The sequence below is a fragment of the Astyanax mexicanus genome, chromosome 21, assembly GCF_023375975.1.
Source record: "Astyanax mexicanus isolate ESR-SI-001 chromosome 21, AstMex3_surface, whole genome shotgun sequence".
NCBI classification, from domain to species: Eukaryota; Metazoa; Chordata; class Actinopteri; order Characiformes; family Acestrorhamphidae; genus Astyanax; species Astyanax mexicanus.
Window position 1 is genome coordinate 4,626,098 of NC_064428.1, and position 123,740 is coordinate 4,749,837.

General features: G+C 38.7%; 4 protein-coding genes across 4 annotated transcripts; 3 read left to right on the top strand and 1 right to left on the bottom strand.

The window, feature by feature from the left end:
* Positions 1 to 45,300: 45,300 nt before the first annotated feature.
* Positions 45,301 to 49,668, top strand: si:dkeyp-75b4.10 (ladderlectin). Its single transcript, XM_022664285.2, has 6 exons — positions 45,301 to 45,358; positions 46,034 to 46,103; positions 46,677 to 46,765; positions 46,932 to 47,066; positions 47,668 to 47,779; positions 48,894 to 49,668. Exons 1-6 carry the CDS (start codon positions 45,338 to 45,340, stop codon positions 48,977 to 48,979), a joined length of 513 nt encoding a protein of 170 aa, XP_022520006.2. The 5' UTR covers positions 45,301 to 45,337; the 3' UTR covers positions 48,980 to 49,668.
* Positions 49,669 to 56,030: 6,362 nt separating this feature from the next.
* trim2b (tripartite motif containing 2b) lies at positions 56,031 to 88,384 on the top strand. Its single transcript, XM_022664270.2, has 12 exons — positions 56,031 to 56,199; positions 67,103 to 67,241; positions 68,701 to 68,867; positions 71,364 to 71,515; positions 75,400 to 75,580; positions 76,890 to 77,652; positions 79,070 to 79,170; positions 79,623 to 79,790; positions 82,866 to 83,034; positions 83,168 to 83,238; positions 83,365 to 83,505; positions 84,800 to 88,384. Exons 3-12 carry the CDS (start codon positions 68,760 to 68,762, stop codon positions 84,950 to 84,952), a joined length of 2,007 nt encoding a protein of 668 aa, XP_022519991.1. The 5' UTR covers positions 56,031 to 56,199; positions 67,103 to 67,241; positions 68,701 to 68,759; the 3' UTR covers positions 84,953 to 88,384.
* A 1,290-nt stretch (positions 88,385 to 89,674) lies between these two features.
* Positions 89,675 to 104,693, bottom strand: rnf175 (ring finger protein 175). Its single transcript, XM_022664277.2, has 9 exons — positions 104,630 to 104,693; positions 101,345 to 101,382; positions 99,951 to 100,092; positions 98,657 to 98,811; positions 98,401 to 98,508; positions 96,960 to 97,080; positions 96,490 to 96,623; positions 94,909 to 95,010; positions 89,675 to 92,878 (listed from the first exon to the last, which is right to left on the bottom strand). Exons 1-9 carry the CDS (start codon positions 104,648 to 104,650, stop codon positions 92,758 to 92,760), a joined length of 942 nt encoding a protein of 313 aa, XP_022519998.1. The 5' UTR covers positions 104,651 to 104,693; the 3' UTR covers positions 89,675 to 92,757.
* Positions 104,694 to 109,798: 5,105 nt separating this feature from the next.
* si:dkeyp-75b4.8 (lipopolysaccharide-induced tumor necrosis factor-alpha factor homolog) lies at positions 109,799 to 121,541 on the top strand. The gene is made up of 5 exons (XM_022664286.2): positions 109,799 to 110,041; positions 113,363 to 113,504; positions 118,613 to 118,699; positions 118,779 to 118,971; positions 121,305 to 121,541. Exons 2-5 carry the CDS (start codon positions 113,366 to 113,368, stop codon positions 121,408 to 121,410), a joined length of 525 nt encoding a protein of 174 aa, XP_022520007.2. The 5' UTR covers positions 109,799 to 110,041; positions 113,363 to 113,365; the 3' UTR covers positions 121,411 to 121,541.
* Positions 121,542 to 123,740: the final 2,199 nt, after the last annotated feature.

A 123,740-nucleotide genomic window follows, 5' to 3' on the forward strand; every position in this document is an offset into this window, starting at 1 on the left:
ATACAAAGTTAAAATGCCTTTTTTCATCGCAGTGTGCAATGAAGTAAATAAGAAGCTTTTTGTGCACTCTTTGACCTTGAGGAGATCTTTTTTTAAAGTGTTTAGCAGATACAACAAAAAGGCCTGACTAGAGGTCCCAGCTAAGGGGAAACAAATAGTCATTATCAGATAATTACTTCTGACCTGCAGGTCATGTTTGATGAAGAACACCCAGAAAATCGCCAATAGTCCAAGTGGTTCACTTTGTAAAGACAAAATGACAGATAGGTTAAAAGGTTACATTTGACACAGGACAAATAACCAGACACTCATTGATGTAAAAAGATACTTTGGCCCCCATCTTACACCATGCACAAGACAAGTCATGATGTTAATTGCTTTCTTACACCCCGCGAACGTTTTTACACCTTTCACCTGCGCTGTTAAAATAGCGTTGGATAGCATGATGGTCTGAAAGTGAGATGTGTTCAGGTAAATTTCTGGTGTATTGCTATCTTGGCAGTGGATTTTTTTTTCTTGCGTCCTCTAAATGCAAAAGATACACTGAAGTCACCGCTAAATTAAACTGCTTGATACATGGTTGTCAGATTGTCTGTAGATCGGTAAAATAGCACAGAGAGATTTTACTATAACTTACACCAGCCAGAGAATCCACAGCAAAAAGCAGAGACATTACATTTTTCCAATTCAGATGATGAGAAGACCACTGTAAACAAGAGTGAATTTTATTTCTTATTTCTTATTTTCTGCTAATTTCTTGACTTTTTAAAGCTCACTTGTTTCAGTTGGTCATATGTGTGTATATGTAAGAGTCTTACTGAATTGTTGAATCTGTCTCTTAAAAAACTTTTGTTGGTAAAATGTTTAAAAAAATACACCAGAATGCAGGAAATGGCATCAAATTCATAAAAAAAAAAATCTGGGGGAGTACCTCAAGACCCAATGGCTGGACAGGGATCAGACATGTGCAGATTGGTAAATACGCTTTGTTTAAAAAAAGGCAATGCAAAATCACAAATAGGGACCGGCAGTGTAAGCAAAAGAAGGCTAAAACAGCAAGTAGCCTAAACAAAACTCTCCAACCAGACAAACAAAGAGTATTCATACAAGGTGGGACAGGTGGAAGCTATTAGAACTCCGGTGACCTTACCCAGAGGTAAATCATGTGTCCACATGAACTTGTGTTAGGTGCATTATGAAAGTTAGAGTCCAGTGACTGACATTTGCTGCCTCTGGAGGAACAGAGACTTGTGTGATACTGTGACATCACAAACAATCTTATAATTCATTATGAGATCACAAAAAAAAAAACAAGATAAAAAATCTAATCAAACATTAATATAGAAATAACACAATCCGTTTCTACTTTCTACTGTGAATCATTTACATATTCTACTCACTTACTCACCTAGTAGGCACCAACCTGAGAGGAACTGGGTTAAATAGACACACACACACACACAGAGTTGCCATAAGGAGGAGGTTAGGACAATTCTAAGGAGCCCAGAAACAAATAGAAGAATTAAAAAATATATATATATATATATAATATTTAATATATATATATATATATATATATATATATATATATATATATATATATATATATATATATATATATATATATATATATATATAATATTTAATATATATATATATATATATATTTTTTTTTTTTAATTCGGTTTAATTTTTCGGTTCCGTTGATCTGGACCAAGACCAACACATTTTTGTCCTTTGGTTCATTCTGTGTTCGCAACAGCTTTCACACCGGCTATTTTGAGCTGGACCAGACTGAAATGTCTGAAGGTCTGGACCAAACAAAGAAACTTTCACATTTACATCCAGACTCCAGTACAATCTGTTACAGATGCTTTATTATGTAGAAGTTTTCTAAACTGAAAGGATTTTCACACTTGCCCTTGACATTTGCAAAACAGAATGATTTGAGTAAACACTATATGTAGCTTTATGGTAGGATCATTATTCTTGTTGACTGTTTATATATTTCCTGCTCTTCGGCTGTGCCATTCTGCTGCATATATTGCAAGACATTCTTAAGAACTACTGCTTGACTGACAAGTAATTTAAAAGTCTGTCAAGCCAATGTACATTGAGGTCATAATTTTAATGCTGAAGTACCTGGAGAAAATGTATTGCATTTGTGTTTTATAAATTCAACCTTTTAAGAGACAATGTGTTATTTTCTCAACTTTCAATTTACTAACACCTCGTGATTATATTCTTACTGATTAGAAATGCTGATTGTACATTGTATTAGTTTGATTGGCAGCAAAATAGTCCTAGCTCATGCTTAACAGATGCTACAGTGTTTTGGGGGTTGAAGGCTTTACCTTTACTCCTCGAAACATTGGTCACTATACCCAGACAACTCAATCTCTGGGGTGGGGGGGTATGGGGGGTGGTTACAGAAGGGGTACCCACTATATTCACTGCACGCCACTGGTGTTAGTCCTGTTCCTGATAATTATTGACATCATTGCAGTTCCAGACCTAGTAAAAGTTTCATTTGTATGAAATGAATGCAGGTTAAATTGGTTAAATGCCAGAATGCAGAGAGAGTTTTAGGTGAGATGTAAAGGAGATGTAAGCTACAATGGCGTGAAAAAGATTAATCACATTTTTTGGAAAGCTGAGTTCAATTTCACTACCAGTCACAGCCAGGCCTGATTACTGCCAGACCTGTAGAATCAAGAAATCACTTAAAAACAACCTGTCTGACAACATGAAGCAGATAAAAGATCTCAAAAAGCAGCACATTATACCCTGATCTGAAGAAATTCAACAACAGATGATAAAAAGTCACTGATATCTATCAGTCTGGAAAAGGTTACAAAGTCATTTCTAAAGCTTTGGTGTTCCAGCGGACCACTATTATTCACTAATGGAGAAAACATGGAACAACTCATCCAGGAGATCACCAAAAAACCAAGAACAACATTTAAAGAACTGCACATCTCACTTGCCTCAGTTAAGGTCAGTGTTTATGATTTAATAATAATAAAGTGAGTCCATGGGAGAGTGAGTTCCAAGGCAAAAGACACTGCTGACCAAAAAGAACACAATGGCACATCTTACATTTACCAACAAACATCTTAATGATTTTTTTTATTCCAGCTATATGGTGCTGCAGGATTGGACATACACTAAAACAGCTCATACACAAACTGGACAGTCTGGGGCTGAGCACTTCACTGTGCAACTGGCTGTTAGACTTCCTGACTGGAAGACCACAGGCAGTGTGGGTTGGCAGCAGCACATCCAGCATCACCACACTGAACACAGGGGCTCCCCAAGGATGTGTGCTGAGCCCCCTTCTGTTCACTCTGCTGACCCACGATTGCACACCAGCACACACCTCCAACCTCTTCGTCAAGTTTGCGGATGACACGACGGTGGTGGGTCTCATCAGCAACAACGATGAGTCACACTACAGGAGCGAGGTGAGCCGCCTGGCCTCCTGGTGCAAACACAACAATCTCTCTCTGAACACAGAGAAGACCAAGGAGATTGTTGTGGACTTCAGGAGAACTCACACACTGCACACCCCTCTGTTCATCAACGGAACTGCTGTGGAGAGGGTGAGCAGCACCAAGTTCCTGGGTGTGCACGTCACAGAGGACCTCTCCTGGAGCACCAACTCAGCGTCACTGGCCAGGAAGGCAAATCAGCGTCTCTACTTTCTCCGCAAGCTGAGAAGAGCTGGAGCCCCCACCCCCATCATGACCACGTTCTACAGAGGGGCCATCGAGAGCATACTGACCAGCTGTTTCACCGTGTGGTATGGGGCCTGCACAGCATCCTGCCGCAGGACCCTCCAGCGCATCGTGAGAGCAGCTGAGAAGATTGTTGGCACCTCTCTCCCCTCCCTTCAGGACTTGTACAGCTCCCGCCTCACACGGAAAGCCCTCCGTCTGGCAGGAGATCCCTCCCACCCTCTACACAGCTTCTTCAGCCTGCTGCCATCAGGGAGGAGACTGCGGAGTCTCGGGTCTAGGACCAGCAGACTGCGAGACAGCCCCATCCATCAGGCTGTGAGGATGCTGAACTCTCTTCCTGCTCTACCCCCCATCCCAATCCTGCCCCAAGCACACACTCACTCAGCATCCTGACCCCCCACTAATAAAGTACTGAAACTCTGCACTACAATGCACAAAGTACTGGTCCCTTCCAAACGGACTTGCACTACACAACACCTGCACTACTGATATACTTGCACTGTCAATACGCACTTTAATTCCACTTAATTAAACTGTGAACTTTAAGGACTTACGCACCCATTCACTTTACCAGCCTTAAGCTATATACCATATACCATATTTGCACTACTGTTATTTACTATTTTTACTGTCATTCCATCTCAATCACCATCAATATTGCACTATTGTCTTACGTATGTTTATTGTGTCTTGCTGTATTGAACATATAGTGTCTCCCACTCTTTTATTTTATAATTATATATCTATTTTTACTTATTTACTTATATTTATATATCTATTTCTCCCCCACACCACTGCACCTTGTTTTTGTCTCATGTATGTCTATTTGTGTCCCTGCTGTATTGTACCCATAGTGTCTCCCATTCTCCTTTATTATATCTATTATCTGTACTTGCTGTAAAATTGGGAAGGAGAGTAACGTAATTTCAATTCTCTGTTTGTCCTGTACATATGCAGTATTGACAATAAAACTACTTGACTTGACTTGACTTGACTATTCTTCTTTGTTGCTAGGGGCTTTCCTTATGTTCAGAAAGGGCACAGGCAGCACAGCTGTTATCATAATGGCATACCTGTCAAGTTTTAGATTTAAAAATAAGGGATATTTTCCTCCGTCCGCTTAAAGCCGTCCCACCAGCCCAAAGAAGGTTCAGTATCCCTTAAAAACCCTTTTCTATATATATATATTTTTTTTAAAGTTAAGATTTCATGTCTTTTTTGACATAAATGCACTTTTTATATGATATATATTTTCTTATTTAATACATTTAAAATTGAACAAAGGGTGCACAAATTCTGCAAAATGACTGTTGGTGACCTAAAAAGAGTATCATGAGCTTTTACAAAAATATAGATATGTTCCATCAATAAAAATTAGTCCTAAGGGGCCTACACAATTAATCATTTTTATTTAATACTTCTTTCTTTTGATCACTCCACCCCTCAGTTCAGTTAATTTCGGTCCTCTCCACATTTCTAGTTAAACTGAGTCACAAGCTGTAATTTTTTAATTTTTAAAAGGTTTAATCTGTGTGTTTTGATTCGTAGACGAGTATTTTTAACCAGCTATCAGAAATATCTCATCACAGTTTACATGATTAGCCAACCATGATTGGCTGTTTCTCCTGAAAGGCGGGAATTTCTCCTTGAACCGGCACCACGATTGGTTAAGAGTCTCCTCAATGATAAAGTTTTTAAAATTTTAATATTATACGGGAAATGTACGAGAAAATACTTATAAATATATGGGAGGACGGTGGGAAAGAGGAGTAAAATACGGTAGTTTCCCGGCCAAAACGGGAGACTTGACAGGTATGTAATGGTTTTGGGACCGAGCCACACAAACCTGCAGGTACAGGAGCAATGAATTTCCCCCTCTCAGAAGCATTGAGGTTTAACTCTCCGATGGTAAAGATATATCATATATAATGTTTCCAACATGTTGTGAAATCCAAGCTACAAAGATCAAACTAGAGAATCCCGACCTAATATAAGTGTTTTTATCCTCTTTAATGTATATAAGGGACATTCCAGGATTTTGGTACATTTTCTGTCCCACCACTTAAATTTCAAATGTACGTATCCAAAATATCTAAATGACTATTTTTTGTGAAAAATGTACTTGTTATAAGACAAACTGTAAAATATGGTGGAAAAATAAGCTCCTTAGATATTATTCAAAAGACCGAATATCTCTGGACCTTTGGACCATCTCCTTTACTTATGAAAACAACTTCTTTAGTCTACATTGTTTTGCATGTTACAGTTTTTATGCTATTAAGTTGTGTCCCACAACATGCGCTCAACCCTGTTACCATAAGGAATTTTACCTGCAGAGAAAGAGTTAAAAATATTTGTCTACTGGCACAAAGGAAGTGACATCACAAGGACATTTTCTGCTCACATGGCAAGACCAAGAGTAAGTGCTCTAACAATTTTCATTTTTTTTTCCAAATATGTTTTTGTCCAAGTTGTGTGTGTCACTCAGTGAACTCAACCCTGTTACTCATATTGTAAGACTAATAATGAGTAGAGTCAAAATTTACTTTATATACTTATATAACCATGTTTGTCCTTGATCTTGTATACATAGCTACATTTTACAGTTAGCATCTGTTCCTGGGGTAAACCACAACTTAGCCTGGATTTGCAACCCTGTTACTCTCAACCCTGTTACTGTAAGTTACCAAATATATTACATAATCTAATTTAAAAAACTGCTTTGATACCTGAGCTTGAAGAATCAAACTTTTTGATAGTCTATTACCTGTATTTAATAAATATATGACTAAAAATGATCAAATTGAAGATCAAATTTTCAGAAGTGACCACCCCTGAAATGTACCAAAATCCTGGAATGTCCCATATATTTATCAAATTGAACTGTTACTTTGGTAAAATTTTGCTAATAATTAACTATTTCCTTTGTAAAATGTTTTAGCACCTTTATTAAAAAGTGTACTAATTTGCATGCTCAAAAGCTCACAACAGTTTTTGATAAACATAAAATGTTCTTTGTTTCTTACTTCACAGATATTTCTGGAATATGTATCCAGTCTGAACAGTACTTAAAGGCTTTTACAGCAGCAGAATAAAACTGCCTGCAGTGTAATTATGTACACTGACACCATGCTCAGTGTGTGCTTAGTAAGCAAGTGTGGGAATTATTGTCCCATAAACGACTGGACATAAATTGCTAATCCATTAATTCCGGATTAGCTATGATTCTTCTAAACATTTTCCAGAAAGGGAACTGCACATGATGTTTACACACTGCATTACAGCTGCCATAGGCTCTTCTGTTCACTCTGTTGATGTGTTAATCACCAGCAGTGATATATGACCTAAATTTAGCATTATCTGCTCCCCAATATTAACAAGACACAAAAAACAACTCCATTACACTTACATTACATTAATGCATCAGTAAAACTAGTAGCTTTTTATTGTAAAATTTACTCTTTTAATTTTGACCCTTAAATTTTACTTTATATTTTAAATGCATCTTAAAACATTTAAACCTCACTACAGGGAGCTAAATTACATTTCTTCACTGTTAAACACAAATCTTTTCTTTTCACATTAAATTAATTTTTACATTCACTTTTATAGACAGGAATAAGGCAATTATATATATATATATATATATATATAGTATTTGAAATTAATTATGGATGTAGTAACGTTTTTTCCTTTTTTTATGAATAGAAGAATTTACATACATTTATTTTATTACATATCAGAATTCCACAGCTAGTCACATTTGTATAGTTACATACAGCTCTGGAAAAAATAAGAGAGCACTTAAAAACTATGAGTTTCATTGATTTTACCAAATTGAAAACCTCTGGAATATAATCAAGAGGAAGATGGATGATCACAAACCATCAAACCAAACTGAACTGCTTGATTTTTTGCACCAGGAGTAAAGCAGCATAAAGTTATCCAAAAGCAGTGTGTAAGACTGGTGGAGGAGAACAGCCAAGACGCATGAAAACTGTAATTAAAAACCATGTTAACCAACAATGTTCATTTTACTCAAACATAAACCTATAAATAGCAAAATGAGAGAAACTGATTCAGAAACTAAAGTGGTCTCTTGTTTTTTAGAGCTGTATATGAATTACTCAATGTTATATTTGTGTAATTACATATCTGAATTGTAGAGCAATGACCAAAGCAACCCTAAAGTATCTAAATTGACCAATTAGAAGGGATTGTGTAACTAGAGTGTAGGTCACAATTGCTTTACCAATTGACCATAATTAAGATTTATGATCCTGCTACACAGACTTTAATACTATTAGTAAAGAGCAGAATGAAACTGACATTTGCATAGGCTTCTCCTGCAATAGGTTAATGTAACAGCATCTGTCTGCCCACCTGTTTGCTCTACAGTGCTATTTAGCTGTGTATTAATTCACTTCAAAGGCACTTTATCAACAGTGTATTATTCTGTAGGACCACAGAACAAAATACTCTCATTATCACAAAAATTGTTATTGATTGCAATAATATTTATAGTTAAAATAAAGGTTTCCATGAACGATTAATGATTTATCTAAAAACTTAAGCTATAATAAGAAACTCTTGGTCACACTTTATTGTGCTATTAAGCTAAAAAAAAGTTGTTTTCCAATTTGCTTTAAACATGTGACAAACATGATCTTTTTTGGGCTAGTTTAAGCTGCTGAAGGGTGGGTTTTAGACTGAGTTTGCGCTGGATATTTTTATTGGACCTGGCAACCCTGCAGCCCGGACTTCCCTGGGGCCGTAAACAAGATTTTGTTAAGGGGACCTCAGTTCAGTTAGCAGACATGTTAGCATTTTTGAAGCTGATATAGGCATAAAAAATTAAGTTGAAATTATATAGGATGAGTGTAATTATCCATCACATACATCTACTGTCTCTAAAATGTAATGTTTAGAGACAGTAGAGACAGTAATAATTTAAGGTGGAACAGGAAAACAACAAACACGCAGCTTGAGAACAATAATTATGTAATAGCTGTGGCACTAATGGTGTATTATAAGAAAAAGAATCCAGCATGTGTCCTGTGTTCACTTTAGCCACCTTAAATGCTACAGTGGGTTGGTCCAGGCTCCTGTACTGTATGTAATGTAATGGTAGCATTTAAGGTGGAACAGAAACTCTGGAAGTATCTATTTTATTTTTAAGGAACTTTCAAAGTGTAAAGGTGTATTTGGTGAGTTGAAACAACTTATAGACTTTCTGCAATGAAATATTCAGTATGTGTTCACAGAATTTTCTAATGTTCGTTTTTTACATAAGCCAGTACGTTTTATTACTTTGGTGCTGTGTTCTTATAAATACAATTGTGCTCAAACCTTTACATACCCAGGCAGTATTTTTTGCTTTTTTGGCCTGTTTTATAGATTATTACTGATAACACAAAAAAAAATTTCCACTCATGGTTAGTAATGGGGGAAGCCATTTATTGTCAACTAACTGTGTTTTCTCTTTTTAAATCATAATTACAGCCAAAAACATCCAAATGACAACCAAACATTTTATGTCCTGACTGAGTCATTTTTTTGATATTCTGGTAAGGCACAAAACTCTCACTAACTTGATGCAAGGGTTAGATGGGGGGCATTATTAATTTATGGTCTTTCTTTGGTGATGTGTGACAACAAACCATTGATCTTAGCACTGACCATAGTGACCAAACTGACCAAAAAAAAAAAGGCAATAGTGGAACTTATCACTATAATAATAGTCTGTCACGACTATCTCAGGAATTTCATTGCTCTTTTTTTATATAATTTTATTTCTATTTTTATCCCATTTGCTCCCCAATTTAGCCCAGCCAATTACGCAACCCACTCATTAGGACTCCTCCTATCACTAGTAATGCTCCAACACACCAGGAGTATAAAGACTAGCACACACCTCCTCCGATACATGTAAAGCCAGACACCACTTCTTTTCGAGCTGCTGCTGATGCAGCATTGCTGAGTAGCATCACAGTAGGGGCGTGGCCACTGTGACCCGGTAGTAGGAAGCACAGAGGGAATACAGACACGGGGAGTAAATTACCTTAAATCATACCTTTATTTTGTCTTTATTCACCCTCCACCACACCCAAAATAACTTAAAACTACATAAGCACGGCCCAACTGGGCTCTAGTCGCGTATAGATTACTTAGAGTCCTTTTTTAAGGTCCATGCAGCCTCATCCCTCAGCTCCCCAGTCAAGTCCTCCTTGAGTGTGGGCTGAGGCAGAGTTTTTATACCTGTCCCAGCTGGGACAGCTGGGATCGAGCTGTGCGTTCCGGCGTGGGGTGAACCCACGGCTTCCCCCACCACCTCAAGCCAAAACAGCGACTCGGTTCTGATACATCAGCTCACAGACGCCCTGTGCTGCGGACATCACCCTTTAATGATGTGGGGAGATAGTGCCATCTACACATCCGGAGGGAGCAGGGCCAATTTTGCTCCCTCTGAGCGCCGACAGCTTGATGGCAAAGCTGCAGGAATTTCCTTCCTCAGGGTTGATTTCTTTTGGGTGCAACAATTTCTTTTCCTTTTCTGCAATACCTAATTTGACTCAGGAACTCTTTAGTACGCAGCTCTTGATGTCTGCTGCAACAGAACGACAAAACCCCCTTGCTGTGGTCTTCCAGAACCAGACCTGAGTGACAGGAACTGAGAGTAAGATTGAAAGGTAGATATTATAATATCCCTAGTGTGCTCTCCGACACGTTCGCCTGCTCGACACTCGTCTCGTATACGGCCACTGCTTTACAGGCGAAATCTGTTAATGACATCCCTGGAGAGAGAACAGGGCAGTTGTTTTTCCCTGCATGTACTTCAAAGTCTTTTTGATACTATATACTGTGTACAGAGTGTGTGTTCTGTTTACAGAACACATGAATCTGACATTGCTGGGCTTTTAATTATACATACTAAGGGTAGGTTATAACAAAACCCCAGTCTTCTGAACATAAGTGTGTAGTTTCTAGGGTTCTTCTTGATGGCCCCTATTCAGTGGTCCATTGAATAAATGGGTATACTTTCCCTCCACCCCAGAAGAGGTTTGCTACTGTGGGCTTTAAGCTCCTTAATGACAGTGGGCCTTATTCACCATTATTTTCTTAAGAATTTTTGTCATTTGTAACAGGTATGCTGTGGCGTTGACACGATGCTATATATATTTCACACCATTTCAGCACCACCACCAGGCTGAACCGTTAATACAGGGCAGGTTGGATCCATGGTTTCATGTTGTTGACCCCAAATTCTGACCCTATCATCCGCATGTCGCAGCTGAAATCGAGACTCATCAGACCAGGTAACATTTTTCCAATCTTCTATTGTCTGATTTTGGTGATTCTGTGTGAATTGTAGCCTCAGTTTTCTGTTCTTATCTGCAGGAGCTGCACTGGTGTGATTCTTCTGCTGCTGTAGCCCATCCTCCTCAAGGTTGGACGTGTTGTGCTGATGTTCAGAGATGCTCTTCTGCAGACCTTGGTTGTAACGAGTGGTTATTTAAGTTACTGTTGTCGTTTTATAGCTGGAACCAGTCTGGTCATTCTCCTCTGACCTCTGGCATCAACAAGGCATTTGTGCCTCATTCTCTGTAAACCCTACAGATGGTTGATGGTGAAAATCCCAGTAGATCAGCAGTGTCTGGCACCAACAACCATTCCACGTCTTGACCATGTCTACATGCCTAAATGCATTAAGTTGCTGCAATGAGATTGGCTGATTCGACATTTGCAATAATGAGCAGTTGGAAAGGTGTACCTAATAAAGTGGTTGGTGAGTGTAGTTTGCACCGGTGTTCTTAGGAATGGTGAATCGCATGTGCCAATTAAAAAAAAAAAAATTGCATAGGAAACCCCTTTGCAATTTTCCATAAAAGACCAGCTGCTCTTGTGCCCTATAAGAGAACCCAATGTATTGTGTGGCCAGCTAAATAATTCCATTCACAGCTCATGGGAGAGTGCAGCGGATGGATGGCTGATATGCTGAAATGACCGTCAGGTATGGCTTTGCAGTGCTGGCTCTAAAATGTTGCTTAATTTCACCAATGTTCTTCAAACATGTGTTCTCTTCTTAAAGCATGATACAAAAGAAGTAACAGGTATGCTATTTTGATAAGAAGCCCAATGCACATTAAAGATAAGGGTCTTAAATAGAGCGATCAATCACTGAAAAAGGCTGGAATTTATCAAACATGATTGCTAATTTAAAAAAAGGCTTTAATACTTTAAATTCAAAATACTACAATTTTCTCAACTTATGAACAAAGTTGCTATAACTGATCTCTCCTAATTTCTGTTCTTATTTAATAAAAAAAATCCAGATAAGAAAGCATTAGTGTAGTGGGGTTTAAGAATGGATTTGGTTGGTTAATAAGGCCCAGTTAATTGCTCTCAGTGGGCACAGGAACAATAAGATCTCTGAAGAGGGAATGTAGCTTTGGGAGTTTCCACAATTTTTGCTCTTGCATCCTCAAACAATGCTTTGCTCTTCTTTCATTTCTTCATGCTCAGTTTAGAATTGCATTCTAAAAGTACACTTACCTTTAGAATTGCTCTACTATAGAAATAGTGAACTATATGATGTCAGTGACACTTAAATTCCTTTATAGTTCACTTTTATTCATCCATAACTAATTGCAAAATGCAGTATAGAGACGATGTGATAGAATTTTCGATGTCTTGCATAATGCAATGCAACAGTGTCTTACTGCCTGTAAAGAAGTTGTTGCATCAGTGCCAGAGATATCTCAGTATGGCTGGAAAACACAGATGTTTCTGTGTGTTGCATTACAAACTAAAATAAATGAACATGTTAACATCAAAGCATTTATTACTGCAACAAATTTACAGTGCTGATATTTGTTGAGATGGATGTCTATCTATTCACTTACCTGCCTACTTATCCATCTACCTACATCTGTTGTCTGAGTGAATTCTTTGGCTGTATCACTGGCCAAAGCTTGCATCAGTTCTATTCGAGAGTTTTCCTGGTCTTTTAGGTCATGACTTTACTTCCACAGTTCCCCTTAACTGCCACCTATTACTGACAGTCCAGCTCAGTAGAAGTAGATTGGTGACTTTTCTCATACCCTTCCAAAGCTCTTCACACATTATTTAGGTTTTCAGATCTTAAGGTTGGAGCTCACAGCTGTTGAGTGTTGGCAAAAGAGTTACAAAAAATAATTTAGAGAACTTATTAGACAATTACTAAAGACAGATAGGAAGAATTTTTTGGTCAGTTATTAGGTAAACTTTGTTAAGCTCTCCACCAATACAATGACAACATCCCAAAAGAGACAGTCAGTGGTCATTATGTGGCAGATGACACTGTTACCCCATAATAACAAAGTAAAAATTTGTGTGGATTTTTTTATTATTATTACAAATAAAAGATGAGCCAAAACAAATCACACCTCTTTGGAGAACCAATTAATATTTATTTATTATTGTTTGATCTTTATTCTGTGTTAATACAGAGTAATATTAAAGATATTAAAAACAAAAAAACAAACAAAAAAAACTGTGAGACACTCACAGGCACACGCAGAAGAAAGACAGGCACAGAAAAGGTGAATAAACACAGAAACATGAGCACAGACGGGAAACAGGGCTTGGACGTGACAGAAGTAAAAAAAAAAAGCAAGACAAATGTTAAGGAACAACAACAATGAGAGCAGAACGGCTACAAAAAACAACAGATAAATAGATTGTTAATGTTTTTTTTATGTGGAGAAAATAAAGAAAAGGATAGGAAAAGAGAGGGAATAAAAATAAGTTTGCAAGTTACAGCAAACACTTGAAAAGCGCTAGGTTTAGTTGGCAAACACTTTTTCACACAGTGTCATGTAGGTTTGGATCTTTTTATCCCTTAATAATAAAAAACCTTCATTTAAAAACTGCATTCTGTGTTTACTTGTGTTGTCTTTGAACTAATATTAAATTTGTCTAATAATCTAAAACATCGACAAACATGCAAAAAATAAGAAACCAATAAGGGGCTAAACACTTTTCACACCACTGTAGACACTGTAGGTATGAATCCTTCCAAATCCTGTCCAATCAACTGGATTTCCCACAGGTGGACTCATCAGTGGAAACAAGATGCACCTGATCTCAACTGAGTGTCATGGCAAAGGCATGGCAAATGTGATTTATTTTTCTATTTTTAATAAATTTGTAAAAAAAAAAAAAAAAGGTTTGTCAATTATTATTATTATTATTATTATGGGGTATTGTGTGTACAATTTCAAGGGAAAATTTTAAGTAATCCACTTTGGAATAAAGCTGTAACATAACAAAAGAAGACAAAAGTGCAGCACTGTGAAAACCAGATGCACTGTATATAATGCACACACATACACACACACACACACACACACACACACACAAACACACTCACTATTTGTTTTCTGTGGTTTATCACATCTTTTTATAGACACACTTTCAGTTTATTATAGCATTTTATTGCTTATTGCCTTGAGTATCCAAGTCTTCACACCTCACTGCAACACCATCAGCCAGCACCGTCCACCACTAGCTCAAGGTCATCCTATTACCTCTGAAAAGTGGGTGACCCATTTGACAGGACATTTTTCATGGGCATATGTGGTCTATGAGGATAGAATACCAGTGCATAGGCCTGAAAAGGCAGCAATTCAACAGTATAACAAGGTGTGTTAAAAACCTAAACCTAAACTAAACATCTTTTACATTTAACATTTTAATGGTACACCTCTTGGACAGAAAATTGCTTGAAACTTCACAATAAATACAGTTTTTCCTTTTGCCCATTATATTAATAAAATAAAAATATGGTATAGCTAACACTCAATGAAGATCAGGCACAGGGCCAGTTCACTTATACGTAGGTGTATAGGGATGAGGATACATGGATACATAAACGATATGAGAAGGAGGAGATACCACAATCGCCCCTAAAATTCATTTTCACCTGTCATGCAGGCTCATTGGCTGGTCTTATTTACCCAGTGATAAATGAAAACAGTCATTAAAAACTTTTTTTCGTGGACATTACCACCAATGGTTTTCCACTTTACAGAAGAGCAATGGAGTGTTCATAGGTCTTATCTGAATAGGTGTAGGGACATTGTTGAATAGATTTTTTTTTTATTAAAGGAAGGAATAGTTGGGCCAGGGAAAGGGAGAGGAGAAGTTGGGCCAGGAGAAATGAGAGGGGTAGTTGAGAAGTTGAGAAGATTGGAAGTTACACTGAGACAAGAGAGAGGAATAGTTTGGCCAGGGGAAGGAAAAAGAATATTTGGGAAGGAACAAGGGAAAGGGGCAGTTGGACTAGGGGAAGGAAAAGGGGTTGTTGGGAGAGAGGAAGAGAGAAAGGTAGTTGGGTCAGGGGAAGGAGAAGAAATAGTTGGTTTAAAATCGTCATCGTCCTGTCATTACTTTCCCACTGTGCTCCACCCCAAACCAGCAAGCTGATTGGCTGTTTTTGCAGAGAGGAAATTTATTTGGGGCTTTGATTTGGTGCCCCCTCTAGTGCAGTGCCCCTATGCGTCGCATAGGCTGCATACCCCCTTTTTGCACCACTGACCCAGGGGAAGGGAGAGAGGTAGTTGGGTCAGGGGACGGAAAATAAAAAGTTGGGTAAGGGGAAGGGAGAGGGGTAGTTGAGCTAGAGAAAGGGACACGGGTGGTTGGGCCAGGGTAAGGAACAGAAATACTTGAGAGAGAACAAAAGAGAGGAGTAGATGGGTCAGGCGAAGGGTGTGGGCGAAGGTCGGGACAGGGGAAAGAAAAGGGGTTGTTGGGTCAGAGTTAGCCAGGGGAAGGGTGAGAGGTAGTTGGACCAGTGGAAGGGAGATGGGTAGTTGGGTCAGGGGAAGGGAGAGGAGAGTAGTTGGAAAGGAGAAGGGAGAGGAGTAGTTGGGGAAAGGAGAGGGGGGGAATATTCGGAACACAGTGATGCTTGAGAAGTAAAAGTTTACAGAAAGTGTGCAATAAATCTTCAAACAAAATTAGACAGTTTGCCAATTTGGGCACCCCAACCAAAACCAAAAAATTAAATCAATATTTAGTAGATCCTCCTTTTGCCAGAAATAACATCCTCTAAATGCTTTCTATACCTTGAGTCATGAAAATAAAGAAAACACATTGAAAAAGAGAAGGTTTGTCCAAACTTTTGGCCTGTACTGTAGGTCACAGCATATTAGTTATTAGCTGTTTGTCCAGCAAATTACTGTGGAAGGTACATGTAAAAACCTCCAGTAATCTAAAGTACTATGAAACTTACCCAAACTTACCCAAACCACATTCTGCAGATATCACTACTGATGCTGTCTTTGAACATTAGTAAAATGTGAATCTGTTCAGTCCTGTTTCAGCTGTGAACAGTAGGAGGAAGGTTTTGATTATACATCAAATGTTGGATTTGTGGCTCAGAAGGGTTTCTTTGGGGAAGTCTAAGCTGATTAGAGTGCATTTAAATGCACAGACACAGCACAGTGTGTGAAACTCCTACATACAGCCTTCTCAGTAGCATTTCTGGCTCTTAAGGAAAGGGGTTCACTGTACGCTCTTCAGTGAAGAGAATTCTTCTATAGTACCATCACATCTAAAGGTAACATTTGAATGATTAATTTACTTTGTGCAACTAACATTTCTGTATTTAACTAACACACCTGATCCAACTAATCTGGTCATTAAAAACATTTACTGAGCTCTAAATTATTCAGGAAAGTGTGCCTTCAGAACTACTGTGCAAAACCCTAGGGCACTGTAAGAAACTGATGCAATTTTACAGGGTGATTCTAGCTCCAAAGCACTTAAAATCATTTAATTTTCCCCAAAAATCTTCAGTCCACCTTAAAAGTCAGGTTGTAAGGAGCAGTACAGAGTTATTCAGGAGTTTCAGTTTACTTTTCCAGCACAGACCCCTGAGTAGCATTAGCTGCTAACCGCGCTAAGCACTAGCTCTTACGCCATTCAGAGGTGAGTATTATCAGCCTGTAGTCTGCTGCTAACCCCGGCTAGCACTGCTGGAGCAGCAGTAACTAGGGTTACCACATGTCCCTGTTTTCCCAGGGCTGTCCTTCTGTTTAATATTTGGTCCCAGAAAAAAAATCTCATTAAATGTCCCAGTTTTCACTAGGTTAGCTTAACTGACTATTTAGCCTTTTTCTGCCTACATTAAATCTGCCTTTTTTTCTCACTGACGAGCACTATTGTGCTTCATTTGTGCTGGGGGATCATGTGACTTAATAAGTACAGGCAGCTCCTACGGATAATGAATCAAATATTAAGGAGGGAGGGCACACCAGATTCATCACATTTAAAACAACTCTATAGACATTTACTGTGTATAATTTTAAAAGATAGAAGTGAAGATAAGAAAACACACACAAGCCTGAAACACAAATTATAGGAAATCTCCTTCCCTACTTTTCCATCTGGTGTGCTCTCCCTCCTTAACCTTTTCACCAAGAGGGTCCAAAAGCACAAGCACAAGCACAGCTCACACCAGTACTCAGATAAGCAGGTAAGCAGCAGTTCCTTCTCACAATTAACAACCCTAGCAGTAGCATTAGCCGCTAACCGCAGCACTAGCTCTTTCGTCATTCAGAGGCGCGCATGTCGGACTGTAGCCTGCGTGTTTACTGTGTTAAAAGAAGCTACGTGGGATGAACTGTTATCTTATATCACCCTAGCTTACCAGAACTCAACAGCAACAGTAACAGTCCATCCTTCTTATTGGCTCCTGGCATTATTTCCCATACGGAAATGTAACATATGACATTTATGTGCCTATCAATAATGGTGTTTCCATATATGATTCATACAGGTGATATATTATTCTCACATACATCTATCCTCTGGATATATGTAGATATATGTTTTACAGAGGATATGATGTGACTTTGTGTTGAGCCAGACCAAGCCTTCTCCATACTTTCTTCTGCCCTTCATTCTGGATTGTGTTCTTTCACGGCAATGTTGGCTTTGTAAAAAGGTGGTTGCAATTCCTAAACACTTTGATTCAAATTCAAATCCAGTGTGGTGACAGACAACATATAATATATGTGTGTCAATTATGAAAACATTTATCTTAAATATATAATCATACATCATAGCTCTTAACATCACATTGCTCTTAACAAACAAAACATAACACGTTTTACAAATGCAAAAAGCAACAAATAACAAGTAAAACATGATTTTCAAACATTACCGTGCCATGATTCACGAACACGCACAGCCCATTTGTAAATCACTTTTGGCACACTTTTAGCAGTCGCAAACTTGTGTTGAGATTTTCTCACAAATACACCCAACCTCGTACAAATGCACCACCTTAATCAGTGTAAATTAATGCACTGGGGAGCGCTGGACAGGAGAGCATGCTTTGCAGCGCAGCCACAAGTGTCCCACAGCGCCAGCTGCTGTTCTGGGGCGATGCATTTGTACGAGGCGGGGTACGTATATATTGACAACCTTCAGGTTTTGTGTTTGTAAAACACACCGTGTGTGTTAGATAGTCGAGTTTTGTATTTGTAAAACGTGTTGTGTTTGTTTGCAAGTAGTATAATATTTACAGAATACGTTTTCTTTATTTGCGTAGTTTTGGCACTAAGTTAGCTCCATACAAACTATCTTCAATGTTACATATGTTTTAAGCCATATTTTTGGTTGCATATACATGACTTTTTTAATACATCTTTGATGTTTTAAAGGCCTCATTCCCCCAAAATCCATTTTCTTGATCTTTGTATAATACTATAGGTCTCTCTGAGTTGTTTATGCATGCTGTATATGAAACTGTTTCTCAGCCTCCCTTAACGGCAGTAGCCAGTCAAAAAAAGCCTTAAAAATATGAGCTGATCAGAAAGACGTTAGGGTGTCGACGTCAACCAGATGAAAGAATATTCCTGGCCATGCCCATTTTGGCTCTGGACCGCCCAAGCCAAACGGCTCATCAGATAGGAGCTAACAGAGCTATAGGAGCATGGCGAGATAAGTTTGTTCCCAGTGGTTTTGTTACTAAATAGTATGTACGTATTCTTCATGTTAGCATGTTAGCATACATGATACATATATATTTTTGCTTATTCTAAGCTAATGCTGTCACGTCTGTTGCTGTTAGCTCCTCTGTCCCTTCCACACCCAGCTCTAACGGAGGTTCTCAGGTTAACAACTACACTACCCAGAATGCACCACCCGTCTGACATCTCGCACACACCTGATCACGTGACACCTCACCTGCTTCCTCCAGGAAGTCCCGAATACTGATTACTGGCACTATATAAGAGCACACCACACAAACACCCACGCCGCGTATTGTAGGTTCTCCTCTTTACAAAGCGTTACTATATCTCTTGTCTCAGTTTATCTTGTATATGACCTTGCCTTTGTTTTCTCGACGCTGATTATTGCCTTTGCCTCTGATACTGGATTGTTTGTGTACGACTTGGACTGTGTTTTCACCACTGCCTCTTGGATTATCTCTGATACTGGACCTCTCGTGTATGAACTCTGGACTGTTTCTTGGTTATGGTATGGTTTTGTCTACGTTGCTCCTGTTTATGGTAATTACCTGTTTTTTCTGTATCGACCACGATTTACCTCTGTTTATTTTATAATAAACACTGTTTTATCAGTATCTGCACGTGTCTGCATTCTGTACAAACCATGACAGAATACACGGCCGTTCAAGATCAGATAACAGATACTGATACTATTAGATCTGGTTTAGCCAACCAGGGCAGGCTACTCGGTCAGCACCAGCAAACGCTCGCTGGTGTGACCCAAGCTGTTTCTGAGCTAGCCCGCCAACAAGCTACACAGCAGCAACAGCTTTCTGAGCTGCTAGCTCACCTCAGCGGCTTAACTGAGTCTAGCCCTAACCCTAGCCCGTTAGCTGCCCCCAGTATGCCCAACGCTAAATCCTCTGTGCCTGTTTTTTCTGTGTCTAAACCAGAGATTTTTGATGGGCATCCGGAAAAATGCAGTGGTTTCAAAGCCTTTAAAACAGCTGTAATTAAACCTCTGATCAAGAAACCAAATCTTGATCCTAGTGTACTGTCTAACTATAGACCTATTTCAAACTTACCCTTTATTTCTAAGATTTTAGAAAAAGCTGTAGCCCAACAACTTTGCTCTTACCTGCAAAGAAACCAGATCTATGAAAAATTTCAATCTGGATTTAGGCCTTATCATAGCACTGAGACAGCTTTAGTTAGAATAACAAACGATCTACTTATAGCCGCCGACCAAGGCTGTGTTTCCCTACTCGTACTTCTGGATCTGAGCGCAGCCTTTGATACAATAGATCATACTATCCTTTTAGAAAGACTAGAGAACATGGTCGGTGTAACTGGAACTGCATTATCATGGTTTAAATCGTACTTAACCGATCGCTATCAGTTTGTGAGGATAAATGATATGTCTTCCAGTTATACCAAGGTAAGATATGGAATTCCACAAGGCTCTATATTAGGACCGTTATTATTTACATTATATATGCTCCCACTGGGCAAAGTTATTAGAAAACATGATGTGAATTTTCATTGTTATGCGGATGACACGCAGCTCTTCATATCAGCCAAACCTGATGACAGAGTGAGATTAAAGAAAATCGAGGATTGTGTAGAAGATGTAAAATCATGGATGTCGCACAACTTCCTACTATTAAATAGTGATAAAACAGAAGTTCTCCTATTAGGCCCCAAAGCTGCTAGAAATAAATTATCAGACTTAATGCTAAATCTGGCCGACTTCTCAGTCACATCTGGTTCAACAGCTAAAAACCTTGGAGTTATCATAGATTCAGATCTAGCATTCGATAAACACATATCTAATGTTACTAGAACAGCTTTTCTACACCTCCGTAATATTGCCAAGCTAAGAAATGCCCTATCACTGCATGACGCAGAAAAATTAGTACATGCCTTTATTACCTCAAGGCTAGATTATTGTAATGCGCTACTGTCTGGATGTTCCGGCAGTAACTTAAATAAACTTCAGCTAGTTCAAAATGCTGCAGCCAGGGTCCTTACTAAAACGAGAAAATTTGACCATATTAGTCCAGTACTATCAGCACTGCACTGGCTTCCAGTCAAATTCTGCATAGACTATAAAATTCTCCTGTTAACGTATAAAGCCCTACACGGACTCGCTCCTGAGTATTTACAAGACCTCATCTCCTGTTATGAACCACCGCGATTACTTAGATCTCAGGGTGCTGGTTTATTAGTAGTTCCTAAAATTCAGAGGAGCTCTGCAGGAGGAAGAGCTTTCTCTTATAAAGCGCCTCAACTCTGGAATAATCTCCCCGAATATGTTCGGGACTCAGACACAGTCTCAATCTTTAAGTCTAGACTGAAAACTTACTTGTTTAGTTTAGCTTTTGGTAATTAATGTTTTTCTCTTTAGATAAGGCTGCAGATTCAGGGGTTCATGGACAGAGGAAATTGTGGTAAACTGAGATGCTGGTGCTGCTGTTCTCCCACTGCACACGGTCACTCAGGTTTGTGGACGGTGGAGTGGGTGGATGCTGGTGTTTCAGGGTGCCTCCATGTCTATGTTACCTTCTGGCTCTCTGCCTTTAGTTAGGCTGTTTTATTCAGTTCTGCCGGAGTCATTTGCCACACTCTGATAATGTTTTAATATTCTCAGTTTTGCATAAATCCAGTCAAAACTAATTCCATCTCTCTGCTTTCCTCCGAGTTACTGACTGCCCACCTGTCTGACCCGATACCGATGTTGGACCCTCAGGCTCTCGCGTCTCCTGTCCGGCCAGACTGATGGAAGTTTCTGAAGTCAGCTCTTCTCCACCACCACCACAGATCAGCTGCTCATCGACCATCTTACTCTCCACTACAGATTACATCCAAGCCATTAGTGGCGCTACTACACTCCTGAGTACATAAAACCTATATGGATGTATAAAAGACTTTTTAAATTTTAATTTAAAAGCCGTTTGACCAGTGGTAGGATGGTCCCCCCTTTAATGTGAGTCTTGGTCCTCCCAAGGTTTCTTCCTCCTCCTGCAGCTCTGAGGGAGTTTTTCCTTGCCTCCGCGCTCACTGGGGGTTCTGTATTCTGTATTTTCTATGTGTAATGTTTTGCCTGATTCTTTGTCCTGTAATCATGTTTCTGTAAAGCTGCTTTGTGCCAACACCTGTTGTAAAAAGCGCTATACAAATAAATTTGATTTGATTTGATTTGATTTCCTTTTGCAATGCTCTGTGTTTTTTAGTAATTCACCGCCCACAACCGATAATGCTTAGATCGGTTTTATTATCTCCTGACTTTCTGGTAAGGCACTAGAGTGGGCTACTGCTATTTGGGAGGAAGTTTCTGGGGCTAGTAAAGATAACGCTACTAAGTTGCCTCCTCATCGTCCCTGTGACTGTGCTATCGATCTAGTGGGGGGTGCCACTTTACCCAAGGCTAGAGTTTGCCCCCTCACTCTCGGTGAGGAGAAGGCTATGACTATTACGTCACTGAAGCTTTAGCTCAGGGTTTCATTCGCCCATCGAAGTCTCCTGTCGGTTCGGGCTTCTTCTTTGTGAAGAAAAAAGGACGGGGGACTGAGACCCTGTATAGATTACAGAGGTTTGAAGGCGATTTGCCCCTCATTCCATGCTCTCTTGAGCAGTTGCGTAACGCCACTTATTTCACTAAGCTCGATTTACGTAGTGCATATAATTTGATCCGCATTAGGGAGGGGGGTGAGTGGAAAACTGTGTTTACTACTACTAATGGCCACTATGAATACTTAGTGATGAGTTATGGTCTCGCTAATGCCCCCGCAGTGTTTCAGTCATTTATGAACGACATTTTTAGAGACATGATTGGCAAGTATGTCACCCTTTTTATAGACGATATATTGATCTATTCATCAGATCTAAATTCCCACGTGCAGCACGTTCGCTCGGTTCTCCAACAACTTTTGGAGAACAACCTCTATGCTAAAGCCGAGAAATGCGAGTTCCATCTTCAGAAAGTCGCATTTCTTGGCTATGTCATCAGCTCTCAGGGAGTTCTCATAGATGACTCTAAAGTAGATGCCGTAACTAGCTGGCCCGTTCCCCAATCCATCAAAGACCTTCAACGTTTCTTAGGAGTTGCGAATTTTTATAGACTCACTGCGCTCACTAAGAATGCCACCAAGGTTTTTAAGTGGTCTCCTGAAGCCGACCAAGCGTTTCACAAGTTAAAAGCTGCTTTCGTCTCGGCCCCCGTTCTCATGCACCCCAAACCTGAACTACCGTTCGTAGTCGAGGTCGACGCATCTGATACTGGCATAGGAGCAGTTCTCTCCCAACGCAGCGGTTCACCACCTAAACTACATGCCATAGCCTTTTTCTCACGCAAAATGTCACCTGCAGAGCGCAACTATGGGATAGGGGATAGAGAGCTGTTGGCTGTAAAACTGGCTTTAGAGGAATGGCATCACTGGCTGGAAGGTGCTGCACACCCATTCACCGTACTCACTGATCACAAAAACTTGGAATATCTCCGTACTGCTAAACGCTTAAATCCCCGGCAAGCTCGTTAGTCCTTGTTTTTCTCACGTTTCGATTTATCAATCTCATTTCGTCCAGGCAATCGTAATCCAAAGGCGGACGCGTTTTCCCGGGTTTTCAGTTCCCCAGATGTAACATGCCGCACTTCTGAGCCTGAATACATTCTGCCACCCACAGTTCGAGTAGCTGCCATTAGATGGGAACTTGGCGATCTCATTCAACAGAGTTTAGTTAACACACCACCTCCGGAGGGCTGTCCTCCTCACAAGACTTATGTACCCGAACAATTTCGCGACCGACTCGTTGGCTGGGCACATTCTGCCCTTACTTCTGGTCACCCCGGTGTTACACGTACGCTACACCTGATCTCAGCTTGCTATTGGTGGGAAACCATGCGAGCTGACATACAATCTTTCGTAGTTTCATGTTCCGTCTGTGCACAATGCAAAACACCCAAAACCCTTCCAGCTGGTAAACTATGTCCTCTGCCTGTTCCTGAAAGACCATGGTCACACATTGTAATAGATTTTGTTACTGATCTACCTGAATCAGAGGGGTACACTACTATTCTCACAGTCGTGGACAGATTTTCTAGGGGAGTTAAATTTATCCCTTTTCCTGCACTACCTAATGCTCTTCAGACAGCTCAGGCCATTTATACACACATTTTCAGACATTTTGGGGTCCCTGAGGACATTCTTTCTGATAGAGGCCTCCAGAGTTTGGAAATCCTTCTTTGAACACTTAGGTGTCCACGTCAGTCTCACCTCTGGGTTTCATCCCACCAGTAATGGGCAATGTGAAAGGGTAAATCAGGAACTAGGCAAATTTCTGAGATTATATTGTTTTAAACATCCTACTGATTGGTCTCAGTACCTCATTTGGGCTGAGATAGCTCAGAACTCTCTCATCAACTCCACATCTGGTCTCACACCTTTTCAGTGCATTCTGGGGTACCAGCCTCCGTTGGCTCCGTGGACAGCGTCGTCCACTGAGATATCTGCTGTGGACGACTGGATGAAGCGGAGTGAGCAGGTGTGGGAGGAGACGCATCAACAGGTTTCGGAGGTTTTACGCAAGTATAAGGAGCAGTCTGACAGACACAGAGATACCACCCCCCAATACCAGCCCGGAGACAGGGTGTGGTTGTCGACCCGGGACTTGAGGTTTGAGGGGTCCTGTAAGAAACTACTGCCCAGATATATTGGTCCATTTAAAGTTTTGTCTCAAGTTAACGAGGTAACTTATAAAATTGAGTTGCCTGCTCAGTACAGAGTGCATAATTCGTTCCATGTTTCTTTGCTCAAGCCTCTTGTCCCAGGTCCGCTTGCTGAGGGTGTTCCAGATGACGTGCCACCCGCGGCAGTGGAGGGGGAGGATTTGTCTACCTATGCGGCAGGGCCGGATTAAAAGAATGGGCTGAAAGGGCAGTCCCGGGCCTCGCCACTAGGGGGGCCTCCGGTTGCTGAATGTCAAATGACAAAAATTAATTAAAAAAACGAAAATTACAAGCAATAAAAAAGGGAAAGAGCGACAGAATTTTTACAGAAAACACCCAAATTAACCAACGTGGAGTAGTCAGCCTGCTGTAGCAGCTACCACCAGCAAAGATGCCAAAAAATAACCAAAACAAATGAGAGAACATAAACTAAACTAACTAGAGATAATAAATAAACAGGGAATATATATTTACAAAGGAAGAAACTAGAAATAAACAAGGAAATAAACTATAAACAAGAAAACAAGAAATAAATGAGAAACAAATGACTAAGGCTATAGAAGACAAGGAAACACTGAGAGAAGCTATGGAACATTGAGAGAGACAAAACAACAGAGGAAGGTGCAAAGACCGACGGAGACAAAGTGGCAGAGGAGGGCTAATATACTAACATAAAACACACTAGAATTGGAAACACCTGGGGAAGGGGCGGAGCTACAAATGAGAAACACGTGGTGGAAATCTACTGACAAGAGACACAAGAGCACAGGTCACGTGGGAATAACACAGAGACAAGACCAGGATGTGACAGCGCACTATTAGGAAGCCTTTGATTGTGTTTTTATTTCATATTAATTATTGTTTTATTCATTTGAAATATTTTAAATTCATTTGAAATTATTTTATGAATTTTTTTTTTTCTTCCTAAGATATACATTCTTTATTTTTATGTATCCATTTTAATGATCTTTTTAAAGTGTCCTATTTTTCCTTTTTTGTGTATGTATTTTATTCGTCTACAGTAAATGTCAGTTTTTAGTTATTTCTAATTAACCCTCACCCCACACGATATCATCGTCCATGGCGATGTTTCCCTGTAAACATCGTCATCTGCCAATTAAAGAGACATCGCCCAACCCTAAATTGACTTGAAATCATGTTACCAGTTCACTTTAAACGGTAGTCTGTTATAGATTGGTACTGTGTACGCTGTCGCTGATGTGTCCATGTGTTTGTGTGAGGTCATGTGTCAGAACATGATATGAAGGGCCTCATCCTGGTAATTAGCCCAGGGCCTCAGAAAGTGTTAATCTGGCACTGCTATGCGGTTCGAGAGGTGCTGGATTCACGCAGGCATGGCAGTGTGCTCCAGTACCTTATAGACTGGGAGGGCTACGGCCCTGAGGAGCGTTGCTGGGTTGCCGCCGGTGATGTGCTGGATCCTGCTCTGCTGGCCAAATTTCATGCCCGTCACCCTGGTAAAACTGCTCCTAGGCCCCGTGGGCGCCCAAGCGCTCACTCTCTTCTTCAGTTCCGGTGCGTCAGGGTTCTCAGTCTCGCAACCCCCGCCTGCCCGGCACCTCTGTGACTACTCCGTTCCGACTCCCTCGGGGGGAGGTACTGTCACGTCTGGTGCTGTTAGCTCCTCTGTCCCTTCCACACCCAGCTCTAACGGAGGTTCTCAGGTTAACAACTACACTACCCAGAATGCACCACCCGTCTGACATCACGCACACACCTGATCACGTGACACCTCACCTGCTTCCTCCAGGAAGTCCCGAATACTGATTACTGGCACTATTTAAAAGCACACCACACAAACACCCACGCCGCGTATTGTAGGTTCTCCTCATTACAAAGCGTTTCTATATCTCTTGTCTCAGTTTATCTTGTGTATGACCTTGCTTTTGTTTTCTCGACGCTGATTATTGCCTTTGCCTCTGATATTGGATTTCCTGTGTATTACCTGGACTGTGTATCACTACTGCCTTTTGGATTATCTCTGATACTGGACCTCTCGTGTATGAACTCTGGACTGTTTCTTGGTTATGGTATGGTTTTGTCTACGTTGCTCCTGCTACCTGTTTTTCTGTATCGACCACGATTTACCACTGTTTATTTCATAATAAACACTGTTTTATCAGTATCTGTACGTGTCTGCATTCTGTACAAACCATGACAAATGCCATAAAATGTAATAGTAGTCGAGGCTAAGCTAATGCCATTGGATGGAAGGGGAGCCAAAGCTAAGCCCTGGCTCGGGTCATAACGTTTCTCGGTTGTGGGGTCGCTCAAGTGTGACGTTAAGTGAAGTTTAAGGGTTAACTTTACTCAGTGCTATATCTTTAACTAAGGCTGTATCTCTGAAAACATATTATCCTTTGAGTTTTAGAGCTGTAAAATTGACTATGGGGGAAGCTGGTATGCGTTCTCTGCTTAACTGGTGTTAGACAGTCAGAGGCGATATATTTGAATGTATGAATATTCATGAGCATCACCTGTCTGTCTGCAGACACCTGTAATCGAGTAATATAAAGCAGGGCTAAATAGAAACATTCAGCACCTTTTTTCACAATAAATGGCTCACATGGCATTCAATCATATTTAGAGATCGCAACTATACTGTTTAAAATTTTATTTAGAATTTAAAAACAATGAAATGAGACCTTTAAAGATAGTGACTGATATTGAATTGGAGGGGAGCAGAGTTCTCAGGGTGCCCTTATGTCTGTGGTTTGTTCTGGCGTTCTCTTTTTAGCTGGGCTGTCATCGTAAGGCCTGTCAGACTCACAGTCTGCACTCTATTTTACCTTACATATTGTGTCCAGTCACCTCAAACTCAACCAAAGCGAGTTTCTTCTTTCTGCCAAGCTGAATCGTTTTTTTTTTGTCTGGGTTGATGTTGGTGTCAGAGTAACACTGACTGGGTGTCTTTGCTGCAGCTGCCTGCTCTTCAGACCCTCAGTGTCTGCTGCTGTTAAAACATCTGTATCTGTCATTCACCCCCATGTCAAGCCACAAAAACCCACTAGCATGATCCCTGCATAGACTCCTAGTAAACTATTACAATTATCATAACAAATCATACTAATGTCTTTACAAAATTTATATCAGAAATCTAATATTTATTCCCAGACTGCAAAAAGCTAAATATTTGAGGTGAGGTCATTTTAAGACAGTATTTCTTTCGCTTTTTTTGTCATACTAAGCATTGTAAGATTTTAAGATGATTTTGCTTATTTTTGGGATAATGATGATCTTAATCAGTCTCACTTGGTATTTTAACCTATTTTCTAGGGTTTTGAAGTCAAAATAAGAAGAAAAGGTTGATTTAAGGTTTACTTTTAATGATTTTTTACTTAATATAAACATTTACAGTACAACTTACATATACAGTAGGTTGTCTAGTATGTGCAGTGCAGGACTGATCTTGTTTCAGTGTTCTTGTCTCCTCTATACTTTAAGTATCTTCCACTCTTTCCATTGGCTTGCTCGCTTGGGGGCTCAGATCTGGATCCCAAGAAAACAGTTTTGTGTCAATGTTAGGGATGCACCAAGTATTCATTAACTATTTTGTTGTTGTTGATACTGGATACTGTGGACATTCAGCACTTAAACTTTAGCCAAAGGTTTCTTTTGTTCAATTTTAGTTTTTAGTTTTAATTTCAGTTCAATGGGCAGACACAGATCTTTGGTAAAACACTTCATATAGGTTTTGTAATTTAAACTTCAACAACAACCAGTCATTAGTTGTTGGGATCAGCAATGTCAGTTTAATATATATTATATAGCAGATAAACACAGTGATATTTGAGAAGTGAAATGAAGTTTATAGGATTTACAGAAAGTGTGCGATAATTCTTTAAACTAAACTAGGCAGGTGCATAAATTTGGGCATCCTTGTCGTTTTATTATTTGTTTTATTTGAATACTTTTAGCAATAATTATTGCAACACAAAATGTGTCGTATAAGCTCAGTGACCCTACCTTAACCCTAGGGTTAAAGTGTTTGCAATTGCAAGTTTTTCTTCTCTTTGCATCTTCTCTAAACAGTGGCAACATAGGAGCCTCAAAACAAAACTCTCAAATGACCTGAAAACATCATGGTTTAGGGGTACTTCATTTCACTTGTCAAATATCACTGTGTTCATCTGCTTTTATATTTTATATAACTGAAATTGCTGATCAGAACAACCAATGATTTATAAAGGAAAATCATGAAAATGATCAGGGTTAATTACTAAACTTTCATACTACTGTATTATCTAGATTATTACTACAGCTAGAAATATACACTAGTCCAGAACACAGGATCTGCTTTTAGTATTTACTTACTCCTGCCCCCAAAAGGTCTGACTAATTAGAGGAGACACCATTCTCAAGTGGTACCACTTTAAAATAAGACTACATTTATAAAGGGTTTATAAATGGTTTACAATTAGTTTATTAACGGTTACTAATCAGGTTGTAAATGCCTTAAAAACATTAATAATCAGTTATAACACATACGTAGAAAGGGCAACATTATAGACGGCTGTGGGTTCACTATTTGGCAAACAACAGGTCATTGTTGCCCTTTTTATGTATGTATAATAACTGATTATTAATGATTTATAAGGCATTTACAACCTTATTAGTAACCGTTAATAAACTAATTGTAAACCATTTATAAACCCTTTATAAATGAAAGTCTTATCTGCTGTACAGTTTGTAATAGTGATTTTAGCATTGCCCTCAGGGGACTAAATCATTGCTAAAGGCATGTTGAGGTGAGTTAATATGACTATATACTGTATATACTGTATATATCCTTTGATATGCTTTGGTGTGTGCAATTTTTTTTTTGGAGGTCCAGCGGTACCTCCTTGAAATGTATTTTTCCACCTTCAGATGTCTGTACCAGTGTTGATTTTTCAAATCATGTAATGAAAGTTGATACCATAGCTGATATTTCGCTTTACTTCCTTGGATCATTTAGTAAACTTTAAGCTCGCCTGGCCAGAATTCACCTCGGCCTCCAAGACATAAACTGTGCAGACTTGCTGATGCTGTGCTGGCATTTTAGAAAAGTGAGAGGGTGATTCTTTTTCTTCCTCAGTCTGGGGCATAATTGCGTGCGGTCAGGTTCAACGGCATTTGCTGAACTCAAGCTATGTCAGACTGCTACTGACTGCAAGTCTCCAGCCATCTAAAGACCTCTGACAGACATCCTCCAGGCTGCTGGGATGCCATTCGGAATGCAAAATAAAGAACCACCCAAGACTCTGTCATTCCGAATGAGCTTTCAAGAGCCTCGGAAAATTCAATAAGACAAGCTTCAGGCAGGCTTTTACTTCTTAAATGATCTCTAATCTCAAACAGACTTTTTAGACTATTCTCCTCTGCTTTTCTCTGTTTGAATAAAAATACTGTTACTTGAGCATAGCCTGACCCCTTCTTCTCTTGTCTTGGATCTCTGAATATGCAACACTCTCCTCTCCTTAGGTAGCTCTGATATATTCTGAACAGCTCATTAACTCTTTGTATAATAGATTCCCAGTCATTACCTTGAGAATTGCTTTGGGCCACACAGTATTTTACATTCACTTTAAAGTAATCTGGAAGCATTTATTAATTATCAGATACAACCTGAGTAAAAGTGTTCTATATAGTACTAGGAGAATACATAGAACCTTGTTTAACTTATACGATTACCAATAAAATAAAATAGCATTTAGCATTTGTTCTTCTGTATGAAGCTGAAGTTAATAGGACTTCTAGTACTGTTGTTATGAGAGTTAGAAACTGACGTGGGCTTGCGTACAAAGTCGAATTGGTTAAATACTGATACCAATGGGTTAAAAACTAGATATCCCTCAAAATGAATTCATACATCCAAACATTAACTAATGTAATATTATTAAAACTACATAAAAACTACATCCAACTAAATATAATATAATTACTACTTTGTGGCACTTCTTGGGGGGCTATTTAATATCATAACAGAACGTCTTAGTGGCCCAGAGAAACAAGGCCTTTCTGTCTGCCCCTCCTCCCTCATTTTCTGGCTCAACACAAGCATCCATTCTTGACTTCAGTGAACCCATGTGTTGAACGCAGGCTCCATCTGTTGGAATCCATGGAGTATTACAGTAGTCAAGAGCTGGGCACAAACATCATGGGTAAAACATTATTCATTATTCATTACATTATATAGCTACACTGCCTTACGGTGGCCCTAAAAGGCAAAAACACATTTAAAAGAAATGGCAAGAAAATAAAAAAAGAAATGCACTTAATAAAAGGTGCGATTAAAAATAAAAAGAAGCACGCAAATAAAAAAATGAATAAAAAAAAAACTGACGTACTTTTATAAAAAGATGAGCAATGAAATAAAAAACTGACGTACTTTTATAAAAAGATGAGCAATGAAAAAAAAAACTGACACACTTTTATAAAAAGATGAGCAATGAAATAAAAAAGTGACACACTTATTAAAAGATGAGCAATAGTGGTCTAAAGCGCTGCCACTATGAGCGGGAGGTCGCAGGTTCGAACCCACGCTCATGCAGCTTTACCATCAAGCTGCCTGCGCACAGAGGGAGCACAATTGGCCCTGCTCCCTCCGGGTGGGTACAGTAGATGGCGCTCTCTCCCCACATCACTCCTAGGTTGATGTCTGAAGCACAGGGTATCTGTGAGCTGATGTATCACAACCGAGTCGCTGCGCTTTCCTCCGAGCGTTAGCGCTGTGATGCTGCTCGGCAATGCTACAGCATCAGCAGCAGTTCAAAAAGAAGCGGTGGCTGACTTCACAGAGGACGCATGTTCTAGTCTTCACCCTCCAGGTGTGTTGGGGCATCACTAGTGATAGGTGGAGTCCTAATGAGTGTGTTGGGTTATTGGCCGTGTAAATTGAGGAGACAATGGGTTAGGGTTACAATATTAGAAACAAAATTATTAAAAAAAAAAAGAAGAGCAATAAAATAAAAAACTGACACACTAAAAAAAGAACAGCAATAAAAGAAAGAAACTGACACACTTAAAAAAATAACAGCAATAAAATAAAAAAATATATAAAAAGCTGTAACTAGGGTTAGGGTTATGATAACTGAAGCAGCTAGGGTTAAGCCTACAGTTGCAATAAGGTAAGGGTTACAGCTGAAATTAGGGTTAGGGTTATGATAACCGAACCAGCTAGGGTTAGGCCTACAGTTGGGATAGGGTTGGAGTTACAGCTGAAGCAAGAGAGTCAAGTCAAGTCAAGAGTCAAGAGGCTTTTATTGTCATTAAATCTGAGTACAGGTACACAGTGTAATGAAATTACGTTCCTCCGGAACCATGGTGCAACATAGAACAACAAGCAATAGACAACATAAAGTGCAGGAGTGATGACAGCTGGAGCAAGGGTTAGGGTAAGGGTTAGGCATACAGGTTGGATAGGGTTGGAATTACAGCTGTAGCTAAGGTTAGGGTTAGGGTTACCTAAGCAGCCAGGGTTAGGCTTAGAGGTGGGATAGAGTTAGAGTTATAGCTGAAGCTAGGGTTAGGGTTAGGGTTACCACAGCGGCTAGGGTTAGGCCTACAGGTGTGATAGGGTTGGACTTACAACTGAAGCTAGGTTACGGTTAGGGTTTGGGTTATGATAACCAAACAAGCTAGGGTTAAGCCTACAGTTGGGATAGGGTTGGGGTTACAGCTGTAACAACGGTTAGGGTTACTGAAGGAGCTATGGTTATGCCTATAGTTGCGATAGGGTTGGGGTTACAGCTGTAACTAAGGTTAGGGCTATGATAACCGAAGCAGCTAGAGTTAAGCCTACAGTTGGGATAGAGTTGGGGTCAAGCTGAAGCAAAGGTTAGGGTTAGGGTTATCACAACCAAAGCAGCTAGGGTTAAGCCTACAGTTGGGATAGGGTGGGGGTTACAGCTGTAACTAGGGTTCGAGTTACTTAAACAGCTAGGGTTAGGCCTACAGTTGGGATAGGGTGGGGGTTACAGCTGTGACTAGTGTTAGAGTTACCGAAGCAGCTAGGGTTAGGCCTACAGTTGGGACAGGGTTGGGATTACAGCTGTAACTAGGGTTAGGGTTAGGGTTACAGAAGCAGCTAAGGTTAGGCCTACAGTTGGGATAGTGTTATTGTTAAAGCTGGACATGGGGTTAGTGTTAGTGTTACCGAAGCAGCTAGATGCCTACAGGTGGGATAGGGTTAGAGTTACAGCTGGGGCTAGGGTGAGGGTTAGGGTTACCGACACAGCGAGGGTTAGGCCTACAGGTGTGATAGTGTTAGAGTTACAGCTGAAGCTAGGGTTAGGGTTAGGGTTAAAGCTGGTCCTAGGGTTAGGGTCAGGGTTACCAAAGCAGCTAGGGTTAGGCCTACAGGAGGGACAGGGCTGGAAATACAGCTGGAGCTAGGATTAGGGTTAGGGTTACCGAAGCAGCTAGGGTTAGGCCTACAGGTGGGATAGGGCTGGAGTTACAGCTGGACCAAGAGTTAGGGTTAGGGTTACCGACGCAGTGAGGGTTAGGCCTGCAGGTGGAATAGGGTTAGGGTTAAAACTGGACCTAGGGATAGGGTTAGGGTTACCGAAGCAGCTAGGGTTAGGCCTACAGGTGTGATAGTGTTGGAGTTACAGCTGAAGCTAGGGTTAGGATTAGGGTTACAATAGCAGCTAGGGTTAGGCCTGCAGTTAGATAAGGGTTGGAGTTACAGCTGGAGCTAAGGTTAGGGATACCAAAGCAGCTAGGGTTAGACCTACAGGTTGGAAAGGGTTGGACTTACAGATGAAGCTAGGGTTAGGGTTACCGGAGCAGCTAGGGTTAGGCCTACAGGTGGGAAAGGGTTGGACTTACAGCTGGAGCTAGGGTTAGGGTAACCGAAGCAGCTAGGGTTAGGCCTACAGGTGGGATAGGGTTGGGGTTAAAGCTAGAGCAAGGGTTAGGGTTAGGTGTACCGAAGCAGCTAGGGTTAGGCCTACATGTGGGATAGGGTTAGGAGTTACAGCTAGAGCTAGGGTTAGGGTTAGGTTTACTGAAGCAGCTAGGGTTAGGCCTACAGGTGGGATAGGGCTGGAGTGACAGCTGCAGCTAGGGTTAGGGTTACGGACGCAGCGAGGGTTAGGCCTATAGGTGGGATAGGGTTTGGAGTTACAGCTGGAGCTAGGGTTAGGGTTAGGGTTACCGAAGCAGCTAGGGTTAGGCCTACAGGTGGGATAGGGTTAGGGTTAAAGCTGGAGTTAGGGTTAGAGTTAGGGTTACTGTAGCAGCTAGGGTTAGGCCTCGGGTGGGATAGGGTTAGGAGTTACAGCTGGATCTAGGGTTAGGGTTAGGGTTACCGAAGCAGCTAGGGTTAGGCCTACAAGTGGGATAGGGTTTGGAGTTACAGCTGGAGCTAGGGTTAGGGTTAGGGTTACCAAAGCAGCTAGGGTTAGGCCTACAGGTGGGATAGGGTTTGAAGTTATAGCTGGAGCTAGGGTTAGGGTTACCGAACGAGCTAGGGTTAGGCCTACAGGTGGGATAGGGTTAGGGTTAAAGCTGGAGTTAGGGTTAGGGTTACTGTAGCAGCTAGGGTTAGGCCTCGGGTGGGATAGGGTTTGGAGTTACAGCTGGATCTAGGGTTAGGGTTAGGTTTACCGAAGCAGCTAGGGTTAGGCCTACAGGTGGGAAAGGGTTATGGTTAAAGCTGGAGCTAGGGTTAGGGTTAGGATCACCGAAGCAGCTAGGGTTAGGCCTACAGGTGGGATAGGGTTGGACTTACAGCTGGAGCTAGGGTTAGGGTTAGGTTTACCGAAGTAGCTAGGGTTAGGCCTACAGGTGGGAAAGGGTTATGGTTACAGCTGCAGCTAGGGTTAGGGTTAGGGTTACCGACGCGGCGAGGGTTAGGCCTACAGGTGGGAAAGGGTTTTGGTTAAATCTGCAGCTAGGGTTAGGGTTAGGATCACCGAAGCAGCTAGGGTTAAGCCTACAGTTGTAATAGGGTTCAATTTAATGCTGAAGCTAGGGTTAGGGTTAGGGTTATGATAACCAAAGCAGCTAGAGTTAAGATTACAGTTGGAATAGGGTTAGGGTTACAGCTGAAGATTAGGGGTAGGGTTAGGGATAGGTTTATGATAACCGAAGCAGCTAGGATTAAGTTTACAGTTGGAATAGGGTTAGGGTTACAGCTGAAGATTAGGGGTAGGGTTAGGATTAGGGTTATGATAAATGAAGCAGCTAGGGTTAAGCCTAAAGTTGTAATAGGGTTCAATTTAAAGCTGTAGCTAGGGTTAGGGTTAGGGTTATGATAACCAAAGCAGCTAGGGTTAAGTTTACAGTTGCAATAGGGTTCAATTTAAAGCTGAAGCTAGGGTTAGCGTTAGAGTTATGATAACCAAAGCAGCTAGAGTTAAGATTACAGTTGGAATAGGGTTAGGGTTACAGCTGAAGATTAGGGGTAGGGTTAGGGTTATGATAACCAAAGCAGCTAGGGTTAAGTTTACAGTTGTAATAGGGTTCAATTTAAAGCTGAAGCTAGGGTTAGGGTTAGGGTTAGGGTTACGATAACCAAAGCAGCTAGGGTTAAGTTCACAGTTGGAATAGGGTTAGGGTTACAGCTGAAGCTAGGGTTAGGGTTAGGGTTATGATAACCAAACCAGCTAGGGTTAAGTTTACAGTTGGAATAGGGTTAGAGTTACAGCTGAAGATTAGGGGTAGGGTTAGGGTTAGGGTTATGATAACCAAAGCAGCTAGGGTTAAGCCTAGAGTTGTAATAGGGTTCAATTTAAAGCTGAAGCTAGGAATAGGGTTAGGGTTATGATAACCAAAGCAGCTAGGGTTAAGTTTACAGTTGGAATAGGGTTAGAGTTACAGCTGAAGATTAGGGGTAGGGTTAGGGATAGGGTTATGATAACCGAAATAGCTAGGGTTAAGCTTACAGTTGTAATAGGGTTCAATTTAAAGCTGAAGCTAGGGTTAGGGTTAGGGTTAGGGTTAGCGAAGCAGCTACGGTTAGGCCTACAGGTGGGATAGGGTTTGGATTTACGTCTGGAGCTAGGGTTAGGGATACTGATGCAGCTAGGGTTAGGCCTACAGGTGGGATAGTGTTTGGAGTTCCAGCTGGAGCTAAGGTTAGGGTTAGGCTTACTGAAGCAGCTAGGGTTAGGCCTACTGGTGGGATAGGGTTAGGGTTAAAACTGGAGCTAGGGTTAGGGTTAGGGTTAGTGAAGCAGCTTGGGTTAGGCCTATAGCTGGGATAGGGTTTGGAGTTACAGGTGGAGCTAGGGTTAGGGATACTGATGCAGCTAGGGTTAGGCCTACAGGTGGGATTGGGCTTGGAATTACAGCTGGAGCTGGGGTTAGGGTTAGCGAAGCAGCTAGGGTTAGGCCTACAGGCCTAAGGGTGGGATAGGGTTTGGAGCTACAGCTGGAGCTAGGATTAGGGTTAGCAAAGCAGCTAGGGTTTGGCCTAAAGGTGGGATAGGGTTTGGAGCTAAAGTTGTACCTAGGGTTAGGGATAGCGAAGCAGCTAGGGTTAGGCCTACAGGTGGGATAGGGTTTGGAGTTACAGTTGTAGCTAGGGTTAGGGTTAGGGTTAAACAAGCAGCTAGGGTTAGGCCTACAGGTGGGATAGGGTTTGGAGTTACAGCTGGAGCTATGGTTAGGGTTAGGGATACCGATGAAGCTAGGGTTAGGTCTACAGGTGGGATAGGGTTTGGAGTTAAAGCTGGAGTTAGGGTTAGGGTTAGGGTTACCATAGCATCTAGGGTTAGGCCTACAGGTGGAATAGGATTAGGAGTTACAGCTGGAGCTAGGGTTAGGGTTAAGGTTACCGTAGCATCTAGGGTTAGGCCTACAGGTGGGATAGGGTTTGGAGCTACAGCTGGAGCTAGGGTTAGGGTTAGCGAAGCAGCTAGGGTTAGGCCTACAGAGGGGATTGGGCTTGGAGTTACAGCTGGAGCTAGTGTTAGGGCTAGGCTAACCGAGGCAGCAAAGGTTAGGCCTACAGGAGGGATAGAGTCAGGGTTAAAACTGGAGCTATTGTTAGAGTTATGATAACCGAAGCAGCTAGGGTTAGGCCTACTGGTGGGATAGGGTTAGGGTTAAAACTGGAGCTAGGGTTAGGGTTAGGGTTACCAAGCAGCTAGGGTTAGGCCTACAGGTGCGATAGTGTTGGACTTACAGCTGGAGCTAGGGTTAGGGTTAGGGTTACAGAAGCAGCTAGGCTTAGGCCTACAAGTGGGTTAGAGTTGGACTTACAGCTGGAGCTAGGGTTAGGGTTAGCGAAGCAGCTAGGGTTAGGCCTACAGGTGGGATAGGGTTTGGAGCTAAAGCTGTAGCTAGGGTTAGCAAGCAGCTAGGGTTAGGCCTACAGGTGGGATAGGGTTTGGAGTTACAGCTGGAGCTAGGGTTAGGGATACCGAATCAGCTAGGGTTAGGCCTACAGGTGGGATAGGGTTAGGGTTACAGCTGGAGCTAGGGTTAGGGTTAGCGAAGCAGCTTGGGTTAGGCCTACAGGTGGGATAGGGTTTGAAGTTACAGCTGGAGCTAGGGTTAGGGATACCGATGCAGCTAGGGTTAGGTCTACAGGTGGGATACGGTTTGGAGTTACAGCTGGAGCTAGGGTTAGGGTTACCGAAGCAGCTAGGGTTAGGCCTACAGGTGGGACAGGGTTAGGGTTAAAGTTGGAGCCAGGGTTAGGGTTACCAAAGCAGCTAGGTTTAGGCCTACAGGTGGGATTAGGTTGGAGTTACAGCTGGAGCTAGGGATAGAGTTAGAGAAGCAGCTAGGGTTATGCCTACAGGTGGGATAGGGATTGGAGTTACAGCTGGAGCTATGGTTAGGGTTAGGGATACCGTACCAGCTAGGGTTATGCCTACAGGTGGGATAGGGTCTGGAGTTAAAGCTGTAGCTAGGGTTAGGGTTAGCGAAGCAGCTAGGGTTAGGCCTACAGGTGGGATAGGATTAGGAGTTACAGCTGGAGCTAGCGTTAGGCTTAGGGTTACCGAAGAAGCTAGGTTTAGGCCTACAGGTTGGAGTTACAGCTGAAGCTAGAGTTAGGGTTAGGGTTAACGAAGTAGCTAGGGTTAGAACTACAGGTGGGATTGGGCTTGGAGTTACAGCTGGAGCTAGGGTTAGGGTTAGCGAGGCAGCTAGGGTTGAGCCTACAGATGGGATAGGATTTGGAGCTACAGCTGAAGCTAGGGTTAGGTTAACAAAGCAGCTAGGGTTAGGCCTACAAGTGGGACAAGGTTGGATCTACAGCTGGAGCTAGGGTTAGGGTTAGGGTTACCGAAGCAGCAAAGATTAGGCCTACAGGAGGGATAGAGTTAGGGTTAAAACTGGAGCTATTCTTAGGGTAAGGGTTACTGAAGCAGCTAGGGATAGGCCTACAGGTGGGATAGGGTTGGAGTTACAGCTGGTGCTAGTGTTAGGCCTACAAGTAGGTTACCAAAGCAGCTAGGGTTAGGCCTAAAGGTGGGAAAGAGTTGGAATTACAGCTGAAGCTAGGGTTAGGGTTCGGGTTACCGAAGCAGCTAGGTTTAGGCCTACAGGTGGGATAGGGTTAGGGTTAAAGCTGGAGCTAGGGTTAGGGTTAGGGATACCAAAGCAGCTAGGGTTAGGCCTACAGGTGGGATAGGGTTGGACTTACAGCTGGAGCTAGGGTTAGAGTTAGGGTTACCGAAGCAGCTAGGGTTAGGCCTACAGGTGGGATAGGGCTGGAGTTAAAGCTGGAGCTAGGGTTAGGGTTAGGGATACCAAAGCAGTTAGGGTTAGGCTAACAGGTGGGATAGGGCTGGAGTTAAAGCTGGAGCTAGGGTTATGGTTAGGGTTACCGATGCAGCTAGGGTTAGGGCTACAGGTGGGATAGGGTTAGGGTTAAAGCTGGAGCTAGGGTTAGGGTTAGGGATACCAAAGCAGCTAGGGTTAGGCCTACAGGTGGGATAGGGTTGGACTTACAGCTGGAGCTAGGGTTAGAGTTAGGGTTACCGAAGCAGCTAGGGTTAGGCCTACAGGTTGGAAAAGGTTTGAGTTACAGCTGGAGCTAGGGTTATGGTTAGGGTTACCGAAGCAGCTAGGGTTAGGCCTACAGGTGAGACAGGGTTGGAGTTACAGCTGGAGCTAGTCTCTGTTTTTTAAATGTTTAAAATACAGGGCCATCTCAAAAAATTAGAATATCTTTGAAAATTTACTTTGATTCAGTAATTCAGTTAAAAATGTGAAACTCATATATTATATGGATGTATTGCACACAAATTGATCTATTTTAAGTGTTTATTTCTTTTATTGTTGTTGATTATGGATTACAGCCAATGAAAACCCAAAAATCAGTGTTTCAGAAAATTTGAATATTATATAAGACCAATTGGTACTTTTGGCAGTGTAGGCAGTGTGCCAAGTCCTGCTGGAAAATGAAATCCACATCTCTATAAAAGTTGTCAGTAGCAGAGGGAAGCATGAAGTTCTGTAAGATTTTGTGGGAAAACAAAACTGCACTGACTTTAGACTTGATAATAAAACACAGTGGATCCACACCAGCAGATGACATGTCTCTCCAAACCATCACTGATCATCAGTACATTTTACATTTCATTTGTAAATCAAGGATCAGAGTCTGGAGGAAGAGTGGAGAGACACACAGTCCAAACTGCTCGAGGTCTAGTGTGAAGTTTCCACCAATCAGTGATGGTTTGGAGAGACATGTCATCTGCTGGTGTTGATCCACTGTGTTTTATTATCAAGTCTAAAGTCAGTGCAGTTTTGTTTTCCCACAAAATCTTACAGCACTTCATGCTTCCCTCTGCTGAAAACTTTTATGGAGATGCGGATTTCATTTTCCAGCAGGGCTGCCCACACAAGTTGGTCTTATATAATAAAGATTGGTCTTTTCAAATTAAAATTTTCTGATACACTGATTTTTGGGTTTTCATTGGCTGTAAGCCAAAATAATCAACAATAAAAGAATTAAACACTTAAAATAGATCACTCGGTATGCAATACATCTATATAATATATAGGTTTCACATTTTTAACTAAATTACTGAATCAAAGTAACTTTTCAAAGATATTCTAATTTTTTGAGGTGGCCCTGTATGTTGCCCTCTCCCTACTCAGGAACTCTTTTAATTTCCAATAAAAATCTTAAGGACAGCTGCTTTGACTAAAGTAATGTATCACCATACTAACCCATACATCTTCTTTATTGGTTCCTGGCATTATTTATTTGCATTATGGGTGTGTCCACCCCCACTGACCAACCATTAGGGTGAAGTTTTGTCCACAAGGGTTACTTTCCCTCGGTTGTTCAGTTTTATACAACACTTAATTTCAACCTCACAATCTGATTGGTTGAGAAGTTCTAACTGTGCTGATATTTGTGATCTGTATCACTCTGCAGATGCGTTGCTGAGTACACACAAGACGTTTTTGTATCATCACCTCCAGCAGCAGCAGCATTAGCTTATCACAGGTCAGCTCCCTGCCAAGGCACGCTCGCTCGCAGGCCACTGTGCTGGCTCATATCTTGTGAAAAAAAGATAAAGAAAATCCATCAGTCACCATTCTGACAGCTGGGACGATAACCAGCCAGGATAGGCTAAGCTAAGCTAATGCTGAGCTAAGGCAAGCTATGCTAACCTAACCACAGTCCAGCCAGCTAGCTAACCAACACCACCCAGCAAAACAGGCAGAAATGCTCGCAAACTTTCACATGAAGACGACTCCACGGAGCAGAAGAGGAGAGTTTCAGCGTTATTTCAAAGTCCTAATGTTTACTAACCCCCTTAATCCCTAATTTTGATTTCAAGCTAACGTATAAACCATATGGCGTTTTATAGCTACAGTTCTGTTACAGTTCACTTGTTGTGGAACTACGTTTTGGCAATTTTTTTGAGAGGTTGACAGTTTTCTGAGGTTCTTTTATTTACTTTATTCATTTTGTAAAAAGAAATGTTGTATAAAAGCAATAGAACACTTCAGGTTGTGTGTTATCAGGAATAACACACTCCCTCTCATGTTCTATTGGTGAAATATTTTATGTATTGCTGAATGTTTAATGGTTGACTGCCTGGATACAGTTTTGTTACCATCTTCTCTTCTGTAAAGTTTGATTTTGTACTGGCTATTAACTGTAATTAAGGGGACTTTGAGCTGGAATATTCCCATAAAACAGTAGAAGGAATGCAAGTCTATCATCCTCTTCCTTTTTAGGTATTAAATAAATAGCTTAGTAGAAAGTAGCAGTGGAAGGACACACACACACACATTATGCTAGTAATGCCAGGAACCAACAGTTCTATTAACTTTAATATAAGTTAATAACTTTAATATAAGGTAATATAAGTTGAAAACCATTGTGCTTTAGGCTCATGGCAATAGGTTTCCCAAACTCTAATAAGTAAAATCAACTTATCAAATTCTACAGTGTTGATGCATCACAACCATACAATAAAATGCACACCTACAGAGGTTAATCTAGTTTTACCAGACTGATTGTTGCACAAGTTCTGTGTGTGCTTTTTGTTTTGATAGAAATACATTTCAAAACCCTGCCCTAATCTTGACCTCAGCCACAACTGACAAATAACCACTGATGTCAAAATTAAACTTCAGTTTTAGAGTTCATCTTTTTTCTGCTTTTTCTCTTAGCATTTATATTAAGCATAATTCTTGTTACTAATTGTCACGTGGTCCCTGTCTGTTCTCGTGTTTCTGTGTTTATTTACCTTTTCTGTGCCTGTCTCTGCTTGTGCCTGTTAGTGTCTACCATGTGATCCGTGTTCCTCAGTGTTTCTTGCCCTCACCTGTGTTTGTACTGCGCCCACTATGGACGCAGCGAGTGGGCTCCTGGGCTCCAGGTTGGAGATCCGCCGCACCTCACTTTCTCGCGGCGTGCTGGAGGAGCAGCCTCCTCTTAACTCCTCAACTAGCCGGCGCCGGAGGAGGAAAAGACGGCAGCGGCGTTCCCAGCGCTCCCGCTCACCTGAGGAGGTTCCTCTCAAGGCGGGAGCACTTTTTGGGGGGCCGCACCGTGTTGGCAGGGACGCAGGTTGTGAGGAGTCTTATTTCTGGGACTATATAGACTTCCTCACACCTGCGTCCAGCTCGGAGGAGGAGGAGGGAGATCCCTACACCAGCCCGTCGGCCATTGCCTCCAGGGGCAGTTCTGCCTCCCGCATGCCTTTGTCCGCCCTGGTTCCTGAACGGTCCCAAGCCGGTCTTCACCGGCGACCCAGCGCCCTCCGAGCCGGACTTCACCGGCGACCCAGCACCCTCTGAGCCGGTCTTCACCGGCGGACCAGCGCTCCCCGCGCCGGACTTCACCGGCGGACCAGCGGTCACTGCACCTACTCCTGTGCCCGTGGCTCCCACCGCCACGCCCACTCCCAGGCCCCGCCTTTCCAGGCCTGCTCCGAGGCCACCTGAACTATTTTCTAGAACTGTGCCCAGGCTGGCTCCACAGACATTTCCACAGTCTTTTGCCAGTCCTGGGCACCCATCTATTTTTTTTGTGCCCCTGTGTCTTCCTGTCATGGTTCCTGTCTCTGTCTATGTTCCAGTCCCTGTCCCTGGTGGTTTTTCTGTTCCAGTCCCTGTCTTTGTTTCTGTCCCTCTTACTGTTTTCATCCCGGTCCCTTTGCCCAGTAATGTCCAGTCCCCGTTTTCTGCTCAGTCTCCTCTCTTGTGTTCTCTGTCCTAGTCTTGTTCTGTTTTTTTGGTGTCCGCCCTCTCCTGACCTGCTTCTGGGGGTTTGTTTTTTTCGCGCCCCAGGAGTTGCGTGTTAAGGGGAGGGTTCTGTCACGTGGTGCCTGTCTGTTCTCGTGTTTCTGTGTTTATTTACCTTTTCTGTGCCTGTCTCTGCTTGTGCCTGTGAGTGTCTCCCACGTGATCCGTGTTCCTCAGTGTTTCTTGCCCTCACCTGTGTTCAGTTGTACTCCGCCCCTTAGCCCCAGGTGTTTTCTGTTTCCCGTGTGTGTGTTACACTATTTATAGTCCGTGCTCCCTTTCCCTCGTGTCGGTTCTTGTGCTTTATTAGCCTGTTATGGTTGCGTCTCTGTTTCCCGTCTTTCTTGTTTTCAGTTTCGTTCCAGTGTGTTTTTTTTTTGTTTATTGTTTAATAAATTTACTTGCGTTTGCGTCCGCTCTCCTCGTCCTTCCTCCCCGCCCCTGACACTAATGTACAAAGTTAAACATTTAATAAATTAGTTCTTTAATTTAAAGTACACTTTTATTATGCAAAGGGTTTTGTTTAAACTACACAGTAAATTTGCCAGTGTTTAATTAACACTTTTAGCGATAAATTAAGACTGAGGCAGTTAAATGTTAGCACTCAAAATGTTAATTTAACACTAATACCACATTTACTGTGTACATGTAGGAGTTAAAGAGAAGGTAATTGAGTTCCTAAACTCAGAGGTGTGTTTTAAGAGAACGTTAAATCATCATGAGACATTTAACCGCACACTGTCAGCAAATTGCCCAATAAAACTGGTTCCTCAATATGTATGAAATGGCATAAATGATGCTTCGCTACAGATTATGAAGGAAGTAACACACACATTTCCAATTCAGCAAATTTATGTACTAAATAGCACACTGAACGTTGCATGTTTGTGGTTGTCAATCTGCCAAAATTGATTTGTTGCCCACAAAATAACATAAAAAAATAAATGTCACAAGTTAAAGATGTTACAAATATGTGCTGTTTTTAATGATGCAATGTGATAAGTACATAATTAGCATTGTATAAACTACCTCTTGATTTGATTTGTGACTTGATTTGTGGTTTGGGGTTATAGATACATCCAATGTAAAAACATTACCTACATTTGTATGGTTTTCACATACTCTTTCTTATAAGAGATGCCAGAAGTGCAGTGTGTTTTTTCTGATTGTTTATAAGCAGTACCCTGAGAAACATAACTTATAAACTTTTTTTAGCATATGTTAATTCTTTGGACTAATTTATTTTCTTTTGTATACCTTTTCAACAATATCATTTAAAAATTACAGTGTATTGTATAGTGCAAAATGTTTATAAAAACAGTCACCGGCCACTTTATTAGTGTCCAACTGCTCATTAAGGCAAATCAGCCAATCACATGGCAGCAACTCAAAGCATTTAGGCTACAGACATGGCCAAGATGATCTGCTGCAGTTCAAACTGAGCATCAGAATGGAGAACAAAGGTTATTTAAGTGACTTTAAATAACGTGGCATGGTTGGTTGTTGGTGTCAGAAGGGCTGGACTGTGTGTTTCAGAAACTGCTGATCTACTGGGATTTTCACCCACGACCATCTCTAGGGTTTACAGAGAATGATCCAAAAAAGAGAAAATATCCAGTGAACTGCAGTTCTATGGGAGCAAATGTCTTGTTGAACGGCCAGACTGGTTCCAGCTGATAGAACGACAACAGTAAGTGCAGCTCCTGCAGCTGAGAACAGGAAACTGAGGCTACAATTCGCACAGGCACTCTAAAATTGTACAATAGAAAATTGGAAAATGCTACCTCATCTGATGAGTCTCGATTATTCTTGCAACATTCGGATGGTAGGGTTAGAATTTGTCGTCAACAACATGAAAGCATGGAACCATACTGCCTTGTATCAACAGTTCAGGCTGGTGGTGGTGGTGAAATAGTGTGGGGGATATTTTCCTGGCACACTTTGGGCCCATTAGTACCAATTGAGCATCGTGTCATGTCCATCCCTTTATGACCACAGTGTACCTGTATCTTCTGATGCTACTTCCAGCAGGATAATGCACCAAGTCATAAAAGCATTAATCATCTCGGACTGGTTTCTTGAACACGACAATGAGTCCATTGTACTGGAATGGCCTCCACAGTCACCAGGTCTCAATCCAATAGAGCAGCTTTGGGATGTGGTGGAACAGGAGATTCGCATCATGGATGTGCAGCTGATAAATCTGCAGTAACTGCGTGATGCTATCTTGTCAATATGAACCAGAATTTCTGAGGAATGTTTCCAGTACCTTGTTGAATCTATGCCACGAAGGATTAAAGCAGCTCTGAAGGCAAAAGGAGTCAAACCCCATACTAGAAAGGTGTGCCTATTAAAGTGGCCGGTGAGTGTATATTGCAAACAATACAAACAGATGTATTGTACTGCTTGACCTTAGTGCTGCCTTCAACACCATAGATCACTCTGTTCCTCTCAATAGGTTTGAAAATCTTAAAGGATTCAGATCCTGTTTGAGTGATCGCTACCAGTGCGTTTATTTAAATAACGAATGCTCTTATTAGTCTAGAGTAAAATATGGTGTCCCAGAAGGGTCAATACTGGGCCCGCCACTTTTTACCCCACACATATGCAGAATACTTAAAACTTTCCCATGTATTAGAAAAAAATCAGCAGGAGGAAGACCTTTCTTCTATAAAGCTCCCCAACTTTGGAACAACCATCCTATTAATATACAGGACCTTTTCTCTGTAATTCTAGCCTGCTACCATATTACTATATTACTGTCCTGTAACTTCAGTTTTTAGTTATTATTGTTGTCCCTCTGTCTGTCTGTCTTTCTGTCTATCTGTCTCTCTGTCTGTCTTTCTGTCTGTCTCTCTGTGTATCTATCTATCTCTGAAAAAATGGTTTGTGACATTTGTTGAAAAAAGTATTTTATAAATATTTTATTATTAAATTTGAGTTTGAATAGAACATATTTCACTTCTGCAATCTAGAATATTTTCCACACCCTACAAGACTACATTTAGTAGTGAAAAAGAGAGGGACAGTTTTACCTAATATAGAGTGCAAACCTCCCATTTTTCTCTATCTGATCTACTGCATTGCTACACACTGTAATGTAAACCACTAGGTATAAAAGCAGGTGGGAAGATTCTGCCAGACCAGTTCCTTCTCAGAAGAGCTGTAAACTGTCTTTTGAAATTATGGTTGCTTGTGATCACCTGGTAAGCCGTTTTAAGATTATTTTTCTGCGTTATGTATACTGTGTGTGTATGATGCACACTCATATATTGGATGCTTGAGTTTCAGTACTGCGTATTTCAGTATTGCTCAGTATTGTATTTTGCACTCATATTGATCACTATACAACATTCTGCACTTTTACTTTTTGAACCTTAGCTACAATGCACACAATTTAATATATTGCATATCGTCGCTGTCCAATGAAAAACACTTATCTCCAAAACAGCAACTTTACAGAACAGAGAAAAAAAACCTTCTTAACTTTCAATTGAAGTCCATGTAAAAAGAGTTTATTCAGGCAATTTTTAGGTATTTCTATTTGTCCAATCATCAAGAAATTTTGGCACAGTGTAATGGACAGTTTGTCTGTTCAAATTATGTAGTAAACTAAAAATCGACAAGCAATGGAGAAGTGGTTTTCATTGGACAGCGAAGATATATACTACATATTTTTGTCCTATTTTTAGTGCTCCTTACTTAGTACTTATATTTTGCTGTAATTGTTAGTACTTGCAACTATTTCTTTCTTTGTGCATATAACAATAAACTCTTGAATCTCTTGAATCTTGAAGTTACATTACAGTTTCTGATTTTTTTCTGTCCTGGTCAGCTGGTGGCATGTTGCTCCTTACTCCAATATTGTGTTTGTCTTAAAGGTTTTGACTATGAGGAACATTTTAGTGCTTCTTGTCATTGTTATGGTGCCTCTGGCTGGAACTGCATCTGGTGGGTAAAATCCTCTAAAATACGGTTTTATTTAAATACAGCAGATTCAAAATTAGTCTTTTCAATTATTACATTTTATATGTAGCAGATTTGTCTTTTAGGGATGATATTGATCAGTGCTTGAGGGGTATAATTGGGAGATGCCTCAAACTTGGGTTCCAAACCACTAAACCAAATCAAATCAAACCTTTGCATATAAGTGGTTTGACTAAGCTTAAAATAACGCATGTGAACATGCTTCCAGAATTTATTTTCATCCAAAACGGGTTTAACAGTCCTAGATTGAACACTGAAATCTTCAGCAGAGTAATCACATTGTGTAGAGCTTTCTTCACTTTATGTATGCAATATGCATTTGCAATATACATAAAGAAACTGGATTAACCACAATATATGTTCTTTCTCATTTTTCAATGTAGTAGGCTTAACCAATCAACTGAGACAATACTAAATGTTATATATTAACAAGCAGAAATGGATAATTCTCTTTTCCTCACTCACTTTTTATTGTTTTTTATTGTTGATGGAATGCAATGCATTTTGAGATAACATTGAATTAATTTCTATTTACAGTGGGTAGAAAATGTGAATATGGTTGGGAAAGATTTGGAAGAAACTGCTACAAATACATTTCAGTTGAAAAAACATGGACCGCATCTGAGGTATTTACAATTTATGTGTGTTAATGCTGCATGAGTAAAACAGGAAATATGTGCAAGCATTCCTCTTCAAGTTTAATAATCCAGTGTGAAATTGTCCACAGCTAATTTGGGATTTAAAAAATGTAATGTACCAACCTAACAGTTCTTCTCTATGATTTTGGTTTAGCAACATTGCATTTCTTTAGGAGGAAACCTTGCTTCTGTGCACAGTCTTCAGACACACAACTTTCTTAAGAGGTTTTCTAAAACCAAAGCTGGCAAGTATGTTCGAACCTGGATAGGAGGTCATGATGCCACTGAGGTAAGTAAAAAAAAAAAAAACTTGAAATTATTTTTTATTTATTTTTTAATCCACTTTTTATTAACTTTATTTTTAAAAGGCAAACTCAAAAAGACTCAAACTTAAAGAAAACTCGTGAAAAAGATATAAAATCTTCACAAATGTGTTTTTAATACATTACTAAATTACTAATTTTCTCAGCAGTTTAGAATTTTGGAAACATTGTAGTATGTTACACTTATGCTTAAGTTTATGTAGATCACGCATTTTCGGACTTAGGTCAAGACATGAATCGCTTAGAAAAGAAATATTCAGATTATTCACATTTATTTGTTTGTCTGTGAGCTGATGTATCAGAACTGAGTTGCTGTGCTTTCCTCTGAGTGCACTGTGATACTACTCAGCAATGCTGCATTAGCAGCAGTTCAAAAAGAGGCGGAGTCTGACTTCACATGTATCGGAGGAGGCATGTACTAGTCTTTATACTCCTGGTGTGTTGGGGCATCACTATTGATAGGGGGAGTCCTAATAAGTGGGTTGGGTAATAGGCCATGTAAATTGGCGAGAAATTTGGTAAAAAATAGAAATAAAATTATAAATCTTCTATCTTTTCATGTTTCAGAATTTTCAGTGGCTGTGGAGCGATGGCACAAAATTTGATTTTACTGCGTGGCTTACCGACGAGCCTAATAATGCAGGGAATGCTGAGCACTGTGTAGAAATGAACTATGGAGGTAAGCTCATGAGCCACACTTCAGCAAATAACTTCTAATACAGTGAGCTGGTAATTTACCAGGTAAACCTAATTTCCATAAGATGAAGCACACATATAAGTTGAATGGACAGATCAGTGTTGTTTTATTAACATCAACAGGTTTTTGGTGATAAAATAGCTGTAATCATACCAGCAACTCAAAACAGTTAGGAGACAAGTTTAAAGTGGACATTTACTCTTCATTTTAACAATACTAAGAAATGCATATATTATTATTAATTCATAGACAGTATTGTCTTGTGAAAAACATTTAGGACCACGCCCACATTTATTACTACTTCTTTAAAATACCTAAATCAGAAACAGGTGCCATATATATTTAAAGCTGATGTCGGTAAGTTTTGTGATTTAGGGCCCTCTCTGGTGAGAATGGGTAATTGCACTGAGTATGTGGAAGAATCATTTTAAACAGGGTGGGTGTGTTGCGGTCTCCTTTCAGAGCGGATGAATCCGATTCCAGGTTATGTTCAGTCAGAGAGAGAGAGAGAGAGAGAGAGAGAGAGAGAGAGAGAGAGAGAGAGAGTGAGCTCAGTCACAGAAACTGCTGAAGGAAATGTCTTAGAGGATGTAAGAGAGTTATTATATATGGTTTATCAGTCTGAGCTCTGAGTTTCCTCTTCTGAAGTCTCTGTTGCTCCACCAGCCACCCACATTCAGTAAAACTGAGTGGGATCCCCTTTTAGAGGCTGTACATGTGATGTAAGTATGTAATGATGCATGATGTGGCCAAAAGAATCTCTAAATAATCGCTGTATCTGAAAATATATCACATTATAAAACAGAAAAAAATATTTTTTACAAGAACTGTTATATTTGTTATTCGTTGGAGGAGCTCATATGTTTACCTGATTTGGGTTGATATTATCCGATCAGACTGGGGATATGATTATTTGATTTATGCCCAAGGTATATTCAGATACATTCCACATGTTAAAGTAAAGAGTAAACAGGAAATACTGGTATATAGAAAACTGGTTATAAAGCTTTTGTCCACTTGGGCTCACCACTTTCTTACATCAATAAAACCTAATATTACTAGCTATTCCTAATAATATCTCTCTGTAATTCTCTAGGTGGAGTCCTGTGGAACGATGCCCGCTGCAACACTGCGCTATACTCAGTGTGTCAGAAACCAGCAGCGGTTGATTATGTGATGTAACAGGAAACTTCACATTCTGTTGAGATTTTTACTGCATAATTTAAACCATTTAATTTTTACAGACATGCTTTTGCAAAAAATGTACCTGTTGAGTTCTTTTCATTTTCTGTCATTTTGTCTTTTTTTTGCATAATATGACAAAATGTGATTAAGGTACACCCTGTATTGTTTAAGAAAGTCATGATGAATTCACTTTTCATTTCCTTGTAAAATAGGAAGTATATGTAAGAGCATTAGAAGTATGTTCAAATTAGGTTAAGAATACAACATTTCCCTGCAGGCAGATAACAGTATTAGACATTATCCTGATGTAATTTTTTTGTCATCTGACATCATGATCAACATTCAACGTGAAATTAACATCTATTGACGTTGGTGGCTGCTAGGAAAGTACATTTTCAATTTAATATACTTTATGAAAATACACATTAAATGTATTTTTTCTGTATTTCCTTAAAATGTATTTTAAGCAAAATGCTTTAAATTATACATTGTGTTCAAATATTGTGTCTTGGCATTAAATACTACTTAAAGGGTGTTGTTTTTTTCCAGTAGAATTAAGGTGTACACAAATCAAATCAAATTTATTTGTATAGCGCTTTTTACAACTAGCCCTTTTTAAAAATTAAATATACAAAATACAAAAAACCCAGTAAGCGAAGGCAAAAAAACCTTGAAACCTTGGGAGGACTAAGACTCACATATAAAGGGGGACCATCCTACCACTGGTCAAACACATTTTAACCCTTTCAGACCTGAATTATGTTTCAGTAAAACATACAAATCATGTTTTCTGTCTGCAATTTACACAAAGGAAGACTCTAATAGTCTAAAGAGAAATAAAAATGAAATCCAAATAACTAAAATTATTTAATTGCTTTTTTAAATGTCCATTGCTTTGGATTCCTGTGTTTAACATTTTTATTTTAGGTATTTTCGGTATTGACCTTTTTCTTCACGAATAATCCATAAACAGTAACATTAACGTGATAAAGGTGTTCTTAATCATATAAAATTAGTATAACTTAGATCTTATTTGCTTTGTTGGTTCTAGTGCTGTCATGCCCTGAAATCTAAGTTGCTGTTTTTTTCTGATGCAGTGGGAGGGGCCTAAGCTACTGTACAATTTTTATTGGCTTGTTTAATGTTCTATTCTGATCAACAATAGGCTTTAATTAGAGTTATTTGCAATAAAAGAGAAAAGACATGCTGTACATTGTAATGGACGCATGGTCTGAAAGGGTTAAAGTGTCTTTATACATCCACATAGGTTTTATATATTTAGGTGTATATCAGTGCCAGTAATGGAAGCAGTTAGACAATATGTGTATCAAAACACAAAGTAGTTAATTTACAGTATACCTCAAGTGTATTTAAAATGATATTTAAAAAGCTTATACTTAAATCTACTCAAGTTTGCAGAAGATATCCAAATAAGCACTCAATTGTATTTAAATTTAGCTTTATTACGATTAATATAATATATAATTATGTTGCCGTAAGTTGTCCCAAAATAGTACATTTAGTATGTATTTAAGTACATATTTTAATTGTAATATTAAAAGTATGTACTTTTCCATGTTAAGTATAATTTGAAGATGTCCATTTACATATTTTCACTTCTCCCCAAATATACTCAGCTATATGTTTGTTTTCTAAAGTTCTCTATGACTATAACAGCATAATGCTTAAAAACTGCAAATAAACAAACTGCACACGGAAAAATCGCACACTTCCATCAAACCATAAAGAGTCTCAGGGCTTTGGACTTCTCAATTTTAGTATCTGTCGCCATCTTGTGGCATTAGTCGTGTCATGAAACTAGACCTGTACATTAATTATTTGGCAAATGTAAAACTTCTGTCTTTGACATTTTACATGAAATGTATTCATCACCAACCAGGTACAGTCACTCAGCCGCGACATGTTCTGGGCTTTTTTTTCATTACACTTTTCTAAAATTGATAACATTGGACATCATAATCATACAAATCATATTCATAAAAACATGCAATAAACCTTAATTTATTTGAGGATTGTCATTTGTGGCCCGTTTCCTTTTTGGAGTGAGCAGCAAGGTATTTTAAAAATAAAATGAAAGTTGGCCCGTTTTTATAATATGAGATTTATTAAGCAGGTTTTTATAATGTGAGATTCAAAGTTTTAATGCTAGGTTTCAGAAATCAGACAAAAGAGTCAAAAAGCGGCGAGAGTGATCAGTTGTAGCGCAGATGTAGTGTAGAAAACGGGCCAAAGATTCTCAAAGCGGTGAGAGTGATCAGTTGTAGTTCAGAAAACAGGTGAAAGAGTCTAAAAGCGGTGAGAGTATACAGTTATAGCACAGAAAACTGGCCAAAGAGTCTCAAAGCGGTGAGAGTGCTTAGAAACAACTTAGAAAAAAATAATACAGACTGACACTTTAATGTTCCTTAGCTTTTGGGAGAATATGACAACTTCAATGAAACGAAAAAAGAGTTCCAGAGGAAATAGTTTCTGTTTAATTTGTCAGGAATCAGTTGCCGTAATGAAGGAGTATAGTGTTAAGATTAACATTAATACTTAACATTATACATTATACTCCTTCATTACAACTGAATCCTGACAAATTAAACATAAACAATTCCCTCTGGAACTCTTTTTTCCAATGCATCCAAAACAATTTCTAAAAATGTGTCCATCTGAGCTATTAAGTTTGACTGGCAGTGAAGGGTGACCCCTGTTCAACAGCATGATTCTGCACTGACTGTTTTCACTGAGCTGGTATGTTTTCAGTGAGTGTCTCTTTTGTTCATTGCCCTGCAGTTGTATTCGACAGTGACGGTACCAGTCTGTGCCACACACCAGAGGCTTACTGGGTCAGCCATCAAAAGAGCCAAACAGTCTCTGTTCAGACTTTTCAGCATGATTTTATCATTTCTATTCATTTTATCAGACCTCAAATGAAGTCTCCTTTTTTGTGGCGTAACAACTAATGCTAATGCAACTAATCAATTACTCATTCACACATGGATATAAAAGGCAATATTCTCTCATATTCACCATCTAGATCTCAGTCAGAAACAACCTTCCCATGAACAGTCCAGATTGTTCCTTCGTATAAAAAGGTTCAAATTATTCACAAATTTAAAAAATTTATTGTGCTGTTAACATTTCACAGAGGTTTTTAATAGCTTTATTTTCCACTATAAGATGCACCAGATTATAAGATGCACTATCAATAAATGTCTATTTTCTGGTCTATTTTCACAATAAGGCACACTGTACTATAAAGACACATTATGCAACACTAGTAAGAAACAGTTGAGTAAACCTTCTTTCCCTTTTAATTCAGCAGATCTCACAGCTGGGTGGTGGTGGGGAGGTGACTAAGTAAAGTAAAGGTAAGATAAATAAAAAAAAGTCAAATGAACACTGGAAGTTAATCTACGCAAATTTCTCTCCTGAAAACTGTTGATTGTGGTTAGTAAAGAGCTTCCACCTTCAGCTCAAATAAAAAAAAACTTCAAAAATGGGAGGAGCAGTTTAGAAGGACCACTGGATGATGTATGGGTTTAGAGGCAGGGAAGGAGGGAGAGCTGATTGGCTGAGCTGCAGCAGCAGCAGTGTGTCTTTGATAGCAGTGAGATGCAGATGATTGGACGTCAGCAGGGGGGAGGTATTATTGTTTAAATATCTGCATATTGTGTTGTGTTTTTGCATACCAAAGTACACGGAAACATCATCCTCACCTATAGCACAGTTTAACCTGTGAGGGCGCTGCAGAGGCAGATACTACCACAATAAAAATGTTTGTTAAAGATTAGAAAATGTTTATAAACATTTTAAACAGGACTGGTATGCTTTATGATAGGGGTGTAATGGTACAGAAAATTCACAGTTCGGTTCACACCTCGGTAAAAACCCCATGGTTCAGTACGGATGGTGGAAAAAATAAAGAGGCTGGGCATTCTGTATAGCCTCACCTCTATTAACTTCATAATGACAACGAATCTTCATTATAAGCATGTTTTGTTTTTTGGGATGGAATGTTGTAATGGGACTCAAGCACTTTCATACAGGTTTCTTTCCTATTGTCAACATGAGAGGATCCATCTTTTGGATCTTGTTGGAACAAACAAACAATGTACTACTGGATACATTTCAGTGTTTGAGTTCTTTTTAAGAAATATAAGCATTAAATTGTCAAAAATGTAAATAATATTATTGGTGGCAATCACTTAACAATGAATTCAAATCATGATTACTTTTTTAATGCTGGAATTATTCAGTATTATTGTGAGAGGACAGTAATAAAAGTGTAGTGTGGTTTAGGTCTGGCAGATTACATCATTTTGTACTGTATTATAATATATAAGAGAGTTAGAGCGAGACAGACAGACAGAGAGAGAGAGAGAGAGAGAGACGGAGAGAGAGAGAGACGGAGAAAGAGAGAGCCATTTCCTATGGCAGGGCAAGATTTCATCTCTCTCTCAGCGATGGTGTGTGGACAATTTATATGATCTGCGTTTCTGCGCACACTCTCCACTTGTGTGCTCCAGCCTGCAGTGTGCTGTTTCCAGTCAGAGCTAAAGCTCTCAGTCAGTAACGAGTTGCTAATAGCAACAGTGCTACAGCTACACTTTCCCGGTGCAACACCCCTGTAAACATTTGTTCCTCATAACAGTCATTGGTTTCACAGTAGACTGCCTGTACCATAAATTCTGTCTGCTTTTGCACGAACCAAACAGTGACGTCCATACTGTGACAGTTCTTAAAGAATACACGTCCCTAATTCATTAGATACATTACACTCCTAATTCATTACTTCAAAGGAACACATTTTAGCTATAAATGGAAAAATATGGTTTAGGGCAGGGGTCACTAATAGGCGGACCGCGGTCCGGGTCCGGACCCAGACGTTGTTCGATGCAGACCCAACCCGATAAACTCCAGAGAAGGATTTAATTATGACAGTTTTCATTTAAAGCAGCGTAACTTTTCTTGTTCTCAGTGCAGCGACGCGGCATCGCCCACAATCGCTTCCTCCGCCTTTCTCTCTCCGCTTTGGGGCGTGTCTCCTGAAAGAGCAGCAGTTTATCTGTCACCAGCAAGAATGTGTAGAGTTGTAGTTCAGTGCTCTGTATGAACGCGACACTGTTCTTTTTTTTATCGGACAGTGATCCAGCTTCTAACTAACTGGTTAGCTAAATACATTTTTGTTAATTATAGACCGTTTCAGAGGAATATTCATGAGCGCAGGAAGTGACGTAGCTGTTCCTAGGACACTTCCGTTTAGCGGTAAACAGCGTTCAAAACAGTGGATGTAATTTAATTTAAACCTTTCCTTACACACTGTTCCACAGCCACAAGAACTGCTGCAACATGACTGCTAACTTCACCTAATCTGAGAGTCACAAACACTGAAAATCAGGTCATTACCAGCAGATTCTCAAATGACCAAAAATGACATAAGAATAAATAAATAAATGCACATATAAATGTAGAAATAAACAAATATATAAAAGAATATATTAATAAATGTTGAAATAAATAAACAAATAAATATATAAATAAATGCACATATAAAATGAATAAATAAATAAATAAATTAAAACATGCATAAAAATGTATAGGTTAATAAATACATTAACAAATACATTTCTTATTTATATATTTATTTATTTATTCATTTATATGTGCATTTATTAATATATTTATTTATATCAACATTTATATATTTATTCATTTATTTTTATATTTATTTATTTCTACATTTTTTGCATTTATTTATTTATACTTATGTTATTTTTGGTCCTCCATAGTAGACACGCGTGCTTTCGTTTTTCTCACAACGTCTCCCCCTTCTTAGCTACAAATCATGCAGAGTACGTGTTGGATAGCGTTTGACTTGCTACAACCTCAAAATACACTATAGTGATGCTTCTCTACTACAGGAACAAATATTCCCAACTTTTCCACTGAGAAAGTAATTATATGCGTCCAAACTGCGGTGCGCTTTCACTGCCTCTCTGGTGTAAACACGCTCTGTTTCAACAAGGTAGTGATGCACATCTGGGTAGGTCACCTCTGGCAAGCGTTTTAAATACGAGGAAAAAAACTTCCCTCTAAATCCTTATCAAAAAGATCAGGAAAAGAGGTTTAATCACTTTTTACTCATTTCTGACCATATGTTTGTTTTCGGGAGACTTGCGAAATATGCGCTCTCATTTTGACAGCTGTATACTTGAAAATAGCGGAACAGACATGTGCAATAGCTTTGTTATTGTTTTCCTCATTGAAACGGTCTATAGCTTACAGTAACCCTGCAATCCTAAATTAATAAGAACAATTTGAAAATGAAACAGTTATTGGCTGATCAGGTACATCAGAGCAAGTTAAACATATATAGTTTTATTTTCTTAAACCTTGATTTCTATGTTTTGATTCAGAGACGAGTTTTTTAAACCAGCTATCAGAAACATATCACAGTTTACATGGTTCATTCAGTTACCTTTCCAGCAAGCTGATTGGCTGTTTCTCCTGAGAGGCGGAACTTTATCCTTGAACTGGCTCCGTGATTCGCGTCAAGAGTTTTTGCATTCACACGCGGCCAGTGACCTGTCTCCTCATTAATAATACAGCTGAGCTGAGCGAAACGATTCGGGGCTACTGGAAATTTATTTGGGGCTAAAGCCCCGGAAGCCCAAGCCAGGCAAAGCCCCTGTGTAATATCATACATGAACAAACAGCTCTTACAGAAAATGCCCACTAAAAATCATTTTCAGGCATCGATTTGGTGCCCCCTCTAGTGCAGCACCTCTATTCATTGCATACCCCCCTTTTTGCGCCACTGTCTTGGACTGACGAAATTTTCTCCAACTGGACCATACTGATGTCTAATTAAATAGCCCTGGTTTAGGGTTTAGTGGCTCTTTAATATTCCATGGCCTAGATAGTGCACTACATAGGGAGTATGAAGCTTTTTGAGACACACCCTGAGAGTCTGGGCTGTGATTGGTCCGGTTGTCTGTAGGCCTGAGGAAGCTCCTCCTCCAGCGGCGCGCGGGTGTCGCTGTCGGGGCTGAGCGCTCCGGCTCTGTCGCTGTAGAGCATAAGGAGGAGGAGGAGGGGAACCGAGAGATCATAAAAGGAGAAAGTGCGAAAACAGGCCCCCACCCCTCCTCTCAGCGCGAGCCTCTGCATCACCCGCGCCTCTGATCTGCAGGAGCTATGGAGAAAAGGTAAGCGCTCTTTACCTCCTTCTTACACAGCTTTAGAGAGGGATGGAGGGATGGAGAGAGAGAGAGAGAGAGAGAGAGAGACAGCGGTACTGCGCAAGAGAAGAGGATCGGCAGCATCTGCGCTTCACTGAAGCACCATGTTGCTGTGGAAGGCAGGCAGGGGCTGGTGGGGATGGAGGGATGGATGGATGGATGGAGGGATGCTCATGTATCTGTTCATCAGAAGACAGGAATCTCATGTACAGCTCGTATCTGTGTAAAACACACGCTCATATTCCTGCTGTCTGTTACTGTCGACCAGCAGGCCAGCTGTAGCACCACGGCCAACTCACTCACAGTGACAGTATTATATCATCTCTACACACGTCACGCTCATCTTCATCCTGATCCGCTGCATTAAATCATTAAATCTACTGAAAATCCTCTATATGCGCTATTTTTCTAGTTTATGCCATTAGCTGACAGATGCCCGTCTGCGTGCTGACTAGCTTCACACGTTTCAGGCAATGATAAACGTGGCCTGATATCCTTGGCCTAAATACTGTTAGAAGGTAAATCCACTGATTAATAAAGATTCCTGCATTTAGCTATGCAGTTGCTTTAGAGTCATTATCAGAAATTGTCCCTTTTGGCCCTCAAAACATTAGGAAAAAATATAATTTTCAATTATTTTACTAATTTTAATAGCTATATATATATATATATATGTACAGCTATGGAAAGAATAAGAGACCACATCAGTTTCTGAATCAGTTTCTCTGATTTAGCTATTTATAGGTTTATGTTTGAGTAAAATGAACAGTGTTGTTTTATTCTATAAACTACAGACAACATTTCTCCCAGTAAAAAATATTCTTATTTAGAGCATTTATTTACAGAAAATGAGAAATGGCTGAAATAACAATAAAAGAGGCAGAGCTTTCAGACCTTAAATAATGTAAAGAAAACAAGTTCATATTCATAAAGTTTTAAGAGTTCAGAAATCAGTATTTGGAAAAATAAGTTTTTTATGCATCTTGGCATGTTCTCCTCCACCAGTCTTACACGCTGCTTTTGGATAACTTTATGCTGCTTTACTCCTGGTGCAAAAATTCAGGCAGTTCAGTTTGGTTTGATGGCTTGTGATTTCTTGATTATATTCCAGAGGTTTTCAATTTGGTAAAATCAAAGAAACTCATAATTTTAAGTGGTCTCATTTCCAGATTACATTTTTTATAATTAATATTTACCTATAATATACATAGGAATCATATTTTATTAGCTTATTTACTTTTGATTTTCACTTTTTAAGTTTCTGTCTTGCAACGAGTCCACATTTTCACCGTAGCCTTCAGAACAGGATGGAGAATTTCAGTGAAAATTGGCATTTTATAAAATGTGGTTGACCTAGAGTTGCAGACAGATTGGTTTGTTCATGGTGATCTTCTTTTGTTTCAAAGATTCATCTTATTTTTTAAAAGTACTTTTTAATTACCATAATATTTTACCACCACAGCGTGGACAAAAGCTTAAGCTTTAGCGCAGTAAAGCTGAGTAAGCTCAATATGATGAATATTATTTAAAATTTATGCTAATTAATTGGTGAATATGCAGCAAGTGTCTTCAGTCCCTTGGAAGGAAAGCAGTGTGAAGGTTGTGATGTCACTGATGTCAAATATTACTTTATTAAAGGTGCAGGATTATCCCATGATGATGGTGGATAGGGACATTTTGGGAACAGGGATTTTTTGTGAAAATAGCTAAATGAATATTTAAAATTATTAAAATTTAAAATGATGTGTTATTCAACCACACTACTACTGAGAAGGCAAAGAACCACCCCCACATCAAACAAAACTGTATAAACTGTACAAATAATGCTTTTAAAGTAAATAATCTGTATTTATAATAATAATAATAATAATAACAACAACAAAAATAATAATGTCTCAATTTATATTAAACCTTGAAAAAAATGGCATTACTCAGTGTTTGTATGAAAATTAATCAATCATGCAAGAGCATAGCATGTTGTAATATATGAATTATTGTTTTAATATTAGGATATACTATCACGTGCAACTCACAGATGTTTTTATACATGCGTTTTTATAGTTATACATAATTTAGATCTACATAACTTCTCAGCATGAATGGAACTACATTTAGGCCAAGACCTTTTCTTTTAAAACAATATTTTAAACATCAGGCTGTATATATGTTACAGTTTCATCCAATAATGTAGTTTTTGCAGGGATTACACTCTTCGACCCATTTTTAAAATGTTGATATTAAATGTTTTATTTGATATAAAAATCACTAGAATTACAGTTGACCTAAAATACAAAAAAATTAAAACCTTCAAATCAGAAAAGTATTACTGAACCCTGTGATGTTCTGATTGTTTCCTCACTTAGACAAAAGTGACCAATGACATCAGCTAATGAAGTGAAAAGCCTGGATTAGGCTGCCTCCATTTGCAGTTATTGCTTGGTTGTTGAGTTGCAGGCTCTGCCATTAGCTTGATTGTGAACCTTCAGGAGCTCCTTAAAGCACTTCTGCTTGATTAAATGAGCCTAAATGTGATAAATATCACAATATTCTCTAAGAGTCTGAGAGTGACCTATTGTGACATTGTCTGTGGCATTTACGATTTGAACCTCTGAACATTTCGACAAACTCTTCATTGAAAATGTTTTATTTTTAATTGTATACTGTTTAAACAGAGCCTTTAAATTAAGTAAATTGCAGAAGAAAGTGTGTATGCAACTGCATACTAGGGGTGGGCGATATGGCTCTAAAATAATATCACAATATTTTATGGTATTTTCGCGATAACGATATTCTTGGCGATATGACAAAACACTTACACAAAAAAAAAGTTCAAGAATACAGTACTGCAACAATATGAAAAATGAAATTTTATTAATGCATACTATATGATATTAAAAAAAGAATTTGATCAGATTTGTAATTGAAATCAATGATCCAGAACGTTGTGATACTAATACCGCACTTTAAATATCTCCATGTATCCAGTATTAAAGTAAAATAAATGATACTGGACAGATTGATTCTATATTCTATAGATATATAATGGGAAATGAGAACAGTGTGAATTACTCTTTTGCTAAAAATAGTATAAAAAAAAAACAGTAGTACCCTGATGTGATAATTAGGGGTGGGTGATATGGCACGATATTTCAGGGTATAATATCATTCATGATATTCAAAAATGTTGGCAATATTATCACGTACAATATGATATGGCACACCCCTAATGCATACAATGTATATAACACAGGATCAATGTAACCTATAGACATGCACGTATCAAATCAGACTTACCCTATACCCAAAGGCAAAAACCAGCAGCACCATAAAAATGAATTAGATTTAATTAAAATAACATCTGAAGTACATTTCAGACAAATATGTGGCTAAAAAACTTTAAAACAAAATATTTTTGTGAATGTATATGAGTGGGTATGGACTTTGAGGAGGCTACGTTGCTGCATTAAAACTTTCCTGCTGTCTGGAGGCTGTACTTTAGCCTGGCTAGCTCTTATTGTGAGTTATTTATACGTGCCAGGACTGTGCTGCATTACAGCCACCAAGAGGAAGAATAAAATAATGTCGGTGTGAATTATGTTGCTTTATACACACAGCTCAGAAATAAAAACTTAACTTTTATGACATAAGTCACTTTGGAGTAATATCTATATAAATACTGTCAAAATAGGAAAAATGAAATTGCTTTGAGGAAATGAGAAGCAAATTCTACTTGGGCCTCTTTGGCTACAATTGGAAATCTGTTACTCGCTCTCTTCTGTATTCTGTTGATCTCTGGCTATGTGAGCCGTTGGCCGGGCTCTCCTACATTATTGTGATATTTCTCTTCGTGCTGGCCCTCCTGTTGTTAGCTTGTAGGCCGAAGTGAAAGCTAACAGACTGCTCTCAAGTGTTCATGTGAAAGGATCATGTGCTTGGGTGGTTTCAGCCTCAGGGGGGATTCAGCTTCAGTAAGTCCAAATAGCCCACCTCAATGCTGTTCAGAATTAGGGCTGTCTGTACCAGTCTCCCATAGTCTTCGTTGGGCCTCCATTATCTGTGAAATGAGAATAGCCACAAACAGACCATTCTTTAAGGGAACATGACACTGATGAGAATAATGCATGGCATTTGTGACTGGTGGATTTAAAGGAAATTTAAAGTAATATTTTTTAAGGTAATAAATCACAAATTATTGATTAAATTGACTAGTGTAGAAACAGGCCTGCTTCAGGCTGTCACTAAAACTATGTTTGCTACAATTAAAAATTATAAATGAAAGGTTATACTTGCTCAGCTGTTTAAGTGAAGCTATTCCCAGGCATTTGGGTAAACCAATCCTCAGGAAATTGCTCTTGGGTTTGTAGATATTGATCTTCATGTATTTGACCTGGTTTCTCTCGTAACTGCAGTGTCATTCAGTGCTAGTGCTCAGTGTAGATTCATAGGGGAAACTCCACATTTTTTTTCTAAATCTCTGCATATGTAGATTTTTAAAACAAAAAAATCTGAATAATATGATGTGAGGTGCTTTATACTAGGGCAATGCTAGTAATTATATAAAAGTGAAAGCTAGCATGTGTGATCTATTGGAACGATCGCTGACACAGCCTCATTGTACAGCTAAATGTGGATTTTTAAGTTTTTTTTCGCAACTTTTTTCTCTCTCTTATTACTATTATTATAATAATAAAATTAATAATAATATTATTAATAATAACATATTAGACAACATTTTTAGCACTTTTACTGTCAGCACTGTTACTGTTCAGCCATCAAAAAATAATGTATTATAATAATATGTATTACTCTGAAGTGATTCAAATATTTAAGTTCGGAATGTGTGCAGTGTAAGTGAAGCAGAGGCAAGAGAATCTCTAATAGTTTATTAAGAACAAATCTCAAAATATGTGTAAAAAGCTGGCAAATTAAAAGAGCAATAATATTAATTTTACCTCTAGTCAATTAGAATAATAAGAGAGTCTCTGGAAAAACCTATGGGAAGGCAGTTCTTTCCAGTGTAAACAGTCCAATGTATTCCTCCAGAGGATTCCCACTGTGTCCTCTGTAAAGTACATCTCAATAATGTGTAAGGGCGTGGCTGTCATCTGAAATAATAAATAATACAATAAAACTGTGAGAAATTATCCTTTCATCATGTTTAACTTATTAAAAAGTACAGAACGTGTATGATCTATGCATTGCAACTGCCACCACTAACCAACCTAACTGAATACAGTATAGCTTACATGATTTAGCTAGTTCCAAATAATAAGACTAAATTGTTTAATTTAACAATACAATTTGATATCACTCCACGGCATCCTGATGTTTTATTTGCAACTGATTTATTTCGACAACCCACAATAATAAAACCTTAAAGGAATGCCAGTGCTGTCGAAATTTTGAGATGAGCACATGATCTAATAAAAAATTAGAAAATGTCTTTACTAGTGAGGAAACTGGGATTGCAGATGATCTGAGTAAAGCTAAGCTGAGGTAAAGTAGCTAATGCTAGCTAACCGAGCCAAGCTGTGTGAGAAGCTACTGGAAGCTTTGAAAATATTAGCTTCTCTGCTCATTACTAAAGACAGTCAGATGGATTTACTTTCTGGTAGTGTGAATGGAGTCCAGACTGAAATGTGAAGTTCATTTCTCTCGATTTAAGGAGCATCACTGTAGTGGACAAAAAAAACTTGTTGTTTATCATGAGAACAGGCTTTTGTGCAGTTCAGCTCCACTGGTGTCTGTGGATAAAATGGAGGAATGAACTGAAGGGGGCGCTCTAATGGCTCACACAGTTAGTCTCAGTCAGACACTCACCTCATTCACAGTGTGTGCGTGCCTCTTTGTAAAAAGCTAAACATCTAGCTAGCTAGCTCATCATTGATTAATTTGTCTATAATAGGTTTGAAAGTAAAAAAAAAAAAAAAAAAAACGTAGAACAACAGTTCCTGCTAACTGCAGCTCTTATAATAACATTTAAAAACACATTGTTCATTTGTTAGAGTTCATTTGTAACATTTTAAACATATTTAGGGTGTTTTTTACTCACTTTTTTCTCTCCCACAACGTTAATCCTTTACAGCTTCAAAAAAAACCTATTATGCAAATTAGAAGATGACGTCATTTAGCGACTTCTAGCGACTTTTAGGACAGCCAATAGCTACTTTCCTTACTGAAGAGTTGGCAACACTAGCCTGAAGACATTCATTACCTTGTGTGCACAGGTCGATCACTAAAATAAAACTACATTTTTTAAATCCACAAATAATGGAAAGAAGATGAAATAGCCTGAATGTATTTTTGACTTGCTTTTCAAAGTAAAATCAATTACAAAACTACTACAAAAATATTTACTGAATACTTTTTTTTTTTACTTTTTTCATAGCCCAGCTTTTCAAAGAAAACACAGTTGCAAAACTACCATTTAAAAATATTTTTTTATTTTTATAGCCCAGCTTTTAAAAAAATGCACAATTAGAAAACTACCATATAAAATATTTACTGAATACTACTGAATAACATTTTTTAAATCCAAGAAGACAAAACCAACAAAGCACAGTAAATGTATTATTATGATGTGTGGTCTGCTACTGCTGCTTAACAAAGGCTGAAACAGGACTTAAACAAGTCATTATTCAGTGTAAATTATTTAGTCTGTTAACTGGTTGTGCTCAACACTGAAAGTGCTTTTTTGCCAATATTTATGGTTGCCAGCTATTCCGTGCATCACTAGTAGAGTTTAGACAATCTGTTGAATTTTCTTTTAAAAGACGGAGAAGTTCTCATAGAAAGTTCTGTATTACAGTTCCAACATGTAAGAGCAGCAGTCTGTTTCAGTAAAGTGAAACATTCAGCCTCTGGTTAAACATTGGACCACATGAATCACTAATCAATGTCAAACTGACATTTATGGTCATTTTGGTTTATACAGTGAGTGCATTGCTAACCGAGATTGCTTTTTTGTCCAGGCTCCAATTTATAAAAAAAATACATTTTAGACAAGTAGACATTTTAGATGACATTAACAGATATAAAATATACATATAGAAAAATATATATATAGGTATACTTAGGAAAAAGAAAACATTATTACACATTATATAGAAAATTGCACATTGTTCTACACTGTGGTAGACTCATTGCACAATGCTACTTAAAAGTGTAAAAACAAGATAACAGTGAACATTAATAAAGTGCTCAAGTGATGATGTGAATGTAGCATGTAAACACTAATACACAAAAACTAGGGGTGAAAATCTCTATACACCTCATGATTCGGTTTAGTTATGATTCAGAGGTCTGTGATGTGATTACTGAACGATTATCGAGCATCTTAATGATCTTTTTGTTCTATACTATATTTCTTTGTCCTTATTACATAACTACTAAATAAATTGAAAATTAAAACCAGCTACAAGCAAAAAGCACGAAGGGAAAGGTGATTATAATGTTGTGCGTAAACAAAGCTGGTTTTAGTGTCATGGCTGATAGGTGTTTGATCTGCATATGAATAAAGTAGGGTGACCAAGCGTCCGTATGTCCCGGGACATGTCTGTATTTCACGTCCTGTCCCGGGTGTCCCGGGTTTTTTTTTCAAAAATGTCCTGGTTTTTAAATTACCTTCACGGACCATTAAATTTACAGGCACTATTGCACTGCGCACGGCGCTGCGTGTGACATAATCCCTGAGCCGCGTCAGTGAGAGCAGCCCTGTTCTTAATCAGAATGTAGACCATGTGACTGTCAGTCAGTGCTGCCAACTTAGTGACTTTGTCGCTATATTTAGCGAATTTTCAGCCCCTTTAGTGACTTTTTTTTGTAAAAAAAATAAAAGCGACTACCGACAAATCTAGGGAGTTTTTGTGGTGTTATTGGAGACTTTTGGCGACTCTGAGATAAACACACGCTCTCTTCAGCCGCGCTGCAGCGGCTGCTGCCGTGAGCCCCGCCCACAACACTCACAGTGCAGTCTCTCAGTCAGAGCTTACACACCCCTCCACCAACACCGTGCCCACAGCCGCCGCTGACTGACCCCGCCCCGTATTTACAGATCAGGATGTAAATATAACTGTCTTCAGTGTGACACGAAAAAAGTGTCTGCCTCTTTATAAAAAGCTAAATATCTATTGAACCATTGAACAATTTGTCTATGATAGCTTTAAAAATAAACAAAACGTAAAAAAATAATAAAAAAAACAAACAAAAACCCTAAAAATACGGCTAACTGCTGCTCTTATAATAACATTTAAGAACACGCCAAAAAACTCATATTTAGGATGTTTTTTACTCGTTTCACTCCCACAACCTTAATCCTTTACAGCTTCAAAAACATGTATTATGCAAATTAGGTGTTGACGCCCCTAGACAGATAAATTCAGTTTTATTGTCATTCCTCAGCAGACGTACAGGGCAGTGAAAAGCACTAGTGAGTGGATAGATCACACCGTTCTTCCCCTCTTCCTGTCTGCTCACTCTCTAAATCTCTTTTTGTATGTCTGTGTGTGTCTGTCTCTGTGTGTGTGTCTATGTCTCTCTGTGTGTGTGTCTATGTCTGTGTGTGTGTGTGTGTGTGTGTGTGTGTGTGTGTGTGTGTGTGTATGTCTGTGTGTGTGTCTGTCTCTGTGTGTGTGTCTGTTAGTACAATCAATCCCATTTGGGAACTGCATCTGGGTCAAATGTGTCATGACTGCATCTAAATTATTGATGAAACTCATGAGTCACTCTTTGGCTGCAAAGTAATATTTTTGTAAATGGTTTACACATATGAGGTACACACTATTAGAAAATAGATAAATATAATAATATATCAATATGTATGTATATATTTAAATTTTAGCTACAGTTGCAAGAACAAGTATATGTAGATTTTGTAACATAAATTATATTATTGTGTATTGTATGATTTTGTTATGAGCAAGTCCAATTGTGCTCTCTCAGGGCTCTGGCAGCTGATGGCAAGCTGCATTTTTAATTAATATAAAGGAAACAATAGTTTGTGCATGACTTTAAATTGTGCTGTCTGTCTACAAGTTTTTTGTAAGAATTAAACAAATCGAAATCTTAATCGAGAATCGCTCATATATATTTTAAGAATATCAAGCACTACTCACAGTGTGAATGAGGGAGAGGAAAGGAGAGATTAATTAACGTATCAGCAGAATGCTGCTCTGTGAGGAGAGAAACAGTACACTAGCTTTCTGCTGTGATAGCCTGTAACCTCACAGCCCATTTATCTAGTCCAGCTCTGTGTGTGTTTCACTCAGACTTCTAATCTTACACTTTTAGCTGTAAAACTTAATTTACTTGAGCAAATCTTTACACTATATATATGTACACAGTGGTGTGAAATTTGTTTGCCTCCTTCAAGATTTATTTATTTGCATGTTTGTCACTCTTAAAGGAGAACTCTGGTGTGAAATGGACTTTGGGTGTATTAAAACGTGATAAAAAAATACTTACCATTTTTGAAAAGCCCACCTCCGCTCTCCTACAGCTTTCTGAGATCCAGTATTATGTGCACTTTGCCCAAACAGGCTTTTAGAATGGTACAAAAGATACAGGGTATGCCTTGCTCCTGCAGATAAATCACTTTTTCCACTGTTATTCAGGCTGAAAGTAGCTCCACACTTCATTGGTAGAATCCGGAGAGCCCTGGCATTTATATGCATTAATAACTTTAAAGCTGCACAAGAAGTTTATACATAAAACTCTGGGCGCCGTCATCTTAAATTTATGATGCATTATCATGCATTAAAATATCAACAGTAACCAGATATTTTTTGCAACAACTGGAATTCATGCATTTCCAAGGAATTGTTGATTATTGTTGATTATTGTGACTTTTAATTTAAGATGGCGGTGCCCAGAGATTTATCTAAACTATGGGATGCAAACAGTAGCTTTTAATAAACGTCTTGTGCAGATTTAAAGTTCTTAATACCTTGTTTTAAACGTCAGGGCTCTCCGGATTCTACCAATTAAGTGTGGAGCTACTTTGAGCCTGGATAACAGTGGAAAAAGTGATTTATCTGCAGGAGCAAGGTCTGCCCCATCTCACTCATTCTAAAAGCCTGTTTGGGCAAAGTGCACAAAATACTGGATCTCAGAAAGCTGCTGGAGAGCGGAGGTGGGCTATTCAACAAAGATAAGTATTTTTATCACGTTTTAATACACCCAAAGTCAATTTCACACCATAATTCTCCCCTAAATGTTATAGATCAACAAATTTAAATATAAGTCAAAGACAACATAAGTAAACACACAAAAAAAGATTTCATATGTTTTTTTATTATTGGGGGGTCCTACATGTTTTGGCCCTGTTTGAAAAAAGTGTTTGCCTGCCAGTTTAAACTTAACTGTGGTTTATCACACAAGTTAAATTTCTCTAGACTTTGGAGAGGCCTAGTCAAATTCTGACCTGAATCCGATTGAGATGCTGTGGCGTGACCTTAAAAGGTCAGTTCATGCCTGAAAACCCTCCAATGTGGCAGAATTTATCTATACAATTTGGAAGTGGGCCAAAATTTCTCCACAACGCTGTAAAAGACTCATTGCAAGTTACCGCAAACTTTTAATTGCAGTTTTTGCTATTAAGGGTGGACCAGTTATTAGCTTTTACAGCATTTAAAAATAGCATTTTTTGTTGTGTTGTGTTGATGCTAATAATGGTAATAATGCTAGAGACATTTCTGTGATTGAGTTCTTTATACAAAACAGAAATACCTGATAGATTAAATGTTATTGAGGTTATTGCATTGTGATATTAGAGTGCTAATGTATATTTTGGTTCTGGGTGAAAGAAGCAATGACCTATTCCTTTTACCTTTGTTTGTGCATGAGCCTAATTCTTTTCCTGTCTTTTCTAAAGGGTCCAGTGTAAGATGAGGGGAGACACCACTTGGCCTCTACAACTTTGTTTCCAGTGGATTACACACAGAATTAAATCTTAATATTCCAGAACTGCTAAAGCTTGCACAGACATACATTCTGATCTTCGTATCTTAAAGGTGAGAGATTTGTTGCAAAATAAATAAATAAATATAGCAGAAATAACACCCGAACTGTTCATAAAATTTCACAGACTAAGACTTCAATGTACAACTGAATCTCATTCCTGATTAAAAAAGAAAACTTCTAACTTAAAACTTTGAGTTCAAAAAGTTCTTATATTCTATAATGCGAGCACAATGTTCCAGTCCTGCTGAAAAATGAAATCCGCATCTCCATAAAAGTTGTCAGTAGCAGAGGGAAGCATGAAGTGCTGTAAGATTTTGCAGGAAAATAAAACTGCACTGATTTTAGGCTTGATAATAAAACACAGTGGATCAACACCAGCAGATGACATGTCTCTCCAAACCATCACTGATTGGTGGAAACTTCACACTAGACCTCGAGCAGTTTGGACTGTGTGTCTCTCCACTCTTCCTCCAGACTCTGATCCCTTCATTTACTTTAAATGAAATGTAAAATTTACTGATGATCAGTGATGGTTTGGAAAATCTTACAGCACTTCATGCCTCCCTCTGCTGCAACTTTTATGGTGATGCAGATTTCATTTTCCAGCAGGACTTGGCACACTGCCCACACTGCCAAAAGTACTGATTGGTCTTATAATATTTTACAATTTACTGAGACACTGATTTTTGGGTTTTCATTGGCTGTACGTTATAATCATCACAATTAAAGAAATAAACACTTAAAATAGATCAATCTGTATAATATATGAGTTTTGCATTTTGAACTGATTTACTGAAATAAAGTAACTTTTCAATGATATTCACATTTTTTTTACTACTTTTGTTACTTATTAACCCATTTTATGAAACTCTGTAGTAGTTTTTACCATTTTATAAGCTTTTCTTTGACATTATATCATAAAATAAAAATAATAATAATATATATATAATAAAAATAATAATCATTTTATTCATTGTATCCATTTTAAAGCTTGCCAGCTGTAACTGACCTGCCTATTTTGCAAGCCTTCACACTGCAGGACTAACACAATCGGATACAGTAATTGTCAGAGATTTGTAATAAATATAATAAAATATTATAAATATAATTAGACTTTCAAACATTTACATCACATCCAAATATCTGAGGATTTTGTGGTTATTCTTGACAAAGAAACCTCCGTTATTGACAAAGTGTTATGCTGCAGGAAATCACTTTCATTATATGACATTATTTATTGTGGTAATTATTGTAAACATGTTTAAAAAAGAAAGTGTTACTGGTTTATTTTTTAAATGTTTATATTTTACAATTACAATATAAAAACCATAAAAATAAAGCATATCTTACGTCTAAAAGTAAATGATTTAGTTGTAATGTTTAATGTTTGTTTGTATGTCTGTTAAATTGACATGGCAGTGACATTCCTTGATACTAACATACTCAATTATTTTGTGTTGTAATTGCTTTGCACTAGGCCAATTACATCAGTGTATTTTATTGTTTCAGGTCTGTGTTTTCCGTCTGAACTTGGTGTAATTGTCCGAGTAGTTTCTTCCTCCAACCACATGGAGGCTCAGCAAGGTTCTCCTGACAGCAGCAGTGAGGAGTGTACTGTACTTGAGGCTCTGCCTGGCAAAGGAACTGGACTAATTTGTGCTCAACACAAAGGAAAAGTAGGACAATACACTGACACATTATTGTATTACACTCTTCCAATTTAGTCAGATCATTTTTTAATTACTTTTCTTCACACTGCGCCCTGCACTTTACTTACTGTAACTGTAAGAGCTCCGTCTCACTGCATCCACCAAGACATTTCACCAAGACAGAAGCTCTGAATCTGTTGCTGCATAGTTTGTGTTGGTCATCCTTCAGTCACTTGTCAGTGGTTACAGGATGCTGTTGGCTGGGTTAAACTCAGTCAACAGCAGCTTCCTGTCCCTGATGGGAGGAGTTAAAGAGTCTGATGGCTCTTGGAATGAAGGATTTTCTAAGGAGAATTTTATGGGGAGTTTGGAATGAGGTATTTAGTTTGCTAGGTTGCTGCTCTTGTTTTGCATATATATGTAGAATGATTGGTACAAAATCATACATTCTTCTTTACATTTTACTAATTAAAACTGTGGGTTTGTGAAAAAGCACAAAAAAATTCCTTTCTACTGCACTACTACACCCTGAGGCTTTGGTTTCACATAAACACAATCAGAACACGACACAGATGGGTCAGATTTCTTTCAGACTACCTCTCCCGTGTGTATAATCTCTCTGTCCTAGAAAAACAAATTATACACAGCATTTCCAGAACTCAGCTGAGCCTCTGCTGAGGTAGAGAATCATGTCCGTGCTCCACAGATCAGTGCTGGGGCTTCATACCCCTCTAGCCCACACCTGGCATTAGGCTCGGTGCCAACGGGTTTATGTCAATCTTACATTTGGACAGATATTGTACAGTCATATGAAAAAGTTTGGGCACCCCTATTAATCTTAATCATTTTTAGTTGTAAATATTTGGGTACAGCCATTTCAGTTTGATATATCTAATAACTGATGAACACTGATGAAGTAATATTTCAGGATTGAAATGAGGTTTATTGTACTAACAGAAAATGTGCAATATGCATTAAACCAAAATTTGACCGGTGCAAAAGTATGGGCACCCTTATCATTTTATTGTTTTGAATACTCCTAACTACTTTTTACTGACTTACTGAAGCACAAAATTGGTTTGGTAACCTCATTGAGCTTTGAACTTCATAGCCAGGTGTATCCAATCATGAGAAAAGGTATTTAAGATGGCCAATTGCAAGTTGTTCTCCTATTTGGATCTCCTCTGAAGAGTGGCATCATGGGCTCATCAAAACAACTCTCAAATGATCTAAAAACAAAGATTGTTCAACATAGTAGTTCAGGGGAAGGATACAAAAAGTTGTCTCAGAGATTTAACATGTCAGTTTCCACTGTGAGGAACATAGTAAGGAAATGGAAGACCACAGGGACAGTTCTTGTTAAGCCCAGAAGTGGCAGGCCAAGAAAAATATCAGAAAGGCAGAGAAGAAGAATGGTGAGAACAGTCAAGGACAATCCACAGACCACCTCCAAAGAGCTGCAGCATCATCTTGCTGCAGATGGTGTCACTGTGCATCGCTCAACAATACAGCGCACTTTGCACAAGGAGAAGCTGTATGGGAGAGTGATGCGAAAGAAGCCATTTCTGCAAGCACGCCACAAACAGAGTCGCCTGAGGTATGCTTTTGATATGGCTTCTTTCGCATCACTCTCCCATACAGCTTCTCCTTGTGCAAAGTGCGCTGTATTGTTTTACTGTGTTCATCAGTTATTAGATATATCAAACTGAAATGGCTGTTGCAAACACCTAAATATTTAGAACTGAAAATGATTAAGATTAATAGGGGTGCCCAAACATTTTCATATGACTGTATATAGTGTATTGTATATTTACATGACAGCTCACAACACCTGCATGCAACATACTGTACATTAAGCCAACTCCAACAAGCCCAGTTCTCATAAGTTCTCTGATTTTGTTAACTAGGTAACACCTTACATTAAGTTGACTAACTAACATGAATTAATGCATTAGTTACCATGAATAAGACATGAGGTAATACATTAACCATGTTTAGGGAGTGTTTGTTGGAGTTCAACTTACATGTAGAAATTGTAAATATATAAACCATGTTTAACCAATAATGCCTTTGTTAAGCATTATTAACATCTGTTAAACATTACTAAGCACTTTTACAGACAGCTCTGTTCAGTAAAATAAATATATCTGATGTAAAGTAAAATTAAAATAATTATAATTCATGTAGAGATGTATTTCCAATAGAAGTAAACATGTAAAATATATAATATTATATTAGTTACCTGACATCAGTAAATAAAAAAAGTAAATGGCTACCCCTGCATAAGTGTTAACACAGCCAAATATATTTATAACTAATATTTAATTAATAGATATTTAACAATTACTGTATGCATAGCTGCAGCGTATAAGCAAATGACAAGAAGAGCAGTTGTTATCGAATCGTGACCCTAAAATCGGAAACAAAATCGAATCGAGGATTTAGAGAATCGTGACACCCCTAATATTCATGCTGATTTATGTTTGATAAGGTTCAGTATTGTATTTACTGTGTTATTCACAGGTTGTGGCTCTGTACTGTTTGCCATGTGAAAGTGCTGTGTGTGAGGACTGTGTTGTCGGGCAGCATATGGACCACCCCACCGAATCCCTGGAGGAAATTGTGGATCAACAGCGAACTGCTTTACAGGAAAGACTGGATGCAGCTACAAACAGGTCTGACTTCTGTACTTCTGAAAATGTTCCTCCAGTACAACTCTTAGCTTAGTTAAAAGTTTGGAATCACCCCTCAACATGCAACGAGATGCAAGTGAGATATTTTTCCATTTGTTATTTCCCATTTATTATATAAACTTCATGGCAGCGTTATGGCCGGGTATTGTTTTAAAATTGTATATACTGATACTGTTACTGACACAATACTTCAAATTTGATGGCTTTTTTTTTTTGTAACGACAAAATACAAAAAGTCACAGAACATACAATGGTATGAAATATTTAGACACCCCAAATAATTTTCATGATTTGTTCCTTTATATACCATTGGTTGTTTGGATCAGCAGTTTCAGTTAAATATATCATATAGCAGACAAACAGAGTTATATTTGTAAAATTAGGTTTATAGGATTTACAGAAATAATATTGGAACACAAAATTTGTTTGGTCTGCACATTGACCCTTGACCTACATATACAGGTGAATCCAATTATGAGAAAGGGTAAAGAGTGGCAACATGGAAGCCTCAAAACAAAACTCTCAAATAACCTGAAAACAAAGATTGTACAACATCATGGTTTAGCTTAGGCCTCTTTTCCACCGGCATGTTGCCGGTGCCGGTGAAAGGTTCCCGAACGGTTCTTTGCATTTCCACTGCAAATTCACAGGTTCTGGACCAGTTTCGTTCTGGCCCCGCAATCTTTCTGGTCTGGAAGCAGCGAACCTGTGACGCGTGCGGCCAAAGGGCGGGGCGTTCGGGGCAAAGTTGTTTACAAATCCATTCACAGCTAAGAGCAGCAGAAGCAGCTAAATGAATGAAAATGAATCAACAGTGCTCCACTGAGGAGAACAGCACAAGTTTTAAAAGGAGCTCAGGTTCCACCATGTTGTTTTCAAAAAGCCCCCCAACTGTTGACGCCCACATTCACATACATAGTGAGTGACTCCTGAGCAGTGATGTCAGTTACTCTAATCTGACCCTTTTTTTCAGTAACGAGTAATCTAACGCGTTACTATTTCCAATCCAGTAATCAGATTAAAGTTACTTATCCAAGTCACTGTGCGTTACTCTCTCTCTCTCCACCTCACACACACACACACACACACACACACACACACACACACAGACACACACACACCGCTCCCTTTCCCGTCACCTTTACAATCCTCCCCTGTCTCTCTCTCTCGCGCTCGGCGTGTCTTTAGTTTCCGCCTGTTCTCGTTTTTCCGCCAGTTCTCGGGCTCCCTATCTCTTTATAAAGGCGTTTTTTCCTGGCCGCGTCCCAATTCACTAGCCAGGGCAGCGGTCTGCACAGCCGCAGAGCGCGTATACCGTAAAGACAAGAAAAGTTCTGACGCTTTAAATGAACGCTGTCAAAATTAAATACTTCTCAGTAGTTTACTGGTTTGGGTCCGCACTGGACAACGTCTGGGTCCGGACCCGGACCGCAGTCCGCATATATGTGATCCCTGGCCTCGACCATATACACGGTTCTGTTTTATAAAACCTGCAGAGAACAACAGGTTCAATGTTAAGATTTACAGTGTTAAATATTTCAGGTCAAGAAGGACTTTCTTTATTTTTCTTTTTTATAAAAACAAGTATTTATGTTTAGTGAAATCAAGAAAGACCATATTTAATTTTTTATAAAAAATAATAATTTATGTTAAGTTAATTCAAGAGAAATTGTCTTTTATTTTTATAAAAAAAACATATTTTTTCAGGAAATAGTTCAACTTTAAATGTCTAGAGATACATTGTTGCTGTTAAAAATGCATTTTCCAATAAAGGGAGTTTTGGCAAAACTGGTTATAATGTTTATGTTAAGGCGGCGGGAGGTGGTGTCTGCAGCTGCTGAAAGTAACTAATAAAGTAACTTGTAAAGTAACTTAGTTACTTTTAAAATCAAGTAATCCATAAAGTAACTAAGTTACTTTTTAAAGGAGTAATCAGTAATCGGATTACTTTTTCAAAGTAACTATACCATCACTGCTCCTGAGAGCAGTGGAAACACGGGCTGGTTCTTAAAAGGTTCGCAGGTTCGCAAGGAACCAACTCCGGCTCCAGCACCAGCACCAGCAATTTTGGGGGGAAAAGAGGTATTAGAGATTTCAGCTGTCACAGTTTTCACTGTGAGGAACATAGTGAGAAAATGGAAGACCACAGATACATTTGGACAAGCCAAGAAGAATGATCCAAAATACCTTCAACCAGAAGCCAGACTCGTATTGGAAGCTATAGAAAGAGATTAGAGGCTGTTATTTCTGCAAAAGGAGGATCTACTAAATTTTGATGTCATGTTTTTTGCTGGGGTGCGCAAATTTATGCACCTGCCTAATTTAGTTTAAAGAATTATTGCACATGTTCTGTTAATCCTATAAACTTCATTTACACTTCTCAAATATCACTGTGTTTACCTGCTATATGATATATTTAACTGAAATATCTGATCTGAACAACCAATGATTTATAAAGAAAAAAACTAAAAATTTATTTGAGAGAGAGACAGATCAGGTCTATTAGAGATTAACAAATAATTTGCTTTGTCTAAGTCAGCTGTGGTGTAGTGTACGTGAGCACAGAGCACAGATGTGTCTATAAGTGAGCGCACAGGCGTTACTTTAGGCAAAAGCTGAAAGAGAACAGGAGGAGCAGATTACAGTTTACTGAAAGTACACAGAATAAGGGACAAAGTCTTGTGTACAGATGAGATAAAGATTAACCTTAGAAATAAGCTCTAACTAACTCTAACTCTACAAATATGTAAGCTTGAAAGCTTGAAATCTCCTCAGTACTTAATAAGTGCTTTTTGTTCTTGTCCTCTGAGTGAAGAAGCACAAGCTAAATACTTTAATTAGCAATGTGATTGTTTTGTGCATGGCCACACAAGCAAATGTGTAAGAAATGATTGGAAAAATAATGCTGCTCATCTCTAGTGGCTGCTTATTTCCCAGTCACACACTAATAAAATGAATACAAAATGTAAGGGTAACTGGGGTTTGGAGGAGCTGAATTCTCAAATGCTTTATAGTATCAAACTCATCTTATATAGTAGAGAGAATTTTATATAATGCTTACTGTACCATGTAACAGTGATCTTCACTTTGTGATGGCAGGCTTTTGGAAATCACAATACCTATTTATTAAAGCGTCTAGAGCAGAAGTTCTTAAACTTTTTAGACCATGAATCACCAAGGACTAAATTAAAACTTACATTTATAACCTACAATCTAAAATGTACCACACACATGCTTAAACACAGCAAGCTGGTCTCCCAGAAGTAGTAGGAATCTACTGCATATCAATAATGGCTCCCTGATGCCTGCAAATCAGAAAGAAAGAGAGAGGGAGAGAAAGCTGTGTGTGCATATTCCTGAAGCACATGCAAAACAGAGAGGGTTCTGATTGGCCTGTTCTCTGCAGAGTCTGTGAGTCAGCCAATCAGGTTTTTGTATGTTTAGAGTGTTTTTTCCCCTCCTGGATGGGATTTTAGTTCTTAATATTTCAATGCAAGCAGATCAATAATTTACTGTACCACCATGGGATGCTTCAAGTACCACCAGTGGTACACATTCCACAGTTTGAGAACCTCTGGTCTAGAGTGTCCAAGAGCGCAGATATACAGGATATACAATCAATTATTAATAGTGCAGATGATACATATGATTTAATATATTAGATTCAGTGTCAGCTGTTCTCGGCTATTATCTCTCTTCCGGCCATACTGGGAAGAGTCTGGTGGCTCTAGGGACAAAGGATCTCCTGCATCTGTAGAGCAGCTGATTTAGGACTGCACTGTGTACATTAAATACACTGTGTACAGTATGGATATATGCATATATTTACTGACTTAATAAATGATCGGCTACATTTTTATTAACAGGCTACCCCAGATAAGAGAGGCAGCGCGTTCGCTGAGGGAGATCCTGCAGCAGCTGAGTGTTCAGAAGAACTCAATAGAGGAGGACATCCACTACTCCTTTAGTGAACTACACAAGACCCTAGATACGCGAAAGAGTGTCCTGCTCATGGAGCTGGAGGTCACCTACGGATTGAAGCAGAAGGTATGAAGATATATATTGTGTGTACAGTATATTTCCAGTACAGTATATAAAACAATTGATAGGGAGTTTATTGTATTCTGGATTTTATGTAGATTATTATTTTTTATATTTAATGTCTATTTTTTCCAGACATATTTTAGAGGGTTGGGTATTAGCTAGTTTATTCCTGATCCACATTTGTTAATTTCTTTTTACCACTCTGGTGCTGTGTTAAAAGCATGGTAAAAGCTCTGTTTGTATACTACAGCGGTGACGTGGAATTGCTGATTAAAGTCATTACTATTTTTTACACTATAAAGCACACCTGATTATAAGGTGCACTATCAATAAACGTCTATTTTCTGAACTATTTTCATACATAAGGTGCAACGGATTATTAGGCGGATTATGCGACACTAGTAAGGAACAGGGGTGTCGCCATGTTTTCCTTCTAATTCATATGCTGGGTGGCAAAACCTGTAAAGCTAAGCTAAGTAAACAAAACTGTAATTCTAAAGAAAAATCTTTTAAAGTCAAACGAGCACTGGATGTTAATCTACACTTCTCTTATTAAAACTGTTTATTTGGGTAAGTAAAGTGCTTCATTTACAGTTTTTTCCAGATATCCACTAAAGCTGGGTGCAGCAACGTTAGCATTAGCAGCTACCCACTAGTGCTAGCTGCGGTTAGTAAATGGCACCCGGCAGCGCTACACTGAGTGTTTCGGTAGGCCAGGGTGATATTGGCTAGCGGTTTGTCCCACGTAGCTTGTTTTAACACAGTTAATATGCAGGCTACACTCCGATAATACTTGTCTCTGAATGGCGAAAGGGCACAACGATTAGCCGCTAATGCTAATGCTGCTCCAGCAGTACTAGCCAGGGTTAGCAGCAGGCTTCTGTCTGACATACTCACCTCTGAACAATGAAAGAGCTAGCGCTTAGCACAGTTAGTGGCTAATGCTAATCCTCCTGGAGAACTGAAACTGAAACTCCTGTATGACGCTGTACTTCAGTGGAGTGGCTTTACTGCTCCTTACAACCTTAAAATATATGATACATAAGGCGCACCGGAATATAAAATGCACTGTCGATTTTGGAAAGGATTTTAAGTGCACCTTATAGTGCAAAAAATACGATAAACTTAATTAGTCTCACTAAAAATCAGCAGCACATTGTATCTAAAACCTGAGATGTATTATTTATACAACATTTTAAAAATATATAATATAAAATATAATATAATATATAATTTATTTATACATGCTTTAAACCCCTAGTTCTTATGTAAGTCTGAAGTGTTTGTTTGTCTGTCTGTATCTCGTTTTTAGGTCTTACAGGCTCAGTTAGACACTCTGCTAAAAGAGGAGGTTGCCATTAACAGTAACTGCAGAATAACAGGAGACGCTCTGGATGCAGAAAGTGAGGCTGCTGTTTTGCAGACTCATAAAACTGTTGGTGAGAAACTGAGTGCGCTGGCCAGCCAGGGCCTTCCCCTGCAGCCCGAGGAGAACGACCAGCTGGAGCTCATGATGGAGGTTGAAGGACTGCGTAAGTCCATTCATAACCTGGGGGCCATCATCACCACTAACGCCGTGGCCAGCCAGACGGAGGCTGCTGGAGAAGGTTTGGAGCAGTGTGTTGTGGGCCAGCCTGCCTCCGTCATCATAACCACCAAGGACAAGTCTGGGGGCGTGTGCAAGACGGGCAATGCTATCATCTCAGCAGAAGTCTTCACGCCCAATGGCAGCGTCACAGACGGGGAAATCCTGGACCACAAGAACGGAACCTACGAGTTCCAGTACACTTTGCACAAGGAGGGGGACTTTAGCCTGGCTCTGAGACTGTATGACCAGCACATCAAAGGAAGCCCGTTCAGATTAAAGGTGACCAGCTCTCCTGACGATTCTCCCCCCACCACCTCAGGAGCTAATGCTGCCTCAACAGGTTCCAGTGATGGAGGAGCAAGAAGACGCAGCGCAAAGTCCCCAGGGAGCAGGAGTCGACAGAAGGGGGTTCGGAGAGGAGGAAGCTTGTTCAGCACCCCGAAGAAGAAGGTCAACCCTATTGAAGATGACCTCATCTTTAGAATCGGTAAGGAAAATATTCGCAAGGCATTAAAAGCAGCTTTTCAAATAAATATGTTGTCGTTTAATGGAGGATGATATGGCGTGAACATAGAAATATATCCATCGTTATACTTTTTGTCTGATAATTTGTATGATGTCACAGTATTTTATTTCTGACATCTGATAAATTAGAAGAGACAAAAACACACAATCACATTTCAGTCAAATTCACATTAACTTTGATTCATTTTGATCACAGAAGATGATGAGTGTATGATGGTTATCCAATAATATTAGAGTAGGTGCGATATATAAATATATATATATAGATATAAATTGATATATGTATATATATATTAAAATATATTTCTTTTTTTTGGTGGATGCAATACAATTTCGATACCAAACTTTATACAACGTATTTACCATATTCTGACATTTCTGCTATTCAAATGTTCCAGTCATTTGATTTTAAGAATCTGCAATGTTTATTTCTTTAAAATAACATCCTCACATGTCCAGGAGAAGCTCCATGGTGTCCTCAGCCACAGACCTGACCTCTCTGAGTACATCATGTGCCTAATTTCAGGGCTCTTTTGCTATAATTGGCCTGTTACCAATACTAGTGGAGGGCAGTGCTGGAAACTTTTCAGGCAAAATTAATAATGGTGGCTATGTATGTTCTGTGTGTTGTCTCCTAAGATGAAATGTACTTTTACTTTTCTAAATCAGCCCCATTGTGATGTTGTGGAGCATGAGCCTGGGCTCAGAGATCCTGCAAGTTCCTAAAAATGTAATCACTGTCTTTGGTTCACTACACACTATGGACGTGATTCCTTCAGATTCTATTGCTGCACTGTTTGCTCTTTTGTGTGATTAGTGTTTAGTGGTGTTTGCTGGCTCAGCTGTGTTCTAAGACTCTTTGAGACTGATTGAGTGATTTTCTTTCTCTTGAGAGGGATATCCTGTTAGTGGTGTTAAACGTTTTTACACTGCTTTGTCAACAAGGCACTTTAGTTTTACATACTCTACAAATACTGTATGTAATTTTGAGTCAGAAATGGTAAAAAAAAAAAAAAAACAGACGCATGGATGGAGTGGATCCAGCAAAGAAAGCAGAGTACAGTACTGGCTTTAATGATCTGACTGGTTCTCAGAATTGGCTAATTAGAGACATATATAGCCAATCAGATTTTTTTTCTCTAATCTCTAAAGTTGGCAGGATGCTCTCAATAGAAAAAGAAGAAAAAACAATGTTATTTTGTTTGTTAATATGCATCATTCCAATTTTATATATAAGGTGTATTTAAATAATAATAATGATGTGATTTCATCAGGTGACGTCAACAAGTGCTTGTAATCATAATTTAGTACAAAAACTAGTTATCACAAGAAGCTTTGAGGAGTCTTTGAGAAGCATTTGTGATTTCTATGTTCCACAGGAACTAAAGGGCGGAATAAAGGGGAGTTCACTAATCTACAGGGTGTAGCAGCTTCTCCAGAAAGTATCCTGATTGCAGACAGTAATAATCAGTGTGTGCAGGTGAGAAGTGAACTTTTATTAGTGTTTTAAAAGCTTTATCTCAGAGAAAGAACTGCAGTATTTAATGCATTTCCAATTACTATCATGACTAAACATTTTATAGCAACATTAACATCTAATCTTAAAAAGGACATCTCACCCCAACCAATCAGATGGAGTCATTTCAAATCATTTCATCATCCATTTTACCTTTTTATTTTCAAAGGTATGAATTGTTGAACACTCCTTCCATAAGTTGCAGAGTAAGTCACTATTCATTGATGTACTGTGTGTATAGAAAGTCTACCCCACCCCTCCAAACACTCACCTCTGTTGCCTTCATACCTGGAGTTTGAAAGAATCGCACGTCTTACCCTTTTCTCGCTACTTTAATATTCACTCAGAGATTAGTAAGATTTTCATATTTCAAAAGCAAGATTGATGATTAAAGAACTATACGTCTGTATGTTCAGATCTTCTCCAACCAGGGAGAGTTTCAGAGCCGGTTTGGTGTTCGTGGACGTTCACCAGGACAACTGCAGCGGCCCACTGGTGTAGCTGTCCATCCTAATGGTGACATCATCATCGCTGACTATGATAACAAGTGGGTTAGCATCTTCACCAGTGATGGAAAATACAAGGTAAGTTGCATATATACAGTATTAAAGGAGAATTCAGGCGGGGCGCCGAGTGTCCAGCGGTCTAATGCGCTGCCACTATGAGCGGGAGGTCGCAGGTTTGAACCCCCACTCATGCAGCTTTACCATCAAGCTGGCGGCGCTCAGAGGGAGCACAATTGGCCCTGCTCCCTCCGGGTGGGTAGATGGCGCTCTCTCTCCCCACATCACTCCAAGTCTGTGAGCTGATGTATCAGAACCGAGTTGCTGCGCTTTCCTCCAAGTGCGCTGTGATGCTGCATCAGCTGCAGCTTGAAAAGAAGCGGTGGCTGACTTCACATGTATCAGAGGAAGCATGTGCTAGTCTTCACCCTCCTGGTGTGTTGGGGCATCACTGGTGATAGGGGGAGTCCTAATGAGTGGGTTGGGTAATTGGCTGTGTAAATTAGGGAGAAAATGGGAAAAATTTGAAATAAAATTATAAAAAAAGGAGAATTCTGTGTCAAATGGACTTTGGGTGTATTAAAACGTTATAAAAAGTACTTATCTTTGTTGAACAGCCCACCTCCGTTCTCCCGCAGCTTTCTGAGATTCAGTATTTTGTGCACTTTGCCCAAACAGGCTTTTAGAATGAGTGAGATGGGGCATAATAGTTTGCCCCAAAGATAAAATTTCTTTCCACTGATATTCAGCTCAAAGTAGTTCCACATTTCATTGGTAGAATCTGGAGAGCCGTGACATTTAAAATGAAGCTTTTAGAACTTTAAAATGGCATAAAAAGTTTATTAAAAGCCTACTGTTTACTTCCCATGGTGTAGGTAAATCTTCGGTCGCCACCATCTTAAATTTAAGTCACAATAAATCAACCGTCGAGCACTAGAACGAATAGGTAGGATAGTTGAGCAGATTGCAAAATGTATTTCTTGGAAATGCATGAATTCCAGCTTTTGCTGTCAATATCTGGTTTCTGTCGATATTAGAATGCAAAGAACCAACAACAAATGACATAAACATTGCTCAAAAAGTTATACTATTCATGCTCGACGGTTGACTTATTCTGACTTAAATTTTAGATGGCGGCGCCCAGAGATTTACCTATGCTATAGCATGTAAACAGTAGCTTTTAATAAACTTCTTGTGCAGTTTTAAAGTTCTAAATGCCTCATTTTAAATGTCAGAGCTCTCCGGATTCTGCAGTGTGGAGCTACTTTGAGCCTGGATAACTGTGATAAAAGAAAATTAGCAGCAGGGGTAAATTATGCCCCGTATCACTCATTCTAAAAGCCTGTTTGGGCAAAGTGCACAAAATACCGGATCTCAGAAAGCTGCGAGAGAGGGGTGGAGGGCTATTCAATAACATTTTTATAACATTTTGATACACCCAAAGTCAATTTCTTATGGAGTTCTCTTTTAATAGACTCATCAACAAAAAAAATTATCCCAGAAGAAGTGTCTGTCAGATTGCTGTGCTATGTGGAAGGAAAATAAAAGGATTTCAGGTCTTCTGGGCACGTGACATGTGACAACAAGCCATTGTTCGTTGACTTCTTGCACAGAGTTTTGTGTGTCGTTTTGTGTAGCGGCAATGACAAGTGATTTATTGCCACACTTCACACGTCCAGAAGGCCTGGTATGATCGTGTGAGGTGTATTGTCATTTAATGCCAGATTACTTTTGCTTTCATTACAGGCAGACTGACAGCCCAGCGTTATGTTGGGTTAAGTCCTGAAACCAGCAGTGATGGGAACTGCTAATGCTGTTACTTTTTTCAGTAACGAGTAATTGAACTAATTACTCTGTCATTAGCATTTCCGACACCCCGTTACTGCACATTACTTTAGCCGCTCAATGAACTTTTTTACTCTGTGCATACAGACAAAGGTGCAAGGTTGTGTGTGTGCATTGTGTGTGAGAGTCACAAGGGAGGGGAAGATGAGATAAAAGCAATGATTGTTGTCTTTTCTGTGTGCTTCTGGCTTATGAAACACGCTCTGAGAAGGTGGGGGCCGGGATGGTCGGGGGGTGGTTGTTACGGGGGCGAGTAACACAAAAGTAATGCAAAAGTTACTTTTACTAGTAACTACTTACTTTTATAGTGGAGTAACTCAGTTAGTAACTCAGTTGGTAACTTATTTGGGGAAGTAACTAGTAACTATAACTAATTACTTTTTCAAAGTAACATGCCCAACACTGGCAACCAGTGTCTCTACCTTTCTTAATGCAAACTTTGGTACGTTATTTTAACAGAACAATGCATGTCTCCATACTGCTGCTGTCTACAACTCTACATGTTGTGTTATTCAAGAGTTGTACACTGCATTCTCTATTTTACACCCTGCGCAAGGTGCGTTGCGATGCTCATTGCTATCTTACAGCCCACCAACAGTATATTTTCACTCTTTGATCCTGCGTCGTTCCTACTGGCAGCTATGCAAACTTTTACATCAACTATAAACAGAATGAATGAGCATCAGCAAGCAGCTCAGATCCCTCTGCTAAACAGTATTGGGCACGTTACTAGTTACCAGTAAATACTAAATTAATAAAGACAGTTTGAAAATGTAATAGTGATTAGCTGATCAGGTACAGGGCAAGTTAAACATTACACATATTTGTTTCTTAAACCTTGAATCCCTATCTAGGTAATGCTAATGCAGTTAAGCTAACTGACTAACACAGCTGCAGTTTATTAATCACACAGTGAGTTTAATCTGTGTGCTGATTCAGAGACGTGTATTTTTAACCACCTGTCAGAAACATATCATCACAGTTTACATGGTTAGCTCTGTTACTTTTTTTTAGTAAAATCTATGTATATCCATATCTGTTTTAATATCGTGCAGTAACGGGGTGTTGGAAATGCCGTTACTCCCAATGAGAGAATGGCAAGAAACCGTTACGGAGTGTGCAGAGGCACAATCACACCTTGCCTATACAGTTCTACCCCTGTGATAAATAGTTTTTCAGGTGCAGTTTAGAACCTGTGTGCATACAGGGCTAATGTTATAGTATGATAAGTAAACTGATTTTCCTCTGGTGTAATTCTGCATTTTTCTGCAAAAACATCCATCTTATCTAAAGTTTAATGCTCTTTCATAGGCGAAGTTGGGTTCTGGCAGACTGATGGGTCCGAAGGGCGTGTCTGTGGATCAGAATGGTCACGTTATTGTCGTGGACAACAAGGCCTGCATGGTGTTTATCTTCCAGCCCAGTGGAAAACTAGTAACAAAGTTTGGCAGCAGAGGCAACGGAGACAAGCAGTTTGCAGGTAAATTGATGTGTACATAAATAATTTAATCTGAAAAATGTTGAAAAAATCTAAAGTGCAAAAGTGTGCATGCTGTCACATAGCAGAAACAGATTTAATATATTTAACATTATTTTGTATTTATTCTTTGTAGGTCCTCACTTTGCAGCAGTCAACAATAATAATGAAATTATTGTCACAGACTTTCATAATCACTCAGTAAAGGTAAGCTGTACTGTTCACAGTTTCACCGATTTTTACAGAAAGATCTTAAACATTCTCCAAATCCAGAAAGTGCTTTTACCAAAGTTTAACAAGATTCTTCTTTGTTTGTTAAAAATCTTCCTGTAGGTGTTCAGTGCAGAAGGAGAGTTCTTACTAAAGTTTGGCTCGAATGGTGAGGGAAACGGGCAGTTCAACGCCCCTACCGGCGTAGCGGTGGACGTTAATGGGAATATCATTGTAGCGGACTGGGGAAATAGCCGCATACAGGTACTGATCCTAATACACATACTGACAAGTTTATTTACAGTATCAGTCATTTTTTATATTTGGGCACACCTTAAATTCAGTGTTTTTCAGTATTTTTTTAGATTAATACTACAATCATGTAAACTATGCATAAAACATACAGAATTATTTAGTCAACAAAAGAAGTGTTTAAAAAATTAAATAATATAGTTTAGATTTTAGATTCAGGTAGTCACCTGAAATAGCTTTCAGCTAACAGCTGTGCTGAACTTGCAAAAGTTAATTACTTGAATTTCTTGTACCTCTTAATGTGTTTAAGAGCATCAGTTGTGATGAGTTGGTGTACAGTAAACAGCCCTATTTGAGTAATGTTTTAATTCATATTATGGCAAGAACTTCTCAACTAAGTAAAGAAAAAAAGGTCAGTCAATCAAAAAAAATCTAGAACTTTGAAAGTAACCTTAAGTGCAGTCAACCGAGATTTTTTGACTTTTATATGTAGGTCATCGGTCGATGAGCTTACAAAACTGTTGTGTTCCAATTATTAGTGCTAAAGGTATTCAAATCAATAAAATGACAGTCGTGCCCAAATTTATGCACCTGCCTAAGAATTATTAAACACTTTCTGTAAATCCTATAAACTTTATTTCACTTCTCAGATATCACTGTCACAGATGTTCATCTGCTATGTGATATATTTAACATTTAATAGGTGGAACTCCTATTTCAACACCTAACTGATGAGTTTAATCAGAGACTGTAAAAAAGTCTGCGCAGTAGAGACCAGAGGAGGGAGAAAGACTGTGGAGAGACAGCCTACTCATTTAAATAACCCCGCCCCTGAGGGCTGCCTTCACAGAGATCACAGTCTATAGTCTTGCCCATACAGTCATTGGTCCCGCCCCGGCTAGGTGTAACCCCGCCCTTTTACAAAAACCACACCTTTTTAAATTCGTTTTAAAAAACGAATTCTGTGAGGATATAAAATTTAACAATATAAGCAGAGGTTACACTAGCTGCTGCATTTAAATAATGGAGGTAGAATTACAGTATATTGGTAAAAAAAAAAAAACGTGATTGAAAGTTGTTCTGTTTTGCCATTGAAACCTATGGGGATGGGTGGGGTTACAGAGCTTTCTGCAACCGAACAGCAGGGGGCGCCCGACCTGTGGTGGCTGCACTTTTGAGAGACGATGCTCTGTCCAGCTATACACAGTTTATGAGTTTAATCATATACTCTTATTCTTAAAGTAACCAGCACAGTGTAAAGGGTTTTAATGTTTTATATCCTTCTCTCCTCCTTCTCTCCCGTCAGGTATTTGATGGAAGCGGCTCGTTTCTATCCTATATTAACACGGCCGCTGATCCACTTTATGGGCCGCAAGGTCTCGCCCTGACGTCTGACGGCCATGTTGTGGTGGCTGACTCTGGGAATCATTGTTTCAAAGTGTACCGTTACCTTCAGTGATCCAGGAAGGAGTGTAAGAGGGCAGTGCTTCATGGACACCACAGACATGGCATGTGAGCGGTTGCACTTAATTTGCAGATCTATCATCCTTCCTCAATATGTTACCTGCTTCCTCCCTGCTGGAATGGGCTTCCGTGGCTTGGATTCAGTGCCATGATTGTGACTGCTGTCTGATTAATATCTGAATACGTATTTAGGTGGGATATGCCTTTGCGGAGTTCATTAGCAGCCTCGGGAGGCCTTCGCCAAATACTCTCTGCATTCTGGTAGTTTTCGTGCAGCCAGTACTGGAAGCCTACGAGAGCTGAAAAGCATATGGTACGTTTGTGACTTGCGCATGTCCTAAATTCACTGCTGAGTCTGGAATTTGCTCTATACTTACAATCAAAGCAACCACACCTTTACGCCAACATTGTTCTCAATAAGCAGTTTGGTCGAGACCACTTGGTTATATATCTTCAGTATGCTTCAGTTTCTATTACTTCACGCTGATAATTAAGAATTATTATGGTCAGATGCATCTTTTAGTGATCCGGAATAGGGTTGCAAGTTAGTTCTGAGAAATGTTTAATCCACATTCCACTTCTAGACTGTTCTTAACCCTGATAACAAATTACTACGTGATACAGTAAACGCAACCACTGAGGTAATCACATGTAAATCTTTGACATTTTGTAGTTCTTGGACGTGAAAGTTTAACAGACTATGGATGTGTACAGGCCTGAACATTGACCCATGCGACACATTCCCGTCTTGCCTCCACAGAACTACGTTAGCTCTTTAATCAACAAATATTAGGCCTCTATTTTTGTTTAAAGCATATTTAAAAGGGAACAAAAATCTCTATATTTATGTATTTATCTTGAATAATGTTTCAGAGTAAATGGAAAAAGTGGTCAGTTTTTTTCATTGGTTTGGTTTCCTGCTGTGTGTGAGTTTGTGGGCCCAGATTCCCAAAACATCAAAAGTGTTACGATCGTCCTAAATGGTTGACTGAGCATAACACTAAACACTGTCTGGACCAGTTAAGAGTCATCTGCAGAGTACAGCCTGAATATAATTTTGTTTCTACACACATTTTCAACTTCTCTGACTATATAGGAAAACTGTAACTACAGACTGTAGTTCTTTTTATTACCCTGTTCTTCAACAGTCAGGACCCCTATAGAACTGATATTATTTGGGTGGTGGGTCATTTTCAGCACTGCAGTGACACTACTGATGGTGCCCTACCTTGTTTGGTCAGAATATTCTCACAAAGAGATGTTCTCAGTCCGGGTCTACTGAACCATGGTCCAGTTCATCTGCAGTGTAAAACACTTTTTTAGACGGTTCAGACTTTCACAACAACTGACAAAACAACTCACTAAACTCTAACATAATGCTTTTAAAATCATTCAATTTTCCCAAAAATCGTCAGTGCACCTTATAATTTCATGCGCATTATGTATGAATTTAACCAGTCAGGTTGTAAGGAGCAGTAAAGCCACTCCGCCAAAGTACAACATTAAACAGAAGTTTCAGAGAAGTTTCTCCAGCACAGAGGCTGGAAAAATATTAGCATTAGCCGCTAACCACAGTGCTAGCTCTTCCACCATGTTAAAACAAGCTACGTGGGACGAACTGCTAACTGATAATGCCCTGGCTTACTGGAACACTCAGGGTTCCTCAGTGTAGCGCTGAGCGGCATTTACTAGTGCTAAGCTCTGCTAACCGTGGCTAGCGCTGCTGCTAACCACGCTGTTGAAAATATAGTAAATCTAAGCTCACTGCAAATAAATAGAAGTGCTTTAGTCACCCAAATAAACAGTTTTATGGAGAGAAATCTGTTTAGATTAACATCCAGCACTCATTTAAGAAAAAGTTTTTTTTTTTTTTTTTTTTTTTAAGAATTACAGTTTTATTTACTTAACCACTTCCCCCACGACTTGCAAAATTAGAAGGGAAACATGGCGACACCCTTGTTCCTTACTACTGTTGCTTAAAATGCACATTATAATCCGGTGCACTTTATGTATGAAAATAGACCAGAAAATAGACACTCCTTCATAGTGAGCCTTATAATCCGGTGCACCTTATAGTCCATAAAATATGGTAATATTAATTATAGAGCTACCATGTATCTAATGATGACAGGATGTAGTAAAGCTCTTTAGTCCATTCACTAAACTGCAGTGTGAAACCAAAACTAACCAGATCAAATGTACACAAACCTTTGTGTGCACTCTGGACTGGACTTTCAGGTGTAAAAAATGCCCTGGCAAGGTAGTGGTGCATAAGGTGTTGGTGTGTTGTACTGGTATCTGACCCACTCACTGTACAGCAGTGCTGCTGGAGTTTTTAAACACTGTGATTAATCTCTTACTGTCCTCCACTATATTACACACTCTTACTTAGTTTGATGTAGAGTCAGAGACAGAAGCTCATCTGCTGATATTCTCAGTCCAACAGTGTTTAAGAACTCCAGCAGCACTGCTGTATCTGATCCACTCACTGTACCATCAGCTAAACACACACTAACACCTCATACACCACCACCATGCTAATCAGTGCTAATCACTGCAGTGCTGAGAATAATAATGACCCACCACCCAAATAATAATAATAGCTGTCCTGAGTATTGAAGAACAGGGTGAAAGAAGGAGGATAATAATAAAATATACAGAGAAACAGATACAGGACTACAGTCTGTAATTATAGAACTACAAAGTGCACCTATATGATCAGTAGAGCTGATAAAAAGGAAAATGAGTGTAGAAACAGGGACGTGTTCATAATATTCTGACTGGACTATGTAGGTGCTTTTGGGGAATTCAGCCTTGGCCAGTAGTTAATGTACTTGAGCTCCTTCATTCTACGTCAGGTTTGATATTTCTAGGCCATTCGATATTTGACGACTCATTCTGGTGTATGTGGTAGATTCTCTTAGAGGCATGTTTCACTCGCTAGTAATGCTAGAATAACAGAAGAACAGGTTCCTTCACTCATGATGCATTTTTCAAAGGCAATAGTGTTTTCTATTTTTCTTTTTTACACTAAAAGGTACCATTTTAGTCATTGTTTTGTTCTTGCTATTTTATTAGATTATCATGTTTTCTACTTTGGTTCATGGTCTTGCAAATATTTTTTTTTTTCATTTGTATTGATTAATTAAAAAACTGATGAATGTTTTATTTATTGTTTGAATTGCGATTTCGCTTGAATGTTCATGTTCTGTACAAAAAGAGCCTTAACATTTGTCCTTTTTATCATTTTATCAGTGAAAATGTCATAAACCAAATGAATTATCTCCTTTTCTTTGTCGTGTTGAGGTATGCTTGTTTACAGTTTAAAGTCAACCAAATGCCTGCTTGGATTTCTAATGTTGGTATCACCGTTTCAATAAATCATATCATGATGCTGAATAACATTAAAAATATTGACTGCAGAAAACTTGGTTTGTAGTCTTAATGCTTATTTGAGCTGGGTTAGTTTACTAAATGGAATCATTTGTATGAAGGCCAGGTTTCCAGGATTAAATTTGACATTGTGGACGAGTGCTGAGAATAAAATGTATTGGCAGAAATTCCATTTCTTTTCTAAAGGTACTTTATAATACAGTATACTGCAGTGATTTCAGTGCTCCAGCCCAGGACTGCAGGTTTATTTAGCTTAATGAACTTTGTTCCATATGAACAGTAACTGTGTACAGCAACAGCTGACCCAAGCAGTACATTCTTGTATTGTTTTTACACAGGACTATGCTAAACCTTTAATGAACACTCTTTAGGCAAGCTTTAAACACTGCATATTCATGCACAATTAATTTGTTTTTCCACATTTTCTCCCCAATTTACACGGCCAATCATCCAACCTACTCATTAGGACTCCCCCTAGCACTAGTGATCTTTTTGAACTGCTGCTGAGAAGCATCACAGCGCATTCGGAGGAAAGCGCAGCGACTCGGTTCTAATACATCAGCTCACAGACGCCTTATGCTGCAGGCATCTACCCACCCAGAGAAAGCAAGGCCAATTGCGCTCTCTCGGGGCTCCGGTAGCCGATGGCTAGCTACATGAACAGGATTCGAACCGGTGATCTCCAGATTCATGCTCAATTAAAAGTTTTTTGTTGGTTGTCGCTCAAAATATACGCTCCCCTGGGCTCAACTAAGCGTTGTTATATAAAATAACTACATTTCAGGGAGGAACTCACATTTAGCAACAAGTTGAAGCTGTCCAAAAGTTCTCCTCCTTTTCTCTTCAAAAATAATTATTAGCTGATGGCAAATTCCTGCTTGGATTTCTAATGGAGTTAGTTGATCAGTATTGTGATTGGACTATCTTATTTATATAGAATAAACTGTGTGATTTCTCCAAATTATTCTAGACAGTCTGGATCAATGAGACAAACCAGAAAGCTCAACTAATCCAGCAATAAAGTCCTTTATTAAACAGAAAAAAATAACTCTCAAAGAATTTATGCTTTTTATTTAACTCTTATCTACCATTAATTGCTATATATAATGTATGATTGACAGTAATGAAAACTACAGCAGCTTTTTTTTTACAATTTTACTTTGAATAACAGTATAACAGTACCATGAACCAAAAACATGGAGAAACAAGCCAAAAAAAAAAACCTGCACGCAAACATTTATGGAAAGTAACAGTGTGCAGGTATTTTAAAACACTAATGCAGCATTAAATACAGAGAAATAAATAATTGACACTATGTTTCCAGTTTCATAGAACAATTCAGCTTTATATTATTTTGAGTTTCCCTTAAACAATGTGCAATGCACATTCCAAACACTGTAAACTTTAAAATGTAAATTTTCTCTGTATCACATTTTCTCTTTCTCTTACATCTCACAGCAGCAGCAAAGCTGTCAGAAAATGTGCAAATATAATAACCTGATCACACATCACTACATATTCTACAGCTGCAGACTACTGGCTCACACAGTGTATTTCTGGAAAGCAATCAGACATTCTCCTTTTGTCCTGATTAATCACAGTTGAAATATTCCCAAATCCTATTCCCAAATTCCTTAAATCTTCCTAGGATTTTAGTTCTTCTCTTTGCAGACCTTATACAGTTATTAGCAAAAACTTTTAAACTGTGTTTTAATTTGTGATAAGAAAGAGAACCATGATGATGGTCTACACTGCACTGTCCAGTTTGAATTAAACTGAATACAAATTGCTTTTAAACATATTGCAGACACATTTAATGACAATTTTATAGTGGTTAATATCTAATGTATAATACAAATTGACTGCACTTTATCAGCTGACCAGCCAACCAGAGTGGACAACCTCAAAAACCCTGACAGTCAATATTTGGAGCAAAAGGGTGGACTATATATATATATATATATATATATATATATATATATATATATATATATATATATATATATATATATGTTCCTGGTTTGATTAATGTTAAAACGCTGCTGGAGAAAAAAAGAATAATTTAATTTTCTACTAGTTGTTTCTATAATAAATGAAATTCTTATTTATACAGTTTAAATTGTTTTAAGATTTGAATGTGATTTGCAGGTTTAAAAGCTGATATCTGATCCGGCCTAGATCTGAGCCAGTAGACAATGTAGGTAACATCAGAAATGAGTTTACAGATTTAGAACAACACTACTAGATATGACCAGTAATAAACGAATGAAAAATGAGAGGATAACACTTTACAACAAGGGTACATTAATTAACAGTACTTAGAATAAAATATCTCAACTAATTATTAATTGACACTAGTTAATACATTATTAATCATTTAAATATTTGTAAGTCAAGTCAAGTCAAGTAGTTTTATTGTCAATACTGCATATGTACAGGACATACAGAGAACTGAAATTACGTTACTCTCCTTCCCAATTTTACAGCAAGTACAGATAATAGATATAATAAAGGAGAATGGGAGACACTGTGTGTACAATACAGCAGGGACACAAATAGACATACATGAGACAAAAACAAGGTGCTTTTGTCCCGATTCATGATTAATTGCATTTTTTTAAGGATTAAAATGTAGTAATGTTTAAATAATGTCTTAACTAGTGTTAATTACTAATTAGCTAAGAAATTACTTCACCATTTAACAAGGTTTATTACTGTTGTAAATACTGTTATTTGTGACCCATATTGTAAAGTGTTACCGATGAGAGAATACAGAGTACAGAGAGAAGAGATTATATTAGAATTGTCTAGATGTCAGTTTTAGGCTGCTATCGACAGATATGATGGATTAGATATTTTAGATGACAAATGTCATCTAAACTCATGCTGCTAGTTGCATTTATTAGTAGTCTGAGTATGATAACCTGCTTTTAGATAAGTATATTACCTGATATGATATTAAAAACCCAAACTAACATTGGAAATAGTAACTTTCAATTGTACGATTTCAGAATCTGTAAATTGGAAAATAAAATGATCTTTAACAGACTCAGAGTAGTAGCCTGCCATACTGAAACTAGGGGTGTAACGGTACATGTATTCTTTACGAACTGTCACGGTACAGGGGTCACAGTTCGGTTTGCGCAAAAAAACGCAGAATACAAGGTACACAGGCAGTCTATAGAAGACTTGTGGAACCAATGAACGTAAATCAGAAAGTGTAGCTGTAGCACTGTTGCTATTAGCAACTCGCTACTGACCTTTTGGTTTAGCTCTGATTGGAAGCTGGAGCACACAAGCAGAGAGCGCGCTCAGAAGCGCAGGTCATTCAAACTGTCTGCTGTGCTGTCATAGGAAACTAATAGTCGCCTGTCGCTTTCTAGTGTGAACGCAGGGTTAGGCGCTCGTACTGTCCCTCTCTCTCTCTCTCTCTCTCTCTCTTTCACTCATGCTGTCTGTCTCTCTCTCTCGCTTTCTCACTTGCTCTCTCTTGTGCTCTCTCTCTCTCTTAATTTTAACAATCTAATGCTGATATTTACTTTTAAAAAAACTGAAATGCATCCAGTAATATGCTTAGGAATAAATATTTGTACTTTAACCAGTAAAGTAATTATGGTGTTTTTGTTTTTAATAGTGTCATAATCAGGCTCATTGTTTGTTTGTTCCAACAAGATCTAAAAATGGATCCTTTCATGATGACAGTAGGAGAGAACCCTGGTTTTAAGTATTTAATAAAAATGCTTGAGCCCCGCTAAAACATTACATGCCAAAAAAACATAATTTGATTATAATGAAGATTTATTGTTATTATGAAGTTAATAATGGTGAGGTTAAACAGAATGCCCAGCCTCTTTATTTTTTCCACCAGCCGTACTGAACTGTGGGATTTATACCGAGATGTGAACCGAACCGTGAATGTTCTGTACCGTTACACCCCTAACTAAAACTGAATAAAACATATGTTGTGTAATTTAGTAATGCCTTAAATTTAGATGTACAAGTGAAGCAGCATGCACATAAAATCTATGCTATTCACAGCGCTGCACTGATCCACCCTGAATAAAACCCCATGAGACCATCACTTCTAAAGCTCAGGATGTGACCTACAATATGTATTGGCACTGAGGGTTATGGTCACAAACTGACTTTATGAGGCACGATTTTCACAAGAGTGATGAACACATACAAAAACACACAATAAACAGATCTAATGTGCAAAACAAAGAAAAATCATATGAGTCACAGACCTCTCATTTCTGAGTGCTGGCAATGGCTGAGGTTAATACTGTGGCTTCTGCTTTGTGTATCAAATAACTTAAACTGTACAAAAGCCATTACCCTTCCTGTTTTATAAAGTCCCTAATTTACAAATAAATACAGCCACAGTAAACAAACACTTTACCATCTTTACTCAAGTCCCAGTGAGAAATTTATCCCATGCACAACACCGATTATGATTGGCTGCCAGGCAACAAGGTACCGTAGCCAATCCAACAGCTGTCCGTACAGAACATGTGTTCTCTCCCAGCTGGAGTTCAGACTTAAGGAAGCACACAGAGCCAAAGACATAATAATGGCTATAAACTGTATTTACACAGTTATTTCTACAGTCATTTTGTTACAGTGGTGTAAAAAATTTTGCATGTTTGTCACACTTAAATGTTTCAGATCATCAAACGAATTTAAATATTAGTCAAAGACAACACAAGTAAACACAAAACGCAGTTTTTATTATTAAGGAAGAATTAAAAATTAAAACCTACATGACCCTGTGTGAAGAGTTCATTTTCTTTAGCCACACCCAGGCCTGATTATTGCCACACCTATTCTCAATCTAGAATCACTTAAATAGAACCTGCCTGACAAAGTGAAGTCCACCAAAATATACTCAAAAAGTGTCAAAAAGTAACTGAGATCTATCAGTCTGGAAAGGGTTATAAAGCCATTTCTAAAGTTTTGGTAATACTTTGAATCACAGTGAGAGCCATTGACCACAAATGGTGAAGACATGGAACAGTGGTGAACCTTCCCAGGAGTGTCCGGCCGCCCAAAACTACCCTAAGAGCACAGCGACGACTCATCAATTGCCTTAGTTAAGGTCAGTGTTCATGAGTCCACCATATAAATGAGACTGGGCAAAATGGCCTGTGTGGCAGAGAGCCAAGACAAAAACCACTACTCAGAAAAAGAACATTAAGGCTCATTTTTCCAGAAAACAACTTGATTATCCTCAATACTTTTGGGAAAATACTTTGTGGACTGACAAAACAAAACTTACACTTTTTGGAAGCTGTGTGTATCATTAAATCTGCCATAAAACAAACAAAAAAAAAACAGTAAAACATGGTGGTGGTAGTGTGATGGTCTGGGGCTGTTTTGCTGCTTCAGGTCCCGGAAGACTTGCTGTTGATAAATGGAACTATGAATTCTACTGTCTACCAAAAAAATCCTAAAGGAGAATGTCCAGTCATCTGTTTGTGACCTCAAGCTGAAATTAACTTGGGTTCTGCAGCAGGCCAATGATCCAAAACACATCAGCAGGTTCACCTCTGATTGGCTGAAGAAAAACAAAATGAAGACTTTGGAGTGTCCTAGTCAAAGTCCTGATCTGAATCCTACTGAGATGCTGTGGGTGATCTTAAAGCTCCACTAGGTAGGATTGAGATTTTGTGCTCGTGGGGTCCCCCTACAGTTGTAGAGTGTAATAAATGTTTCAGGCGGATTAGTTTCTCTTTCTCGTTTTCTGGTTTTCACAGCCATATTCGGTCTCTTTCCAGCTTCTGCCAGAGTGTCTGTATGTTAGTTTGTAAAGAACGAACCAGTAGTCCTTGTAGAACTGTTAGAACTAAAGGTCGGAAAGCAGATCGCAGTTCTCGCGAGCGTTGGTCGCGGCCGCCTCGGAAAACTTACAGAGTCTGGTTTGAGCTCAGAGGAGCTCCGGCACAGACACGAGAGCACCGCTATTCCTCCTATTACACCTCAATGCAGCGCTGCAGTGAGTTTCAAGCTGTAATTTTAATTCTTTAAAAAGATCAAAAATCAAGGGAATCCTATCCTGTGCTGCTTTACACAGACCATTCATGCTAGAAAACCCTCCAATGTGGCAGACTTACTACAATTTTTGCAAAGAAGAGAGAACAAAACAAAACTTTCTCCACAGTTGCAGTTGTTGCTGCTAATTTCTCCCTTAATAATATAAAAACAATTAATTAAAAACTGCTGTGTTTACTTGTGTTGTATTTAACTAATATTTAATTTAGTTTGATGATCTGAAACATTTAGGAGTGACAAAAATATCATGAAGGTGGAAAACACATTTTTACACCACTGTTTATAACCTTTATCTCTCAACATAGTTAAACATAAAGACATTAAATGGTTTAGACTCACTGATCAGCCTAATGCTAACAATCCAAACTACAAACTATTATTTGCCCTCAAAGTTTCTAGAATCTCCTAATATATATAAAAAATAAATGTATACTGCGGACAGTATATGAACCGTTACACTTACAAGAAATTATGGATCTGAAGAACAATATAAATTTCAAAGGATACGGATTGTTCATCATTCTCTTAAGGTCCACCTTTTCATTGCAGTATGGACAAGTCTGCTTCTTTCCCACAATGCACCAGCCACGAATACAGAATTCATGAAATCTGTTAACCATCAAAAGAGACAGATTAGATGTTGTATCAGTCATAGCTAATTATTCAGTGTTTACATGCACTCAAAAATCCATAAATCCGTTCCTAATCAGATTAATGCAGTTATCTAATAATTCAGGAAGACATGGATACAACATATTCTGATTTATTAAGTTTGATTAAGGCCCAGATATGACTGAGGATCTTTTATTATACTGTTCATATCCATACTGAAATTATATTATCCATATATCGACCGAAAATCAGAAATATATCATGACACAAATTCTGGCCATATAGTCCAGCACTGATCTGTAGTGAGAAGGAAAACTACAGGAATGCAATACAAGATAATCCATTCGACACTCTTTTTCAGTTTAAAGCCTTAAAACATTCATGTTTAATTTAGATTTTCCTTTTTTTGTCTATCTATATGTTAAAGTTTTAATTTCAGCTCAGTGAAGCACTTTAAGCACCAACACTTCTACAGTTAACACTTTGTTAAATTGTGTTTCAAATACAGAACTTTCTGTTGAACAGATTGTTTAACATTTTTTGAAAACAGTGTTAAATGTGATGCAGTTGGAAATTTGGGTGCACCTAACTTTTGTGCTGGTGCACACACACAAAAAGTTAAATATCAAAACTGCACAAAATAAATAAGGCCACAAAATGAGATAATTCACTTTTCTGGATATCTCTGCATTCAGAGTACATAAGTAAGCCCTGCTTATATACTCCTATTATCTGATAATCCAAGTTCATATAAAAGCCATTATCAGTTTACTCACAAAAGATATTCAGCAGTAATTTTCTGCTTGGCCTTCCTGAGAAAATCTCTTTATATTTTAAACATTTATTGTATATAAACTCTTTAAACTTGATACCTGATAAAAAAAATAAAAAAAAAAATGAAAAGGTTGAGTATAGGTTTTAACTAGTCATATAGAACCCTTACGCAATATTGTTTCACACATTTTATCAGACCATTCTGCGTCTTATTTAAGAAAAGAGTATTTTAAACTGCAAATACAGTTATTTAGAACTGCAGCTGAACCCCTGTGTGTTAAAACCAGAGACAGTAAAAAAGATGGACGCCGTGTCGCCGTTCCCATTCATTCAATGAAAATGAAGCCAAAATCTTCCTCCATTTTGACGATCCTGAAACCCGAGTCTGCGCAGTAGAGACCAGATGAGGGAGAAAGACTGTGGAGATACCGCCTACTCATTTAAATAACCCCGCCCCTGAGGGCTGCCTCGAGGTCACAGGCTGTAGAGCGGAGCGGAGCTGACGGTCTATTATTGGTCCCGCCCATATTGGAAAAAAAATGTGACTGAAAGTTGTTTTGTTTTGCCATTGAAACCTATGGGGATGGGCGGGGTTACACAGCTTTCTGCAACCGAACAGCAGGGGGCGCCCCACCTGTGGTGGCTTCACTTTTAAGAGACGATGCTCTGTTCAGCTATACACAGTCTATGGTTAAAACGTACATGTGATTGCAGGAGAGCTGATAGGTGTCCTCAATGATGCCCTCCTCATCCACGTCCACAAACGTCTTCTGTCCGCACACAGCACATATGTCGTGGCTCAGATTCCGAGATGGCATTCCCCCTACGTTATAATACTTAACAGAACGAGAAAGACAGTTAGTAAATTAACACTATGCATTTATCTATAGTTTAGGATTCAACACAATACAGACAGAAAGACATAATAAAAAAAGTAATGATCTAATGACCGATGATGAGCAAGTCTTCACTAAGATCTAAAGAAGCTACAGTCATAAAACTGAAGCATTTACAAACATGGTTTTTGCTTTAGAGGACAATATTCAATAAAATGTCCAACATTTATGTTACAAAATTCTACTTATAACCTAATTTAATTATCACATCTGTTCCACATGAATTAGCCGACAGAGAAAAAGAAAATTAACCTAATTTCTATAAAGTATGTGTACCCCTATAGTGGATGCCATGTAGTCTGAGCAGATTTCAGCAAAGTCTCGACCCATCACTCCATAGTACAGCCCATAGAACAGCATGATCACGCCCACATCCATCGAGTCCTCTGCTTTGATCCTTCCAAAAAGAAATAATAATAATAAATAAGAAAACGCTATTTAGTAATTCTGCATATTATCAAAATGACCAAAATACTTTAAAACATTTTCCCATGTGTTGCACAATGTTTTTAAATGTGTATGTTTTTATGCAGTCTGGTAATCTGCAAGACAAGCAGTTTCACATTTATTTTTATTCAAAAACATTCAATAAAACTGCAAAGCACTAAATCCAGCGCACAATATCCACAGAAATGCATACTGTGATCACCACAAAAATACAGTGACTTACAAAAGTATTCAAACCCCTTGAACAATTCACAAATTGTCACCTTACAATCACAAACTATTAAGATTTTAAGTGATAGACCATCATAAAGTTATAAAGTAGCACATAATTGTGAAGTGCAATGAAAAATTGCAATAAAAAGCCACCTTTCCCTACAAGTCTTTAGGGATAAAATACTCTACCAGCTTTGCACATCTAGAGACTGAGATTTTTGCTCATTCTTCTTTACAAAACATCTCAAACTCAGCCCTTTTGAATGGAAAAATTGTGTCTGAGAAATGTTTTTTTTTTTTCAAGAAAATGTCTTGCCAAAGAAGCTCACTGGGATTTAGGTCAGGACTTTGACTGGATCATTCTAACATATGAATATTCCACTGTAGCTTTGTATGTACAGGGGTTGTACAATGAAACTGAAACACCTGGTTTTAGAGCACAATAATTGATTGTGGTGACGGACAGTTCTGGTGGAAACAGGAGAGTTGAGGTGCACATTGAATTCTGCCGTGATTTGATCAGCCGTGGTTTTATGTTTTTTGGATACAATCCGGGTTAGCACCCGAACATCCCTTTCAGACAGCTTCCTCTTACAGCGTCCACAGTTAATCCTGTTGGATGTGGTTGGTCCTTCTTGGTGGTATGCTGACGTTACCCTGGATACCGTGACTCTTGATGCATCGCAAAGACTTGCTGTCTTGGTCACAGATGCTCCAGCAAGACGTGCACCAACAATTTGTCCTCTTTTGAACTCTGGTATGTCACCCATAATGTTGTGTGCATTGCAATATTTAGAGCAGAACTGTGCTCTTACCCTGCTAATTGAACCGTCACACTCTGCTCTTACTGGTGTAATGTGCAATTAATGAAGATTGAACACCAGGCTGCTCCAATTTAGCCATGAAACCTCCCACACTAAAATGATGACAGGTGTTTCAGTTTCATTGTTCAACCCCTGTATGTTTAGGGGTGAATATAGCGCAAACCACCCTTTATATTGCCCCGCCCTACACCTATCAATATAAAGCAATATTATTCTAATAAAACTTCACCTACCTGAAGAAAACATTGAATCCAAACATAGTAAACATAATGGCGAGGTAACCAAACACGCCCACAGCGTAGCTCAGCTTGTAAATTAGGAGGAACCACTTATACACCATCCTAAATAAAAAAAGATATACATTTGCTTAATAAACTTTCAATAGCCAAATAAAGGCAATTATCAATATGATGTTCATTATTTAATCATCATTGCTTTGAGATTACGAGTTCACAAATATTATCTACAGATATAATTGTTTAATTTTACCTGGGAGTTCGAACAGAGAGAGGTTTTCGAGTAGCTCTGAAAATTACGTAGCTGGTGATGACTGAGAACATGCCCCATGTAGACAGAAATCTCCACCAGTAAAGCTTTATAGTAAAGTAAAGTGGAACCACCCACATCTGCAGCAGCGTCACCATCTGCAGGAGAAAACAGGAGAGTACATGTTAAAGTAATCATAGATCTTATGTGAAGAGTGAGTTTAAGGACAAATGACACATGGAAGGAGTTTTTTGGCCCACCTGATATAGAAATATTGATCAAACTGTCAGATACTGAATCAGTAAGGCTTTTACAGTTAAAACATATAGGTTTATCTTTGTAGGTTGGCAATCATATGCAGCTGAGCCTTTTTACAGATTTTACAAAAGTAAGTACAAAAATTCAAAGCTCTTACAATCGCCTACAAGGTGATGAATGAACAGCTCCTTTCTACCTGCACTCGCTCCTGAAGGCTTACTCTACCTCCTGGCCGCTGCGCTCCTCCAATGAACGTCGCCTCGCTTTACCAAACAAACATTCACACAAAGCAATCCAGACTGTTCTCATACAGAGTTCCCCAATGGTGGAACAAACTACCTTCTACTACCAGATCAGGAGAATCTCTCACTATCTTTAATAAACTCCTGAAGACAGAGCTCTTCAAAGAGCACTTACTCTCCTAACACCTCTAACTAACTACCTTCTACTACCAGATCAGGAGAATCTCTCACTATCTTTAATAAACTCCTGAAGACAGAGCTCTTCAAAGAGCTCTTACTCTCCTAACACCTCTAACTAACTACCTTCCACTACCAGATCAGGAGAATCTCTCACTATCTTTAATAAACTCCTGAAGACAGAGCTCTTCAAAGAGCACTTACTCTCCTAACACCTCTAACTAACTACCTTCTACTACCAGAATATCTCACTATCTTTAAGAAACTCCTAAAGACAGCGCTCTTCAAAGAGCACTTACTCTCCTAACACCTCTAACACTCTAACGACTTCTAAACTCATTTCCTTTTTCCCCTCCTTTACTCCTCTATCCTATTATCTCCCTTTGACCTCCTTTAAGCCCTTCCTTACCTTTAACTTCTATTACTTTTGTACTTGACTATTGTAAGTCACTTTGGACAAAAGCATCTGCCAAATGTAATGTAATGTAATGTAAAAAGTAAAATTAAGACATTAGCACAGCTATGTATGTAAGTGAGCAATGAAACTGTGCACATTATATTTTACATTTTGAATCTATAAAGGAAAGGTATACTATTAACAATATTATTGTGGCACTCACGTTGTATGATCTGCAGTGTCTCTGCTTCCACTGGACAAGTACAATTTGTGCAACCACCAGGGTGGCGATGAGGATCAGAACCATCTCAGCGTGCATGGCCTCATGTCCTCTGTGTTTAACATGCAGTTTCTCATGCTGCACCCTAGAGAAAGACAAAATGCACAGGACGAAACATTAATAAAAAACATACACAAAAATCAGGTGAACACAGCCTCACAAACAAGTATGTACTTATTGTACAAAGCAGTTTTTATTACTCTGCTCATTCAGTAGGATTTAGTCTCCATTTTATACACTATATGTATCACGATTGAAACAAGTACGTGCCTCAAACCATGTACATGTTAATGAAGGCAGAAAGGTAATTTTCATCAGTTGGACCAGACAGAAAGAAATTTGTACTGTTGTAATCTAAATATGTTATACAAAATGATGAATACCGTATTTTCAGCATTATAAGGCACACCATATTTTAAGGCAAACTATCAATAAACGTATTTTTTCTGCAACACTGAATTATAAGGTGAATTATGCGCCACTAGTAAAGAACAGGGGTGTCACCATGTTTTCCATCTAATTCAGCATGTCTCACCGCTGGGTGGGAAAATTTTATTTCTTAAAAAACATTTTCTTTTAAAGTCAAACGAGTGCTGGATATTAATCTACACAGATTTATCTACTGATAACCAGGGTGATATTAGCTAGCGATTCATCCCACGTAGCTGGTTTAAACACGGTAAACATGCAAACTACAATCTAATATACTTACCTCTAAATGACAAAAGAGCTAGCACTTAGCACAGTTAGGGGCTAATGCTGCACCAGCAGATAATTCTCACCTCTGAACAGCAAAAGAGCTAACAATTAGCGAGGTTAGCAGATAATGCTATAAATGCTGTAGAAATAAACTGAAACTCCTGTATAATGCTGTACTTCAGTACAGTTTATAACCTGACTAGTAAAATTCGTACATAAGGCTCACCAGATTATAAGGCAAATTGAGTAACTTAAATGATTTAAAGTGGCCAAATGATTTGCATTCATACTGCAACACACTAAATTAAATTAAACAGCATAATTTTGCTCTCTTTGTGTTGAAACATACTGCCCACTGTATACTGTATACAGATTCAGTGCATATAAAAAGAATACACCCCTTTGGATGCGTCCCCTTTTATTGCTTTTACAGCTTTTTTATGTTATACTAAGTATAACATGGAGCTAGAGCAGGTCACCCTCACAAACTGAGTGGACTGTGCAGAAGCAGACTAAATCCATGTATTGACCTTTCCTTAGACAAAGAGTACAGATTTGGACACTGAAAGATATTTGGCTTTCGCCTTACTGTGGTATCAAAGATACTGTAAAAACAAGTGAATTAAAAATATACTCACTTCCAGTTTTCTCTGTACGACATTTTCAATGGATCCCCCTGTGTGGAAATAAAAACACACATTAACAAACAAATGTATAAATTAACATAACACTGTAGATAAAGCTCAATAATTCTTTCTTCTAATCCGGAACAAAATCAGCCTTCAAAGAGAAGTTGTTTTCATGAGCTTGTGTAACACATGTTGGCTTTTGATTAGAAAAGATTTCCATGTGCTCTGCAAAAAAACGATTCCTGTCCACATCTAGCAATATTTTAGCGTATGAATGTATGTTAACGCTATAGTTTAATAGATTAGCTTTAAAACAGCTCATAGATACCCAAGGATTAGGATCTATTTCTTTAGTTTTATTGTATCCATCAGTACTATCTTACAGCTTATCCAGCATATATAAACCCTGTCCTAATCATCTGCTTTCTCTTTCTCTCCCCATGTCCCGAGCTGCTGCTACCAGTGCCCATCCCACTCCAGCAGAGTTTTATAAAACCATTCTAACCCCTTTCTCTTCCCTCCCCTCTCTGTTCTCTCTCTCTCTATCTCTCTCACATGTGCTGAGATGCCCGGCCGGTCTGCCTGGATCTGTCCGTTTGTGGTTCCAGCTTTCAGGAATCAGCCCTGTCCTTCTACTCACCACAATTATTACACAGCCCTTCTAACTCCTGCTTTTTGTTTCTCTTCCTTTCCTTTCTGTTTTCTCTATCTATCTCTTTTACATGTATGGAGATGCTGTTCCTGATGTTCCCAGCCTGGCTCTCCACTGCCCGCTGTGTTGTTCTCCGGCTCTGCAGCCCTGATTACCATTAACACACTCAGTATCTGTTTCTGTATTAGCCATAGCTCTATAGTTTGTGCCCATCACATTCTTATATTCATAAATTAGTACCTGTTATATTAGCCATAGTTCACATTAATTCTCTGTACTGTTTTGTTCTGTTATTTGTTTGTTGTTTGTTTGTACTGAGCGGGTCAACCCGAGTAGGATGGGTTCCTCGGACTGAGTCTTGGTTCCTTCCAAGGTTTCTTCCTCTTAAAGGGAGTTTTTCCTTGCCACTGTGTCATCATAAAATTGGCATCTCTGTGGTGCTGCTCATAAGAGGCGTGGACCTGTTTTTCCTGTAAAGCAGCTTTGTGACAACCTTTGTTGTAAAAAGCGCTATATAAATAAAATTGAATTGAATTGAAGTGACTATCTGACATTATTCACCTCTCACACAAGCAGAGATGTTTTAAAGTAACTTGCGTTAAACGATCAGGGAGGTCAGTATAATTCTATGTTTATATTTGTAGTATAATGCATATTTGACATTTGTGTCACTACATGATATTTGTAAAACAGGTAAAATCAGGACCTCAGCAGTGTAAAAATTTAAATTTTTCATCTTCTCCTAATTCTATGGTTAGGCAGACAAGTCTCTCTTCAGAAACATTTAAGAGAACTTCTTTATATTAAAAAATATGCTACAGTGAGCATGAAGTACCAAAAAAAGATAAACTCTCACCTGGTTATTGAAAGTTCTTTGCTCTTTATATGTGTGGAATTACATTATTATGCTTTTATGCCCCTAATTTTATCATTTTCTGTAAAGCTGTCTTGTGACATTAATTGTAAAAAGAACTTTACAAATAAACTGCACAGCAGTAAAATAATTTATTACAATTATTATTTGTGGGATAATCTATTTTAAAATCATGACAAGACTAGCTAGCAGTTGTGATGGTATCCCAGGAGGTTGACTGAGTTACTTGTTTATCTGAATCCTGTTGACACAAATAGATGCACAACTTTGCACCTCTTAATACATCTGCAGAAATTACACTGTTTAACATCCAGCTCAAATTCATAGTGCGGACATACTATGATATGATATATGATGATATATAACACTGTTTCACAGTCTCACTGTTTTACAGCCTCACTGTCTCACAGCGTCACTGTCTTACTTTTTGTCACAAACGCACACAGAGGAACATCAAACAAAGGGTCTGTACAGTCCTTTCAGCAGCAGAGCACTAAAGCAATTAGTTGCTCAAGCCTCTCCACAGCCTCTTAATCACTCCAGTGATCCTATTGGTTGAGAGCTGCACTGATTGCTAATTACTAACTAGGAATGTCATTCTCTTAAAGGGACCTTGCCCCATTCTCTCTTGTACAGCCTCACTGTTTCACAGCCTCACTACTTATCTCACATCCTCTCTTTTTCAGTGTCTCACTGTCTCAGTGTTTCACAGCCCTAGTGTCTCACAGCTTCACAGTTTCACAGCCTCATTGTCTCACAGTCTCGCCTTCTCACAGTCCCACTGTTCACAGGCTCACTCTCTCACAGCCTTACTATCTTACAGCCTCTCTGTTTCACAGCCTCACTGTCTCAGTGTGTCACAGTCTCACTTTTTCACTGCCCCCCACACACACACAGCCCAGCCCACAGCTCAGCTTCCAGCTGCTAAACTAGCTAAAGCTAAATAACTATACAAATAAACTGCACAGCAGTAAAATAGTTTATTACAATTATTATTTGTGGGATAATCTATTTTAAAATCACGACAAGACTAGCTAGCAGTTGTAATGGTATCCTAGGAGGTTGACTGAGTTACTTGTCTATCTGAATCCTGTTGACACAAATGGATGCACAATTTTGCACCTCTTAATAAATCTGCAGAAATTTCACGGTTTAACATCCAGCTTAAATTCATAGTGCGGACATACGATATCATATGATATGATATGATATATAACGCTGTTTCATAGTCTCGCTGTTTCACAGCCTCACAGTCTCACTGTTTTACAGCCTTACTATCTATCTCATATCCTCTCTTTTTCAGTGTCTCACTGTCTCACTCTCAGTGTTTCACAGCCCTAGTGTCTCACAGCTTCACAGTTTCACTGTCTCACAGCCTCACTGTCTCGAAGCCTAACTATCAATCTCACAGCCTGTCTTTTTCACAGTGTCACTGTCTCACAGCCCACTGTTTCAGTGTTTCACAGCCCCAGTGTCTCACTGCTCACAGTCTCACTGTCTCACAGTGTCACTGTCTCAGTGTTTCACAGTCTCACTCTTTCACTGCCCCGCACACACAGCCCAGCCCACAGCTCAGCTTCCAGCTGCTAAACTAGCTAAAGCTAATGAATGTAAATACAGCCTGGAGCCTGAACTATCTGAAGCTCTAAATACAGAATTGAGGACAGGTAATCTCCCTGTTACCGTATCCCGCATATAAACACAGTAATAAACACAGGTAACCGAGTTCTCAGGATATTATTATTAGCAGCTAATTTAGCTCAGCTACCTGAGGTTGCAGTCCAGCCATGGCTCCTGTTTTTCCTCTAATAGTGTTTTACTGCCGGCATGTCACTCACTGCCGCCACCTGCAGGACCGGGGTGAGCCGCACTATTATTATTATCGGGTTATTACAATACTGAATCTTTTAGCTCTCATAGGCTCTGTTAAATATACTACATTATTTTATAAAATTGTTTTAATTAGAACATTATCTAATTTATTTATAATACATATAAGGCATCGATATTTTACCAATACTGTTTTACCTAATATTTTACCTAAGCTGTGTTATTCAGCTTAGGCGGGCTTCTTTACTGATCGAATTCTGAAATATTTTTGAGATGTAGAAGATAAATGACCAGATTTTCTTTTCTTCTATGAATTCTTTTTATCTGACACTGAGGTGAGATCAGTTAAAAATATGATAAAAAATTAAAGGCAATATTTTGATGAAAGGGAAAAAAATTAAGATTGGTTCTAAACAGACAAAGAAGAGATCCTTAACCTATTTACATTATTAGTAACAAAATATAATGGGACATTCCTGATTCAAACAACTTGTCTAGAACACCCAGTGATTATTATGACAAGCTCTGTAAGTGATAAAGATGACATCACAGCAAATGCCCACAAGATGGCACCAAAAGGGAAGTATCTAACCTATTCAGTCTGACCTGGCTCTGTCCTGCTCTGGATCCACACATTGATTCATACATTCCTCACTGTAAACTGCCTATGAGTGCACGTGACTGTTTAACCTGCATTAACTTCTACAATAACTCAACCTGTCACTGAGCTGCTTTGTGAAAACATGTGTTGGGAAAAGTGCTGTGTCAATAAATATAAATATGAATTAAATTAATTAATTAAATTATCTTCCAAAATTCACATATATCTCAATTGTATTTTATAGTGAGTATTATATTATAAAACAGTAAAAAAAAAAAACAGAAAATTAGTTAGGAGTTAATCAGAATATGTGCATTATAAAGTAATTATATAAGTGTCATTTTGTGTATGGATTGTATGAGGACTTTGGATGGAATTAAATTCAGTTTAGTTTAAATGTATTTATACAGGGCATGTTGTCATGTTGACACGTGCTCAGTAATAATGTGAAAGTCCATGCAGGTTAAACAGTCATGTGTACAGTTATGCAGTATCTAGTGTGGCGTGAAAGAAGGATCCAGAGTGGGATAGCAGTGGAGTGCCGGGTCAGGCAGCAGTGGAGTGGCAGGTCAGGCAGCAGTGGAGTGGCAGGTCAGGCAGCAGTGGAGAGGCAGGTCATACGGCAGTGGAGAGGCAGGTCAGGCAGCAGTGGAGAGGCAGGTCAGGTAACTTTGATTATATATGTGTTAGTTAAATGGACCATTGTGTGGCTTTGTTTGCTGTTACTGTGACATTAACTCACACTCTTAGCTAGTTAAACCTGTTTAGATGGAAGGTATAGGGCTTAACTGCAGTAGATGTATTGTTGTCTTTGAGATTACAAAAAAAAATAATCAAACAAAGCTGCTGGAGTTTAGCGATTGTTCTCCTCTACATTAAAAATGAAATCCTTTGTGTTTTGAGATATTTCTGTTTTCCCACTGCCATTCTCAGCATAAACATCGGCATCTGCAATAGATAGCTAACTTGTTGTAAATGCAAGTTAAACATTATAAATTTTCCTCTAGCCAATACATAGAAAATACAGTGCTTGCAGGAGTATTCATAACCCTTAAAATTTTTCCACATTTTGTCACATTACAAACACAAACCACAAAAAAGTTTTTTAATGGTTTAGTCAAATAAATATCTGCCCCCCATATCAATACATAGTACAGCCACCTTTCGCTGCAATTTAGTCTTTTGAGGTTTTTCTCTACCAGCTTTGCACATCTAGAGATTTTTGCCCATTCTTCCTTGCAAAATAGCTCAAGCTCAGCCAGGTTGGATAGAGAGAGTCTGTGAACAGCAAGTTTCATGCTCAGTGGTATTTAGGTCAGGACTTTGACTGTGTCATTCTAACACATCAGTATTCTTTAATTTGAACCATTCCACTGTAGCTCTGGCTGTATGTTTTGGGTCATTGTCTTGCTGGAAGGTTAATCTCCCTCGCAGTCTCAAGTCTTTTGCAGCCCTCAACAGGTTTTCTTCGAGGATTGCCCTGTATTTAGCTCCATCCATCTTCTAATCAACTCTGACCACCTCCCCTGCCCTGTTAAAAAAAGAAATCCCCACAGCGTGATGCTGCCACCACGTTTCACAGTGGGGATAGAGTGTTCAGGGTAATGAGCAGTGCTACTTTTCTGCCTCACATAGTGCTTTGCATTTAGGCCAAAAACTTTGATTTAGTTCTTCCACTCTTCCATAAAGGCCAGATCTGTGGAGTGGATGACTTACAGTTGTCCTGTGGACAGATTCTCCCACCTGAGCTGTGGATTTCTGCAGCTCCTCCAGAGTGACCATGGGTCTCTTGGCTGCTTCTTTGACCAGTGCTCTCCTTGCTCGATCTGTGAAATTGGGTGGACAGCCATGTTTTGGTAGGTTTGCAGTTGTAGAACTTTTTCTATTTTGAATGAGGATTTAAACAGTGCTGCTTTGGGGTGCTCAAAGCTTGGGATATGTTTTTATAACTTCAAATCTCAGTGGACTTTGGGTGGGTTTCCTTTGGGGACTCTAATTCCTTCCTTTGGGTGCCTTACATTTTAAATTGTCCTGGTAAATATGTATGTGTGTGAATGTGTGTACCAATGTATGTCCAGATATGGATTGGCCGCTTCTCTCTGGTGTGTATGTGGATAAGTATTGATAATATTATTAATTCATTAAATTGTTATCAGTGGTTTCATCAATTGCATAGTTAGGTTTGTGTATTCCAGCTATAATAAAAAAGTTGTTTTACCAGAGTAACAGCTAGAAAGTCTCTATTTGTTTTTTTTTTAAACTGCAGATAGTATTGTAATAGAGTAAATATGTACTCTTGTGTAGATTGTAACACTGCCTCCACTTGTGTGTGTTGGCTGTTATAACATATAGGCTGTTACTATGGTTATGGTTGCTAACGCTTTGTTTTTGGTCACTAGGCAGTTTCTGTGGTATCTCATTTTATTAGTGAGTGGTTGCAATGGTGTTACTTGGCTGTCGATATGGTGCCACATGTGGTTATTGATGTGCTGCCAGCTAAATGCTATGGTATCCCAGATGGTTGCTAAGATACAGCCTGAAAGTTGTTATGGTATCCCAGTTGGTTGCTAAGGTGTTAATAAGTGGTTGCATGGCAGTTGCTATGATGTTGGTAGGCCATTGCAATGATATTCCAAGTGGTTGCTAAGATGTTCATAAGTTGCTGCATGGTGGTTGCTATGGTTCTAGGATGAAAAAGCAATCTACTACTGACTTGAATTGCTGTGGATATCGTTACATTACATTACATTACATTACATTACATTATATTTAGCAGACGCTTTTATCCTAAACGACTTAGGTGGAGCAGGAAATAAGCAGGAACTCTGTATGAGAAAAGTCTGGATTGCTTTGTGTGAATAAGGATATCCAACAATGTAAAGTACATAATTCCTGTGTGCAAGATACAAGGCCAACGGTCAGTATAGGACAGGGGTTGGCAATTAAGTTTTTTAAATTTTTTAAGCCATTATGTGGCAGGACACAAAAAAAAATCTGTTTTGGAAAATGAAGTGTAATGGGATGGAGTGCTACAGACTAGTAGCTCTCCAGCCCAGAGGGTTGTTGAATTGCAGAAAAGTTGATCTCAAACCCAGGAAAAAAGGAAAAAAAAAATAAAAATAAACACACCGCTCCTCATGCGGGATTGAACGCGTGTTGCAGGGTTGCGGTCCGATACACTACCGCTGCTAGTGAATTGGGGCACAGCTGGGAAAAAGCCTTTATAAGGAGATAGGGAGCCAGAGAACCGGTGGAAAAACAAGGACAGGCGGAAACTAAAGTCACACAAGCACGACAGAGAGACAGGGGAGGAGTGTAAACAAAAGCTCACCAGAGAAGCATTTTATTTAGTTTTTTCCACTAACATTCATCATAGTTGAAACAACCTCACAGGGCAGATGTTTCATGCTTGCAGGCCACATCTGGCCCGCAGGCCGCATATTGCCGGTATAGGATGTTGGTAATCCTTGGGTCCTTAGGCGGCACCGCATTAAACACAGGCTGTGCTAAATCTGTACTAGAAATCAGCTCTGAAACACTTCCAAAAATCATTATCATGGAACACAGTTCACTGTGAAATCTAGAAATGCTACTGTCTTTTCTCAAAGGAAAGTGTGGCTTCACTAATAGACACCTGTACAAGGAGTGATGTGGTTAGGGTTAGGTTAGGGTCATTCCCGGGAATGTTATTGTAATGTGACGATTTTCTAAATAATGGTAAAATGTGGGATATCCTAAAATGTTCATGATTTGTTGTTAGTTATAGTATCTTAATCTATTAATATTGTTTAAAATGAATATCCATTTTTACACATGTTAAAATGACATGATAGGTCAAAATGATGAGGGTTTAAAAAATGTGTCTTCGGTTTAAAAAATGTGTCTTCTACTACACTGCAAAAAATCCATTAGCAAAAACGAGACAAAATATATGCAAATTAAGACAAATATATGTGTATTAAGCTAAAAAATTCGTAGTAAGATTTCTTACAAAAAGCAATGGCAAAGTCTCAAAATGAGCGAAGTAACATCTAAATCAAACAAAAAAGTCACTGTTTTTGGACACAAGAATCAGAATAACTTGACTGCTGCTTGATTGTTCTTATGTTTTATCAGAGAAGAAAATAAGATTTATTGCCTTAAATTTAGAAAAATGTACTTGCTAAGATTGAGTGTTTTGCAGTGTAATAGTAACATATATGAAATCAATTCAACCAATGTTTAATTCCCTAATTAGAAGTGCTGAATACTTTGGAATATATAGTTTACTGTTTTCTGAATGACTCTTCTCACTGTTGCACGAGGAGCCAGTATGAATTCTTCTAATTGATGTACATTATTATTTGTGCTTCGCCAGAGTAAGTTTTGAATTCTTTAGGGGGAACATTCCTAGGTCACGCACGCACGCACACACACACACACACACACACACACACACACACAAACTAGACTCACAAGTACACACCTATTCATTGTAATGGAATGCACAGACAGAAGAAGCAAACTGGTAGGGTTGGAAAGAATAGTGATGTCACTGTGAGGAGGAAGTTTTTCTTCACAAGTTGACAACTTAACATATATATCTGTGCTTCATTCCACATACAGCTGCTTTAGGAATACAGGAATTAGGAATACCTTATCGGAAGACAAGAGGGATACGACCATAAGTTAATCTGAACAAGCAACAAACGGAGAGGAAATGACAGCCGGGAACTGAGCGAAGAGACAGACAAGAGAGAGACGAACCTGGTAAGGTGTTCAGCAGCACTTAAAAGAAATAGACCTGCTATCACTGCTGAGAGACCTAATACTCATTACACTCATCAACTGTTCTAACAAGAAATACTACAATTATAGATGCCATTTGTGATAAACTGTACCATGTATTTTTAGAAAACATAACGTGTTTTGGTTATAAAATGCTGATATGTATATGAATATATTTTTTTCTACTTTAGAACTTTAGAATTTATATTGATTTATATAGAAGCATGATTTGAACAGATCTAAATGACACATGCCCAGATATTTCTGTCAGGTTTAACATGTGGGCAGATCCATATGACATAACCATGTTTCTGACTTATTGCTTAGCAGTCAACGTGTCAGACACTGTTGTTTTGTAATAAAGTGAAACTCTGTAGAATTGTGGTGGCCACCACTTTAGGTCTTTAAAACATCTCTGTGTCCTGTTTAAATTATTCAATAGGTTGTAGCTAACTGCCGAAATCAATCTTCTGTGTGTCTAATCGACATTTTAAAGTTTAAATTGTTTTAAATCAAATGTGAAAGCTTTGATTTACCAGGAAACCACACAAAGGCGTATATATTTAATCTAATTCAGAGATGTGTACTACAACATTATGAATGTTATTATAAATAGCAAATCAATATAATGACTTGTTATTGTATTGACTGTGCAAAACAATATAAAATTGATACATGTATAGAATATAGACAGTGTCTTGAAAAAAGTATTTACACCTCTTAGACTTTTAGACACATTTTTTACACCTTATACCCACAAACGTTATTTTATAAGACTATTAAAGTAATTTTTGCCCATTATTCTTTGCTAAATAGTTTAATCTTAGCCAGGTTGTATAGGGAGCGTCTGTTTTCATGCCAAAGACACTCAATGGGATAGCTCTGTCTTGCTGGAATGTGAATCTTCTTCACAGTTTTAAGTCTTTTGGAGCCTCCAACAGGTTTTCTTGCAGGATTGCCCTGTATTTAGCTCCATCCATCTTCCCATTAACTCCCCTGTCCCTGCTGAAAACCACCACACAGCATGATGCTGCTACCACCATGTTTCACAGTGGGGAGGGTATGTTCAGGGTTGGCTGTAGTGTCAGTTTGTTTGCCATACTGTCATGATTGCGTACAGAATACAGATATGTGCAGATGTAGATAAATAATTTAAAAAAGTAAGAGGCAATACCATAAACAGGAGACAGTCCAGAGTTCATACACGAGGAAGCCAGCATCAGAGATAATCCAAAAAAACGGAAACTTAAAACAGTCCAGGTCAAACACAGTAAATACAACAGCGTCGCAAAAACAAAGAGCAAGGTCATACACAAGAAAACAATCACTGAGTAGGTAACTTGTAAAGTGGTAGAAACCAGGCAATATGTGGAACAGGTGTGTGCGTGGAGTGTCCTTAAATACTGTAGAGTAATCAGTACTCCGGACTTCCTTGCGGAAGCAGGTGAGGTGTCACGTGAGTGTGTGTGTGTGTGTGTGTGTGTGTGTGTGTGTGTGTGTGTGTGTGTGTGTGTGATGTCAGCATGTGGGTAGTGTAGTTTAGGGCCGTGTGAGAGAGGAAAAGAAGCGCCTACAGCACCAGACGTGACACATACAGTACATAGTGTTTTACATTTAGACAAGAAGGTTCAATTTTGGTCTTTCTTCTTCCACATGTGTGCTGGGTCCCCAACATGGCTTGTGGCAAACTACAAACAAAATTTCTTATGTATTGCTTACAAAATAGCTTTCTTCTCGCCACTTTCCTATAAACGCTAGATTTGTGGTGTACAAAACTGGCTAATAGTGGTGCTGTGAATCCTTGCATGATCATTCTCTTCTCTAGAGTGACCATAGGCCTCTTGGCTGCTTTTATAATTGGTACACTCCTTGCCAGGGCTGTAACTTTAGAGGGATGTCCATGTTTTGAAAGGTTGGCAATGAATCTTCCATTTTTGGGTAATGGATTAAACAGTGATTGATGAGATGTTCATAGCTTGGGATATTTTTTCATAACGTAACCTTGCGTTAAACTTCTCCACAACTTTATCTCTTATCTGTCTGGTGTGTTTATTGGTTTTCATTATGCCGTTTCATCAATAAGGTTATCTAACAAACATCGTAGGCCTCCACAGAACATCTGTAGTTATACTGAGAATAAGTTACACACAGGTGGACTATGTTTAATTTATATTTGGTCATGCTGGATTATATTTAGGGGTATAAGAGTATAGGTGGTTGAATATGTAGGCAGGTGGTGAATTGAGAATACACCTTTAAAATGTGTGTCTGTAACTTTAAGAAACACAATCAGAAGTGTTGTCACCCTGAGAGAGGAAAGGGAGGAGCTAAGAGCATGGTAGAGAAGGAGGCTCAAGCTGCAGTGAATGGTGGTGCTCCATTTTAGGATCCATCCAGAGCCATCCTAATGAAATAAGAGAAGCTGTTTGTCCAAGTTCTCTTGATGAAATGCTCAAATCTTGTTGAGTAAAGCTGAGTAAATCGAGGTGAGCTTAAAAACAAATATAAAAAGAGCTCTGTTAATGGTATTAAGGTGGTATTAATGTTATTTATCTATTTTCTGTAATTAGTGCCACTACCAAATACTGTACTGTGTTCTAAGCTAGGGTTTTACAGTGTATTCATTTTTATTTTTATTGTTTTGAGTACAATTTAATCAGCTCTGATAAAAGTCTATAAATCTGTACACTGCAGTTGCAGTAAGTCAAAGATAGGTGGTGCAGTGTTGTTGTGCACTGAGACTAATATTTCTGCTCAGCAAGTGCTGATTGTCTTTATTTTGCTTTTATTTCATATTTGTTTTATAATTAATATACATTTTATATTCAATATTTCATAAAAATCCCTGGGGTGGGATCTATCGGAATAAAATACCCCCCAAAAAAGTATTTTGTCATTTGGTGTGCGTCCTTTCCCCGGTGACAAATACAAATGTGCACCACACTTTTCAGATTTTTATTTATTAAAAAAATGGAAACTATGTATCATTGTCTTTAAATGTGTGTGTGGGTGTAACATGAAAAAAATGTAGAAATGTTCAAAGGGTTTGAATAGTTTTTAAGGCACTGTGAATAAACAGTCAAATAAATGTATGCTATTTTTTGTGCAGTACATTTCTGTGTCATATCTTTTTAAAACATTAAATGCAATGATGGTGGATTTCCCATTTAACCACTTTACATTTGGGGCTACAAGCTTTAGGCCAGGGATACACTTTATTAGATCCCTTAGTGTTGTAGTTTTCACCACATTTTCAGACATGAAGCTAAACATGCTGCAATTTATTTTTCTCTTCTTACTTAGTAAATGGATCATCTTGAAGATGCTGAACCCACACTGTATTACACACCTCCACCCCCTTCATACGTCGAAGCCAGTCAGTGTCCAGCTTACGTAGCAGGAACACCGCATCCTTTAACACCACCACCCAGTTATGTGGAAGCAGGTAGTTTCAATATAAAAATTTTGTTGTGACTTCTGTAACAAAATGTGTGTCATTTAAAGGCTCCTGCCATTATGATTAAGAGATCGCTGGTTTGAATCCTGTTCATGCAGCTTTCCATCAGCTACTGGAGCCCTGAGAGAGCACAATTGGCCTTGCTCTCTTTCTCTCTGGGTGGGTAGATGGCACTCTCTCCCCTCATCACTCCTAGGGTGATGTCGATCAGCACCTCTGTGAGCTGATGTATCATAACCGAGTTGCTGCGCTTTCCTCCAAGCACGCTGTTATGCATCATGTGTCGGAGGAGGTGTGTGCTAGTCTTCACCCTCCTGGTGTTGGGGCATCACTAGTGATGGGGGAGTCCTAATTAGTGGGTTGGGTAATTGTCCGGGTAAATTGGGGAAAGGACAGCATGTGTCTAACACTTTTTGACACAAGTTTTATGAAAAAAGTGTCCTCCTTTTCCATATTGCAATAACATATATGCTTGTTGTAGTGCTATTAGGCCTCGTCACAGCAATAGTAGCAAAAGTTGTTAAACACAGAAATAACTGTCACAGTGCTATTTGGAAAAGAACATAAAGGTTATTATAAAAAATAAATGTCTATTGGAACTTACAGGTCCTTCTCAGAAAATTAGCATATTGTGATAAAGTTCATTCTTTTCCATAATGAAATGATAAAAATTAAACTTTCATATATTTTAGATTCATTGCACACCAACTGAAATATTTCAGGTCTTTTATTGTTTAATACTGATGATTTTGGCATACAGCTCATGAAAACCCAAAATCTCACAAAATTAGGTTCTCTAAACGAGCTATTAACCTAATCATCTGAATCAAGGAATTAACTCTAAACACCTGCAAAAGATTCCTGAGACTTTTAAAAACTCAGCCTGGTTCATTACTCAAAACCACAATCATGGGTAAAAGTGTGGCAGAAAACGCTGCACAGTGAGAAGAGGTGAGCGGACCCTGAGGAAGATTGTGGAGAAGGGCCGATTCCAGACCCTGGGGGACCTGTGGAAGCTGTGGACTGAGTCTGGAGTAGAAACATCCAGAGCCACCGTGCACAGGCGTGGGCAGGAAATGGGCTACAGGTGCCGCATTCCCCAGGTCAAGACACTTGAACCAGAAACAGCGTCAGAAGCGCCTGACCTGGTCTACAGAGAAGCAGCACTGGACTGTTGCTCAGTTTCTGCATGTCATTCTGAAATCAAGGTGCCAGAGTCTGGAGGAAGACTGGGGAGAAGCAAATGCCAAAATGCCTGAAGTCCAGTGTAAAGTACCCACAGTCAGTGATGGTCTGGGTTGCCATGTCAGCTGCTGGTGTTGGTCCACTGTGTTTTATCAAGGGCAGGGTCAATGCAGCTAGCTATCAGGAGATTTTGGAGCACTTCATGCTTCCATCTGCTGAAAAGCTTTATGGAGACAAAGATTTCATTTTTCAGCAGGACCTGGCACCTGCTCACAGGGCCAAAACCACTGGTAAATGGTTTACTGACCATGGTATTACTGTGCTCAATTGGCCTGCCAACTCTCCTGACCTGAACCCCATAGAGAATCCGTGGGATATGGTGAAGAGAAAGTTGAGACACTCTGGATGAGCTTAAGGCCGCTATAGAAGCATCCAGAACACCTCAGCAGTGCCACAGGCTGATTGGCTCCATGCCACGCCGCACTGAAGCAGTCATTTCTGCAAAAGGATTCCTGACCAAGTATTGAGTGCATAACTGAACATAATTATTTGAAAGTTGACTTTTTTGTTTTAAAAACACTTTTCTTTTATTGGTCGGATGAAATATTCTAATTTTTTGAGATAGGGATTTTTGTTTTTTCTTTATTTTTTTGCCAAAATCATCAATATTAAAACAATAAAAGGCTTGAACTACTTCAGTTGTGTATAATGAATCAAGTCTAATGTTTATCAGTACATTACAGAAAATAATGAACTTTATCACAATATGCAAATTTTTTGAGAAGGACCTGTAAATAGGTAACTTTTGAGTGTGTAATATATGCCGTCAATATGAAATCTCAGAATTTCTGAGGTTCCTAGTGGTGCGTGACATGCAGCTTGAATATTTAGGCTGGTCCTGCTGATTTTGAGGTAGAGGTGGAGTGTTAATAGCGTGTCCAATAGCATCCCACACATTCTTAATGCAGCAGGTCATGGCATAGCATCTGTGTCTTCAAGTCAAGCTCTTGAGACAGCAGCAGTATGTGAACAGGCTTTGTCTTGTTGGAACAGTTCAATGGAGTGTGTGTTTAGAAAAGGTAGGGCCAGGCAGGACCTCAATAATGTAATCTTGGGCTGTCAAAGTACCAATAATGAAGACCAAAGGGAAACTGGCATTGTATGAAATTGCACTCCACACAATGACATGGATGTGATCTTAGTATGGCGTCACATCAATGTCAAAAGTCGAGGGTGCAAAAATACTGGTAGGGGGCACAAAAATACCAGTTGAAAAAAATTAGCCAGTGTGTTTTAACATTTTGCGTGTTTAAATGAACTTATCGTAAGCACAAATGTGAAACTAGCAAGCAAAAAAAGAATCGTGCGCGTGCTGAAGAAAATGTTGCTCTCGAGCTTAATTTTCTTTCTTTTTCCTCTCGCGAGATGTGTGAATTACCTGCAGCAGTAGTTTGTGCTCGACTGAGTGTTTTGCGCTCGAGTTTTGAAAGGGGTGGTTTTGACAGTTTGAGGGCGGGGCCAGGGTCACCTCCCTCAGCGAACGCTATTGGCTGATATCTCCGGGGTTCGTGACGGACCGTCTACCTCCACAAGCCGGAGGAGGGCGGGAAAGAAGGTTATCAGGGAGAGTTAGCTAACTGGCTATGCTAACATCCAAACAGCCCGATCTCCAGCGCGACTCGCTCTGTCTGCCCGGGTTTAGTGCCCGGAGCGACCCACTCTATCTGCCAGGGCACTCGCATGTAGTGACTCGCCTAAAGCAATCACTCGCCGTCTCTGTCTGCCTGGGTTAGGGCAGACAGAGCCGGTCGCTCCGGGCACTAAACTCCGACATGCTGGAGAGCGGGCAGTTTGGAGGTTAGTATAGCCAGTTAGCTAACTCTCCTGCCGTCTATCTTTCCCCACCCTCCTTCAGCTCGTGGAGGTAGGCAGTCCGTCATGAACCCTGGAGATATCAGCCAATAGCATTCGCTGAGGGAGGCGACCCTGAATCCGCCCCCAACCTGTCAAAACCACCCCTTTCAAAACTCGAGCGCAAAAGACTCAGTCGAGCACAAACTGCTGCTGCAGGTAATTCACACATCATGCAAAGAAAAAAAATCACCCGAGAGGAAGTTCGAGAGCAACATTTTCCTCAGCGCGCACATGATTCCCTTTTTATTGCTCGCTAGTTTTACAGTTCTCACGAGCTCACGAGAAGTTAATTTACACACGCAAAATGTTAAAACACCCTGGTTAATTTTTTTACCTTGGTATTTCTGCGCCCTCGTCTTTTGACATTGATGTGACGCCATATCTTAGCACCAAACACGATGCCTCCACAGACTGATTCATTGGAAACTTTCTCAACACTGTCATATAGTGTCATTGATACTATAGAAGACACATCACTAAAACATTGGTGATACTAACACAAAATGCATCGCCTTTTACCTTAATCGATATATAAAAATTATTGTTTAAAACCCATCTGCTTTGAAGCTGTTAAAGGTTATCTTAATGAATGCTGTATTCATAACTGCAAATTACTTAAAATACCAATATTTTTTGTGTATGCAGTGGTAAGGAGTCATCAAGTGCATGCATTTTTTCAGGTCAAACAAACTTTAATATCAGGCAAATATAATTTGAATAAATATAAAAACACTTTTTAAGTCTTAATTTTATTTATTAAAGAAAAATAACTAAACCAATTTAGCCTTGTGTAAAAACTGTTTGCCCCTTAAATATAATAACCTGGTTGTGCCACTCTTGGGAGCAACAACTGCAATCAAGTTTTACAGATAACTGACAATAAGTCTTTCACATCTCTGTGGAGGAATTTTGTTCCACTCTTCTTTACAGAATTGTTTTAATTCAGACAAATAGGAGGGTTTTTAAAACACAAACAGTCTGTAAGATCATCCACAGCATCTCATTATCCTGCTCCAGAATCCAAGTACACCTGAGCTTGACGTCATGAACAGATGGCCAAACATTCTCCTTCAGGCTTCATCAGTTCAGCAGAGTTCCTGTTCCATCTGTTACAGAAGTTATCCAGTTCCTAAAGCAGCAAAGCAGCCTCAGACCATCACACTACCACCATGTTTTATGTTCAGTATGATGTTCTTTTTCTAAAATAATTAGGTGTTAGTTTTACACCAGTTAAAAAGTTTAAAAAAGTTCTACTTTTGTCACGTCGGTCCAAGGAATATTTACCCAAAGTCCTGGAAATCATCAAGATGTTTTTTTGGTTAATGTGAGCTGGGCCATTGCGTTTCTTTTTGGTCAGCAGTGTTTTTTTTGCCTTGGAACTCTCCCACTGATATCATTTTCACCCAGTCTTTTTCTTATTATTAAAACATTAACACTAAGCTTAACAGAGGCAATATCTTTAGATATTGGTCTGGGTTCTTTTGTGACCTCCTGGATGAGTTGTCCTTGCCCTTTTGAAATAATTTTGGTCAGCAGGCCACTCCTGGAAAGAAGAACAGAATAATAGCTCTTACTGTCGTTAACTGGAGTCTGAAAGCTTTAGAAATGATTATGTAGCCTTTTTCTAAACTGACAGACATTAATGACTTTCTCATCTGTTCTTGTATTTCTTCTGAACTTTTATCCTGGTTGTGGTTAGTAGTGAAATTGAACTTAGTTTTCCAAAAAGTGTGATTAATCACAGAGGGGCAAACACTTTTTCACAAAGGGCTAGATTGGTTTGGATATTTTTTTCCTTAATAAAGTGCTTTTTTATATTTATTCAGGTATATTATATTTGTCTTATATTAAAGTTTGATAATCTGAAAAAATGTAAGTATGACAAAAATGCAAAAACAAAAGAAATCTGTAAAGGATAAACACTTTTTACAACACTGTATTTCATTCTATTTATGTGTTTTATACATTTCTCAAGCGAGTACTTTCCCTCTATGCAGTGGGAGAACCAAATGGCATTCCTTTATACCCCTACCCCATTCTCAACATCCCAAACCACATCACAGAAGTCCACCAAACACAGCCAGGTATGTGATGCTTTGTTTTTATTTTAGGTTCTCCTGAAGATGTTCAGTATGCAGGCTGTTAACTCTGTCTTTTACTCAGTGTTTGTGGAACAGGCGATACGCTCTGCACCCCCTCAGGTGCTGGTAGTGACGCAGCAGGAGGTTCGGCGTCGGTTGGGTGACGGGCCCACTGTAACTACTTGCCCGTTCTGTCAACACCGTATCAACACTGTTGTGAGCTACAAACCGGGGGCTGCAGCATGGGGAGTGTGCTGTCTGCTCACTCTGCTCGGGTAAGGCAGGAAAATCTGATTTTATAGTTCTGGAAGTTAAAAGAACTGGAGGCACATTCTAAATAATAAACTCAATAGATGTACTATTGGCCATCTATAATGCAAAAAAATCCAGTAATCTTGACTTTAATCGGCAGCCAGAATTTAAATTTTTTTGTTTGATTGTATGTAAATTTTCAGAGTTATACACAAACATGTTTTGGCTTTTCTTACATTTCTAGAGCTTTATACACAAAAGAGAACCATTCTAATTGCTATAATGACGTTGCAATCATACAGGGAGAGATAGAAAGGGAGAGATTGATGGCAGCATAGCTATTAGGATTAATTCTTTACAATTTCTGAGAATCTTATGTTCTTTTTGACTGCACAAAGTGTATTTTTATAAGAATTATTTTATACGTATACCTACAGTGTTGCTTGGATAAGGTTAGGGTTTGTGAAGTCTTTAGAACGTTCAAAATTTCCGCAAAAATAATTGAATTCATCCTAAAAGAACCAAATTAAAGAAATGAGACAAAACATTGGCTTGTCAATTTATTGAGGAAAATGATCTAATATTACATATCTGTGAGTGGCAAAAGTATGTAAATATTTGTCAGGTAAAATGGGCCAGATAAGACTGTAGCTCAGAGCTCTTTAAAGGAGAAATTTGTGTGAAATGGACTTGTGGCTTTAATGAAACCTGATAACAAGTACAAACTTTTGTCAAATTGGCCACCTCTGTTCACGCCCAGCATTCTGAAAAACAGAGCTTTTAACTGATGCTCCCAACAGGCTTACAATGCAAGTGATAGGGGCATTGTGTTACCAGTGCAAAGGATGGCAGAGCTTTACATGAACAAAATATGAGAAATCGTGGTAAGTGAGCACAACATGACAAATTACTCTCATCAACTCAATATTACAACTGAGAAATTAGTTATCAGTAAGCTTACAAACAAGGCAAATCATTTCCAAACAAAATACTGACCTGCTCATTAAATTAAAAAGTTAACATGTAAAAAGAAACTTAGATTTTTATGAAAAAGTAATTTTAGGTACAGGCCTTACCAGCTAGCTAAAAGGGGAAACATTTGCAGCTAAAAAAGGTCACACAACCACCCACTCTTATACAGAATTTACACAGATATAAAGGGTGCAAGTATATTATGTATCCAAGCAAATTATGTTTCTAAATGATGCATCGCAGACAATAGCTATGACGACAGGGGGACAGATTAAGGGCAGGACTATGACTTGGAAACTGAAAAACTTTATTCTTCTTTAACTGTTCTTTAGTAGGAAAACTTGTGTGCCTAGGATTGTTGTCTTAACGCACATTCTCATGAGATTGAGATCATGGACAGATACCCTCACATTTCACTTTAGATTTTTTTGTACATTTCCTAATTCACTGCCCCATTAATAATGGAAAGTCATCCTAACACAGATACAGTAGGGTTGGGTGATATAGCACTAAAACAATATCACAATATTTTAGTCTTTTTTTTCTTGTGTTTCATGAACATACCACTGCAATAAAGTAAAGAAACCATTATGCATATTTTGTAAACAACAGTAAATTACTGAGATTTTGATTTAGTATAAAATAATATAAAACGTAGCAAAATAACTAAAATAATGTAATATAAAAAACAAAATTCTAAAATACTAAAGTGCAGAATGCAGAACGCAAACATGCACACCTACACAGTTATACAAAAAATCCAGTACAGTAAAATTTAATACAAAAAAAATAATGAAATTATTATTGTGCACCGAATTATATGTAACCATAAAATGCAGCAAAACAGGCCTAACTATGATACTACCACCATCATGTTTTACAGAGATGTTTTTTTTTTAACCGTTTCCAGTCTGATGAGCGTAAACAACCCTTCTTCTGTCGCCTCTTAAAGATCCTGGTTCTTTAAATAAAACAGGTTCCACCCACTCACACCTGACTGGCATCTTATTGATTGAAAACACCTGACTCTAATTTCACTTTCAAATAAACTGATCATTCTAGAGGTTCACATACTTTTGCCACTTACATATAAGTACTATTGGATAATTTTCCTCCATAAATAAAGTATAATATTTTTTTTATGTCAACTAATTTATAATGCTAACTTGCTAATAAACAAAGCTAGTGTTCCTCGCAGAATAAATAATGAATAGATCATGGTCTATAAAATATATTCAATATATATAACATATAAAGTTTTAATATCCTAGATATTACAGATATGTAAACAAAAATAAATAAATAAATAAATAATACATAAATAAAAATCACAACAAATTCAGCAACCTAAAATAAAAAAATCTGTTTTCTTTATTTGTTTCAGGTTCGTCTGTGGAGTTTGCCTTATCCCATTTTGTATTACAGCACTGCACGATGTCCATCATAGCTGTCCACTCTGCAACAAACACATAGGGATACACGTTCGCTGAGAAAGACTGAACACGATAATAAAATCCACAGACAGTGAATTAATCAGTCCCAGCCTCAATAAAAAAATCAGGCAGACAGAATAGAGAGAATAACAGGCACAGGCTTTTATTAAATAATGTTCTGGAGATGATTTGGCATTGCAAACCTGACATTATTTAGTTTTTTTTAGAGGTGTTTTACTACCTGAGCTTTTTGAACAGTGAGATCATTGTTGAATTGCCTCATTATAAGCACTGTTTCCACTCAGAAAGTAGGAACTTAGGAAAACTTAGGAAAGTAGGAATTTATAATATTGCTATTTAATCAAAATATATCATATTTTCCAAATTGTATACAGATCCAGGTCAATTCCCAGGTCTGGAGAACTAAAGACCATTAACTTAATTTCACCTGAACATTTGATATCACATAATTGAACATTGAACTTTTTTTCTTTTTCTCTAGTTGCACACACTTAGGGAAGATGAATCCAAGGCCTTTCATTTAACATCAACATTAAAATACAAATAACCACCTGTCCAATACTGTGTAGATTTCCCTCATGTCACTGAAATAGCTCTGACCAAACAATACAGTAAAACTACATGTCAGGGCCAACATGAATCAGGTGGGGCTAGCCGTCATCTGTGTTTATTAGTTAGCCTTGAGTGTCTATGTGTCAGGAGTGCATAGCAAGGAGAACCAGGGGGCGGACGTAAATGCAGGTAATGCGGATTTATTGCAAAAAATAAATACATAAATAAAAAAAAACCCAAAAGAAACACACAACCTAACAGACGTGTAGCACGCACAAGAACTCACACCATACTGAAGACAAAGGGGCTATAAATACACTCACACACAATGGGAAACACCTGTTGTCACTGAAGAGGGGGAGGAGCTACAAATGGATACAGGTGGGAGCACTAAAGACAGGAACGGAGACAAGGGGAGAGCCATGTGCTCTGAACAATGAAAAACAAAGGGAAAAAACATGACGGCTGATGAGGGACAGGGCAAAAACGTGACACTATGACTCTCATGCATTCACCATGCTGTCATTACATGGATCACCTAAGATCCCCCCCCCGACCCCCCACCCCCCCCATCCCCCCCCCCCCCGCCAAAAAAACTAAACAAAAAAAAACTTGCACACACAACAAAGGATAACGAAACATTACTTTTATATTACTTAATTTTACGTTTTTTAAATTAAATTTAGAGTAGTCAGAGGTACTCTGACTACTTCTTTTTGGAAGGCCCTGCCTAAATAAAAAAAATTATTTGACAAAAAATGACAGTTACAATATCACAAAAAATTGCACAACATCAAAAACATTTTATATCATATTACAATAATTATTAATATTGCCTCCCCCATGATCTGCTTTCTCTCACTCACTGAACACATCCCGTCCGGGAGGGGGGGAAAAACACTGCCTGCCCACACTAAAAACTGATTGGCTGTCTCACAGACTCTTTGCAGAGAACAGGCCAATCAGAACCCTCTCTGTTGTCTCTCTCTCTTTCCCACACACGATTAGAGAAAAATAGTCTGTGGCCTGTGTGCGCTTTTGGGGCACTGGTTCTGAATTCCGTGACTCGCGGGCATCAGGGAGCCACTACCGAAATGCGGGAGACTCCAACAGCTTCAGGGAGACTTGGTTTATCTGACCTTTACATGTTAAAAGTTTCTGGATGTTACTCTCAGACAACTAAATATGCAGCAGTTGGTTGACTGCTGATCAGAATGAATGGAAATACCTAGCATTCACTGCTAATTTAGCCCTGATGTGTAATTGCAGAAATCCACATCAAATACACAATTCTACGTAATTCTAAAGCAAATACTGAGCATGTCATTACGTTTCCTCTGTCTTCATGCTCTTATGAGCTTATTCTTGCATGGTAACTTCACGAGTTCTTTGTGTTCTTGATGTTAAGAAACACTCCTAGACAGATTGTAGCGAAGATAATGAATGGTATTCACTCAACTATACATCAGTGGTTTTAAGGAATGACAGGCTGATACTAGTGACTGAGGACCTGTTAAAGAATATAATTGTAGCACAATCTAAGGGGTGATTACATTAAAGTGATATTATCTGATTATTTTCTGTTCCTTTTGGAATTTGGGCTCAATTACATTGCTAAAATAAAAACTTCCTACTTCCTACCTACAACTTCACACAAAACTGTTACCAAACAAACAGTGTATAAGACTAGGTGTATACTAGAAAAGAACATTATCTTCAAAATTAGAAATTTACAAGCAAAGAATACTTTACAAACAAATACATTATTCTGTTTAGCATAAAAAACTCATGATCCTTCTGTAGAAACAAAGAGT

Excerpts from the sequence above, each read along its gene's own strand:
- si:dkeyp-75b4.10 (XM_022664285.2), top strand. The coding sequence starts at position 45,338 with ATGGTTGCTTGTGATCACCTG. Across the intron at positions 45,359-46,033 it reads TGGTTGCTTGTGATCACCTG|GTTTTGACTATGAGGAACAT; the intron begins GTAAGCCGTTTT and ends TTTGTCTTAAAG. Across the intron at positions 46,766-46,931 it reads AAACATGGACCGCATCTGAG|CAACATTGCATTTCTTTAGG; the intron begins GTATTTACAATT and ends ATTTTGGTTTAG.
- trim2b (XM_022664270.2), top strand. The coding sequence starts at position 68,760 with ATGGAGGCTCAGCAAGGTTCTCCTGACAGCAGCAGTGAGGAGTGTACT. Across the intron at positions 75,581-76,889 it reads CCTACGGATTGAAGCAGAAG|GTCTTACAGGCTCAGTTAGA; the intron begins GTATGAAGATAT and ends TCTCGTTTTTAG. Across the intron at positions 77,653-79,069 it reads TGACCTCATCTTTAGAATCG|GAACTAAAGGGCGGAATAAA; the intron begins GTAAGGAAAATA and ends TATGTTCCACAG.
- rnf175 (XM_022664277.2), bottom strand. The coding sequence starts at position 104,650 with ATGGCTGGACTGCAACCTCAG. Across the intron at positions 96,624-96,959 it reads ACATGGCATCCACTATAGGG|TATTATAACGTAGGGGGAAT; the intron begins GTACACATACTT and ends CGTTCTGTTAAG. Across the intron at positions 92,879-94,908 it reads AAGAGAATGATGAACAATCC|CTGGGAGAGAACACATGTTC; the intron begins GTATCCTTTGAA and ends TCTGAACTCCAG.
- si:dkeyp-75b4.8 (XM_022664286.2), top strand. The coding sequence starts at position 113,366 with ATGGATCATCTTGAAGATGCTGAACCCACACTGTATTACACACCTCCA. Across the intron at positions 113,505-118,612 it reads ACCCAGTTATGTGGAAGCAG|TGGGAGAACCAAATGGCATT; the intron begins GTAGTTTCAATA and ends CCCTCTATGCAG. Across the intron at positions 118,972-121,304 it reads TGTCTGCTCACTCTGCTCGG|GTTCGTCTGTGGAGTTTGCC; the intron begins GTAAGGCAGGAA and ends TATTTGTTTCAG.